Source organism: Pelodiscus sinensis, chromosome 6 (assembly GCF_049634645.1).
Source record: "Pelodiscus sinensis isolate JC-2024 chromosome 6, ASM4963464v1, whole genome shotgun sequence".
NCBI lineage: Eukaryota > Metazoa > Chordata > Testudines > Trionychidae > Pelodiscus > Pelodiscus sinensis.
The window spans coordinates 95,673,217-95,817,395 of record NC_134716.1 but is presented as its reverse complement, the minus strand read 5'-3'; the positions used below and the strand labels follow the sequence as shown (position 1 = coordinate 95,817,395).

At 43.7% G+C, this 144,179-nt stretch overlaps 1 protein-coding gene across 6 annotated transcripts; it reads left to right on the top strand.

The window, feature by feature from the left end:
* Positions 1-34,055: 34,055 nt before the first annotated feature.
* On the top strand, positions 34,056-114,149 carry GPBP1 (GC-rich promoter binding protein 1). Of its 6 annotated transcripts, none has more exons than XM_075932413.1 (14): positions 34,056-34,331; positions 35,326-36,342; positions 37,129-37,197; positions 38,582-38,660; positions 68,240-68,359; positions 81,736-81,859; positions 84,428-84,657; positions 85,425-85,491; positions 98,810-98,994; positions 100,791-100,931; positions 101,510-101,674; positions 105,958-106,139; positions 112,217-112,319; positions 113,198-114,149. In XM_075932413.1, exons 5-14 carry the CDS (start codon positions 68,297-68,299, stop codon positions 113,354-113,356), a joined length of 1,419 nt encoding a protein of 472 aa, XP_075788528.1. In that variant the 5' UTR covers positions 34,056-34,331; positions 35,326-36,342; positions 37,129-37,197; positions 38,582-38,660; positions 68,240-68,296; the 3' UTR covers positions 113,357-114,149. The 6 variants fall into 6 exon arrangements, with proteins under 6 accessions (XP_075788528.1, XP_075788529.1, XP_075788530.1 ...); XM_075932414.1 differs by lacking the exon at positions 38,582-38,660 and having other exon boundaries at positions 34,057-34,331; positions 35,326-35,514; positions 36,086-36,342; XM_075932415.1 differs by lacking the exon at positions 38,582-38,660 and having other exon boundaries at positions 34,057-34,233.
* The last annotated feature ends 30,030 nt before the right edge of the window (positions 114,150-144,179 follow it).

Genomic DNA, 144,179 nt, shown 5'->3' with positions numbered 1-144,179 from the left:
TCAGAGGTAAACAGGATGAGGTTTAATAAAGAGAAATGCAAAGTGCTCCACTTAGGAAGGAACAATCAGTTCCATACATACAAGATGGGAAGCGACTGTCTAGGAAGGAGCATGGCGGAAAGGGATCTAGGGGTCATAGTGGACCACAAGTTGAATATGAATCAACAGTGTGATGCTGTTGCAAAAAAAGCAAATATGATTCTAGGTTGTATCAACAGGTGTGTTGTAAGCAAAACTCGTGAAGTCATTCTGCCGCTCTATTCTGCACTAGTTAGGCCTCAGCTGGAGTACTGTGTCCAGTTCTGGGCGCCACATTTCAAGAAAGATGTGGAGAAATTGGAAAGGGTACAGAGAAGAGCGACAAGAATGATTAAAGGTCTAGAGAACATGACCTATGAAGCCAGGCTTCATGAACTGGGCTTGTTTAGTTTGGAAAAAAGAAGATTAAGGGGGGACATGATAGCGGTTTTCAAATATCTAAAAGGGTGTCACAAGGAGGAAGGCGAAAATTTGTTCCTCTTGGTTTCTGAGGACAGGACAAGGAGTAATGGGCTTAAAGTGCAGCAGGGGAGGTTTAGATTGGACATTAGGAAAAAATTCCTAACTGTCAGGGTGGTCAAATATTGGAATAAATTGCCAAGGGAGGTGGTGGAATCTCCCTCTCTGGAGATATTTAAGAACAGGTTAGATAGACATCTGTCAGGGATGGTGTAGACGGAGCTTGATCCTGCCTTGAGGGCGGGGGGCTGGACTCGATGACCTCTCGAGGTCCCTTCCAGTCCTATTATTCTATGATTCTATGATTCTATACCCATTAATTTCATTTGGTGTCCTCTAGTTCTTCTATTATGGGAACTAATAAATAACTTTTCCTTATTCGCCTTCTCCACACCCCTCATGATTTTATATACCTCTATCATATCCCCCCTCAGTCTCCTCTTTTCTAAACTGAAAAGTCCCAGTCGTTTTAACCTCTCTTCATAGGGGACCCGTTCCAAACCCCTAATCATTTTAGTTGCCCTTTTCTGAACCCTTTCCAAGGCCAAAATATCTTTTTTGAGGTGAGGAGACCACATCTGTACATAGTATTCAAGATGTGGGTATACCATAGTTTTAAACAGAGGCAGTAAGATATTCTGAGTCTTATTTTCTATCCCTTTCTTAATAATTCCTAGCATCCTATTTGCCTTTTTGACTGCCACTGCACACTGTGGAAGTTTTCAGGGAACTATCCACGATAACTCTAAGATCTCTTTCCTGATTTGTCATAGCCAAATTAGCCCCCATCATACTGTACATATAGTTGGGGTTATTTTTCCTGATGTGCATTACTTTACACTTATCCACATTAAATTTCATTAGCCATTTTGTTGCCCAATCACTCAGTTTGGTGAGATCTTTTTGGAGTCCCTCACAATCTGCTTCTGTCTTCACTATCCTAAACAGTTTGGTATCATCTGCAAACTTTACCACCTCACTGCTTACTCCTTTCTCCAGATCATTTATGAATAAGTTGAACAGGATTGGTCCCAGGACAGACCCTTCGGGGACAGCACTAGTTACCCCTCTCCATTCTGAAAATTTACCATTTATTCTTACCCTTTGTTTTCTGTCTTTTAACCAGTTCTCAATCCAAGAAAGGACCTTCCCTCTTATCCCATGGCAATGTAATTTACACAAGAGCCTTTGGTGAGGGACCTTGTCAAAGGCTTTCTGGAAATCTAAGTATTTAAAATCTAAGTACTATATCTACTGGATCCCCCTTGTCTGCATGTTTGTTAACCCCTTCAAAGAACTCGAATTGATTAGTAAGACATGATTTCCCTTTACAGAAATTAAGATCCTTGTCTCCTGAAGAGGACTCAGATGAGAAAGACAGGCTGATCCCACGGCTGATTTGAGCAAGCTCTGTGGAAGGTCTTGTCTAACCAATGGCGTGCTGCTGCACCAGCCCACAGGGCTTTATTAGGCTCTGACAGAAGACTGTTAAGGGATGTCTACACTACAGTTGCAATGATAGAAAGAGTTTTTCCGTTGCTGTAGTAAATCCATGCCCTTAAGAAGCAGTATCTAGCTTGATGGAAGAAATCTTCCATTGACCTTCCAGTGTCACAATGGGGATTAGGTAGGCTTAACTATGTTTCTCAGGGCTATGAATTTTTCACATCCCTGAGTGAAGTAGCTAGGTTAACCACAGGCATAGGGGTTGACTAGACATCAGTGGGGGGGGAAAAAAGAGAAAACAACACTTCTTTCATTCCTGGTTTTGTCCTCTGACTTTTGGTATCCATTGTTGTTTATTTTGTTTTGTTTCACTCCCTGTTTTTATTGTGGAATTTAGAATGATTGCTGTTTCCCAAGCCACAGATATGGAGAGGCTGGAGGTGCCCTTTTCAGTCCATTGATTGAAATAGCAGCCATTGAAAGCAGGAAGACTGGGATGATTTCACTCATTCCAGTATCTTTTCCTTACACCCACAATGCCCTTGAACATTTGAGCTTTGTGTGGGGAGAGTGGATTTCATCCTTTGTTTGGAGTTTAAGTAGGGAACTAACTTCCTACTAGTTGCGAAATAAGCTGGTACTCTTGGACCCTGTTGCAAACATTTTTATGAGAGTTATACTTTGACCCTGAGTGATGAAACAGTGACTCTCTAACTCTGAGATATAGGGCAATAAAATTAAGAAAATGCTGAGTTGAGGCTATTGCATCAACAGCCCAGGTCTGTGAGTGTTTCCTGGAGTTTACTAGATGTGCAGCACCACCAAGGCACTAGGGGTTTCAACACCTACATAAAAATGAGTGTCACTGGTTTTATAATAACACTTAAGCTGGTTTCCCAAAGGGAGCCCCCACAATAACTACATATTCAGATAAGCAAAATTAAAGAACATCTTGGTAGTTTCTAAACTGATTATATACTGAATAGCCTAAAACTTAATACCTAGTTACAAAAAAGAAGATAAAGTTTAAAATGAATTCTAATCTAAAGAATAAATGTAACAGATTATGAAATTATCCTTTGTTAGTTTGTGAGTAGTTCTTGCTACATTAGTACTTATGTATCAGAAACCGTTTGGCTGTGCCCGGACAATGGGTTGTGCATAGAATGTGATTGTTTCTCATCTAATAGGAAAGAAGGACTGTAATAACAAGGGCAGTTATACTCCAGAATGACCACAGGAGGCAGCAAGCAAGTGTACCCTGCCACCCCGCCAACCCTGGAGAGCTGTGGAGCAACCGCTGGCCAGAAAGTACAGCCCCCACCATTTCAGGGAGCAGTCGCCAGCTGGGCAGCATAGCCCACATTGCCCTAATCTGGCCTCTGAAAACAGCTGCTGGCCACTCTCTACCCCTGCCTTAACTCCTGTACCCCACCCACTCTCCTGTGCTTCCCCACACCTCTCAGTCCCCTGTCCTGACTCCTATACCTCCACCCCTTACTTACCATGACTCCAGCACCTCCCCCACACCCTAACCTCCTGCCATGAAAGACCTGAGCAAAGCCAGGTAAATATTCTAGTTTACTATGAACTTCATGTGCCTCATCAGTTTCTCTCTACATTGTGTGGAAAACACAAGAATTCCATTGAGATAGGAAGTTTAGCTTATTGAGTGTAGAATAGGCACAAATAGATTATGAACTAGTAAATTACTGTTAGTTATTGGGAATATTTAAACCCTTCTTCCCTCAAATGTATGGCTCTAGGGTTGCCAGGAGTCTGGTTTTGAACCCGACAGTCCAGTATTTGAGCTTTCTGTTCCGGAAACAAATTGAAAAAACATAAATGAGTAAATATAAATGTCTGGTATTTTCTAAATAAGATGTAATGTAGATTGTGATGTAATGTCAAGTGTTTTCCAATATTTTTGTTGAAACCATCTGGCAACCCTACATGGTTCTCTTGTCAAATAGCTTATGCATTTATGTATACACGGTTGTTGCAGCTATATTTGTCCCAGACCTGAAGAAGAGCTCTGTGTAGACTCAAAAGCTTGTCTCTCTCAACAAAGGAAGTTGGTCCAATAAAAGAGATTCCTTCACCTACCTTGTCTCCTATTCATTATAGTCACCAAAGTTCTCTAATTGGAACAACAATACAGGAAGGCTGTGTCTAGACTGCATCCCTTTTTTGTAAAAGGGATGCAAATTAGACATATCGCAATTGCAAATGAAGCGGAGATTTAAATCTCCCCCACTTCATTAGCATAAAAATGGCTTCCGCTTTTTTCCAGCTCAGAGCTTTGCCGAAAAAAAGCGCCAGTCTAGACACGGATCTTTCGGAAAATAAAGCCTTTTCCGAAAGATCCCTTATCCCTCTTAAAATGAGGGTGCCAGCCTAAGGAGGTTCGACTTGTACAACATTTATGGTCTGGTGGGTTTTTTTGTTTTGTTTTTCTTCTAAACTGGGGTGGGGAACTTTTTTTGGGTCATGGGCCACTGACTCACAGAAAAATTGGTTGAGAAGGAAAACAAAACAAATCTTCATTGATATGGTCCCCTACTAAGAAGGAGAAAGACACTCGCTATACTCCTCACGCACACCAGAGCCTAAGGGGGGGCCTTGGCTAGGAGATTTTGTATGCTTTAGCCTCGTGGGAAGTGGTGGAGAGGCTGAAGGGCCAGTGCAGGCTCCCCAGTGCTAAGGAGGAGCCCTGAGCCTCGGGGGTGGATCCAGGTAAGCTGGGGCCTGCATCCTGCCTTCAGGCCTTACGATGCCTACCTCTGTTCTAAACACTCAGGCTATGTCTACATTGGCATGATTTTGCACAAAAGCAGCTGCTTTTGCGCAAAAACATGCTGCCTGTTTACACTGGCGGGGAGTTCTTGCGCAAGAACACTTACGTTCTAATGTAGGAAATCAGTGCTTCTTGCGCAAGAACTATGATGCTCCCACTCAGGGATAAGCCCTCTTGCGCAATTGTTCTTGCGCAAGAGACCAGTGTAGACAGGCAACGTTAATTTTTTTCGCAAGAAAGCCCGATGGCTAAAATGGCCATCAGAGCTTTCTAGCGCAAGAGAGCGTCTACACTGGCATGGATGCTTTTGCGCAAAAGCACATCTCTTGCGCAAAGGCACATGCCAGTGTAGACGCTCTCTTGCGCAAATACTTTAACGCAAAAACTCTTGCGTTAAAAGTATTTGCGCAAAATCTTGCCAATGTAGACGTAGCCTCACATCTTTACTGAAGATAATGAGAATTCAAGGTGCTCAGCACCTTTGAAGTTAAGCCAATAATAGTTAAATTCACTTTGGTTTAAATGACATGGTCTTTTTTTAAAATGTAACGGGGCCAATTCCTGTCTAGTTGTATAAGTAGATCCATTAACATCAATGGAATTAGTCATGTAAGAGCTGCAGGATTTGGCCCATAGTGTTTTCTTACTGCCCCAAGAAATAACATATATGTATTACCCTATTATAGTATCTTAGACCATGTCTACACTACAGAGAAGATCAAAGCTGCTGAAGTCAATCTTTCAGGGTTTGAATTAGCACAGAGGTTCCCAAACTTTTTGGCATCACCCCCCCTTTTTGATATTTGAAAAATCCTCACGTTTCACCCCCCTTTCCCAAAAATAGCAGCAAAACTTGTTGAGAGAAAAAAAAAGGAACTGACCGGGGCAGCAAAACTTGATGGGGGAAGGAGGGGCTGGGTCGCCTTGCACCCCACCCTGGAATTTCTTCACGCCCCCCCCAAGGGGGCATGCCCCCCAGTTTGTGAACCCATGAATTAGTGTTTCTCGTGAAGACATACTAATTCAAACTGAGAGAGTGTTCTTGTCGATGCCAGTAGTCCTGCTCCTATGTGGAGTAAGGGAAGTTGAAAGGAGTGTGTGCTCCTGTCAACCTCCCACAGTGTGGATGGCACTAAATTTTGATTTACGTTACTTTGACTCCAGCTACGCAATTAATGTAGCTGAAGTTGCATATCTTAATTTGAATTTATCCCCTAGTGTAGACCTAGCCTTACTGTCTCTTGGGATTGTGACTGATTTGTAAAGGAATTAAATATTTTCACTTTTCTATCATGAACAGTGTAACATTTTGAACATAGAGCTAGATGGTAATTTAATAAAAATCCTAAAGTGAGCACTATTTATTTGTATTATTGGAGTGCCCAAAGACCCTAATTATAAGTCCCCATTGTATAAATACTCTTCAGTTTGTTTTACCATTCATACCATTAATCAAATGTAGAATATTCAGGCAGTCCCCAGGTTACGTACAAGATAGGGACTGTAGGTTTGTTCTTAAGTTGAATTTGTACATAAGTCGGAACTGGCGTCCAGATTCAGCTGCTGCTGCTGAAACTGACCAGCGGCTGACTACAGGAAGCCTGAGGCAGAGTTTCTCTGCCCCGGGCTTCCTGGAATCAGCCGCTGATCAGTTTCAACAGCAGCTGAATCTGGACGCCTGGGGCAGAGCAGCTGGGGTGCTGCTGGGTTGGTCCAGTAGTGCCGAGGAGCGGTGCTGCGGACCAACTGGCAGCGCCCCAGCTGCTCTACCACAGGTGTCTGCGAGAAAAGCCTGGTCTGCTGGGGGGGGGGGGGGGCGCACTAGCTGCGCCCCCCCCCCCCCAGCAGACCAGGGAGACATGGGCGGCGGGACTGCGACGTGCCGCGATCCCGCCGCCCGCGTCCTCCGCGGCTTTGCTCCGTGTCTCCCTGGTCTACTGGGCCCTCCCCCCCCCCCCCCCCAGCAGACCAGGGAGACGCGGAGCAGCTTTTCTCGCCCCAGAGGACGCGGGCAGCGGGACTGCCGCGTGTCTGGGCGGTCCCGCCGCCCGCGTCCTCCGGGACAAGAAAAGCCCCGTTTGTAAGTACGGAGCCGACATAAGTCGGATCCGTGTAACCCGGGGACTGCCTGTACCTTGAAACCATTGCTTTGAAATGACCAGCCAAAGCAATAATTTCAGCATTGGGAGCTTTGACTTAGCAGCTTTCTGGAGTAGGCCCTCTATTAACTGAGAATTAACTCTTTTCATCTCTTGGGCTGGCTTGCTTGAGGGCTTTGTGCCAGATTCTTTGCTTCAGCTTGACTGTGTGTTTAGGCTACTTGAAACCTTTAGTCAGAGTTTCATATTTTACACCAGTTTTATTATGTAGCACTTATATGCTTAATGACAGTACCTTTATAAGTGTATAAAGTATATTGACTTTTTTTTACTATTTGTTTAATAGCCCAGCTATTTTGCTTTCTAGTTTTCCTGCATAAATGTCTGGCATTGTACACACAAGATGAATGAAAGACTAAGAAGTCTGAATTGCCTGCCAAAACCCATTCTTAATCTTTGTTCTCATTCTACAGTACATAGTCCAACTTGGAACTCTTAATCATTTAATTTCCAATTCATTCTATAATTTTCTTATTAAGTAATGTTTGATTCTAGGATTTTTGTTATCTTTACTGGGTTTTTAAAGTGTTCCTGGTTAATCAATTATACTTCAGTATTTCAATATTTTATCTTATTTTTAATTTATAAATTTACTGAGACAATCCCTCAGCCTGGAATAGGTTTATTTTTATATCTCACATTTCCATTCAAAGCCTCTAGTCATATCTAAAACTAAACTGAGCCTCATATTATATGATGTTTCTAAAATAATACATTTAAATACATTCTTATATACTTGCAATGTTCTTAATTTGTTTTAAAAAGCCAAAATACTATACAGAGTTCTTCCAATCATTCTGGAAAATGTGATACTTTACTTTTAACTCTCCATATCTGGCTTACTCCTAGCTTATTCCTTGCTGGAAGGGTGTTTAAAGGCATTTGAGCATTGTTGGCAAACATCTTCGTTTATTTTTCAAAACTAACAAAGCAGGAGTAAACTCAATATAGAAGATATTAATACATCTCCTAAGCTGTTTATTACTTAAATGTAATCTCAGGTGCTGTTATAACCTAAAATCGTAGTTTTCCGCAACAGACATCATGCTCAGCCCAGCCTATCTAATTTCAGAAGTTGTTTCTGTTCTATTTAGATTACTTTAGTGCTTTGTTTTGAGCCTCTGCTATTAAATGTATATTGCTCAAGGCAAGTTGTTTGTCAGCACAGTGTATTATAACATCTGTGTGGTGATGGCACTAAGACTTATTTTATAGCCCAGTATGTTCTGTTTCCTCAGTGTTACTGTGATTTAGATGACATTGAGCCTGATCTCTTACTACTTTTATCTTGCAAAACTCAAATAAGATACTAAAGTGCTTTTTCTGTTTACCAGACATTTTATCATATATATTTTGCTGTCACATCACCAATCTATGTAGCTAGGAGCTAAGCCAGGGATGGTCAATAATTTTTGCCTGGGGGCCACTAAATTTTTTTTGCAGTAGCCCCAGGCCACCCTGGATGGGGTGGGGTCTAAACTGGCTACCCCACCCCCAGGCAATGATTGGTCTGGGGGTGGAGGAGCCCCTTTGTCCCCCCCCTTCCCACTAGGCACCCAGGCCCTGGAAGAGCCATGGCATGCTCCCCCACCTCCAGGCCAATCAGGGCCTGGGGTTGGGGAGTGCGGGAAGTCTCCCGCCCTGCGAGGAACACATGGTGCCGCGGGCTCCTCGCAGGGCTGGAGCAGGGTGAAGGAAGCTTCACGCAGTTCCCCTGTCCCCAGGCCCTCATTGGCCTGGGGGCAGGGGAGCACATGAAGCCTCCTCCGCTCTACCGCCCACCCTGCGAGCAGCGTGCGGCACTTCAAAGCACCACATGCTCCTGGCAGAGTGTAGAAGGTTTTGGGCGCTCCCCTGCCCGCAGGCCCTAATTTGCCTGGAGGTGGGGGAGCAGCAGGGCCTCCACAGGTTGGATTCACCCACTTGGTGGGCCAGATCCACCCCACGAAGGCCCTTTTGCTCACCCCTGAGCTAACTCTATTCCAAACAAGAACATTTGATTACCATGTATATTGAAGTATATAACTCAGAACACAGGGGCTACGTCTAGACTACATCCCTTTTTCGTAAAACGGATGTAAAGTAGACGTATCGCAATTGCTAATGAAGCGGGGATTTAAATCTCCCCCGCTTCATTAGCATAAAAATGGCTGCCGCTTTTTTTTGGCACGGAGCTTTGCCAGAAAAAAGCGCCAGTCTAGATGCTGATCTTGCGGAAAATAAAGCCTTCTCCAAAAGATCCCTTATCCCTATTGAAATAAGGGATAAGGGATTTTTCAGAAAAGGCTTTATTTTCCGCAAGGTCAGCATCTAGATTGGCGCTTTTTTCCGGCAAAGCTCTGAGCCGGAAAAAAGCGGCAGCTATTTTTATTCTAATGAAGCGGGGGAGATTTAAATCCCCGCTTCATTAGCAATTGCGATATGCCTAATTTACATCCCTTTTATGAAAAAGGGATGTAGTCTAGACGTAGCCAGGTAGTTTGACCGTTACTCCCTCCAATAGAAAGGCTCTGGGAAACTGTGATCAGGGTCCCACAGGGGCCACACTGAGATTACTCAATTAGGGCAAACTGAAAAGAATGGTGTGAAAGCAGGCTCTTTGCTGGCCAGGCCTTGCGCGTATAGCCTCCTAGCTAAAGGTCACCCTCCCCCCGAAGAAAAAGCCCCGTGCTGTAATATTTAGGAAGCAGGAACAAAAACCAGACATAAGAAGTTCATGGAAAATTCGTGCTGGTTGTGCTGGCTGTGCCATGCCTGATATGGCAGAAAGGGAAAAACAGAAAACTATCTCACCCCCTTATTCCTGTCACTTAACAGACAGGGTCTGCTAGCCTATCACAAAAAGCACGCAAAAGCTTTCTCTATAAAACAACTTCCCCTCCTGTATCAAATTGAGGAATCCCAAATAAACACTGGAAGGCAGAATATGAGCCAGGTCTGAGGACTAATCACCCAAGGGCCACCTCCCGCTCACTGAACCAAATGAGTTCCTTTAGAGCGTAACGTATACCAAACATAACGTATACCAAATATGTTGTTGTTATTGTTGTAGTTTGTGTGTCTGTAAATGTAAGTATCATTATCTGAAATGGTTAGAGGTATTGTTAAGTAGTAGCGTTAAGAGTTTTAGATAAATGATTAGTCTTATAAGTAAGACTGCTGTTAATCTAACTGTTAATAATCCCTGGTCCCTTGTTAACAACAATTGGGATTTAGAAAAACCTCAGAGAATTTTCTTTACTGTATTGCATTTTGCTTATTAGTCATTCTAATAATTATTTGGTACCTACGTATGTACAAAACTGATAAAATAATAATGTATACGTAGAAGTCCTTTAATAAAAGTTTAAAAGATATTTAGTAATAGTTTGCCTGTTTCTGCACCTCCCTGGGACTAGCCCCATCCCCGAACCTTTTACTTTATTCCACAAATGGGACAGACAATCCCAAATCTGGTGGATATTTCAATACTGAAATTGATCTAGTCAGCATAAAACAGCTTCTACAATGTCTTCCTGGTTGCACAGAAGGGAAAAACAGTTCCCTTATAACAACCCAGCCTTAGGCTTCCACCAAACACCCTAGTATGATGGGGGTTACTGCAGATCTTATTTATCATATAAGTTCTATCAGTCCCAAAGGATAACATTGCTTCCCAAGTTAATGAATATTTCGGGATCTTCTCCAAATACAGCCACTTCTTATTAACTAAAATCTATTTTAAAAAGAAAAGAGAGTATTGGCTAAAATATCAGTATTCACACAGATATGCATACAGTTCTGAGATCAGTTCCCTAGTAAAGATGGTGAGCTTTGTAGTAGCAAAGAATTCTTTCAGAGCTAGTCCACATATTATAGCACAAAGTACAGAGTGATCCAGGAGACTGGAGACATCAAGCAGAGATCTCAAAAAGACATTAAGAAACTTCATTCACATATAAAGTGCTTTTCTGCACAAACAGCTATTTTCTCCCTTCCCAAAGTTAGAAACAACCTCTTCCTGGTCATATCATAGATGGTTAAATACAGACAACTTCTTAGTATCTTACACACTCTCTCCTTTCACAAATATCCCTCGTTGTTACAGATAACACGGAAGAGCCACATTCATACTCACGTTGGGACTGGATTATGACATCAACCTGATTAAACATATCTGCCATGTCATAATCAAACAACATGCCAACACTGTTATAAACAGGACTTCTATGCTGATGCGGTTTCTGCTGTTGTTCCATTGTTATTTTATTTGGATCTGTATCTGGCAACTTCTGTCTTAGCTTGCTGCAGTTCCTCCAGTAAAGCTTCTTTGGCTCTTTCTTCAGCCTCTTTTCCAACAGGGCCAAGACTTGCTTCTTTTGCATTCAAAGATCTGCCAGTCTTTGTTCATGCTCAAGACATAGGCTGTCTCTCAGAGCCTGCAGTTTGATTGCTTCTGATATAATGCCTTCTGGCTCATGGTCACTGATCTTTAAAACTCTCATTATCAAAATTAAATTTTTTTGAATAGTGTGGAGTTCTGATCCAAAGCTTAATTGACCCAGTTCTGTGGATTCTAGCCAGACTAAACCACTGTCACTGTGCCTCAATGAGTCATATCTGAGAATACCAAATACAGGACAAAATGGCCTGAATGGCCATCAGAGCTTTCTTGCACAGGAGCATCCATGCAGTGTGGACGCTCTCTTTGCAATGTGCTTTGAGGTGGGGATGTGCTCTTGCGCAAGAAGTTTTTGTGTAAAAAGTTTCTTGTACAAGAAGCATGTAGTGTAGATGTAGCCTTAAGTTCTTGTATTGCCACCAAAACCACCAATTTCATCAGCCAAAGGTTATTCTGATCCAAAGAATCAGCCGCATAGCCAGGTCAATATATTACTCAGAGATTTTGCCCAATAATCATGCTGTTTCCAATCGAAAGAAAGAAAGAAAGAAAGAAAGAAAGAAAGAAAGAAAGAAAGAAAGAAAGAAAGAAAGAAAGAAAGAAAGAAAGAAAGAAAGAAAGTTAAAGGAATCAAATACGCACAATAATTGCAAGCTTTTTGGATCAGGCTTGTAGCAGTGATGGAATAAACTGCTGGCTTGTTAAGTCTCAGGTAACTCCCAGATCATTAAAAGGTCCTCAGTAGGGCCATCTGTAGGAGATCTCGGGGCACCACCTCACCCTAGAACCCTCCACCCTGCCTCTTCCTGTTCCTGCTTTGCCCCCTCTCACTCTCCTTGTGCTCCTTCCCCAAAGTCTCCTTCCAGAACTATGTAACCTGGGGAGGTTACCGGGAGGGCTTACCATGGGGTGGCAGCAGCAGTGAGTGTGGAGACAGCTGACCCCTGCTGCCAGCACATGCCAGCAGCCTCCCAGGTAATACCCCAGTCTGCTCCACTTTCCCAAGAGGGCTTCCATCAATATGGGGAACCATCCCACTCACAGTACAGTTGAAGGGGCTCCCCAAAGTGTCAGGCCTGGGGTGGCTGTCCCAAGCCATCCTATGGATAGGAGTACTCTGGTCTTCAGTCCCTTGGTTAGAATGCTGCCATTAGTACAAGTTCATAGTCCAGAGGTTTGAGCAGGAAAGAGACAAAATAGAGATGTTTCTAGGGTCTTTTCTAGCTTCTGTCATGTGGAGGGAAACTATCTATTTAAAACAAAGTCCTCAGCTTAGTTTGGGGAAGAACAGAAGTAACAAGATGTAGTTTAGAGTCATATGGTCGAGTCACAGGTTCATGCCTGGTTTAAGTCACAGCAGAGGCCATTACCCAACTCCAGTTAGAAAGGTCACAGGAAAGTCCATTAAGTGTAGATAGGCGTCTTCCATGGTTCATTATGAATTCACATGCATCTGACGAAGTGGGTCTTTGCCCACGAAAGCTTATGCTCCTACACTTCAGTTAGTCTATAAGGTGCCACAGGACTCCTCGTCGCTTTTGCAGATTCAGACTAACACGGCTACCCCTCTGATACTATGAATTAAGTGTGTTTTGATGGATCATTCAATTTGAATAGTTCCTTAACAATTTACTCTCTAAATACCTTGTTGGTGTTCCCATTGGAACAAACATTTGAAATACAGGTACTTAGTTAATATTCAAACTTCAGATACAAAAAAATGATCCATGCATAGAAACAGCATAATCAAATTCAGCAAATCATAACTTTTCTATTGACACCTTACTTGACACATTTTATATAATCTTTGTTGCAATTATACAACAGTGGTAGCAATAATGATCTATATGGTCATGTTTTAATAACACAATGTTATACTTATTAATACTTATTTTCTTAAAAGATGGCAAATGGGAGATTTTCAGTGCGATCTGAGCACAGAACTGGTTTGAAATCCCAAAGATATTGCTTTAATTGTTTACACTGACATTGCCTTATGTGTTTTAAATGTTTGTAAATGATCCAACACTCAAGAGCAAACATTTCTCATCTGCTGTCTTCATGTAACCTTCCGGACTTTCACAATCTGTTATCTGCAAACTGTCAGGCATTCGGTGTGTTAAAAACAAATGTTAACATATTGTCAAGAAACTATCAAATATCAAAAGTACTCATTCAGAATGAATAGACAGCCCCATCCGCTTATCAAGCTATTGTCATGGACTTGATCCTGCAAAATGCTGAATGCCTTCTGCAAGAGGTTGAACACTGTCAACTACCACTGAATTGAATGGGACTTGGGAGTGTTCAGCATCTCTCCAGAGGCATAGACTTTACAGGATCAGGTCCTTAGACACCAGGGCTAAGATTCTGTGCTGTGCCTGTAAGAGGCATGTCCCCTTGATCAGAGCTTGGGAGAATTTACCAAAGGCAGCCTTATGGCTATTTTTCATAGCACTTCCACAGCCTTATAGCCTCATATGAGGCATTTAGTTCTCCTTTGAGCCACTTCTGTCTTTTCCCCCACAGAAAGGGACCAGAGCAGGGATGAGGATTTCACCAGAGCCATGAAAATAAATGAAGAGCGAAATCTTTTCAGTTACCCCAGGTAATGCAGTTTAGCTGCAAGCAAATCAATATGACAGTAGCTTAGTCACAAAAGCAGGAGAGTGCAACTGAAAATGAGCCTGAACTAAACACACTTGTTGCATAACAGATTAGAAATTTGAAGTGTGCTCTGCATGTATAGAAACATTACTTGGGAATCAAAATAAATATTTCAGCCTTATCCCTGCTTACATCCAAGAAGCATTAAAGCCTGATTACTTTGAAATGAATGGGAAAACTTCCATTGACTTCAGCAGGAACTGGATTATTCCTATAATGTATTCACTACCTAAATGATTCTCTGTACATCTACACTGCACACTTATTTTGGAATAAGCTAATCTGGAAGATATTTTCCAGAATAATTTATTTTGAAATAGCCATCTACACACAAAAAGAGCATCAAAATAGCACTTTGCTATTTCGCAATAGAACATCCACACTGATTGGATGCTAACTCGCATTTAAGACCACCCAGAACCATATCAGGCAGAGTATCACGTCAACAGTGACTTCCTGGAGTTGCTGCCTGAAGCTTTCTGAGACTCGCGCTTAAAGGGACCCCCCGGTACAGCCATTTCTCGGGTTCTTCTTTTGCTTACCTACCTCTCTGAGGAAGAGCAAAGCATTCCAACTGTGTGTTTTGTTTGCTCTGTTTTCGGACACCACAGCATTCCCTGCTATGGAGCCAGAGCTGCCTCTGGGCACGTGACAACCCCTATCTCTCATGCTGCAGTTTCTGCAGCAGTTTCTGTAGTGGTTTCTACAGGCTGTCCTCCAGGCCAGCGTTTCCCAAACTATGGGCTGCGGCCCGCTACCGGGCCATAGTAAAAAAATATCGGGCCTCAGTGTGCCTGGTGACTGCCGGCAGGGTCGGCCTCAGGCCGATTCGGGCCCCGCACCCGGAAGTGCCAGCTGGGTCTCTCCCCTGGTTCTGCCTGGCGTGGGCCCTCCACGCGTGTCCTCCCATCCCACCCCCAGAGCGTCCCCGCCGTGTGCGGCTCCTCCTCACCGCCTGCTGCTGTCCATGTGCAGCGTTGCACGTGGGCGGGGAGGACGCCCGGGCTTGACGTGACGTCATGGCCCGAGATTTTAAAAGTCTTCGGAGGCACGTGGCGGGGCCACGCTGGCTCTGGCGGCCTCCGGCCCCGCAATGTGGAAGGCAGAAGGTAGGGAACGGGCTTGGGCGGAGGTGAGGAGGCGGCGGCGGTGGGCTTGCGCGGAGGGGGAGGAGTGGAAGGAGAAGGGGCTTGGGAGGGGAAGGCACCAAGGGACAGGGTGCAGGAGAGAGAGAGACAAATGCCAGGGGGGCAAGTGCAGACAAGGAGGAAAAGGGCAGGAGGGGAGGTGTCAGTGGGAGGGGGGACAGGGTTATGCTGGGAGAGGAGAGGAGAGGGGAAGGGCATTGGGGGCTGGAGGGGGAGGTGCTGGGAGAAGGCTTGAAAGAAGAGGTGGGCATGAGAGAGGTGGGGATGGAGCAAGTGATATGTGAGGGCACAGAGGGGCAGGAGGGGATGGGGCAGAGAGTGCTGAGGGGGTGGGTATCAGGGAAAGAGAGGACAAAGGGGGCAGGGGCAGTGCGGGAAGGAGGAGGCACCAGGAGAGTGCAGGGCTAAGGGAAGGTGCAGGTGCCAGGGGATTCTGGGGTGAGGAGGAGGGGAGAGCTGGCCACCAGAAGCAGCACTGGACGAGGGAATCGGGGCAGGCTGGGGAGATTGGAGGGCCGATGGAAGCAGGGCTGCCGGGGCGTGCGAGGTTGGGGGAAGAGAGCTGGCCGGGGAAGATGGGGGCGGGGAGAAGAAGTGGCCTCTGGAAGGAGGGCTGGATACAGGCAGTAGGACTGGCCAAGGGAGATTGGGAGGAGAAGTGGACCTGGCTGCCCGGGAGGGGGTTGAAAGAAGTGGGGCTGGCCAGTGGCACAGCGGGGGGAGCAGGGGAGAGGAATGAATCGCCCTGCGGGGAGTGGCACTGACCTGGCCATATGTAGATCTTGGGACACTGCCCCTGTTCCCCCCTTGCCCCCCGCATGAGTTAGTCCAGCCTGGGGATTCTATTGTCCCCCCACACACACCCCCTCGAGTAGCTGCGAACTGTCTGGCTGGGAGACACACTCATGCAGCCTGAGCACATTTACTAGCCAGGCAGTTCGAAACTACAAACTGATACATCTAGTAATAGTACAACTTACCTAATGAGAAAATACAAGACATGTTATATGTCTGGTATTTTCTCAGTTTGTTTTTTATGTGTTTATATTTTTGGGCTGCAAAAAGCAGTATTGGAAAAAAAAAGGGTTCCAACTAAAGTAAAAAGTTTGGGAAACCCTGGTCTAACCAGCTTTCTGTCTCTTACAGCCCATTTATCCAATCCATATTCCTTAACTTGCTGGCAAGAATATTGTGGGCGACCATATCAAAAGCTTTGCTAAAGCTGGCACTGAGGGTTTTGGGAGGACCAGAAACAACTTATTTGAATATTCATCATTTGATTAATGAATATGCAAATATGCAAATGAACATTACTGGTCCTCCAAAAGTTCATGAATGGATTTACTGGTCCCTGTGTCAAAAAGTTTGGGAACCCCTGCTCCAGGCCCTTCAGGAGCATGACCCCAACCCTGTTTGAAGAGACCCTCAACATGTGTGTGGGACCAAAGCCACAACCCACTGTGGAGCGCCACTTCTGATGGCTGGACACCAGTTCCGACTGGTGGAATCAGCTCTTCATGGAGTGGTAGGACAACCAGCAGTGGCTCCAGAATTTCTGCATGAGGAAGGAGACATTTCTGGAGCTGTGTGCCTGGCTTGCCCTTGCCCTCACATGACAGGACACCCAGATGTAAACTGCCATTCTCCTGGAGAAGCGGGTCGCTATCATGATGTGGAAGCTCACCATGCCCAACAGTTACCGATTCATCAGGAACCAGTTCAGAGTGGGGAAGTCAACCGTCAGGGACCTCATCATGCAGGTATGGTGCTCTCAGGCTGCAGTCCCAGAGGCGTGTGAAGTGCTGGAAAGGGAGACCCTAGGGAAAGGGGAGTGGGAGTTATGGGTGGTGTGGAAGCCCCCGTCCCCAGGCAGTACTCCAGTCCCATCCTCACACAGCCCTGCTCTTCCAAGAGCTCTGGCATCCCTTTGATTCTCTGTTTTTGTTTGTTTGTTTGTTTCCTTCTGCAGGTGGTGAGGGCCATCAACACTGTCCTGCTGCACAGAGTCATCCGCCTGGGCTACATGGACCCTTTTGTCACAGATTTGCCACCCTGGGCTTCCCCAGCTTCCAGGGGGGTATTGACGGAACACAAATCCCCATCCAGGCCCCTGACAACCAGGCAGTGCAGTACATTAACTGCAAGGGATACTTTTCTATGGTCCTGCAGGCCCTGGTTGACCCTCATGGCCAGTTTATAGACATCTTTGTCAGCTGGACGGTAAAGGTGCATGACTCCTGCATCTTCAGAGACTCCAGTCTCTGTCAGAAGCTGGAGGCTGGCACTGTCTTCCCTGAGTGCATCATCAGGGTTGGAGACATGGGCATGCCACTGTGCATCGTGAGGGACGCGGCCTTCCCTCTTATGTCATGTCTTATGAAGCCCTATACCGGCAACCATGACCCCAGCAAGGATCGCTTTAATGCTCACCTTGGCAAGGCCTGCATACAGGCGGAATGCATCATCCAAGTCTCTCTCTGCCACTGTGTGTCCTCCTGGACCTTCTAGATCAGCATTTTGTGCAGAGCCCAGAATATGGCAATGTGCTCCTGCATCAGGTCCAGGGCCGGATTAAGGGGGGGGGAGGGGCTAGCCAGGCAGCTGCCCAGTGCACCAACCTATGGGGGGGCGCCTGATTGAAGTGGTAAGGGGCGCCGCGCCCAGGGGTGGTGCCGCACATATGCCATGCGCCCAGGTGCGCAGCTCCCCATACCACTTCAATCAGCGTCCCTCATAGGTGGGCGCCCAGGGGCGGGGCCACACATGCGCCACACACCCAGGGGCACTGTGCCCCTTACCATGTCAATCAGGCACCGCGCACTCAGGGGCGGGACCGCGCATGCGCCCCGCGTCCGCTGCCCGGGGCGCAAGTATGACTCGGTCCGGCACTGATCAGGTCTTCATGGGTTTTCCGGCACCTGCAGCTCCCCAGTGTGAGGCAGCTGTCTCAGGTGGTGTCGCCCACTCCCCTCTTGTAGCTGGTCCACTGGGGAGAATAAAAAGAGACAGTAAGTCATCCCTGGAGACACTGTCCCTGCAGCCTTGCCCTCATCGGTGAGCTGAGACTGCCAGTTCTCAGGTCAGATGTCCTCGGAGCAAGGCCATGTGTGGCCTGCTCAGCAGGTCCTTTTTTACAGTGTCCTGGACATCCCCAAGGGAGCATGCTCCCACCCACCCATTATGTTTCGGGGACAAGCAAGCATGGGAAGTTGCCAGCTACACTGGGATATTGTGCGCAGGAGTGGGGGCCTTGGGCTGGCTGTTACCTATCACATGAGGAAGAGGATATTTTTATTTTTGATTATACTTCCTTTTTCTGATAATACAGTTAATAACTTTTTAATTTAATGGAATTTATGTGCTTTATCAAATAGCTCTTAATATTGTTCACAAATGAGCTGATTTCCATATATAGGCCCATTTGGGAGTTGGGTGTTTATATTTTAAAAAAACATTTAAATTGGTTTTGTTTGTTGTTGTTGCTGGGTAATCGGCCTGTCTGTCTTGTCCAATTTATTATAAGGAAGCATGAAGCCTGGGCTGGAGGCAAGAATAGAAAGCAAATAAGGCAAATTCTGTGTAGAGAATATCATTCTCCATATCAGAGAAATACAATGACCTACATTAAAGGATATTCTTATTCTCAATAAATACCAGACATCAGATTGTCTCTTTTAAAATTCATGCCTTATATGATACCTGGAAGTTTAAAAAAAATCTTATTTTAGAAAGGGAGTTTTGGTGTGTGTGTTTTTTAAAAGAAACTTTAAGGTCAAAGGTAAGGAAATAAATCTTTGACCTTTTTTATTATCTTCCACAATAAACTCTGCAGAGTTCCCCTTGCAAGAATTCCTCGCGTTTTCTCATAGGTGTGTAGAAAAAGCTAAGGGGTCTGCCACTGATTTTGGCAGATCTCCAGAAATCTATGCAGATCCCTGGAATCCAACATGGGTTAGGGCAGGGGTGAGCAATAATTTTTGATGAAGGGCCACTCCAAGTTTTTGGAAAGTGGTCGAGGGCCACACTCTTCCATGATATTAACGGAGGAGATGTGGTGTCTGGGATGGAGGTTGGGTGCAGAAGAGAGCTTAGGATAAGGGATCGGAGTGCAGGAGGGAGAACGGAATCTGGGAAGGAGTTTGGGTGAAGGAGGCGGTTGTGACCTGAGGCAGGGGTTTGGGATGTGACATAGGATAGATGGGGATTGTGATCTGGGGCAGGAGATTGAGGTGCCAGATCTGAGAGGGAGTATGGGTGTAAGAAGGGGCAGAGGTTTTGGGTATATTGATTGGGAGGGGCAGAGGGTTGGGGAAGGGAGGGATGGGGGTGCCAGAGGCAGGCTGTGGCCAGGAGACTTATCAGCCAGCAGCCAAACTAGCCAGCCTGCCTGCATAGCTAAAGGTGGCAGAGCTTAAAATGTTTCCCAGCCAGCCAGCCAGCCAGCCTGCCTGCCTGCCTGGCCATGGGTTTGTGTGAATAACTGAGCAGAGGAGAGGGGGTATGGTTCTTCTTGATTTCCTGTTATTCCAACAAGCAACTCCCATTGGCCAGTTTCTGGTCAGAAACTGGCCAATGGGATTGTGCTGGGGACAGGGGCAGGGGCAGCTCCTGAAGCTTTCCTTCTCCACTCCAGTTCTGAAACAGAAACAGGGCCTGGCAGCCACATTTCTGAGTGGTGTGCAGGGCTGTGGGGCAAGCAGGGGAACCTGCCTGGAGCTCCCTGCTGCCTCAACAGGCTGGATCTGGTGGCTTGGTGGGTCGTATTTTGCTCAGGCCTGGGTAAGGTTCATTGAAACAAGTTCCCATGCCTCTGCACCAGCTCTGGTTCCTATTGCCCCCTCCATCTCATGCTTTCTGACAGTGCTATTCTCTTAGGGTATGTCTACACTACAAAGTTAATTCAAACTAACAGACGTTAGTTCGAATTAACTTTGATAGGCGCTACACTAGCAAACCGCTAGTTTGAACTTAATTCGAACTAGCGGAGTGCTTAATTTGAACTAGGTAAACCTCATTCCACGAGGACTAACGCCTAGTTCGAATTAAGTAGTTCGAATTAAGGGCTGGTAGCCACTTAATTCGAACTAGTGGGAGGCTAGCCCTCCCCAGCTTTCCCTGGTGGCCACTCTGGGCACCACCAGGGAAACTCTTCTGCCCAGCTCCTGGCCCCGGAGCCCTTAAAGGGGCATGGGCTGGCTACGGTGCCCGTGCCAGGTGCAAGCCTGCCAGCACCCAGCCAGCAGACCCTGCACCTGGCACGGCTCGAGCCAGCCACCCGCTGCCACCCAGCCCTCCGCCTCTTCCCGGGACCAGGCTGGTGGCTCCCGGGAGCCTGCCCAGGTCTGCAAGAGGCGGGCGCCCGCCTTGTCTAGTGCAGACATCGTGGACCTCATCCACGACCTCAGCACTAGGCACAGGAAAGTGGCCGGCTAGGGCAGGAGAGCTGCCAGCCTGGCCACCAAGGAGCAGGTGTGCATGAAAATCAAGGTGGTCCAGTGAGACCCCCGATCCTGAGCCCTGAGCTTAGAATGGCCATACTGGGTCAGACCAAAGGTCCATCTAGCCCAGTAGCCTGTCTGCCGACAGCGGCCAACACTAGGTACCCTGGAGGGAATGGACCAAAGACAATGACCAAGCCATTTGTCTCGTGCCATCCATCTCCAGCCTTCCACAAACAGAGGCCAGGGACACCATTCTACCCCCTGGCTAATAGCACTCCATGGACCCAACCTCCATGACTTGATCTCACTTCTCTTTAAACTCTGTTCTAGTTGTAGCCTTCACAGCCTCCTGCAGCAAGGAGTTCCACAGGTTGACTATTTGCTTTGTGAAGAAGAACTTTCTGTTATTAGTTTGAAGCCTGCTACCCATTCATTTCATTTGGTGTCCTCTAGTCCTTCTATTATGGGAACTAATGAAGAACTTTTCTTTATGCACCCTCTCCACACCACTCATGCTTTTATAGACCTCTATCATACCCCCCTTCCCCCCAGGTCTCCTCTTTTCTAAGCTGAGAAGTCCCAGTCTCTTTAGCCTCTCTTCATATGGGACCTGTTCCAAACCCCTGATCATTTTAGTTGCCCTCCCCTCTCCCACCCGCTCTCTTCCCCTCTCCCACCTTCTTTTCCCAGTCTCCCCAAGTTTTGTTCAATAAAGAGAGTTTCTATTTTTGAACACACGTGTCCTTTATTTTGTACATCAGGAAGGGGGGCTAGGGAGGGGTAAGTGGAAGGAGGTGAGGGAGGAATGGGGTACGAGCCCCCGATGGGGAGGACTGGGGTGGCTCTGTGGGCTCCTTGGGGTGGAAGCTCTCCTGCAGCCCCCCGATTGACCCCCCTCCCCAGATGGCAGCCTGCGGCGAGTGCAGCCAGGCTGATGGCCAAGTGCTGTGATGTGCCGAGTGTGGGCATTCAGGGCACTCCAAGCCAGGACTCCTTTGCTGTCCCTCATCGAGTTAGACAAATGAGCAGGGAACCCCTGAGAACTGTCTGTCCGAGGTGGGGGTCGGGTCCCTTTAAGCACAGCCCTTGGCTAGCCTGAGACAGCAGCTCCATTCTCTAAGTCCTAATCTGATGCCCTGCCGGCACTGCTTCCGGCCATTCTTAACCCCGGTTCAGGGTCCACTCAATGTGGACATGCTAGTTTGAATTAGCTAATTTGAACTAGTTTTTAAGTCTAGATGTGCTAATTCGAATTAGCTTAGTTCGAATTAACTAATTCGAACTACGTTAGTTCGAATTAGTGCTGTAGTGTAGACATACCCTTAGAGCCATGCTATCAAGAAATTGGCACAGCTCCTTTCAGAGACCCTGGGAAAAGACAACAGCCAACTGTTCTATGATCTCTTCTAGATAACCTTCCTAGGACTGGAAAGGGATGATGTATTCTCTCATTGGCTGTACCCTGGCCTGCACATATCCATCCACCACAAGGTTCCCAGTTCCTACCCTCTCCCTTGTCCACAGTGGGAAAGTGCAATATTTGCTTCATTTTCTGCATGTGTGTCCATCCATGAAAATGTTATTTGTCCAAGACTTTTTCAGATCTCTCTCCCTTCTGTATGCTCTACGTGCTCCTGAATATACTATACAATGTTGGGATAGAACAAAATATGTTGTTCATGATTTATAATTTATTATGTTGATTTCATGATTTATTTCAGAAGGTTGAAAAAGCTACTGGGGGGAAGCTGTCCTAGATTTGATTTTAACAAGTACAGAAGAACTGTTTGTGAATTTGAAAGTGGAAGGCAGCTTGAGTGAAAGTGATCATGAAATCATAGAGTTCATGATTCTAAGGAATGGAAGAAGGGAGAACAGCAAAATAGAAACCATGGATTCCAGGAAGGCAGATTTTGGTAAGCTCAGAGGGCTGGTAGGTAAGGTCCACTGGGAAGCAAGACTAAGGGGAAAAACAACTGAAGAGTGTTGGCAGTTTTTCAAAGGGACATTATTAAGGGCCCAAAAGCAAGCTATTCTGCTGTGTAGGAAAGATAGAATGTATGGCAAAAGACCGCTGCGGCTTACCCAGGAGATCTTGCATGATCTAAAAATAAAAAACGAGTTATATAAAAAGTGGAAACTAGGACAAATTACAAAGGATGAATATAAGCAAACAATACTGGTAAGTAGGGGCAAGATTAGAAAGGCACAGGCACAAAATGAGCTCAAACTAGCTACAGACATAAATGGAAACAAGAAAACGTTCTATAAACATATTAGAAGCAAGAGGAAAACCAAGGACAGGGTAGGCCCACTGCTCAGTGAGGAGGGAGAAACAGTAACAGGAAACTTGGGAATGGCAGAGATGCTTAATGACTTCTTTGTTTCGGTCTTCACCAAGAAGTCTGATGATGAAGGAATGCCTAACATAGTGAATGCTAGTGGGAAGGGGGTAAGTTTAGAAGATAAAATAAAAAAAGAACAAGTTAAAACTCACTTCGAAAAGTTAGATGTCTGCAATCACCAGGGCCTGATGAAATCCTAGAATACTCAAGCAGCTGATAGAGGAGTATCTGAGCCTTTTACTATCATCTTTGGAAAATCATGGAAGATGAGAGAGATTCCAGAAGACTGGAAAAAGGGCAAATATAGTGCCCATCTATAAAAAGGAAAATAAGAACAGCCTAGGAAACTACCAGACAAGTCAGTTTAACTTCTGTGCCAGGAAAGATAATGGAGCAAGTAATTAAGGAATTCATCTGCAAATATCTGGAAGAAAATAAGGTGATGGGTAACAGCCAGCATTGATTTGTAAAGAACAAATCATGTCAAACCAATCTGATAGCTTTCTTTGATAGTATAACGAGTCTTGTGGATAAGAGAGAAGTGGTGGACATGGTATACCTAGAATTTAGTAAGGCATTTGATACAGTCTTGCATGATATTCTTATCAATAAACTAGGCAAATACAACTTAGATGGGGCTACTATTAGGTGAGTGCATAATTGGCTGGATAACCGCTCTCAGAAGCTGGAAGGGCATAACAAATGGGGCTCCACAGGGGTCTGTTTTGGGACCAGTTCTGTTCAATATCTTCATCAATGATTTAGATATTGGCATAGAGAATATACTTATTAAGTTTGCAGATGATACTAAGCTGGGAGGGGTTGCCACTGCTTTTGAGGATACAGTCAGAATTCAAAATGACCTGGACGATGAGATTGTGCAGGGGGTCAGCATTGTGCAGGGGGTCAGACTAGATGATCATAATGGTCCCTTCTGACCTTAAAGTCTATGAGTCTATGGACAAACTGGAGAAATGGTCTGAGGTAAATAGGATGAAGTTTAATACGGACAAATGCAAAGGGTTCCACTTAGGAAGGAACAATCAATTTCACACATACAGAACAGGAAGCAACTGTCTAGGAAGGAGTATGGCAGAAAGAGATCTAGGGGTCATAGTGGGCCACAAGCTAAATAGGAGTCGACAGTATGATGCTGTTGCAAAAGAAGCAAACATGATTCTGGGATGCATTAACAAGAATGTTGTGAGCAAGACATGAGAAGTCATTCTTCTTCTCTACTCTGCGCTGATTAGGCCTCAGTTGGAGTATTGTGTCCAGTTCTGGGCACTACATTTCAAGAAAGATGTGGAGACACTGAAGAAGGTCCAAAGAAGAGCAACAAGAATGATTAAACAAGAATGACTAAAGGTCTAGAGATCATGACCTATGAAGGAAGACTGAAAGAACTGGGCTTGCTTAGTTTGGAAAGGAGAAGACTGAGAGGGGACATGATAGTGGTTTTCAGGTGTTTAAAAGGGTTTCACAAGGAGGCAGGAAAAATTGTTCTCCTTGGCCTCTGATGATAGGACAAGAAGCAATGGGCTTAAACTGCAGCAAGGGAGGTTTAGGTTAGACATTAGGAAAAACTTCCTAACTATTAGGGTGGTTAAACACTGGAATACGTTGCCAAGGGAGGTTGTAGAATCTCCATCTCTGGAAATATTTAAAAGCAGGTTAGATAGACATCTATCAGGGATGGTTGAGATGGTACTGGTCCTGCCATGAGGGCAGGGGACTGGACTCGATGACCTCTCAAAGTCGCTTCCAGTTCTAGTGTTCTATGATTCTATGAAAGGTCTAAATAATGTAACATAATAAAACCATTGTTTTTCATTTCTTTTCCCATGTCAGTACTCTGCCTCAATGCCTTTCACTATACAAATTAGCTTTATAATATGCTGACACTGCCTGGAGTCATGTACTCCAGGGTCACCTGGAGCAGAACGGTCAAGGGCGAGGTTCCATACAAAGTGGCTGTGTCTAGACTGGCAAGTTTTTCCGCAAAATCATCTGCTTTTGCAGAAAAACTTGCCAGCTGTTTACACTAGCCGTTTGAATTTCTGCAAGAACACTGACGATCTCATGTAAGATCGTCAGTGTTCTTGCGGAAATACTGTGCTGCTCCCGTTTGGGCAAAAGTTGTCTTGCGCAAATCATTTGCGCAAGAGGGCCAGTGTAAACAGCACAGTACTGTTTTCTGCAAAAAAGCCCCGATCGCAAAAAACCGCGTCTAGATTGGCCACGGACGCTTTTCTGCAAAAAGTGCTTTTGCGGAAAAGCATCCTGCCAATCTAGATGTGCTTTTCCGAAAATGCTTTTAACGGAAAACTTTTCCGTTAAAAGCATTTTCGGAAAATCATGCCAGTGTAGATGTAGCCAGTGTGATCCAAGAAGTCCTCAATGGCAGAGCAGCCAGAGGATAACTGCTCAATGGAGTTGAAACTGTTGTAATATTACAGCGACTATGAAAGTGGGTGAAGGCTGCAGCACATAGAGGATCGCCAATCATCGTAGTGTCCATGACATTAGTTTCAAGCCCTCTATCTGTCAAGGACAGAGTGGTGACTGTTGTGAACCAGTCTCCCCACTTTAAAAGAAGTCCCACACAGGGACTTCCAGTTTTTGGGACAACAACACTTGCACAATTCAAAAGTCCAGTGGCGATCGGCGAGTGACCACTGGAACAGGACAGTGAGATCCAGAGGTTCTAGTAACAGACTAACACACAGGCGGTGGGTGAGTGTTTCAGTTGTCTTGCTCAAGGATTGAGGCAGGTCAAGCATCTCGGCTGCTGCTTGATTGACCAGTCCTCTTGAGGACCCACTCGGCTCAGAATAGTCACTTTAGGATCCACCTAAATAGTCTTGCCTCTTTTCCTCCTGGTTAGATAGCTGCATCCAGCAAGATCACCACCCTTCCGGTCAAAAATGTAAGAACCTTTTCAGCTTTGGAACTTGCAACATATGTACCCAGATGGACAATCAAGACAATGACCACTCAGAGTGACATACAACAATCATTGCTCATGAACTGAATTGGTTTAACATCGATATTGCTGCCTTGTCTGAGCTGATGAAGAACAGGTGTGGGAGAAGAAAGGAGGATACAACTACTTCTGGAAGAGAAAATCTTTAGATGAACCTCGATTGTATGGAGAAGGCTTTGCTGTTAAGAACAAGCTTGTACGGTGCCTCTCTGAACTACTAGCAGGCATCAATGAGCGGCTTATAACACTTGGATTGTGGCTTACTAAAAGCCAACAGGTAACTATTATGAGTGCCTATGTGCCAACAATGGACACTGATGAGGATGTAAAGGAAGATGTCTACTCTCAGCTGGAAACCATTTTATTGGAGACCTCAAAAGAAAATAAGATCATTCTTCTGGGGGATTTCAGTGCACATGTTAGACAAGACTCAGACCTGTGGAAAGGAACAATCTGGAAAGAAGGAGTTGGAAAACACAACTCAAATGGAATCCTGCTCTTGACCAAGTGTGTGTGAATTTATCATCACTAAAAGACCCTTTTTTGACAGAAGGACAAGTTCAAAACATCTTGGAGACACTCACGTTCAAAGCATTGGCATCTTTTCAACTATATCTTAGTTCTTGCTTGAGATCGTAGTGATGTACTTCTCACAAGAACAATGACAAGTGCTGGTGATTGCTGGACTGATCATTATCTCATTTGATCCACAGTGAAAATTAATATTGTCCCAAAATGGAGGCTGCAAAAGAAACAGATCAGGTAAAAGCTGAAGGTTCAAGATCTGAAGTATCCCATTAAGTGTGACCACTTCCAAGCAGTCTTAGAATAAAAGTTTCCATCAGAGTTTCCGGAAGAAATTGAGGATCATTGGAGCCAGATGAAAGCAGCAATCATCAGTACCTGTGAGGAAATCCTTGGCTATCACACCAGAGAGCATCAGGACTGGTTTGATGAGAATGATGTTGAAATCGAGCAGCTCATCAATTAGAAGAGATGGCATTTCGTGCTCAGCAGAATGATATAAACTGCAATACAACGAGAGAAGCCCATGCTAAGGTGAGGGCAGAAGTCCAACATAAAACCAGAGACTACAAGAACAAATGGTAGACTGAGGGTGTGTCTAGACTACAGGGTTTTGTCGACAAAGGTGGACTTTTGTTGACAAAACTATACTTGCGTCCACACTGCCTTTGAGTTATGTCGACATAACGTCGACAAAACTCAGCAGTTTTGTCGACATATGTAAACCTCATTCTACGAGGAATAACGCCTTTTGTCGACAGAGTTCTGTCAATAGAAGGCATTATTGCATCTACACTGTCCTTTGCGTCCACACTGTTATGTTGACAAAGCGGCTTGCTTTGTCGACAGAACTGGATGTAGTCTAGACGCTCTATGTCAACATAAGTTTTGTCAACAGATTCTGTCGACAAAACTTATGTCGACGTAAGCCTGTAGTCTAGACATACCCTGAGAAAGTGCAAGAACTCCAACATTTTGTGGATACCCATAATACACATGGTTTCTTTAGTGCTATTAAGGCTGTTTATGGGCTAGCTTATGATGGCGTGAACCCCTTTCACTCAAAGGATGGAACCACACCTTTGGAGGACAATGAAGCCATTAATTTTCACCAGAAAGAACATTTTGAAGATCTTCTTAATCATAATTCCATGATTGTAGATGAAGTTATTGAGCAAATCCCTCAACAACCTTATAGAGCTTGAAGACCCTCCCAATTTGTAAGAGGTATATAATGCCATCAAGCAGATGAAGAACAACAAGGCAGCAGGTCCAAATGGGATCCCCACTGAAATCTTTAAAGACGGTGGATCAGAGGTAATTCAGCATCTTATCCTGCTTATCCTTAAAATCTGGATAAAGAGGAAATACCCAGTGATATGAGGGAGATCTTAATTGTTACCCTCTTTAAAAAAGGGGATAAAGCAGATTGTGGAAACTATTGTGGTATCTTTTGCTTTGCTGTTGCAGGCAAAGTTCTGGCATGAGTCCTTGCAAGTCTGTCTTCTGACCCTGTCAGAATAAATTTTACCAGAGTCATAGAGTGGCTTCCGACCATGTCACAGAACTGCAGATATGATCTTCTTTGTATGGCAGCTACAACAGAAGTGTTGGGAGCAAAACCAACTACTGTATATGGCTGTGATTGATGTATTCTAACTAAAGCCTTTGACTCAGTGAATCGCCATGCCCTTTGGACTGTACATTCGAAGACTGAATGTCCTGATAAATACATTAGTGTCCTAAAATGCTTCTGTTCTGAGCAACATTGGTTCCCAGAGTGAACCTTTCAAAATACAAAGAGGAGTCAAACAGGGCTATATCATTGCCCCAATCATGTTTGCAGTCTTTATTGTAGTCATTTTCGACCTAATTGCTAAGAAGCTACCAGCTGGTGTTGAAATAATCTACAGAATGGATGGAAAGCTGTTGAAGCTTAGGAGGCTGAAAGCTAAGAGTAAGTTTTCCACCATATCTATTGTGGAACTTCAGTATGCTGATAATAATGCAGTTATTGCCCACTCTGAGAAAGATGTTCAGAGTATCTTGAATGTGTTTGCTGATGCTTATGCATGTCCTGGTCTTACCCTCAACATCAAGAAAACCAAAGTGCTCCATTGACCTTCACCAAATGAGGTAACATGCGTCCCATCTATTAATATCAATGGAGAAGCACTGGAGCACTGGAGAAGCACTATTGTGTGTGTCTGAAACCTGAAACCTACAGACATCACTTGAAAGTCCTTGAGAGGTATCACCAATGCTGCCTCTGCAAGATCTTGAAGAGCAAATGAGAAGATGGGCACACTCACATCAGTGTTCTGGAAGAGGCAGAGACCTCCAGAATTGAGATAATGATCATCCGTCAGCAACTTTGATGGACTGGTCACGTTTTTCGGATGCCAAACCATCACTTTCCAAAACAGGCCCTGTTTTCTCTGCTGAAAGGATACCATAACATAGGAGAACAACGGAAGCATTCTAAGGACTTGCTAAAGGATAACTTAAAGAAATGCAACATTGACGTCACTGATGGAGACACTCGCCCAGGATCGCTTAAAATGGAGACAAGTCCTACACAATGGCTCCCTGCATTTTGAATTTGCCTGCCGACATGCTGAAGAGGAGAAGAGGTGCAGGAGGAAGGAGAGACTGGCTTCTAGACATGGTCAACAATCTCCTGTTGTACCTGCAAACATCTGTCCTCACTGTAATAGAACTAGTGGTTAAAGGATTGGACTTATCAGACACCGGAGGAGTCATAACTCCCATCATAATATTCTGACATAGTAGGCCAGATTTATCCTTTGACTAATGTAGTCCCTCTGAAAGCAAAAGAGTTATGCCAGGGATTAATTTTGTCCCATGAGAATTGGAACATCTAGGGGTCATTGTTATTTCCAGTCATTTCACATCAGTGGTATTTTTTTCTTCATTTTCCAGCATAAGCAGCTAGCCAATTTCACCACTATTTGTGAATAAATTTTGAAATGAATGCACATTATGGCATACTTCTTCAGCTTGACTCTAGCTGGCCATCAACTTTTTGTACCTGCAACTATTTGTGTTTCCAGTATTTTAGATCCTTTACACAAATCTATATGCACTATGAGTAGTCCCATTATGTCAATGACCCAATCCTACAGATTTGCTCAGACAATACTTCTATTAATGACATAAGGAATTTTGGTTAAATAAAAAATCGCAGTATTAGACCCAAAGATATCAATGCAGAGCTAATGTACATGAAATTGAAAATGTTTCTACAAAATAACTAAAGACTTTTAATAAAATTGAGGTTAACTACTTCAGCATTGATTTGAAATAATATTAAGCTCCATAGACATCTGAGCCTGCCTCGTGCTTTTCTAATATTTAAAGAGAAGAAAGAAACTTTACATTTTTTTTACTTTCTAATTTTCTGTTTTTTATTCTTTTACCTAATAACTTTATCAAATAATAGAAAAATTGATCTATCTTGGCAGCACATACTTTTTCATAATGAGTTTAAAACGTATAATTTGGCAGGCTTTAGAAAACGTTTTAAAATTAGCCTGTAATATTAGAAGGTATAACAATTTCAGGCTCATAAAAGGAAATGAACATAATGGAGAACACAGAATCAAATGCAAACTATAAAAATACTTACCAATGTGTATTTTAATGACAAACATAATTTTCTGTGTTTAATTTTTCATTTTATTAATTGCGGAATCATTTTATTGTTCCTTACATCACACTTTAATCACCACAGATTTACATGGAAATTGTTTTACCAAAAACATAATTTCAAAGTGTCAAGAAGTTTAACAAGAAATGTAGTTGCCAAAGTTACTAATAGCTCTAAAATTATTTCAAATTAATTTAACACATTTTTCTATACTTACAAAATTAGAACTATTTTTACTAATCTTATTCATAAAAATGAAACCACACAATGTTTTTTTTTTCATTTAAATCACTAGAATTAAAACACTGTTTTCCCACACTACATTCAAAGTCCAATTCGTGCAAATTTCTCACCATATTGCCTGTAATAGCTCTGCTTAAGTTTCCTGACAACTCCTACTACCTTTTGTTAGAATTATTTTGTTCCCACAGCAGCTTATCTGCTTCCATAGGATTCCAAGATGTAGGCCTCAATCCTGCAAATACTTACATGCTTAACTTTAATAAAAAAATGCAACTAATTCATGTGCCTACAGTTAAGCACATGCCTGAGCATTTGCAGGTTCAGTGCCTCAATTGACTTTACTTCTCTCTTATGGTTATGGTCCCTAGCTGGGAAAGGTACAGGTTTCATCATAACATTTAAGAAAAGCCTTTTAGAACGGATTCATCTGTAAATCTCTGCTTCAGGATGCCATGCATTTATTTGTGTAGCTACCTTCTTAATCCATGTTTATACAAGCGATGACCAGTTTTGGTACCATTGAGCTTAAGCACTGGGAACATCCCATTTTTGACTACACAATGACTTACATTGTTGGCATGCAGGACATACTTTTTATTTGACTGGACGTATTACTTTTTTACACAACCTGCACTCAATCTATGGAGCTCATTGACAGGGGAAGTTGTGAAGGCTAAAATTATAACTGAGTTCAAAAAAGAATTAGATACATTTATGGAAGATAGATCCATCAATGGTTATAAGCCAAGATGGTCAGAGGTGCAGCCCTATGCTCTGCCAGAAACTGGTATGACAGCAGATAGATCATGTGTTGTTCATTTGTTCTGAAGCATTTGGCTCAGGCCGATCTGAGGACAGGCATTGGTCTGATCCTGTATGGCAATTTTTTTGACTGTGGCTGAGTTCTATAACAGGAGTATGGTTTTGCTTTAGGGGCATTAGAGATATTAGGATATGTTATAAATGAATCCATGAAGTTTGCATGGTACACAAAGCTGTGATTGTAATCTAGTTTGAGAGGAATCCTGTGAAGTGACAGAAAATATGTGCCTTAATGAGAAATAGCTAAACAAGATAGGAGAAGACAATGATTGCTTCCTTCTGTTTCTAGCATATTCTTTTTAGAGCAAGATCCTTCGTGAAGAAAAGCAACAAGAAGAAAAATAGATGGAAACAAAAATTAAAAGGGATTTATATGGCAGCAGACAGAATGAATTACAGTAGAACCTCAGAGTTATGAACACCTCAGGAATGTAGCTTATCTGTAATTGTCATGATCATGAGGGTTAGCCAGCATCCTGGGGACTAAGGGGTTAACTACGTCCCTTATCTAAACCAGGTGGCAGGCAGTCAATAGAAACGGTAGGTAGGAATTTCAAACTGGGACAAAGGAATTTTTGGGTTTTTCCTTCCTTGGTCCTGCGTAGTTTCTCTCCAGCTATTGAAGGGGACAGGATGTCTCCCTCTAAGAAAATACTCTTCACAGTCTGTAAGTAGGATAAAGTTTAGATAAATCTGTAAGGTTTTATTGTTTTATGGGTTGGGAAACGGACTCTGGTCTGTGCATTTAAAAATGGGTTTTGCTCTCCTTTGTAACTAAATTCCTGGCCCTTGGTAAATTTCTCCTCCATAAGCAGGGCTCGCCAAGTAGTGGCAAGCCCTGCTCACCAGCCGCTTGGTTCTGAGCTCTGTGCATGCGCGGATCGTTCTGCGCATGCGCATATTGCTCTGCACAGGCTCTTCCGAGGTGTAATCTACTCACCACAGGCGAATAGATTACATTATTTGTCGAGCCCTGTCCATGAGTATATTATTTTGTTACTGTTCCATCTAGTCATTATGCTTGCAACAGGAATATTGTGGTGATAATAAAAGTTCTTTCTCTTTTCTTTTTATTAACCTGGTATTGGTTAATTTTTGTGTCTTGGTTTGTATGTTAGGGGTGAGATTTCCCAAGTAGTCTCTCCCTGGTTGCTTTATTAATATTTGAGTGGTGGCAGCGGCGTTTTATTCCCAAAATCTAGGTTCTTAAGATATTGGGGGGAAGTTTTATACCAAAGCCCAGTAGATAAGGTTTTGGGGTACTTTTGGGGTACTGGGCCCCCACTTCTGCATTTATCGTGCCAGATTGGGAAAGGTGCCAGAGTGGGGAAGGAGCCATGACAGTAATTCTGAAATGTTTGTAACTTTGAACAAAATATGGTTGCTTTTTCAAAAGTCTACAACTGAACATTTACTTAATGTAGCTTTGAAACTTTACTATGCAGAAAAAAATGCTGCTTTCCTTTTTAGTATTTTATATTTAATACCACACTGTACTTTTTTTGTCTCTGCTTGTGATTATGAACTTTCAGTTCCAAATGAGGTATGTGGTTGACTCAGGCTATGTCTAGACTACATTGTTTTTTCAAAAAAAACCCTGCCCTTTTTTAGAAAAAAACTTAACCTGCATCCACACTGCAATCATGCTCTTTCGAAAGAAGCTTCCAGTCCAGACGTAACCTCAGTTTATAACTCTGGTATTCATAACTCTGAGGTTCTACTGTAGTGCATTGTTTTTCAACTCAACATATGCAGATGGACAAAAAGAAAATAAATTTGTTCCCATTTGCTCACATTACAAAACTACAGTGAGCTTAAGGGCCACATTCTTCTCTTCACTAATGCAAGCAGAGAAGAATATAATAATCAAAATCCACTGGGAGCAGACTGAGAGGGGAGAAATGTCAGCTCTATATCCTACTGTTTGTGTCTCTGGAGCCACATGGAAGTTCCTTTGGTGCAGCAATGTGAGGCTTGTTCTTCATGGGTACTTGGACACAAAGCAGGGAGGAATGGAGACAGGGATCAGCAATGCTGCTTACTGCTTTGCAAACCTCCCTGGGAATTCTGGGTGTGCAAGCAATTCAGGATTGTACTCTTAATTACTATCATAAGGACAGCTGTGAGGATTCCCTCCTCCCTCCTTCACTCCCCCCTCACCAGGAGAAAAGACAATCTTTAATCGCATTACTGTTTGACAAAAAAGGTTGCTTTAAATTCTGGCTGGAGTGCCCCAGTTCCAATAACTAGGCTCTACTGATCTGAGATGGTAGGGCTCAAGAGCACTATTGCCAGCTCCAAATGTTCACAATTCATGAGTCAACTGCAACCTTCAACTCTTCCCTTGCACCATGAGATTGCTTTAAAAATGAGATTTTCACAAAATAACACATTGAGGTCTCTTTATGTTTGCCCTGTGGTATAAAAGCAGTACTTCTAGCTGCAGTCTTGTTTTCTCTTTAGCTCACTCCTTGCTCACAGGTTTATCACAATATCTAGCTGTATTGTAACCCAATTCCAGCCGTGCGGATTACTAAAGATTACTCTCAAATTTCACACACTGCCTCAGTCATAGAGTAACAACGATCTGCATTCTCCGCTTGGGCACATCCAAAGCCAGCACTGCCTCGTACCCAGGCTGTTCCTGCTCGGGAGTCCCCAGATGCTATCACACCAGGGACAGTAGGGCATGCGAGATAGCATTAATTAGGATTAATAAACTTCCTGTTGCGCCCCACTGGGGTGAGTAGCGGTCGGGGACTCCCCACTCCCAGATCAGAGACAGATGGTGCGCACTGGGGATTCCCTCTCAGCTGTTTTCAGAACGTTCGGGATTGTTCCGGGTGACGTCACGGCACGGAGGGCTCCCCGCTGGCTCAGGTGGCGAGGTGGGGGAGGGACGGAGAGGCGGAGTAGACGGCAGGCGGGGGTTCCTTGAAACTCCTCCGTGGCGTGGGTCGACGCCCCTTGAAACTCCTCCCTTTTCGCCTGGCGGGCGGCTTGGCCTGTGGGGGCCCGTGCCGCGGCGTTGGCCGGGCGCGCTGACTCTCGCGAGGTTTGGGCGCAGAGCATTGCGGCTCGGAGCGGCGCCATTTTGGGAGCGAGGCGAGTTGTGTGACTGCGTGTGGAGAAGCGGCAAAAGGAGCTTTCAAATCCGGGACCCCCCTGTTCTCTGCCTGCCGCCGCCGGGACCAGCCAGCCGGGTACGGCCCGGGGCTGGCCCGAGGGGCTGCGTGGGCGGCGGGGGGAAACGGAGGCGGGCTCGGCTGCTCCGTTGACGGCGGGGGCAGGGCGCTCCGTGGAGGGGAATCCCTGTTGTGGAGGGGGCTGGTGGCCTCCATGCGGTGGTGGGTAGGGGGTGCGGGGCGGGGAGCTGGCTTGGGGGAGAGGAGAGAGGCAGCTGGCGCAGGAAGGGTCCCTTTGCCACCTTGTGTGGGGCTTCCTAGCACGAGGAGCGCCTCTGCTGCCATTGCTGGGGGGTCCATCTCCCCAGGGCTGGTCAGCCGCGGTGCATGTGGCCTCTGGTTTGAGTACAGCGCTTTGCCTGGCCGGGGGGCCTGGCGGAGCCGGCAAGGGCTTGGAGGAGGGGCAGCGATAGACCCAGAGTGAGGATTTAAATTTTTCCTAGGTAAGTCTCAAGGCGAATCCCTCAGGAAAGTGTCTCCTTGCCCCGGTGTGTGTGTGTGTGTGTGTGTGCGCGCGCGGGGGGTGGCAGTAGATACGCTTCCTCCGGTGCCTTAAAAACAAACGCATTCGGAAGTATCACGTTGATGTGTGAGCTAATCCCGACTGCAGCCTATGCATCTCTTACTCCTGTTTATTTCTCTTCCCCAGCGGGGGTGCTGGAGGGATTTCCCAGGTAGCTCTTTAATGCCTGGAGATTCCCCCCTCCCCTTTGGCATCTTAAACTGCGGATCCTCTTCCTCTCTTGCTGTAACACGTTTTTTATGAACATGAGGAGACTGGTTGGTGCTGGAGCAAATGTCTGTTTGTATTATGCACGGAGAAACTTCAGCATGTGCAGCATATTTATTGATGCTGTGTTTTATTCACTAGGAAATGCCTCCTTCCTCTTCTTTCTCAATCACATGAATGAAGGTTGAATTGAAAAGTATGAATATTGCATTGTTAAAAGATGTGACAGTTTTACAGGAAAATATGTAATTGGTGATTGTTTTTTTTTTCTTCCTCCTGTAGGGAGTTTGGATTATAAAGGCTGTCCTGGCCTCAGTTTGTTGTGGAGGGGGAGAGAGGCTGCAGGTCAATGTCTGACCTTTGCTTCAGTTGAAGAGGGAAAATCATAACTGGACATCGACCTGGAATTATGTCTTGTTTAGTCACTTTCTACTCAAAAGGCTTCTGAAACCCTCAGAGGACATCTAAGAAGTAAATTGAAAGATTGTGAAGTCTTGAATTTTTCTACTCAAAAGTAGGAGGCACTTCATCCCTGGACACTTTTGTCCACATGGAATGGATAATTGGTTAAATTTCTTAATCTCATATATAAGACAGTGTATTTTTTCTGTCAAGATTAAAAATTTCCAGGCACCAGTTAAGATACATTTGAGTCATATGCATAGCTAGTTTTGTCAGCTGGTTTTAGATAACATTAAATGTAATCCTTGTTTGCTGTTTAAACACAACTGAAGAGTTTCATGGAAGATATTTTTACTTTTATTTTATTTTTTAAATATTCTGACAGCCTTTTTTTTACTTTGCAATGAAACCTATTTTATAAATGAAGAGACTAATAGACCTTTTTTTCTTTTTCCTTTTATATTTTATTTGAGGGTTTTTTTCTAAAATGTTGCCAACAGTCAATATGGTGGTATCCAGATAGCCATTGTTTGCAGATGCCTCTATAAGCTGAAGCTTAGAAATGTTCTTCAGTTCAGATGTGAAATTTAGCAATTCAGTCTTACTCTTGGTGTCATAAAAGTTATATTTATTTCATCAGGAGCTGATGCTCATTATAGTGAGATGTACATGGAATAGTGAAGAGGCTGCAAAAAGATAGAACAAGCTTCTTAAATCAGAGTTGGCAAACTTTGGAAATAGATTTGTGAAGACTAAACGAAGGATGGGTAGCTGATTTTTTTAAGAGGTGAACTCTGTCAAATAGCTACTGATGTAGAATCTTCGAGTTTCAAGGAAAACAAACTGGAAAATACAAATTACAAAGAACTAACACCTTGTGCTGTCCTCTTGGATTTTGTAAGTATCTTACTGTGCATTAATATTCACTTGAATAAACTATACCATCAATAGAGGCATAAGTAATGTTCACACAAAATAAATGTTATTTTTGAAAGCCTTCCAATGAGCTCCCAGTCCAACTTTTATTTACCATGTTTGGTAACTATCAGAGTCTCTAAATATCATAAGTTTATTGCAGAAAGATTAACTAGAAAAAACCTTGTGATATTAAGAACTTCTGTATGCTGTTGTATTAAATTTTATCTAGTCTTTGTGTTTGTTCAGAATACAATGTAAACATCAAGAAAGAAGTTAATGCTTTTGACTAAGTTGATTGAGTAGCATACAAATGAAAAGAATTAAATTCTTGGTACGCATTATAGCATAGAAACTCTCCATAAGGTTCTTGAAGTGAGCTTTATGGTTTGTGTAATGTAGGTACCTTGATTTCCTGCAGCATATTTAGTTTTAAGGGTAGAGATAGTAGTTCTGTTCATGCTCAGCTTTTGATAACATTTGTCTTACGCTGTCTTGACTTAAGTTGTTTTCAGAGTAGTGTAATGTTGTGGGTTTTAACCTTCTATCCTATTTTTGAAAGCTCCCTTAATTTCTGACTTGTTAGATACCAATAAGCTGCTTAATTCACATTTTTGCCTTTTTATTGTTAAATTCCACATCTTTACTGTTAAATTTTGTGCGTGTTCCTCTTTTTCACTGGAAACAGTAACTTTCTTACAAGAAACAATTGGCCTATTAATTGTGTATAGATACTTACTACAATATTTTGAATTAATTTCTCTGCAGGTTTGCTTTCAACAGATCCACTACTGCTTCAAGGAAAAATTAAGATGGACAAAACAACCTAGTTCAAAAGTCAGTGGTAACTTTATTCAGGTTTAATCTTATGTATTATACATACAGGTTATATTTTAAATACTTGCAGCATTATATGTAGTCTGGCACTTAACTGAAGTGACCATATTTAATAATTTTCTCTTAATAGATAACAAATTATGAAGAGCATTACCAATTTTAAGTCTCATGAAAGGTTCTAAAATAGCATCTGGGGGTAGTGCCTTGAAGTGGAAGCCTAGTTTACAAGCAATTTTCAATGAATGTGAAGCTGTCTGTGCCTAGAGGACTATATTGAAATAGCTTTTCTATATGTTGATATTTTGACCAGGAATGAAAGGACTTGCTTTAAATAGGCCTACTTCATAAGGCCTCTGTCCAGGTTCCTGTGTGATCAGAATGACCTGAGTGCTGGAGGAACTTTATATTAAATATAGTAAGGAGTTGTATTGCTGAAGTGTCCTCCAATTTGGCACCCGCTGCATCAAAATCTATTATGTAAACCATCATTAAAAGGTCTTTGATCTAGTCTTCATTCTGAGACAATTTCTTCTCCCAAATCCCCTGGCCAAGTTCTGTCTCCCCCCTCCCCTCCTCCTCCTCAAGTGTTTTTTTTCCTCCTTTTCTTAATCTGTGCAATGAGAAGAAAATAAAGGCCTTATTCTATAATAAGTTCTGCATGGGCGGATCCCTGTGTTTGTGAGGAACTCCATTGAAGTTAGTTTGGCTGTATACTGACTCATGGCACTTTTACAGCACGTTTCATTAAGTGTTTGAGGGCTAATTGATTATACAGGATAAATTGTGAAACAGGCTATATACAAAGTACTGCAAATGTATAAAGTAAACATACTGAAAAATGGAGAAATTCCTTTGCAGCTGAAATTTAAAGAATGATTTATTGTTTCAAGTAGGTTAAAAAACATCATTTACGGCTAAAGTTTTAAGTTGATGGTGTTTCCTTAAATTATCTAAATGGATGAGTACCCATTAGTGAAGTAGCTAAGAGTCTTCCATTTAAAAGTCATAACAATAGGAAAATCTCTAATACTCAGGGCTCGACAAACTATGTAATCTACTTGCCTGTGGCGAGTAGATTACAACCCGGAAGAGCCAGGTTTGGACGATCTGTGCATGTGCAGGGCGATCTGCGCATGCGCAGATCGCCGGACAGCGCTGCTGGTGAGCAGGGCTTGTCACGGTTCGGCGAGCCCTGCTAATACTATTCAGGCTACTGACTTTCAGTGGTTCTACAATTTGTTCATCAGTTTTTCTAACTGATCTCGAGCCCTTTCTCATCAAGGGACATTCATTCTGTGGAGTGATTTCCCTTGGTTCTTTGTTTGGTATATAGCAAGGTGTCCTTCACTCTTGGAAAATTGACTCCATTCTTTACACTTTCTAGTTGCTGGCAGCAGGAGAGTTTTTCTTTTCACTACTGTATCTCTTGATGGAACCTTGCACCTTGACCAAAATCCCTACAGGTAGGTAGGGCCTACTAAGGAAAAGTACCACCATGCTGCTCCACTATAGTGCATCCTCAATATAAACATTTTAAAAAAATTGATAGTGCTTAGCAGGCTGCTGCATTTTGCAGGCATGCATTAATATGAGACCCCTGCTCTGAAGAATTGATGTTGTAAGGCTTGGTTTATACACATTGATTGTACAGGTGTAATTTGTCAGGGCTACAAGGTTTATTATCAATATAGCTATCCTGATGCAGCCCCCAGGGCATGCAGTCATATTGCTTTAAAGGAGTCTTATGCTGGTATAGCTTATTTCCTTTGCAGTAAGCAAATAAGCTATATCAGATGTATAAGGCCTTAAGGAGACATCTAAGATGCAGTGAATGAAATGATATTGGGAGTGGGGTTGAGCTGATTCCTGTTTTACAGTTTGTTTAGATTTTGCATTGCTGTCTATCATTATAATAAGTTTATTCCTGGATAATATGAATGGAACAGATTGGCCATAGGCAAATCCCTCGTGGATTTCTGGAGTTTTCTATTCTTAAATCTTGTATTGTTTACTTTTCAGTAATCTGAGTTAGTATTTTTTGTGGGGGAGGATTATTTGTGATGTGCACATCTATAGTGAACAGTAGTGTTGTAAAATTGTGCAACAATATTATAATGTAATACACCAGTGATTGTTTTTGGCAGTGCTTTGCCATTAGTCTTTCTTACAGTTTGTGATATCTGTCATTAACTATCATAGTGAGATTCCTGAATTGGTATGGTGTTACAGGCCATTCATTTCTCCTTCGTAATACACAGGACAGCTCCACAGTTGGCTGCCTACCCATACAGAGGAGGTTCTATGCAGACGGGCTGCTGCATTCATGGCAGTTCTCTATTGCCTTGAGTATCCAATGTATACTTAACTCCTTAGTCTCTCACTTTATATTGTCACTGTACATAAATATAGGTCCTGTTTAACACAGCCTAGATGAACTTTGAAAACTACATAGTCAACAGCTGAAGCATTTAGTGCAATAATAAGCACTTTGATCCTCCTGCATAGGGAAGTAGATCAGGATTTAATTATCTTCTCTCTGTAAGGTGCTTCAGGTATAAACTGAGACAGAATAAAACAGACCTGTTTTTCTCACTTTCCCTTTTTTGAGTTCTTTTGTGTGTATAAAATGATCCAGTAATATAAGAGGACTAAATAGCACAAAGTGTGTGTGTGGGGGGGGAGGGGCAGAAGGGTCTGTGTGTTTGGATACAACAAGGGAGGAATGAGGAAAGATGCACAGATGGAATTCTATAGGATGCAGGAAAGATGGTGAAACGTGGTGGTAATCTCAACACTAGTGTCCCACAATTTCTAATACTGACAGATTTTTAAACCATTGAATAGGGATGCAGGACTCTTCTGTTGAGTCATCCTGATGTCAGGTTCTTAAGCTTTGTGTAGAATTACAGAAGTATTTTTGCTAATTGATGCTGAAGTTGGTCCCATATATGCTGTTAACTGCCAGTCAGTCAGCTTTAGTTCTTACCAGAGTACCTCCACAAGAAGGCAAATTCTGTGTTTACAGTTAAACATTTCTAAGAAAAAAATGCCTCCCTCTTTTCTGTTGTTTAAACTAAAGTCATTTTAAGTTATGTTTACCCTTTGCCATTATTTAGTTTCAACAAATAAAAACTGCATAGTGCCACTTTGTAAAAATAAAACAATTTACATGTCCAAAATACTGTTCTTGCTACAAATTTTAAATTCATACTTATTTCTATTGATCTTAAAATTTAGTAAAAGCATTGATTTACCAAAACTAAGATTCTGGTTCAAATCAACCGGATCTCCCTAGTAGTTTATTTTTAAAGATGGCTACACCCTATAGTTATTATACCAGTTCCTATTTCATAATGATACATCTTCCACCAATTTAAAGGTGACTGCAGATGATTAAGTTGGATTAGTGTCTTTTTTTGCTTTCTTTTCATGTTAAAAGGAGGTTGGAGAAAATGAGAGGGGTTTTGCCACATAATAGTATGCATTGGAATTTGATATTCCTCAGTTTTGCTAGAATTCATTAGTTGATTCTCAACTTTTCTTCAATTAAGGAGTGAAATGCTTCAGTAAACACTGGCTACAGATGTGAGCACAACCCCCCCCCCCTTCAGTTACCCGCTCTACTTGTTCAGAGCAGTCTTTTATCTCAAGTTAAAGCCAGGACCTGAACATGGGTCTCCCACATTCTGAGCCAATGTTGCAATTCTATAGAGTAGGGATATCAACATTTAGTCAACTACATGATTAAACTGATAAGCCTGGGTTTATCATTTAACCCTGTTGACTATACAGATGGCTCCCCCTCCCTCCTTGCTGCCTCAGTATCGGATGCAGTGGGGGTGGGAGGGAAAGAGGGAGCTGGTGTCTGTGGCAAGTCGGCTTTAAAGCTAGCTCCCCACGAGCACTGGATCTGGCGGAGCTGCCTCCTCCCACCACGCGCTGCTGTGTCTGATAGAGAGGCCACAGCGCAGAGAGTGAGGGGGGCAGGTGGGAGCCAGTACCCACAGGAAGCCGGCTTTGCTGTATTGCAGAGTTGCTTGCGCCCTCATGCTGCTGCCGCCTGTCTATCTGTGGGATGCCACGCAGCCTCTGTCTGCAGAGAGCTTGGGCCCTCCGCAGACAGGAACTGCTGCTGCTTTGTGCTGCTGCCTCTGATACAGAGATAGCAGTGTGGGGTAACGGGGCTCCCCAGGAGTGGGGTTGGGTGTGCACTTGCTGCCAGCCTGGCCCTTGGTGACCAACAAATAATTATGTAGCTGCTAAGTTTTGATATGGTTACACAATTATTCAATTAGTCAATATCTAACATCACTACTATAGCGCAGTGGTTTTCAAACTATGGGTCGTGACCCGATACTGGGTTGTGGAATGTCAGGCAGTGGGCCTCATTGCTGCAGGGGGTTCAGGTGACTAGTGGTAGTGCCAAGGCAGGTCACCTACCTGTCCTGACACCGCAGATTGTGCAGCAGACCCAGCTGCTGGGTGGGTAGGGGAAAGAGAATGCACAGAACTCTGCACACTGGCCCTGTCCTGAACACTTCCTCCACACTCCCATTGGCTGGAAACCTGGTTCTGGGGCTCAGCATGGTCTGCAGTTCCAGGAGAGGCAAGAAACCTGCTTTAGCATCTCTGCTGCACTGCTGACTGGCAACTGCTGAAGGTAAGCCCCTCCTGTCCCAGCTCTGACCTCTCCCACAAAGCAGGAGTCCCCTCCAATACCTCAAAGTTCTCGTACTGAGCCCCCTCCTGGAGTCCACACTCGAGTCTAATTGTTGGGTTATGGGCATCAACAATTTTCTCAACTGGATCATGACAAAAAATGTTTGAAAACCACTGCTAAAGAGAGTGAGGAAAGTATCTTTTTCAACCTTATTGTACCTAGTTAAAGCTGAATCATTTCAAGGAAACAGCATATTTTGATAAATTTCAGTGAAAATGTTTCAGCCAGCTCTAGTAACTTTTTTCCATAGTTATGTTTGTTTTCTAAAGTGGGCCTAATTTGAAATAAATCCCTGTTCTCTAATAGTAGGTGATATTTTGATGTGAAACATTACATTTTTAAAATCTTTGACCCTTTTATGCAGTTTGGTTTACTTCCTAACTTAATAGGAAGCCTTTGAAATAGGATGTAAGCGAGTAGTCAACTATCCAATAAGTCTAAGCTTAATCCTTTCCCACTGTGCCTCTGCAGTTTAAATGTAGTAGGAGTTGGGCTGCCTGCACACCCGGATCCTACTACATTTAAACTGCAGAACCTCAGCAGGGGTAGCCCCATGACAGGTGAGAGTTGGTACTGAATACCTTCCCTTATCAACTAAATCGTGTAGTCGATACAATTTGTATCAACTACACTATTAGTCAGTTACCCGCCTTTTACCATCCATTGTTTGAAATGTGTGTCTGAAATTTTGGAGTGGCTTTCCCATCAAAAAATTATTGCTCATCTTTGTTCTCTAGAAAATGGATTGGGTATAACGTAGATTTTTTTTAAATGGATGTTTTGTTACTTTGGGCAGCTATTTGTAATGAGCAAATATTTATGTACAAACAATGAGTAACTTATGCAAAAATTTCACGGATGCCTATATGGTTGTATAATGGAAGGTTTTAAGTGCAATTGCTGATATAGGCTGAGTCTATAGTGAAATGTTAGGTTGACATGGCTATAGTGCTCAAATGTGAAATTCACACCACTGAGTAGTGTAGCTATGCTGATGTTAACTCCAGGTGTAGACATAGCTAGGTTGAAAAAAGAATGCTTCTGTCAACCTTGCTACCACCAAAATAATATACTAGAAATGGGAATTCTTACAGCTATGTGATAACCCCTTCTGTTGTTGTAGGAATTACTATGGCACTGTAATGCTGGTAATGTAGACATGTCAATAATGAGTAATGTAGAACAGCTGTTGGTGCAGTGTCTTCATTAGGAGTTTTGCTTACATCCACCATTTACCCCATCTTCATAGATTACTAAATCTTCACTTGAATATTAAAAAAAATCCAAGGAATTTTAATTAATATACAAAAGTTTTTGATCCAGATAAGGCTGCCCTGTGCCATATGTCTGACTCAACCAACAAAGGCAACAAAACAAAAAGAGGTTACTGTTCAGCAATTTAACTTTTTGTCTGTCTAGGTAGCCTCTCTACTGAAGTGCTATAGCTGTAGCTGCTGTTGCATTTGAAGTGTAGACAAACCCTACATTTCCTTATGTGAAGTATTTAACTATATTTCTAGTCTTGGCTTATAGTGAGCCAGAGTTTCAGTTGTAATGCATAGAAAAAGACAAAACCAGTTGTTTTTAAGAGTTTGTTTCCATTTTAAAATAGAACTGCCCAAATATATAAAGGATGTGTTCTCCAAATAGGAAGAAATGTTTTGTTGCTAAGCTTTTAGAAACCATCTATTTTGGTTGTCCTGATGCTATCATGTCAACCTCCCTTTCACTTAACATTGTAAATGTTACAGTAAACTTAAAAGCAGATTTTATTTTTGTATAATCTTGTTAGCAATTTGGAATGGTATTTATTAGTTTTTTAAATAGCATGTGTCACTGGTATTTTGAGCACGTCATAATTAATGAATTTAACTTCTACCCTTTTGAGCTACAGAAGTGTTTCTGTTTTGTGGCTAATGAAACAGAGGTTGACTTGCATGAATTTGCATGCTGGAAAGTCTGTCTGGCAAGGTCTCCTGAATCCCCACCCAAAGCCTTAACTCAATAAAGGACCAGTTTCCAATTAGAAACTGGTTAGGCGAGTTAAACTTGACATTATACATTTTTATGGGGATGGCCTCTATAATCTAATGTCCTTTCTTTGATTTAAATTGGGCCTGATGTGAATGCCTCATGTTTTTTTTGTTTTGGAGGAAGAGTTCAGTTTATCTACTTGTAAATGGCATACTAGTATGACTCAGTTTTTTAAGATGGTGTTTTTTGTGGCTAAGGAATGGAATGTGTACTGACTTTTTAATTAGAGTACAGCTTCTATGAGGTTCTTAGTGCAGTTCAGGCCTCACTTTCCCTCTGGCTTTTACTATAAAGTTTTAAGAAGGACATTGTTTTAGTGGGCTACGTAGAGAAATATAACTGAAATTTAAGTTGTGGAACAGGAAGAGTACTAGAATGTCTCTGTTTCTCTTCATGTTAACTTTTCCAGTGATCTCCTTCTTCCAGTGTAGGATCATACACAGCAGGGTTTCTCAAGCTTCACTGCACTGCAACCACATCCTTACAACCAGGGGTCGACAAATTATGGAAAACCCTACTCGCCAGACACAAAAGGGGACTCGCCACCCTCCCCCACAAAGTGTTTTTTAATGGCATAAATTCCTAATAAGAATAAGAGCAGTAATTACTAATAAGTTATTAATATCACCCAAGTTATTAATAAATCTCTTATAAACCTCTACCTTTCTCTTTGCTGCTGTGTCTCCTCCCCTTGCTCCATCAGCTCCCCTGCTGCCCCCTATCCCTTCACCCTCCTCTGATGTCCTGACTTCTGCCCTTCTCACTGCCCTCAGCCTTCCTGAGACCTGCCCCCCTCCACCAGCCCTTCTCTCCCCCCTGTGCCCACTCCTCAGTAGCCCCACTCTGATCATGTGAACTACCCCTCCTCATCCCCTCTCCTAAAACCTCCCTCTACACACCTGCCCTGCCTCTCTCCTCTGCTGGTCCCTCCTCTACAGGTTTCTGCCCTTCTGCTTCACCTCCAGAATCCCTAGGCACCTGCACCCTCCTGGTGCCTCCCCCTTCCCTCACTGCCCCTGCCCATTGCCCTCTTTTTCCCTGATACCCACCCCCTCACCACCCTCATACCCCTGTGCCCTCACAGATGCCTTGCTCCATTCCCACCTTACTCTCGTCCACCCCTTTTTTAAGCCTTCTCCCAGCACCTCCCCCTCCCCTCTTTAGCCCTCCAGATGCTCTCCCAGCATTACCCTGTCCCCCCTCCCACTGACACCTCCCCTCCTGTCCTTTTTCTCATTGTCTGCACTTGGCCCCCTGGCATTTGTCTCTCCTGCACCCCTGTCCCTTGATGCCTTCCCCTTTCTTCTTCTCCTGACCTCCTCCCTTCGCCTCAGCACAAGCCCCTTCCCCATATTTTTCTTCTCCCTTCCCCTCCGCTCCCCCAGGGCCTGCTCTAGGTTTTTTGCTGCCCCAAGCAAAACATTTTTTTGCCCCCCTCCTTTTTTGTTGTTGTCTTTTACACAGGTTTGCATTTTTCAGTAGGGTTTTTTTTGTTTTCGTTTTTGTCCCAGCATTTTAGCCCTATAAATAGCAAATAGCATTTTCATTCTTTTTTTCCATAAAGGCAAAGGTGCTTCAAGTGAACTCCCCCTTTTACTCTTTGCCGGGTCACAGCAGCCTTTCCCCTGTCCTGTCCAGCCCCTCCACAAGCACCCTTCACTCCCAACCCACAGGGGGAGCAGGGTGCAGGGACAGCGCAGAGCCAGAGGGGTGCAGGGAACAGTGGGGAGATAGGGGGGGCGGCGCTGGGAACGGGAGGCACAGAGCAGAGGGATGCAGGGATCGGGGGGAGCAGGGTGCGGTGGAGGCATGGGGAATGGGACGTGGGGAACAGGAAGGGCAGAGGGATCAGTGTCTAAGGGCAGTGCAGGGAACGAGCAGCGCAGAGACAAGGGGGGGTTGGAGCCAGGGCAGGGCCTGGCTGCGCTGTGCACCGCAGCTAGCTCCCTTTAAAATCCGTGGGGCCAAGTCGTGCCAGCGTGCTGGCATCCCGCCCCGCCTCCTCGCGCCGGAGCTGCATGCAGGCAGCCCCTGGCAAGAATCACTGCACTTCCCCCTTCCCAGCGGTGCTCTGCTCCTCTGCAGGCTGACGGATTGGATGGTGCTGCGCTGCCCATAGTGCGGGCTTCGGCCAGTCCTCCCCTGCACTCGCCAGCTGGTAAAATCTACTCGCCGCAAGCAAGTGTATTTGTTGAGCCCTGCTTACAAGAAAAGTTAGTACACGGTAGCAGGCGAGGGCAGTGAAGCCTGAGCCTTGCTATCCAGTTTGGAGGGAGATCAAAGTCAAACCCTGAACCACACCTTTCTGGGCAGGACAGGGGACCAAAGCTGAAGCTGAGGGCTTCAGCACCGGACAAAGGGGCCTGTAATCTGCCCCCATGCAGCCCAGGACTGAAGCCCAAGGACTTCAGCTTCTGTCCCAGGTGGTGGTGTTTGTGCTTTGGCACAAGGATTTAGCAAGTTTAAATTCTGGCAATCATATTAAAACTGGGTTATGACCAGGGCTCGACAATTAGGGCAATCTACTTGCCTGTGGCAAGTAGATTTTAGGTTGGCATGGCGCCGCAGCCCAATCAGCATATGTGCAGCGTGGCTGGTGAGCAGGGCTCCCCGCCGCTTGTCAAGCCCTGGTTATGACCCACTTTGGGGTACTGAACCGTAGCTGGATGGTATCTACAGCATCTTGCTAAAAATTGGTGCATACAAATTAGGGATGTTAATTAGATTAATCAACTAATCAAGTAGTCGATGGAATTGCTATCAACTATTTGATTGTTGACAAGGACACTTCCGCTTTGAAATATAGCAAGAGCCTGTCTGGCTGTTGCTACATTCAATTCAAAGATTGAAATGCTGTGTGGAGCCCAGCTCCATGCAGCACTTCCACTTTGAAATGTACAAGAGCCCCAGTGGGCTGTACAATTTGTATTGACTCTGCGATTAGTCGATAGGACTCCTCTGGAGAGCTGCAGTGGGGGTAGCCCCAAGAGCTGGCTTGAGCTGGGACTAGCAGTCCTTGCTCTTACTACATTTAAAATGTAGAGGCATGGTGATCAGCGTGAACAAACAGCCCTGTCTGCCATGAACAGGGACTGGTGCTGTAGCAGCTTCTATTCATGGCAGCCAGGGCTTCCCGTCACAGAGGTTGTTCCAGCAGCAGCCCCTGTTTCGGTTGGCCAGCCCTGGCTGCTGTGAACAGGGGCTGCTTGGCAGCAGTAGCCCCTCTCTGTGGGAGGACCTAGCTCCCTGCTGGGACCCTGGTAGACAGGGGCAAAGCAGCCTTCCCATCCCTAATCTGACTAAACAGATTAGTTCACCAAAAGATGTAGTTTAGTCATCTCTTGATATATATTAATTCCAGATAGAATTCCTTTCTGAAAGTTCTTACTCTAGTTCTGCAATAAGCACAACAACTTGTGGCTGGAGTCACTGCATGAAATTCTATGACCTGTGTGTTGTATAAGAGATCAAGTCATATGACGATTCCTTCCGGTTTTAAAATCTGAGTTTTGCTTTTTGTTACTTTGTTGCCCCATTCTAAGGTTATGAGGTGTTTGATTTGGATTTTTTTAAAAATTTTACATAAACACTATTGGAGTCAGACCTTGAAAAATCTTGGTCACCCAGAGAAGATAGCAGCCTTTCTTATGAAGCTTGTATTGAGTTGGGCTAGTGAATAGTTATCCCTTTTTCTGGAGGAAAAGTGTGAGAAGTACAGAGTGCCCATCTTCTGTAATGGAGGGAGGGAGTGAGCAGATCAGTCTCTGGAGCTAGGTTTTTTGGTTTTTTTTTTGAGGCTGGGAAGATCCTGGATGGAACAGAACAGTGCTAACATTGCTGTATTTGTCACCCAGTGGAGGGGGAAGGCAGGTAGTAGTAGTAGCAGCCCGGGTAATTTCTCTCTTCCCAGAATGGGACTGGTGGATTAGGGAGTGGCAAAGAGCACTATATATGGCATGCTGCATCTCTGAGAGGAAGGAGGCAGAGGAAGAGTAGTATAGGAGGCAGAAGGGCCTGTGGTATGCCCAGGAAAGCAATAAGAGTAGTGTTAGCAGTAGGAGAGACTTGCAAAGAGATGGTGATGGACAGAATTGATTTTTAGGTATGAAATTGGTGAATGAACATGTGTTGATGGAAATTGAATACATACAGCTTTTTCCAGAGACGTGGCAAGGGTTGTGCTTGCCCTGTTTCGTAGGTATGGCCTTGGAGTAGATGGTTAAGTCGGTAGAGTCCTGTGCAGGTATAAATTTCTGCCTGTGTATGAGGATATCCGGGGACAGAAATTGGTATCTGTTGATCCACAGAGCTCTATTTCTGTGCTGTGGCAGAAAGAGAGGAATGTGGTACTGCTTCCCTGGAGCCTGTGCCGGCAGCTCCTCTGTGTGCTGTCACCACCCACTAGTGAGGCTGTATAATCCCAGACAGGAGACCGGGATGATCTGTTAGCGCAGGGTGCCCATTCCTGAGGAGTGGTGGCATTATGTTCCTCTCCTTTGGCCACAGCATGTCCTAGAAATAGAGCCCTGCGAATCAGCACATATCGATTTCTGTCCGGGGATATCCTCATCTGCAAGTGGTCATTTGTATTCATGCAGGGCTCTATAGGTCAGTCTTTCAGGTTATTTAAACATGTATTGACATACTTAGAGCCATGCAAACTACTTCACAAATTTAAAAGCATTTCAACCAAGTGTGCGATGAATGCACATTTAATCTTTTTTCCAAGTAAGTTGAATTTAATTACATTTGCTTTCTGTCTTGTATCTTGATGTTTTAACAGCTTGAGAATTGCTAAATGGCTAAACTGGGGTGGCTTACGTCTTAATATTCAGAATTATAAAGATATTTACAGGTATTCATTAGGATGTTAAATTTTGTTTAACTCATCGAATAGTTGATGGGATTTCCATCGACTATTCAATTAGTCATTAAGAACTTGTGTTCTGCCTTGGAAAAATACAAGAATTGCAGTGGTGGCTCTTGTGCATTTCAAAGTTGGAATGCTGCATGGAGGTGGCCCCAGGCTCCATGCTGTGTTTCCTCTTCGAAACGCACAAGAGCCCCCACTGGGGCTCCTGTACATTTCAAAGAAGAAGCTCCTGGCTGGAGCTCAGGGTCATCGGGACTCCCTGCTGGCCCCAGGCTCCATGTGGATTTCAACTTTGAAATGTACAATAGCCCCAGCGGGGACTCCCACAGAGCTGGAGCTGGGATGAACTGTCTTTTAAGCTGGCTCCCTCCAGCATCCCTTCTCTCCCTCCTTGCTGCTTCTTTGTAATAGTGGCAGGAAGTGCGGGGAAGCGACTAGTGTGTACACTGTCCAATTGGTCTCTTACATCCCTAGTATTCATTGTTGGTGCAATCTGACATGTTCATTAAGATTGTCAAAGCATTTATTATTAGTCTTCATCAGTGAATATCCTCAAAATAAGCTTTGTTCAGAATCAGCAAGAGGAAAGTCTCTTTTCCGGCATATAAAAGTTTAAAAAAAATCACGTTCAATGACTAAAGTTCAATTTCTGACCAAAAAAGAATAAATCATATTTGAGGTTGGAGTATTTGTTTTTTGTTTGAACTACTTTAGAAATCAGGACTCAATTTTTTTTTTTCATTTTGTTAGTACATTCCTGAAGAAAGAAGAAGCTGAGTATCTCCATGTCCTTTTCTGTTGGATCAAGTTGCTTATGTTTTATTGTGCTGAGGAGTTTTTAACGGACAGAAGATTGATTTACTCAGTCCCCAGATGACATTTAGTGCCAGTCTTCATTTCTAAAGCTATTCTTATTGCTGATGCAGGAAAGATGTCCAAAGTAATATGGGCTCTCTGTACTTGTTTATATATTGGTAGATAGGCTTATTCAGTGCTTGAATAGACTGGATAAGAGGTGGTGTGTATCAGGGCAGAGTTAAATTCTGGCTAATGTGGCTAGAATTGTATTGCTGTGGATAATTTTTTTTCCCAGCTCCATGCAGTTTATTAACTAAACTGAATTTCAAATGCCTTCAATGCATATAGGTAGTTCAGAGTACAAACTGGTGTCAGCTGCCTATAAAAATCTGTAACTCCTAGGTGTGCTTCCTTCAGTTAGCTGGGTAGACAGAGTAGAGACTCCTTCAATTCCTGGTTCCTCTCTCCACCAGCATAGATACTCAATGTTTTCCCCCTCAGCATTGGAGATGGTAATAGAGAAGCCAAGAGGGTTCATTGAATTCTGACTCTTGCCATGAGCCAGGGAAACTTGGAGTGCCATCAGAATTTCCCAGGATTTTTGAACCTTCCTAAACAGCTATATGAAAGCTGTCCCAAACACACCCGCCTCCTTTGTCAGTGATGGGCAACCAGTGGCCTACTGGGCCTTCACCTGAGGCCCTGAACCCCTTGTGCACCCCCCTTTCCCAGCTAACCTCTTGCACATTGAGATACAAGTCCCGCACTTCCTATTCCTTCCACTTCCAGAGCATGTGAATCCACTGATGTGCATTCTATCCCCACTCCTCCCCCCAACCCCCCCGAGCTGGAATGCCAAGAATCAGCTGCTGCAGCCCTCTGAGGTGGAGAGACACTATATGCACTACTCCCAATTCTTTGCCCATCGCTGTCCTATGTGAAAGGAGCTTTAGATATTTTTCCTGGGTCGTCTCTAAGGATGTTAAGGAGTCAACTAGTCGATTTCCCTCTCTTCCCCGCTGCCTGTATCCGATAGGGGGTACTTCAAAGCAGCAGCGCCACATGGAGCCCGTATCAAGTTTTGTGTGGCTTTACTGCTTTGAAACACTGAGGTGGCATTTCAAAGGGGCAGCACCACATGGAGCCCAGGGTCAGCTCCTTGTGGCACTGCTTTGAAATGCAGAGGCGGCGTTTCAAAGGGGCAGTGCCTCACAGCTAAGCTTGGGCTCTGTGTAGCGCTGCCCCATTTTAAACTGCGCAGAGCCCATGGTCAACTGGGGACTCCCCAATTGACCCCAGGCTCTGCATGGCATTTCAGTGCAGCATGAGAGTCCCCCACTGATGCCAGGCTACATATAGGCACTTCGGCTTTGAAAAGCACAAGAGTCCCTGCTCTTGAACATTTCAAAGCTGGCATTCCACCTGCAGCCCGGAGTCAGCAGGACTTCCTGCTGGCCCCACGCTGAATGTGGATTTCTGCATCTCTCCTTTGAAATTTCAAAGGAGGAATGCAGAAGTGCCTATTGACTAGTCAAGTAGACAATGAAATTCCATCCACTACTCGACCATTAAATTACTTGATATTTAACATCCTTAGTCACCTCCTTTTTAAACACTCCTAATGCAGTTTTTAATTTCTGTGGAATTGCGGGAGGAACTCCTTAGTCTACAGCTTGAGACCATCATTCTACCGTATTGCTATCACCTTTTACTATAATTGGGTAGGTATTGTATGTAAATTGAATGAATAACTTTACCGGAAACATTCATTTTGATGAAGAGAGATTTTTCTTTAAAGTAGGTGGTGATAAAGCCTAAGAGACAAGAGTAGGTAAGGTGTTACTACTTCAAAAGCTTTCAGAACTAATCCCTTTTGAGTTAAAGGCTTTTCTCGTAGCCTCCTGTAGTGGTTTGTATCATAAGTCCCTCTTGAAGTAAATGGCACTTGAAATGGATTCCTTTCGAGTCTGCCAGTGATTCTCGGTTGGTGACTATTGGTTCAGTCTTCACATCAGAATTCTGCTAGTGCCTCTATGCACTCACCACCTGTTTTGGCAGGACTCTCAAGTGTCTTATGTTTGTGGTAATGTTCATTCTAATCTTTTCCACCCATGTGACACAATTTTTTTATGTGCACCCAAGAATGTGCAACACCAGTAGAAACAAAAAACTATTTGTGGGTGTTCTCATAATTAGCTGGGTGCCATTGAATGAAGAGTGTTAAATTGTGATTATTTGGCCAATCATCTAGTCGATACATTTTGCATTGACTACATAATTATTTGATAAGGACAGCTCTGCAGAGCTGCAGTGGGGGTAGCTTCAGGAGCTGGCTTGAGCCAGGACTGAGCAGTCCTGGCTCGTGCCAGCCCCAGGAGGCACCTGTACTGCAGCTTTGCATGTTAAATGTGGTAAGAGCTGCTGGGCTCTTACTACATTTAAAATGCAGAGGCTCAGTGTCCTGGATCAGCGCAAGTTGGGACTGCTCAGTCCTGACTTGCACAGAATCCAGTAGCCTCTGTCTGCCATGAATAGAGGCTGCTCTGGCACTAGCCTCTGTTTGCAGCAGCCAGGGTTCCCCACTGAGAGCCCCTGCAGACAGTGGCTGCTGCTGGAGCAGTCTCTGCTCACAGCAAGCCTTGGCCTGCTGTGGTCCCAATTGCCCTACCCTGCCGGTGCCTCTGATAGAGGAGAAGAGAGACGGCAGCACCCCAGAGACGGCTCCTGTTCTCCGCGCCCCCCCGTTGCTGCCTCTGAGGCAGTCAGAGTGGGAGGGAGGGAGGGAAGTGAGTAGTTGATACTCCAGTCGATCACTGGCTACCATCCCTAACATCCCTAGTTTGAATCTCTCCTGAGTGACTGCACAAGCGCTCAGCTTCCAGGGAACATTGATCTGGTTTGTTTTCTTGTCAACAGTTTGAAGTAAGCTATTACTTGATCAGCTTCATAGCTTTGACTCACCCTGTCAGATCATGAGATTTGCATAGTTCTGAGTATAGCTGCTCAGATTTTTTGCCATATCCTGTGACCTTATTGTGGACAGTCTTGGGGACTGACTTGAGTGACTGCTCTTGTGGGGTCTGCCATCCCAGCAGCTTTAAGTGGCTCCTTTAGTGCCATAGGCAATGAATCCCAAGATTTGACTGTCCCAGAATGAATAAAGAATGTAGAACATCTGTGCTAGAATCCCAGCATTCTCAACAGAAATGTTGTAGCATGGCTTTTCATGTGAATCTTCCTCTGTTACCAAAATGGGAGATGGTGGCTGCATTTCTTCCTCCTTCTCCAAACTCTCCAGAAATATAGCTCTGCATTTCTAGCCACAGGCTCAGTGGCTATTTGGAGCATGCTCAGTGTAGATGGTAGATAGGTTATACTGTAGGTTGAAGCATGCTTGGTGCAGATGTCGTATTTGGGGATTTTAATAGTAAGTAGCTTAAGCTTTATTGCATGTAGCGGTTTTCATGGGGCTAGCAGAAAGTGCCCCTCTGACATCAGGATTAGCCCCCTGCTAAATTTCAAGTTCCAGCCCTAAAGCTGAAGAACTGAAGCTGTTCAAAGCATTTTTTTAAATAGAGAAGAGCATGAGAGGTGCATGATAAAATTGGCAAAGCTACCTAATATCACTTTCAGAATTGACAGGAGTTTTCAGTTAAATTTAAAAATAATTAACAGTTACCAGGGCACAGAGCAATTGTGGGAAATTCTGGTCCAGTGATTAAACTTTGACAAACTTTTAAGCTACTGAAAATGTAATATGAGTACGAAACAAGATACTGATAAGACCATGTGTCTGTCTGCTCTCTGGGGGTATGTCTACCCAGCAGCATTATTTTGCATAACAGATGTTATTACGAAATAACGTATTGCGTGTCTACACAGCAAGCCCATTACTTTGAAATAAATTTGAAATAACAGGCTTCTTACTCTGACTTCTGTAAACCTCATTGTATGAGGAGTAAGGGAGATCGGAGAAAGAGTGCTCTATATAAAAAATAAGTGCTGTGTAGAAATGCCCAATTTTGAAATAAGCTATTTCGACTTAAGCTACCCAATTAGTGTCGCTCAAGTTGCGTAGCTTATTTTGAGTTTAGTCCTGCTGCGTGTAGATGTACTCTAAGATGCACAAGCTGCGGATGTGTCTCCTGGTATGTGAGAGAAGCAAGACAATTCCCTGTCAACTCCCCAGCTCCCTTCCTCCCCAAAATGTGCTGCTTTTCTGTGTGTGTATTCTAGAAAATTTGGAGGGGATCTTGACAAGAAAACTGACACAAATTAATAAACTAAAATCGTATCTCACAGCAGGAATGGGGAACTTTTTTCGGTCATGGGCCGCTGACCCACAGAAAATCAGTTAGGGGCTGCACAAATGTGGGATTTTGTGGGCTCCCCATGGCTCTTGGGTGGGGACAAAAATGAGGGGCTCAGTATATGGGAGGGGGCTGCAGAAAAGCAGACTTGGGACATAAGGTATGGAGGGAAGGTGCAGAAGTGGGTTGGGGTGAGAAGGGTTAGGTAGGGTGCAGGAGTGGTCTGGGGGTGGGGTGTAGGTTCCCCCGACTGTCTTACAGCTATCCATACCACGAAGCATAAAATAAAAATTCCCCCCAATAAAAATCAGATTATTCTGCTATGTAATGTGCACGTTTATGTACGCTACTCTTCATGCAAACAAGATTAAGTGAAGGAAAATTGTCCATAGTTGTCCAGCTCTCAACAGCTAAAGCATAAGTTGGTATAAATGTGCCTAAGCAAATATAATGCAGATACTCTTGTATGGACAAACATCTTGGATACATATTCTCAAATTTATTTATAGTATTCCTTATTTGTAGCGAGAAACAATACATTTTTATTTGAAAAACTTAAAAAATAACATAGTCTGGTAGCACTTTAAAATACTACCAGACTATTTGTTGTGTTTTAAGTTTATCCTGGTATAGACTAACTCTGATACCCCTCTGAAGATTATTTGAGTTAGTTAAGAGACTAATGCATTTTCAGTGAATTGATATAAACCTTTCATTTGGCTTCAGAACAGTTTTCACAGATTAATCCTTTTTTCCTTTGTGTATTTATTGCCCCAGCTATATGTTCTTTCTTTTAGGGTGGCCTGTGACTTTGTCTACATTTGTAGGTTTTTAAAGTGCAGCTGCAGCAGCATTTTAATGCAGCCATCGGGTCACAGCACCAATGCTGGGCGAGCGCTTCAGTTAAGCCCCCTCCACCATAGGGAGAAACTATCTGTGCTGGGAGCCTCTTTACACTGGTGCTTTACAGTGCTGTAACTTTCTAGCTCTGGGTGCAGGAGCCCTCCTTCCTTTCTTCCTACCCCTTGAGCGCAGTAAGTTACAGTGAAGTAAAATGGCAGCGTAGACAAGCCGTGATTGCCAACTTAATTTTGTAAATACAGCTTGAATATGAATACACACTGTTAGCTCAAAAATAAGAATTTCTCTGGAAATTGGTGAGAAATTTTATAATAAAAGCTGAAAAAAATTAAATAGCTCATTGTAAATGTTGACATTGATTTGTACTGGAATTAAACAGCTCTGAGACAACTTGTTTTCTGCCCCATCAGCTCAGGAGACATGTTTAGTATTCAATTGACTAATGGTGAAAGGATAATGAGGAAAGTTAGGTGAGAAGCACACCTTGCTATGAATTTCATGCCTTCTTCCATACTCTTTGAACAAAAATAAAGTAAAAATAACTTTCCTATAATGAAGTTGACAGAATCCATTGTATAAAACATTATATATTCTACAACCAAAGGAAATGAAAAATGTTTTTATGACTTAGGTTGTTGAATTTTATTGTTCTGGAGATGCTGTTGTAAAAGTGGGGCAGTACAAACAAGTTTAGAATTATCCCATAAAAGTAAAGATTAAACCAGTTTGTATCTTGCTTTAATGAATGTGATCTTAACTTGAAAAGAACATTGCTGTTTAAACATAACTAAGTTTAAAGGGATGTAGTCCTTGAAAATTAAATTCCGTTGACTATTTCTGCCTACTGAGCTTACAAGTACCTGTAATATAATAACTGAAGAGGGTTATTGGGAAAAGTTTTCAACTAGCAATAATCACGCCTGGGATTAACTTCATTGGCCACTGGTCTCAATTCATTTGTCTTTGCATGTATAAGCACCTTGTGTATAGTTAGTTTAGCTGCTACTCATCTTTATTCTTTGCTGACAAATCCCTTATAAACAGGGACACAGCAAAACTCTTAATACTTTAACTTGATTTTAAAAAAAGTTTGGGCTATATTTAAAAATGTTGTCTGAATTAATACCAGTTTTAATTGACATCTTTAAAAATGTAATTCCTTTAAATGTTAAAAATAAAGATATTTATATAACCTGGTGTGAAAGTAGTAGGAAACTTCATCTTAATTTCTAAAAAATTCATGAAGGGACCATTTAGACCATCTAGTCTGATGTTCTGTAAATCAAACTAATTAAATTACACTATAGTCTTAGTTCAGGGATTACAGTGAATCTTCTAGAAACTTCTTGATATCTTCATCTACCTTTTCCCTTGGGAATTTGTTCCAATGGCTAAATGACTTAACTGTTTAAAAACTCATAGTTTATTTCCAATTTGAATGTCTGGCTTCAGTTATGCTTCTTCTATAGCACCGTTGTTTTATTCCACTGAAGGTACCTGTAATCAGGTTCTCTCTCATCATTTTGATAAACGTACGGAGTTCTTTAAATCTATCAGATCTGTGCTACAGAGTTTTGCTAACATAGCTATTCCCCAGCAGGTATAACTATGCCAGCAAAATGCATGATGAAGACTTAGTTATGCTGACCAAGTACTTCTTTTGGCATAGCTAGTGTCATTTAGGAGGGTGGCTTCGCTAAAGCTAGGTTTACACTAGGGATGCTAAAAATCATTTAATATGGTGACACTGTAACCACTAAAACTCTTACAGTTAACTTTATATTTCAGAGGTTTCCCTGGGTACAATCACCCTACTTTTGGTATTATCTGCATTCCTTCTCCTGAATGTGTAATTTTGTATGTGGCTGAATTCAAACACATTTTGTCTGAATATGCCAAGTTTACCAAGTAATTCAGAGTGCTTTGACTGGTCTTTTGTGATTATTTACCATTTCACCAATGTTTATTTTGCAAATCAGCAGTGACTTTTGTTTAATTCCAGATTATTGGAAGATGAAAATGTTGAATAGGACCAGGTTCAATGTAGGGATGTTAAATTTAATCAACTAGTCAGTGGAATTTCAATTGATTAGTCAATAAGCACAGCAGGGTTACCTCCTGACCCTAGGAGCTTACCCTGCTGCATCTCTGCCTTTTAAAATGTATTAACAGCCAGTACATTTACAAGGCTGCTGCACAGTGTGGGGGACTTGGTGTGAGTCACGAATTAGCTGTCACAGCTCATACCAGGTCCCCACTGCTGTGCCTCAGCTTTTAAAATTTATTAAGAGCCTCTTAATACATTTAAAAAGCAGCGGCGCATCTTCTTGGGACTGGGTGCGAGCCAGGAATCAGCTGATTCCTAACTCACACCCAGTCCCCACTACTCCCCTGCTTTCTGTGGGGATGGTGCTGCGGGGAAACTCGCTTTTAAGCTGGCTCCTGCTCCCCATCAGAGGCAGCAAATGAGGGTAGGGGGGAGAGCGGCTAGTTGAGGGACTAGTCGACTATCCGATAAGCTTATCGGATAGTCGACTAGTCACTTACTTCCGTAGTCTACTCTCTGTGGACTCTCACTAGTAACACTCCCATTCAGTAGTTCTTCCTCCTTTGTCCAGCTTGTTTTAAATGAATATTTTTTTCAATAGATAGTATATATGAGAAGGTAGCTGAGATACCACTTCAGAAGAATGATGAACTTTTATTGCTTATGCATATTTCTGAGAGTAAGGAGAGTTAGTTTAAATTCTGTTCTGAGCATCTCCATAAAACTCTCATCTGACCTCCAATTTATGTACCTGTGTGCCTCATTTCTCTTGTCTGTTTAATAACAAACCGTACTTGCCTACTTTACGCAAATATTGTAAGGCTTAATGTTTTCTGCAGGTCTTTTGATATCTTTGAAAGGGGAAGGTGCTGTGGAAGTGCAAATAGTTGTTAAACTTACTGTTTTCAGGTGCTTCATAACTAGTGAAAAATGCCTCCTGCTGTTAAACTCACCAGATTTTGACTGACCACAATTAGTTGAGCTTTCTAAAGGGCAAAACACACTTTCTTATTCAAAATGCTGACAGGATTGTTCATTTTTGGGGTTCTTGCACTGGATTAGTCTTTATATAAAATCTAGTTATATCATATGGAAACTAGTTTTTATTATCTCTGATTATTCTTACTATATCACTGAAAATGTTTGCTGCCTAAATTAGATGATTGAATCTTGTTTGTTAGTCTAGGATGTGACAGTATCCTTTGCACAGATGAGCATTGTGGCTGATTTTTCTTGTGCACCATAAAAAAAGCCAATTTATTAAAACTGTGGACCAACTGCTGCTGCTGTAAAATGTCTTATTGTTGAGAGTTTCTACAGGTTGTACCTCCCTTAACTGGGAGACTCTGGTCCATCACTGACCACGGATGTTCCTGGACTACAGAACCCAGGAACAGGGAGGCCTGCTGGCATGGCAGCAGCGCCATATGGAGTGCCAGCGACTCAGCTGGGAGAGTGTGTGTGTGTGTGTGTGTGTGTGTGTGTGTGTGTGTGTGTGTGTGTGTGTGTGTGTGTGTGTGAGAGAGATAGATAGAGATGTTAAATTTAGATTAACTAATTGAATAGTTGATGAAATTTCCATTAATATTCGATTAGTGGATAAGGACGTCTCCACCTTTGAACTGTAGCAAGATCCCTGCTTGTCTCTTGCTACAGTGGAAGCCTCGCAGGGAGTGCAGAGCCAGCAGCGGATTAGCCCAGCGCTCCCTGCGGTGCCTGAGCCTTTGAAATGTACAAGAGCCCCAGCTTTTGTACATTTCAAAAAACGAATCTCAACAGAACCGGCATGAGCGGTAACTGCTTCTGTTCCCGCTCATGCTGTTTCCTGCTGTGCCTCTATCTCCCCTGCCCTCCACGGAGTCAGTGCTGAGGGGAACCAGCTTTTAAGCCAGCTCTGCCCAACACTGGCTCCTGCTCCCCCTCCCTTGCTGCCTCTTCGATAGAGGCAGCAAAGGGGGCAGGGGAGAGTGACTAGTTGCATCACTAGTCGACTGTCTATCTGATAAGCGTAAGCTTATTGGATAGTCAACTAGTCACTTACATCCCTTATGTATGTGTGTGTGGGGGGGAATGGGCAGCACAGCAGGGAGATCTGGCCCCAGGGGGTGGTGCTCCAGATGGGGAGCTCTGGCCCCTGGTGCAGAAAGCCCGATGGCATCTAGAGAGCCCTGGAAGGATGGGGCAGGGGCAGGGTGGTGCCCTGGTCCAGCAAATCCCCTGGTTCAGGATCAGTCAGGTCCCGAGGGTGCCGGACCAGCAAGGTCCAACCTGTACTTAATAAAGAAGTTTACATAATTTATAGCTCATGCATGTAGAATACTTTTATTATAGTTCTGTTCTTAATTTAATTGACCTGTTTTACTCACTTGCTTAATACAGAGGTGGAAGTAATACATACATAAAATCATCTGCTAAACATTCTCCAAATAATGATTTAACACATCTGGGGACTATTTAAATATATTTTATTTGTTCTTGGACCTGGTGGTTTTCTTTATTAAAAAAAAAAAAAAAAAAAAAAAGTTCAAGCAAAATATCAATCTTATAAAACTTCCCCCCACTTTGTCACCAATTACATGATCAAATGTACTTAGCTTTTTAAATCTTTGGTTTAAATCCTCTCGATCGGTCCCATCAGCCCTTTTAGTAGGGGTGGGGATCTTTTTTATGGGTCGGGGTTGCTGACCCATAGAAAAATCAGTCGGGGGCCACATACAAGTGAGAAGCCAAAAAACAAAACAAAAATAAAACCTAAAAACCTCTTTGTTGTGGCCCTGACTGAGGAGGAAGACATTCCCCACATTCTCCCCTCACATCAGCAACTTAAGGGTTCAGTTCAGGGGTATGATGGGGGGACTGGAGCACCAGTGCAGGTTCTCTAGTGCTGGCAGGAAGCCCCAAGCCTTGGGGGTCTGAACCAAGCAAGCCAGGGGCTACATCTGGCCCCTTGACCTTAGATTCCCCACCCCTGCCTTAGTGAGATAGCACACTGATCACAACACAACATTCCTTATGTTTCTAGCAGGGCCTTCAGCTGCCCATCATTAGCACTTGACATCCAATTGGCACAGCTTGCCACAGCTCTGAACCACTGAGTTCAAGCAATCCCTCAGTCCAGTGGTCCCCAACCTTTTGGGACTGCTGGGCACCTGGGGGCGGGGCCGTCCGTATGCTGCATGCCTGGTGCCAGCACCACTCATGCGCTTCACTCCCGGGGCCGGCACCGCTCCTGTGCTATGTGCCCGGGGCGGGGCCACCCGTGCGCCTGGGGCCGGAACAGGCCATGCGCTGCATACCCAGGGCCGGCGCCGTTCCTGTGCCGCATGCCCAGGAGCGGGGACGCCCATACGCCGCTCGCCCAGGGCCGGCACAGCCATGGCGCCCGCAGGTACCACGTTGAGGACCACTGCCTCAGTCTCTCAAGTAACTGGGATTGTGGGCTTGTGTCACTCTGCCTGGAGGTTTAAATAAACTCAGCTGTTAGACTTGAATAAAAATACTTGTATTATCTGGGTATTTATACTTAGGTCAAGCTGTATATCCAAGTTCCTAAATCTAAGTATTAGTGGATTGTGTGGTTTTGTTGTTGGTATAATTTGAGGTTGCATTTTTAGCAAATTCAGCTAGGTTATAAATCAAAGGCCTAATTCTTTTTTATGTAATTAAAAGAATGAAATTTGGGGGCCTCAGACAGCAAGCATCATGTTAATATGTCCGTAACTCACACTTTTTACCTCAAAGTAGTTATCTAGTCTGACGTTTACATATCTGATCATCAGATGACCTACACAATATTGCATATGTAGAAGACTAGGGATATAGAAGGTTAGCCAGTAAAATTCCTAACATTTCTATATTTCTTCTACAGATACAAATACCCCAGTTAACCAGAGGGCTGGCCAGTGGTGCGGGTCCTCTCCACCCTGTGGGACTCGAGCCCTCCATGGTTAACTGGGGTATTTGTATCTGTAGAAGAAATATAGAAATGTTAGGAATGCAACATTGAGGGAATGCTAACAGACCACAAGCATTTCTAAAGTAACTTACTGTGACACTTGTAGATATGAATTCACACTTTTTCCTGATTTCAGTGCACTTCTGTGTTGGGCTGTTTTGTCAGCATGTTCATGTGACCACGAAATACTTCATTGGAAACCATTCTTCTATCCTCCTTTCAGTTAAAATTAGGGAGTTCTAGCACCATATGATTAGACAAAGAAAAAATGCTTTGGTACGTAAAACACAATTGCATCTGCATATTATTTCTTTTCTTTGTCACTTGACACACACTAAACACTTTTTAAAAAATATAGGTGGTCAACTCTGTCTTCTCACCATATTTGTGTGTGTGTGTTAGAGTAAAAGTTCCCAGAGATCTTTATTTGGCTTTAACTTTATGCTATGAAACCCACTTTAGGTAGGTTGGTCATTAAAACTTCAGAAAGGGTTAAGGAGAGGAGATGATCTTCTTAGTAGTGTCTGTCCATTTAACATGAGAGCAGCAAATGATTTCCTTGTCTGTCAGAAATGATATGCATTGAGTTCATTAATTCATGTATTAACAATTGTTGTATTAACAAATTTTAATATTTGTGTTGATTTACAAAAAAAGTTAAATAACAAAATATTTTCCTAATGCAGTTTGTATTTCCTGGTTTTCTGACATTAGAGTTTTACTGAACTCAATGTTTTGAAAGAACAAGTTTTCACCAGGAAATCCTAAATTAACAGTTCAGTTTTCGTTTTAAAAAAAAAGTCGCAATTATAGGTAACTGAAGCTGAATTGATTACTAAGTCTAGTCCTTCCCTTCTGCTTAATCCCACTAATTAGTCCTGTCCCATACAGGCTGGCAGTTCTCCCAGTTGGCCACCTCCACCATGCTATTTTATCTAATTCTCCTCTCCCCAAGTCTGTAGGGTAGTGCTGGACCAGGTCTTGGCATCAGGCTGGCTCTTTTAAAAGGGATCACCGTTTTCTGAGAGCTGTATTTTGTGTTCTGCTTGTTGCTAGGTGTGGTGCATAGCTTTTCATATCCTTCAGCAACATAGGAGGCTTGGAAAGGTGTGAAGTAGGTTCTCAATATGAGTAACACCTCAAAAAAGACACATCTCTCGCAGGGGTGGAATTTTTGTTGTCACCAAAATTGGGTGAAACCACCTCTCCTCTCCCCACCCCCAAGAAAATTATGTAGTGGTGTGTACACACTCTGTTTTGTCAAGAAAAAGCAGTTTTTGGCAAAACATGCTAGTGTAGACAAGGCTTCAATTTAGTATCAGCCATATGTTCTTGATGCGTGTTCTGAGGGCTGACCTACACTACAGAGTAAGGGTGACACAAGGTAGTTTGTGCCATCCTTACTATGGAAATGTCCAGGGCTCGACAAACTGCATCGAAATCCACTTGCCAGCCCCGCACCACGCGTGTGCCAGACCTGCACTACGCATGTGCACGCTGCTGGTGAACAGGGCGTCCGGCTGAAATCTACTCGCCATGGGCCAGTAGATAAACAGATTTGTCGAGCCCTGGAAATGTCTACACGTAAATTCGCTTCCATCTATGTAACTGCCACACTATGCTGACTTTTATGTTGTATGGTCAAGCTTGATATAGTGAGATAGACATGCTGTCAGTGTAGACATTGTTGCTTATATCTACTGTTGCTGGCTTTCAGGAGCTGTCTCATCATGCCTCATGGTGACAGTATAATTGATGTAAGCATTTCTTGTGAAGAGGCACATCCCCAACACAAGAAGCCAAGGTGTAGACCTGCACAAGTGATGGAATTACTGCAGCGCTGGTGGAAGTTAGGTTGACTTAATTTTGTAGTGTAGACATGGCTTAAGCTCACCATACAGCGGGGCAGGGTAGGTTTCCTAGACCCTACATCCTCACATGAGTGTAGAGCATTGGACTCAGAGCCCCCAGTGTGGTGAACAAGCTCACCCCAAACCTGGCTCATGCGGGAGCAGGAGGTGGGGTCAGGCTCCACAGATGGAGGGGGGCCAGTCCCACTGCAGATCTTGACACCTGTGGTGAAGCAGGGCTTAAACTCCCCTGAGCAATAGATTACAGTTCAAATGTAGTGGCTGGAGCAAGCTCCTTTCCCACCCCTCCACCAGCCTGGCTCAAATGAAGGGCATGAGGGGGATTAAACCCCAGTAGATGTGCAGGAGTCCCCGGTGGACTCAGCCATTCCTGGAGAGGAAAAGTTCCTTCATATTGCATCTCAAATTGGAGATTGGGAGAGTGGTTTAAGACTCCCTAGATCTTGGGGTGCACACGAGTAGAAAGTAGAGTTGACAGAGATCCTTACCTTTCTCTCTCTCACACTCATTGTCTACCAGCCACCTCAGATCCCAACTCCTCACCTGTCCAATTCTTTCTCCCCTTGTGACACCCCAAACTTCTCACCCCTATTCTTCCCCATTGCAAACTTCTCCACCTCCCAAATGCCTCTCCTCTACCACCATTTGCCTATTTCCCCATAACATACCTTGATTATATTCTCCCAGAATAATTGTTCTATACCCATAATGGTATAGAATTCAATAGTTTGTGGATGCTAGTTTTAAAATTCAAAGAATAATATGCTCTAAATTCTGTTTTTAACATGAAAATTAATATGCTGTTACTGTATCGAACAGTGAGAACTCAAATATGCATTTGTTCATTCACTTGAATATTCAAGCACGATTCATTAACTTTTTCTGTGTAAATTTCCAACATAACATACATACAATGACATAAAATCTCAATTAACTAAAGCGTCTACACTGCGGCGCTAGCTCAAAATAAGCTATGCAATTTGAGCTATGCAAATTGCATACCTTATTTCGAGCTTACTTCAAGATGGTCTGTTTCAAAATTTGGCGCTGTCTGCACAATGCCAAGTTTTGAAATAGACCACTATTCCAACAGGTCCCTTAATCCTTGTGGAACAAAGTTTACTGATGTCGGAATAGCTCACCTGTTAATTTGATTACATTTTGAAATAACGGGCACATTGTCAAGATACAGGGAGCACTATTTCGGGATGCAGAAAGAATCCTGAAATAGTGCTGTAAAGTACCCTTAGTTCCTTTCCCATGATGTGTGCTTGTTAACTTGGTTAAACCAAGATGTTAGCATATTGTCATTCTATCCCATTTGTTGTTGAAGTTCAGTTACTCACCATATTCTAGATAGTATGCTACCTTGTCTGGTGTTTTCTTGATGTTTAGTTGTTTGCAAAGTATAATGTGATGTAAATCTTATGCCCAAATACCTTTGTTAGTTTTTGAGGTGTCATAGGACTCCTCCTCGTGTTTGAGGGTGGAATTTTTTTCCCATCTTTAATTACCCTTGTCCTAATTCTCCTGTGGTTTCTCTTTAAATGTCCTCTGCCCTGCCACTGAAGGTGCTGTCAGCCTGCTACACTGGGCAGTACATACTTTTTTTCTAATAGTTTTGGCCTTCCCTGATCGAGCACCCTCAGGACCTGAGTGGTCCTGAATGAAGGATTTTGCCAGACTAGGGCAGGTCACTTCTGGCCCTGCTACCACTGTCCCCTCCCACTCAACCTGGCTCCGCTTCAGGCCTGGCTTCCCACTGGCTCTCCATCTACCATCAGCCCTCTGCCCTGGCAGCTCAGTCCTACCTCTAGAGCTCTCAACGCTGCTGTAGCAGTACCAGCCACACCAGCCGTGGTCCTGCCACCAGGGCTCCTGGCCCTGTTGTGGCAGACTACGGTTCAGTTTCGGGGGTTCTGGCCCCGCCAGTTCTACTGTGATAGCACTGGCCCTGCTGTTGGGGTTCTTAGCCTTGCAGCAGCAGCCCATTGGCCTACTGACAGGGCTCCTGGCCCCACTGTCGTGGGTGCTCTACTGCTGGCGCAGGTGGACTCCCTCAGCAGGGCTGGTTCCTAGCCCCTGCATGCCTCCTGTCTCTGGCCCTTGATCAGGACACTCTGGTCCAGCAACATCTGTGGTCCTGCTGAGCCTAGGGATGTTAAAATTAGATTATTAAAATAGTCGATGGAATGTCCATCCCCTATTCAATTAGTTGATAGGGGAGCGTCTGCTTTGAAATATAGCAAGAACCTGCCCGGCTCCCCAGTAGAGGTTCTTGTACCTTTCAAAGACTGAAATGCCTTGTGGAGCCTGGGGCCAGTGGGGGGACTGGTGTTTCGTGGCCTCAAAGTTTAAGCAACACTGGTTTAGCGGGATTAAAAAAAGCATTATACACTTATAGGTATGAGCATCTGCGATCACATAAAATGGCATGATTTTTCAAGAAGGGATGAAAAACCTCTTGTTTCAGAGCATAAGCCAACTACTAATAGTCTGGGATTAGAGAAAAACTTCCCATATGGGAAGGTTATTCTGTAATAGTGTAGTGCAACAGTTCTCAAACTCTTTGGGCTTTGGAGCCTTTTACATGCATGAAAATTTATGCAGCGGTCCACTGATTGTATGTGTTGTACCTATCGATGTTTCCAGTTTGTCAACCTTGCAGAGCCCCTGGAGATGTCTCGTGGAGCCCTGGGGCTCTGTGGAGCACTATTTGAGAAACACTGGTCTAGTGGGATTCTGCAGGGGTCTGTTTTGGGACCAGTTCTGTTCAATATCTTCATCAGTGATTTAGATATTGGCATAGAGAGTACACTTATTAAGTTTGTCGATGTTACCAAGCTGGGAGGAGTTGCAACTGCTTTAGGATAGAGTCATAATTCAAAATGATCTGGACAAACTGGAGAAATGGTCTGAGGTAAATAGGCTGAAGTTTAATAAGGAAAAATGCAAAGTACTGCACTTAAGAAGAACAATCAGTTTCACACATACAGAATGGGAAGCCACTGTCTAGGAAGGAGTACTGCAGAAAGGGATCTAGGTGTCATAGTGGACCACAAGCTAAATATGAGCCAACAGTGCGACACTTGTGTTTAAAAAAAAAAAGGGGGGGGGGAATGATTCTGGGATGCATTAATAGGAGTGTTGTGAGCAAGACACGAAAAGTCATTCTTCCTCTCTCTTCTGTGCTGATTAGGCCTTAATTGGAGTGTTGTGTCCAGTTCTGAGCACCACATTTCAAGAAAGGTGTGGAGAAATTGGATAAGGTCCAGAGAAGAGTAATAAGAGTGGTTAAAGGTCTAGAGAATATGAGCTATAAGGGAAGACTGAAATCATTGGGCTTGTTTAGTTTATGAAGGAGAAGACTAGGAGGGGATATGATAGCAGTTTTCAGATATCTAAAAGGGTGTCACAAGGAGGGGGGAGAAAAATTGTTTTCCTTGGCCTCTGATGATAGGACAAGAAGCAATGGGCTTAAACTGCAGCAAGGGAGGTTAGGTTGGACATGAGGAAAAATGTCCTAACTGTTACGGAGGTTAAATGCTGGAATAAATTGCATAGGGAGACTGTGGAATCTCCATCTCTGGAGTTAAGAGCAGGTTATGCTATCAGGGATGGTCTAGATAAGTGTTTCTCAACCAGTGTACATGTACCCTAGGGGTACTTGAGAGACGTCTGGAGGGTACATCAACACAACTGAAATTTGAGAGAACTGAATTTTTGAGTTTTACAGTGCTTTATTATTTTTGTACTTTTTATACCCAAAAATTTCATCTCCGATTTGGCTACAATTAAGTTGTTTAAAAAAAAATTATAAGTACCCCCAGTACCTATAGTTTTCAGGCAGGTTTTTTTCCTACCATTGCAGCACATTTGTTTAAAGGGATACTTTATAAAAAAAGATTGAGAAACACTGGTGTAGGTGGTGCATGATTCTGCTGTGAGGGCAAGGTCCCTTCCAGTTCTAGTATTCTATGGTTCCTAGCCGAACCACGACCGTTGCTGGACCAGAGAATCCTGGTTGAGGTTCAATCTGTACAGGTTGATTTCTAAGGATCAGCAGTCTTGTCTAAGCCCCAAACTTGTCAATTTTCTTGCATAAGCATTGGGACATAGCAACTAAGACTATGATCTACACAAGGAAATTGGACAAGTACATTGCAGAAGGATGTAGATTTTTTTTTCACATTGATGCAGTTAAATCAACCTAACCCCTGCTTATAGACCGCATTAGGTTAATAGGGAAATTGTCCTATCACCTCTTGGAGAGGTGGAATACTTATACAATGAGAGAACCCCTCCTGTTATCATAATACCCTCACTAAAGCAGCATAGCTAAACCATGACTTTTTGGTCCAACAACATCATGTTCCTAGACCACAGAGCCCAGGAACAGGGAGGTCTGGCTGCAAGGCAGGAGTGAAGGGCGGGTGTGAGGGGAGGGGCTCAGATGGGAATCCTGTGTTTGGGGGGGAGGGAGAGAGCAGGTGGCATGATGGGGAGCTCTGGGGGGGAGGGAGGAGCTGGGGCAGCAGATATCTAACATGGGGCAGCATGAGCTATGAAGGGAGAAATCTCCCGTGGTCTGGCAAAGCCCCTCATTTGGGACCAGCCTGGTCCTGAGCATGCCGAACCATAGTGGTCCAACCTGTATAGATTATATATCTCTTTGTAATACTTTCGTTCATTTTAGTAACTATTTTGTGACTTTTTCCTCCAGCATTGTATTCAAACTGTTGTACTTCCCACATTTCAAGTACTCAGAAATTGAGTCCTTTGAAATGGTAAATGTTTGACTCACAAAACAGTACAAAAATACAATTCTGTGCTTTGTTAATGTATGTTGAAGTGTCTTTTAGCAGTTTCTAATTAGGTAATCTCTAAGTAAAAAATACATGGGGCATATAGCTGAGTCATCAATCATTTAATTTTGGTATTAATTATATTTAACACTATTCCTTTTGATAAACAAAGCTTCATCTCCCCAAACTTTATATTTAACTTCAGCTGAGAAAATTCTACTGAACAGTTATTGGAAAGGGTACTTTATTGTGATAAAATTGTAATCCTTACAAAATCACAGACCCTTAATTCTAGAATACTTGATCAAAGGGGCCTGCCTTTTAGAGAAACTGATATTCCACAGTGTGTTATTTCTAATGAGTATTCTGAGTGTTTCTCCACTCTGAATATCAAACCACTTCATTAGATGCCTAAATATTGGTTTAGAGGCCTAACTGTAGGTATTCGGATTTTAAAAATTCTTTAAGACTAAGTATGGTCTTGACCTGGGATGTAGGAGCTGACTCTGCTACAGATTTCTTGTGAAATCTTGCAAAAGTCACTTAGTCTGTGTCTTGTTCCGTAGTTGTAAATAATACCAACCTACTTCACAGATGCTGAGGGTAGTCAGTAATGTATGAGGAACTCTGATATTACAGGGTGGGAGCAGATTTGTTCCTGGAAGTAATATCAGAAAATCTAGGCATGGTTGGAAATAAGACACAATTATGTGTCCTGCTATTAAGATACAAGTGTAAAATGTATCCACTTTCTTTTCCAAATGCCAGGGACTTGCCATGAGGTGCTGAAGCCTTGTTTCACTGATTTGGAGAGACTGGACCTAAATGGCGCAGCATGACTTTGCTCCAGCCTGGCTTAATTTTCCTACTCCGCCATCATCAACCAAGGTACCTTTTCTGGAGTCATTCTGAATATGCAAGGATGTCCTAGAGAAATTAAAAAAAATAGCCTCTGTGATACTTGAAAAGAGATTTTTAGCCCCCTCCATTGGTGTACTTATTTTGTCATTATGAAGTAGCAACTTCCAGTGAAAGCCAGGTTTCTGGCATCACTGATTTCATTTCCCAGTGTTCAGCCTTTTATATCTGAGCTTTTGTTGATAACATTGACAGCTGCCCAGTGATATTGTGATTTCAGGTTCCCCCATTGTAAAGTCGTTAAATTTTTTAAAAAAGTAGGAAGGTGGAATGTATTCAGTGGACCTTGCAGCTTTTATTTAAGCATCTTTGTTTTTAAGTATTGTTCAGCCCTGGTTTAAGATGAGAACATAATTTAGGAAGAGGAAGGGTTATTTGTCTAAACATAACCACATCCACGTCTGATCCCAACTTCCTGGTTTCCTTATAAGCAGCCACCTAGGAAGAGCAGTCACTAGGGTAGATCTTCGTTTGAAACCAAAAGTACAGATTAGAAAGAGGTACAGTGTTTTGTTTTTTTCTGGTGATTCTCGATATTAACAGCTCTCATCATCTTATTGCTTTTATAAACAAGATCTTTATTTAGGTTTTTTATATGGCAGACGAACTCCTCTCTGATACTTTTTGGTGAGCTACAGTGTCAAGGTCCTTTAAATTTCAGCATCTTCAAGATCCTATTATCAGTTTATTTTTAATTAGGATTATAAAAACTATAAGAGAAAAAAGATCCTCTGGAATTCAAATGCCCTGGGCTTCAAAAAAAATCCTGATAGATACTTGCAAGCTTCAAAATCCCTATCTAGTGCTATAAATGTGATCACTTAAACAAGATATGTTTAGAGCAGGGGTGAGGCCCGACGGATATTTTTTATTCCTGTTCTTGAGCTCCCATTGAGTGGGATAGGAGGCATCCAGAGCACTCTGCCCAGCTGCCCCTGGCCCTAGCGCTGGCTGTGCTGCTCCCTTTGACTGGGAACTGTGGCCAGTGGGAGCTGTAGGGGGGCAGTACCTGCGGAAAGGACAGTGTGCAGATCTGCCTGTCTGCACCTCTGCATAGGAGCATTGTCTGTGGGGTGGGGAGGGAATGTGGTTGTTTCTGGGAACTGCTTGAAGTGTCACTGGGACCCTGTACCCCAGGACCTCCCCATAGCCCCAACCCTAATCTCCTTCGCACCTTTTGGCCACAGTTCAGAGCATCCCTCCTGCACCCCAAAGCCCTCATCTCTGGTTCCACACTAGAGCTGTCGCCCCAAGCTATAGCCCTGACCCATCTTGCATTCTGACCACCCCCCAATTTCGCAAGCGTTCATGGTCCTCCATACAATTTGCATACCAATATATAGTTCTCAGGCCAAAATGTTTGTCCACCTCTGGTTTAGCATGTGTTCTGTTCAAACTTGTTGAAGAATCATAGAATACTAGGACTGGAAGGGACCTCGAGAGGTCGAGTCCAGTCCCCTCCCCTTATGGCAGGACCAAATACTGTCTAGACCCGTGGTCCCCAACACGGTGCCCGCGGGCGCCATGGCAGCGCCTGCCAAGTGCTCAGGGCTGGCCTGGCCCCGGGCGCGCGGCGCTTGGGGGGGGGGGGGGGGGGGAGAGCGCTAGTGCCGGCCCCGGGCGCGTGGCGCTTGGGGGGGGGGGGAGGAGAGAGCGCTAGTGCCGGCCCCCGGAATGCGGCTATGGGGGGGGCCCCGCCCGGCAGGCGAACGGCCACGCCCCCCGGCGCCCGGCAACCCCAAATGGTTGGGGACCACTGGTCTAGACCATCCCTGATAGACATTTATCTAACCTCCTCTTAAATATCTCCAGAGATGGAGATTCCACAACCTCCCTGGGCAATTTATTCCAGTGTCTGACTACCCTGACAGTTAGGAATTTTTTCCTAATGTCCAACCTAAACCTCCCTTGCTGCAGTTTAAGCCCTTTGCTTCTTGTTCTATCCTCAGAGGCCAAGATGAACAAGTTTTCTCCCTCCTCCTTGTGACACCCTTTTAGATATCTGAAAACTGCTGTCATGTCCCCCCTCAGTCTTCTCTTTTCTAAACTAAACAAACCCAATTTCTTCAGTCTTCCCTCATAGGTCATGTTCTCTAGACCTTTAATCATTCTTGTTGCTCTTCTCTGGACCCTCTCCAATTTCTCCACATCTTTCTTGAAATGCGGTGCCCAGAACCGGACACAATACTCCAACTGAGGCCTGACCAGCACAGAGTAGAGCGGAAGAATGACTTCTTGTGTCTTGCTCACAACACACCTGTCAATGCATCCCAGAATCATGTTTGCTTTCTTTGCAACAGCATCACGCTGCTGACTCATATTCAGTTTGTGTTTCACTATATCCCCTACATCCTTTTGTTCCGTACTCCTTCCCAGACAGTCGCTTCCCATTCTGTATGTATGAAACTGATTGTTCCTTCCTAAGTGGAGCACTTTGCATTTGTCTTTACTAAACTTCATCCTGTTTACCTCAGACCATTTCTCCAATTTGTCCAGGTCATTTTGAAGTATGACCCTATCCTCCAGATTAGTCGCAACCCCTCCCAGCTTGGGTTTATCTGCAAACTTAATAATCGTACTTTCTATACCAATATCTAAATCGTTGATTAAGATACTGAAAGAGCCGGTCCCAAAACAGACCCCTGCGGAACCCCACTTGTTATGCCTTTCCAGCAGGATTGTGAACCATTAGTAACTACTCTCTTGAGTACGGTTATCCAGCCAGTTATGCACCCATCTTATAGTAGCCCCATCTAAGTTGTATTTACCTAGTTTATTGATAAGAATGCCATGCAAGACCATATCAAACGCCTTACTAAAGTCTAAGTATACCACGTCCACTGCTTCTCCCTTATCCACAAGACTCGTTATCCTATTAAAGAAAGCTATCAGATTGGTTTGACATGATTTGTTCTTTACAAATCCATGCTAGCTGTTCCCTATCATCTTGCCACTTTCCAAGTGTTTACAGATCATTTCTTTAATTACTTTCTCCATTATCTTCCCTGGCACAGAAGTTAAACTAACTGGTCTGTAGTTTCCTGGGTTGTTCTTATTTCCCTTTTTATAAATGAACACTATATTTGCCCTTTTCCAGTCCTCTAGAATCTCTCCTGTCTCCCATGATTTTCCAAAGATGATAGGTAGAGGCTCAGATACCTCCTCTATCAGCTCCTTGAGTGTATTCTAGGTTGCATTCTATCAGGCCCTGGTGACTTGCAGGCATCTAACTTTTCTAAGTGATTTTTGACTTGTTCTTTTTTTTTTTTACCTTCTAAACCTACCCCCTTCCCACTAGCATTCACTGTTAGGCGTTCTTATAGACTTCTCGGTGAAGACCGAAACAAAGAAGTCATTGAGCATCTCTGCCATTTCCAAGTTTCCTGTTACTGTTTCTCCCTCCTCCACTGACCAGTGGGCCTACCCTCTCCTTGGTCTTCCTTTTGCTTCTAATGTATTTATAAAGTCGTCTTGTTTCCCTTTATTCCCGTAGCTAGTTTGAGGTCATTCTGTGCCTTTGCCTTTCTAATCTTGCCCCTGCATTCCTGTGCTGTTTGCCTATATTCATCCTTTGTAATTTGTCCTACTTTCCATTTTTTTATGAGACTCCTTTTTTATTTTTAGATCATGCAAGATCTTGTGGTTAAGTCAAGGTGGTCTTATGCCGTATTTTCTATCTTTCTGACACATTGGAATAGTTTGCTTTTGGGCCCTTAACAATGTCCCTTTGAAAAACTGCCAACTCTCTTCAGTTGTTTTTCCCCCTCAGTCTCGATTCCCATGGAACCTTACCTATCAGCTCTCTGAGCTTACCAAAATCCGCCTTCTTGAAATCCATTGTCTCTATTTCGGTGTTCTCCCTTCTACTCTTCCTTAGAATTGTGAACTCTATGATTTCATGATCACTTTCACCCAAGTTGCCTTCCATTTTCAAATTCTCAACTAGTTCCTCCCTATTTGTTAGGATCAAATCTAGAACAGCTCCCCCCCGGTAGTTTTTTCAACCTTGTGAAATAAAAAGTTGTCTCCAATGCAGTCCAAGAACTTATTGGATAGTCTGTGCTCTGCAGTGTTATTTTCCCAACATATATCTGGGTAGTTGAAGTTCCCCATCACCACCAAATCTTGGGCTTCGGATGATTGTTAGTTGTTTAAAAAAAGCCTCATCCACTTCTTCCACCTGGGTAGGTGGCCTGTAGTAGACTCCTAGCATGACATCACCTTTGTTTTTAATCCCTTTTAGCCTAACCCAGAGACTTTCAACACTTCCATCTCCTATGTCCATCTCCACCTCACTCCAAGTGTGTTTATTTTTAATGTATAAGGCAACACCTCTTCCCTTTTTTCCCTGTCTGTCCTTCCTGAGCAAGCTATACCCTTCCATACAAACATTCCAATCGTGTATTATCCCACCAAGTTTCTGTGATACCAACAATATCATAATTGTATTTATTAGCACTTCCAGTTCTTCCTGCTTATTTCCCATACTTCTTGCATTTGTATATAGGCATCTAAGATCCTGTTTTGACCTTGCCTCCCAGTTTTGCCCTGACCCTCCTTTCTGGAATAGCATCCCATGGTCGAGGAAGCCAAAGCCCTCCTGGTGATGCCATCTTCGCAGCCAGGCATTCACCTCCAGAATGCACCTGTCTCTGCCTGAGCCCCTACCTTCGACAGGAAGGATTGAAGAGAATACCATCTGCGATCCAAATTCCTTCACCTGTACCCCCAGAGCCCTGTAGTCATTCTTGATCCACTCAGTGTCACAACTCACAGTAGTTCCCACATGGATGCGTAGCATGGGGTAGTAGTCAGAGGGCCGGATAATCCTCGACAGTGCCTCTGTAACATCTCAGATACGGGCCCCCGGCAGACAGCATACCTCCTGAGATGAAATGTCATGGCGACAGATGGGTTACTCCGTCTCCCTGAGAAGAGAGTCTCCAACCACCACTACCCTATGTTTCCTATTTGCAGTGGTGGCAGCAGACCTCCCAGCCTTGGGAGTACGGGGCTTCTCTTCCTCCAGTGTAGGGGGTGATTGCTCTTCTTTATACAGGAGATAAGCATAACAGTTTCCTAGTACCACGGCGGGAGGTTCGGAGCAGGGGTGGAGCAGTGACTGCTGCCAGAAGTAACCAGCTGCCACTGTCCACCCTGAGCTGTTTCCTCCACCAGTGGTGTGTCCCCAGTCTTGTGTACTAGAACAGCTACCTCAGCTGTCTCCTCATGAGCACGGTCCAGGAATTTCTCATGGATGCGGGTGCTCCTCAACCTAGCCACCTCCTCCTGTAACTCTGCCATTTGCTGCCTGAAAGATTCCACCAGCAGGCACCTTTCGCGTTGGATGATCTCCCCAGTCTGGATATCAATAAGTGGGAATTGCAATCCACAGTCCCTGCAAAACCACACCAGGATCTGAGTAGAGGCATCCATGCTCAGGTGCTCTGTCTGGCTACAGGTGCCAGTGGAAGAGACAGAAGCAGTGCTGGCACAGGTGTTGCGGGTCTTCCTGTCCATCGTAGGCTTCTCTCTGTCAAACCCCGTCTCAAACTCCCCTGTCTGCAGCTCCTGTCCGCTTTGCTCCCTGGTCGCTCTGGCTTTTAAAGCCTGCTTGCCTAGGCCAAGCCTGCCCCCTCATGAGTCACACGGGGAAGGCTGACCAGATGCAATCAAGAGAGCAATTGAGGGAACAAAGGGTCAGGCACTCAGTCCCAACTGCCACAGCAGCTGAAACTGAAACTTCAGTCACCTGAAATCAGATTCAGAATTCAACAAACAAAATTCAAACACTTGAGCAAACTCACACCCTAAGCGAATACTCTCACCAAGTAGCCTGTTCAGCGACGGGATCTCTAGCGGTCCGTCTCAAACTCCCCTGTCTGCAGCTCCTGTCAGCTTCTTACATATATCTTTTGACAGTACTTTTTCTAGCTAATACATCATTGTCATTAAACCTCTTCACTTAATAACTAACCTAGGCACTAATACAAAATGCATTTAGCACTGAGAACCCAACACCAAGAAATAAGGGTTTTGTGAACATTGTCTGAATTCCATGTTCTAGCCAAGCTAAATGTGACTTGACCTATTCCTGGAAGTTCCTTTTTGATAGGCTGTTTGTATTTTGGGAGGAGGTTGGAAGGATGAGACAAGCACAGTAGAGAATTTTTTGTACCTATTCTGATAAACTTTTAATGGCTTTTGCGAGACTATCCTATTACTTTGTATAGAGCAGCAAGCTTTCATCTCCCATGTTCTTGAATATCAGTTTTGTTTCTCTTTGCTAGAAGAATGGAATGTCAGGTAATTCCTCAGTTTTCAAATATTAACAAGCAATCCTGATTGCAAAACTGTTACTTTCCTTTCCAACACAGGCTTGACAGAGTATTAGCTCCATCATGTGGTGAAAATGTGAACTGTCTGACTTTTTATGTGCACAAATTAACTTCAGCAAATGTGATACTTTATATAATTTGAACTTGTATATAAATTCTAAACTCATTTATAGCTTAACTTCATTATATGGAGCTGACAGTCTGTTTTAAATAAATGGAACATTAATATTTAACAAGTTGAGAGCGTTTATTGTTAAAACTTACTGAAGAATTAATTAAAGGAACTTTTGAGCTATTTGGAGAAACCTACTGAGTTTATATTTACTCTGTCTTCAGATCAGATTGTCAATAGAATTTGGTTGATATGAGAGTTACTGTCCATTGAATAAATTGGTTAGAGATTTGTGAATCTCATGTACATTATAGGGATGTTGGCGTGTAGACGACTACATGATTAACCGATAAGCCAACATCCATCTCAATGGGTATTACATTTCAGAGCTATTTTTTTTTTCAATCTTTCTGCAGGCTTGTGACATCTTTGCATAGATTACACTCAATTTGGATTTTCAAGGTGGTTGTGTGTGTGGGGAGGTGGTGGTGGGGTGTGTGGGGGTGTGTTTTTTTTTTTTTTTTTTTTTTTTTTTTTTTTGCCACAGTGCTATCAGATACTACATTTAATTGAGAGCTGATTCTGGGGAATAGCTTGATTAATACAGTATACAGTGTAAGTGTATAGTTATGTGGAAGGTGAATGAACGCATCTAGCTGGTTTCAAAAAGAGTTTTTATTTAATTAACATTGGTTTGATTGAAATTAACTTTTTCCATGCAAGCTTGAAGTTTGTTTTGAGGGAGCATTTTAAGGAAAAAAAAGAGGAAGCATTATAGGTGGTGATGGGGAGTTCCAGGTTTGAATTTGAAATTCTCTTAGAAAAACTCCGAACTTCAAAACTTGGTCATGACTCTTGATTAGTTATTTTAAGACTCTTTAAATCTTAGCAATTTAGGATCTGAATTTGAGAGAGCTAGGCATGCAGGAATGTGGACAATTTTGCTTCTGATTGCTGGTCAAGCAACTTTTTTGCTTACTAACAAATTGCTAGTTTTTGTGTGGAACTACCCAAATTGCATGAATTAAATAATCTCAGAACATAATAGCATGCAAAAGTATGTTTAGAGACCTCTGATTCTAAAGGCTTAAAGCCCCAAACAGAATATCCTTTAGGTGAATGGAGTTGTCAATTGGTGCTGTTAGCATAAAGACACACACACACTAAAATGACCAGACTGAAATATTAGCATGATTTTCTGTTTAATGGCCATCATTTCATGCCATAAAATTGGATTTCTTGATCTCAAAGCATTACAACAACAATCTAAAAGGCCAAAAAAAAAAAAAAAAATCAAATTGTGTTGTTGAAATGTAGTAGTGCTAATGAGCTCTCTAGACAACATTGTTGTCTTGTTTATTACCATGATTGTTGAGTGTGTGTATTAGGGAAGTTAAAATGTGGGTAAGTGTGTCAATGTGTAACTGCTGAAAAACTCAGAGCATGGGACGGCAGCCAGCTCCCCAGAAGCGGGGCGGGAACCTGCCTGTAACTGAACATTAACCGATAAGCCGGTAAACGGTTTACCTGATTCTACGTTCACATCCCTAAAATGTATGTGATTTACTGTTTTTTTTCACTCCCATTGCATGTACACAACCATGTGTAGGGAAGATTATTCAGACTACAGACAATGTGCAATGACCCCTATTGGTACAGGCACAAAAAAGATCTTGTAGAAGCTCAGATGCCATTAGTTCCTTGACTATAGGAAGTAGTTAATCCTCATTTTTCCATCCACGTTACAACAGTGATCCAGTATCTGTTTTACCTATCTGCAGAGACAGTCACGTCTTTGTTTGCCAAAATGCTGTTTTAACATGCTCTTCATGGAGAGAGTTTGGCCAGTGACTTGTCCTTTTTTGTGGCTAGATTTTTGCCACATGTTAAATAATTTCATCACGTCTGGGGTGGGGGTGGGGGTGGGGAGCCTGCCTGTATAAAACTAATAATAATCTTTGGTCATTTGGTATCTTTGACGAGTACTTACCACATTCGGGTGTTAAAATTAACTTAGAGTAAGCTCTCTAGCCAAAGTCATTGTACTGTTTCTGGAACTGTGGAATCATTTTGGGTACCATTGTTGCACTACTTTTTTCAGGCTTATGGTATCAGGTGAAAGTTCCACATCAGGTCTTACCTAAATGTACATTTAAATAAGCTCTCAAATGATATATTATTCAGACTCCAGACACTGATTAAAACCAATAATAATCTTTGGTGTGTAGGAAATATTGCCTTTTTGGGGGAATTTTTTCATAATTACTGGGCAGTGTTCAGCCAGAGGGGGAGTTCTAGTAGTGGAGTCCGTTATGTTAAATGGAATTCTAAGGTCAGGATTTTACCCTTGAAGTTTTCCAGATATCCTCATGTAGCTCTAGAATCCCTTTGGTTGTACACACACAAAGCTAAGTCACATGAATACTCCGGATTGTGAATGCTCCGTCTCCTTAGACAGTTTACTCTGCACTCCACAGGCTCTCAGGCCTCCTCCTCTGGGAGTTGGATCACTTTTTAGGCAAGAACATCAACTTTGGTTGCACTGAGCTCTTAGAATCATACTAATCAGATTGTCTCCTCTCAAATGAGGCAGGGAAGTTTTAGTAGAGCTTCCCTACCTTAAAATCACAAATCATGGCTTCACCCTTCTTTCTTTCCCCACTCTTTTTTTCCTCCCAGGAGATATAGGAAGATTAGTTCCACTTTTCCTAAACGATCTGAAGCTTGTAGAGAAATTAAAAATTCTGCCAGTTCTCTTGATAATATCTTTCCATGAAGGAGTAAGTGGCTGTGATGTTAGACTAAATTCAATCCAAGATTGCCATGTGTAGGAAGTTATAAAGAGTAATTTAACTGCTTCCCTTGTATTCAGAGTTGGATGTTTTGTCTCTTTCATTGTAACTCAGTAGACTGTCATTAACATTTATTTTAAAAACACTGCTGCTACTTTCTGGGTCTCGCTCTTCCAGTGTCTAACACTGAATAGAATTAACTTCTGAATTTCCTCACTGACATTTCTATACGCCCCTGAGATGTCACTCTACCACTTTCTATAATTTTATCAGAAATAATGTCTTGTGGTGAATGTGTGAGTAAAATTAAAAACCTATCATTTGACCGTGCACTCTGCGTAGGCACTAAACTTTTAAAACATGGCATTAACAATGTATGGAAAACCAGTCGTCATTAAGTGGGTTTTGGGTTGTTTCCATAACATGTTTAAAAATGCACACAAATGTTGCTTAACCTGACTTTCTAAGTAACTTCTCTCTCGCCTCATTTTTATTGTGAAAAGTGTATACCTGCCCAGCCTCAATGCTGCAGCTATAGTCTGTTAGGGTCAAAGAAAAGTTTTATGTCCACACAGATGATGGATTAAACCATTGAAATGTGAAGAGCAGGGCTTGACAAACTACAGCGAAATCTACTCGCCAGCCCTGCACTGCGCATGTGCGCACCACCGGTGAATGGAGCAATTGGCTGAAATCTACTCGCCCCGGGCGAGTAGATGCACTGATTTGTCGAGCCCTGGTGAAGAGGGAATATAAATCAATATTTATGGCTCCTTTTTTGCTGTTTCTGAATAGTTCAACATTTTAATTTTTTTTAAAAAAAAGGCCTTTACCTTTAGGAGGCCATGTTAGCAAAGTGCTATCACGTTAAGTCAGCCAGTCAAAGCCGCAATATAGCTAGATAGAAGTAGTAGCAAAGATAAATAGTGTAATGTATCTGCACAGGGCTCTAAGTATACAAAATCTATATTCACATCTATATCTGCAAAAATGAGTCATGGACATATGCATTGACATCCACAGATGTGGATACCTTTGGATGTAAAGTGGCTATCTGTAAATTTTCAGGATTCTAGATAGAAAAAAATTTGTATCAACATCATATCAGCAAAAATGAGATATATCTTCAGATTTGCAGGGCTTCTACTCCTTCTGCTGAGACATGAGTTGTCACAAGTTCGGTTGCCTTGAGCCATATTCTCCCTTAAGGGTCAATCCAAGCCTACAAGGATTCCCTCTTGTAGGCTTCTGTCTCAGATGTTAGCACTTTTGGGCACAGACCCACTTGTCTTGACCCAGATTTTTCCAGGCTGCACAATCCTTGAGCAAACTTTTAACATCCCTAGCAAGCCAGAATGCATAAACAGGCAAATGTCTGTGTTTTGCTTTTCTCAAAAGGCTGCAATGTACAGTAAAACTCCAGTTGTCTGGCATCCAGTGGGCTGGCACTCCCGATAGTCCGGCAGCAACTGGAACCCAGAAGTGCTCCGCCCAGCTGGATAATTGAAGCTGCTGTGAGGCCCATGGGTGCTCCCGGCTGGGAAAGGGAAGAGGAGCAAAGGGGAAGGGGATTATACCCACACTGGACCCCCTGGCCGCGACCTGCACTGCGACCGGCCAGGTGGTGGGGAACAACGGGGTGAGAGGTGACCCTCTGCTGTGTTGCAGGAAGGCGGGGGAAGCCCCGCGCCACCGCCGAGAGTTTCCGGGAGGAGAGTGGGCTCCCCACTGACTCTCAGACTGCAGTACTATAGTTATCGCTGAGCAGGGGGGGTGAGGGTCGGCGCTGTGGGACCAACCTGGCAGCATCCCAGCTGCTCTGCAGCTTCCCCAAGTCCGCCGCTCGTCAGTTTCAGCAGAGGAGAACAATTTTTCCTCCCTCCCACCCTTTTAGATACAATCCTGGTTAAGGAGGTAATAGAATAGTCAACTAGCTGATTAACTGATGAGCAAAAGCTTATAGGCTAATGCTATAGACTCCCCCCCTCCCCTCCCCGACAACAGCTGCCTGGGTATTATAGGATAGTTGATAAGAATTCATGAGGTTAATTGACTATTCAATTAAACAATATTTAACATTCCTAATCCTGGCCCACAATAATACATAAATCATTCACTTAATACAATGTACCCCACAGATGCTTAAACTTAGTAAGATTTCCTACTTACTCATATGACAGATATGACAATTTTCTGAAATGTGTTAATAAAAGCATCTGTTTGAGTTACTTCAATAGTTTTCTTAGTTTAAAGCAGTGCCCCTCACTGGAATGAAAAAAAAAAAATTAAAAGTGAGAACAAAAAAAAAATTCTGGGATTTGCCACAATACATGGGCTATCATGAACAGTGTTAAAGAAACTTCCAGTTGTCAACTTACCCATAAGTTTTATTGTTTCTCATAACCGAAAGTGCTTGTTTTATTGGATCCCAGTAAACTATTCAGTTTTCAGTAAACTATTCTGTTTTCTTTCTCATAAAATTGGGTGACTAAGAAACAAAATGGCAGCTTAAATTCAATGTAAATAAATGCAAAATTAATGTACATTGGAAAACATCCCAAATTATATATATAAAATTATGAGATTTAAATTAGGTGTTACAACTCTAGTGAAAAGTCTTGGAGTCATTGTGGATCGTTCTCTGAAAACATCCAGTCACTGTGTAGCGGCTAAAAAATTAATGCTAGGAATCCTTAGTAAATTGATAGATATGTATGCAAATGTGGTCTCCCCATCTTAGAAACATATATTGGAATTGGAAAAGATACAGAAAGGTGCAGCAAAAATGATTAGGGGTATGGAGCTGTTTACGTTTGAGGAAAGATTAAGACTTGGGCTTTTCATCTTGGAAAAGAGGTAACTAATGGGGAGGATATGATAGAGGTCTATAAAATCATGACTAGTGTGCAAGAAGGAAGTGAGTATTTACTTCTTCACATAACACATAAGAATGACCATACCGGATCAGACCAAAGGTCCATCTAGTCCAGTATCCTGTCTGCCGACAGTGGACAGTGCCAGGTGCCCCAGAGGGGGTGGACCGAAGAAAATGATCAAGCAATTTGTCTCCTGCCATCCTTCTCCAGCCTTTGACAAACAGAGGCCAGGGACACAATTCCTTACCTCCTGGCTAATAGCCTTTTATGAACCTAACCTCCATGAATTTATGTAGCTCTTTTTTAAACTCTGTTATAGTCCTAGCCTTCACAGACTCTTCTGGCAAGGAGTTCCACAGGTGTGAAGAACTTTTTTAATTAGTTTTAAACCTGCTACCCATTAATTTCATTTGGTGTCCCCTAGTTCTTGTATTATGGGAACAAGTAAATAACTTTTCTTTATTCACCCTTTCCACACCACTCATGATTTTATAGACCTCTATCATATCCCCCTTCAGTCTTCTCTTTTCTAAACTGAAAAGTCCCAGTCTCTTTAGCCTTTCCTCATATGGGACCCCTTCCAAATCCCTAGTCATTTTAGTGGCTCTTTTCTGAACCTTTTCTAATGCCAAAAAATCTTTTTTGAGGTGAGGAGACCACATCTGTACGCAGTATTCAGGATGTGGGTGTACTATAGTTTTATATAGGGGCAGTAGGATCTTCTTCGTCTTAATTTATATCCCTTTTTTAATAATTCCTAGCATCCTGTTTGCTTTTTTGACTGCTGCTGCACACTGCATGGACGTTTTCAGAGAACTATCTATGATAATTCCAAGATCACAAGGGGTCACCAACTGAAATTCATAGGCAGCAGGTTTAAAACAAAGTATATCTTTGCATAACTCTCAGTCAACCTATGGAACTCCTTCCCAGAGGATATTCTGATGGTCAAGATTATAACAGGGTTCAAAAAAGAGCAGGATAAGTTTATGCAGGGTCAATGATGATTAGCTGGGCTGGGCAGGGATGGTGTCCCCAGCCTTTGTTTGCCAGAAGTTGGGAATGGACAACAGGGGATGGATCACTTGACGATTACTTATGTTCATTCCCTCTGAAGCACCTGTCATTGACCACTGTCAGAAGACAATATACTAGGCTAGATGGACCTTCTTATGTTAATTTAAATGAGTGCTGCAAGCACTAATCTATTATTTGTGCTCATTTCCAGTCATCACTGAATTTTGAAAAGCATTCTGAAAATTTATCATGGACAGAGAATCGTTATGAAGCAAACCGCAGACGACACAACTCTTCAGATGGGTTTGATCCTAGTATTGGGCGTCCTAATGGAGGTACAATTTTGTTTCTCAAGAACCACTTATTCAGTGCTTTTTGTTTAAAGCTCTATGAAACAAGCTTATACTGTTTTTACCTGTGCACATTCTCTCCTTTCTTAGTAAAGCATTTAGTGTTTGCATATTGTTACAAGGCTTAATCCAGGAATGGGGAACTTAGGGTCCACAGCTGAGCTTTGGTACCTTCCTGTGTGGCTGGAGCATAACCGCCGTCTCCTGCTACTGGGTGGGGGAGCCTCAAGCCTTGTGGGCTGGATCAAAGCAATCTGTGGGCCACATCAGACCCACAGGCTCTGCCTGTTGGGGGGAAGAAGTGCCTCTGTGTTGTTTCTCTCCCTCGGCTGGGGGAATGGCAGTGGAGGGGAAGCTCTGTCCTTGTGCTCACTTGCAGGCTCCATCCCTGTTGTTTCCATTGGCCAGAAATGGTGACCAGTGGGAGGGAAGGAGTTTGTATTTGCAAGCACAGGGGTGCACAGAGTCATCTGTCCATCTCTCCTGTCTCCCTAGGAGCTGTCAGATGGTGATGTAAATTCCTGTTTAACCAACTAAATGTAACATTTAACCAGTGTTAACCACTTAACCAGGGTCCCATGGAATGGTGGGCTTGGCTGGACTCAAAGGCACCCCTGCACATGGTGCAGGGGGCTGCTCCAGCCCAGCCAGGCACGCTGTGCCATGGACTATTCTGGCCAAGCTGGGCCAAGTCTACCATGGATGGGGGCTACTTGGGCCGGGCCTGCTGTGGTGCAGGCAGGAAGCTGCTCTAGCCTGGCCAGGCTGTCGGTTAAACAGTTAACAGGTTACATCCCTAGTACCAGGTAGGTGCCCCCTCCCACCCAGACCCCGAATGCCAGCCTGTTCCTACCTCCTGCCCAGACCCTCTGTCTTCACCCTGCTCCCAGATAGCCCCTTCCTCCACACTAAATCAATCATTTACCTCCGTCCCAGAGCCTAGGTGACCCCCCCCCACAAAAATCTACTAGTGCCTGGTCCCCAGAAGAGTTATTCTGGCCTTGGGGGTAAATCCTGAGCCTTGGCTGGCCCTCTCCAGTCCCCCTTGAGTAGGGCTTTAGCATCTTCTCCCCCCTGCTTCTCAGTTGGGGCCGCGTCTGAGAGGTTTTTTTCCTTTTCACTTTTGGGGGTGGGGGGAAAGGCTGTGTCATTGATGTGGAACAGGGATTCCCCAACCAAAAAAGGTTCCTCACCCCTGGCTTAGTCCCCAGGAGAATGGACGGCCATACAAGGGGTATGTGATACAAGAACAATTCTTTCAGGGCATGAAAGATAGCCTAGGGTTGGTTAGGACAGGGTTCTCAACCTTTTTCTCTGAGGTCCCCCTTGACAGGCTATTAAAAACTCCAGGGCCCAGTGAGGGCGGAGGAAACCTTGGGCATAGGCATAGTTTGACATCAATGCGGGGGAAGGGCCAGCAGATTCAAACAGATTCAGTACATTGGCGGGGGTTCAGGGAGAGAGTGACAACCATGCCCCTGACTCATCTCACCAGGCCACCCAGCTTCTCTAAAAATAACTCAAAGGTGGAGGCTTAACTCAAAACTTGAAAACAGCTTAGGGGGCAGTTAGGGGCTGTGTGCAGGCAGGGGAGTGGCTAGGGGCGGTGTGTGGATGGGGAGGGGTAGTTCAGCATGCAGGAAAGACTCCGAATGTAGGGAGGAAGCCTATTAAGGGTGCTGTACTGAGAAGGGCTCTCCTGTGGGGTCTGCTAGCCATGGAGTCAGGTCTCCACACCTGGATGGTTCTTACCAACTGCCTCTGTAGAAATAAAGATGGCTGTGAGCTGAGGAGCAGCTTCAACCTCAGGACAGCAGTAGACGAGAGAACACAGCTTTTGCCTCCTGCGAGCACCAATCAGAGCAGCAGTTTCCCTGCACTGCCTGGCTCTGGTTTCCTGCTTCTGATCTGGCCAGTAAGGAGGCATGGAGCTGCCCCTGGGACTGCTGTTTTATTGCCCTTTTTGGAGGTAGGAGGCAGTGCCTTTCCACGTTCCCAACTCTGCCAATCGGCTTAGGGCTTTTGCTTCAAGGGGAGAACTAGGGCTTGGGGCTACAGTATTCATCCACATGCCTCCTGGTTTCAGCCCTGTGGAGGGTGCTGGGGATCAGATCCTGGGTTTCAGCTGTGAGGCCCTATGGCCCCCTTGAGAGGGCTTGTGAATTTTCAGTTGAGAACTGGTTGGTTAGAAGGGTGAGCCACTGAATGTATTGTATTGTTCTTTTGAAAAGGAGCAATGTTAATACTAAGCTAGTGTGTGCTCATGTCTGTTGCAGTCTACAGCAGATTAGGGGCCTGCAAACATTTAATAGTCAGACCAAACTCCTTTGAGCCATCTTGCTCTGAAACTGAGCTCGTCTTAGTACAGGGTAGAGATCCTGCTCTGCTTGCCTATATGAGTTAACTTAGTGTGTTTTTTTTTTTTATCATTTCTAGAATGAACTCAGAACATTATTTGGCTCGTGCATGATTTTTAATTTTCTGTATCTATTTTACAAGATAATTATTTACAAACTTCTTGTAATTATACTTTTTTAAATTTAAAAATCTAAGGACATTTTGGGAGAAAAGAGAAAAATGGTTGGCGTTCGCAAGGCAGGAATGGGGCAGAAAATGTACACCATCGAGGGGGAGGATACCATGGTGGAGCTTCCCGCGCTCGAAACAGCACTTTCCACTCTGGAAAAAGCCAAGGACTTCTGCATGAAAATAACATACCTGACAATGAAACTGGGAAAAGGGAAGACAAGGAAGAGCCCAAGCAATTTGAGGCTGAGGATTTTGTAAGTTACTTGTAATTGTAATAAACAAGGTTGCATTGTTTTTGCAAGTGCCTTTTTCTCCATTATGCAAGCTACTTTGAGGTTTCATCAGAGTTCATCTTGTACAGAGATCACCTTTTCCATAGGTAAGAGGGTACTAGTGGTTTAGCCATGAACATGTTTCTATTCTTGCCTCCTTTTATTATTGTGCTTAGTACTCATTTAATTTGTTTATAGATGATAGTTTTGGGATTTAGGTCTGTTCCAAATCTTCCTCTACAATATTTTACAGTAATTTACCCTGGCGAGTACTACACAATACAGTCTACGCAACTTTTTCAGAATTTGGGAGTAGAATAACTAAGTAGTCTTTCTGACATATAGAAATTCAGGCTGGAAACCACCTCTTGAGTTTTGAAACCTGGGAATTGCAGGATGTAAGAGTATTTGAGCCTTCTTGCTCTGGATGACCAACATTTTTCTCCTCCTTTGCTGGATGGCCCCACAAGATGGGATTGATTGCAGTGAGCAAAGCTCATTATGAAGAAATGATGAAGAGGTCTTAGGCACCAGAAGCAAACAGTACTTTTCATTTAGCAAAAGTATTTCTCTGTTTTAGAAACAAAATTGGGCCTATCCTCAGTGCTGTCTAAGGACTGATCTCCTTTGACAAAAGATCTTGCATTTGAAGTAATTTTAGTGTGATTCTCCAATATTAAATTTACTGCAAATCAGTCTTGAAATATGAACCAACTAAGCAATATTAAAAAAAATCCCTTTCCTTTCAGCCCTCTTTGAATCCTGAATATGTGAGAGAACCAAACCAGAATAAATCTTTAGCAGCAGGTGTGTGGGGTAAGTACTTTTGCCTGTTTGATAGAAAATGTAGTAAAGGTTTGGAGATGCATGAATGTGTTTAAGGGTATAACAATACTATTTTGTGCAAAACACATACCTACTTTGAAGTCAAAAGGACTCTAAACCAGCAACAAAAATTATTACAGGTCTAGGAAACATGACCTAAGAGGGAAGACTGAAAGAACTGGGCTTGTTTAGTTTAGAAAAGAGAGGACAGAGGGGACATGATCGCAATTTTCAAATATCTAAAAGAATGTTACAAGGAAGAGGGTAGGAAAAATTGTTCTCCTTGGCCTCTGATAATAGCACAAGAAGCAGTGGGCTTCAATTGCAGCAAGGGAAGTTTAGGTTGGACATTAGGAAAAACTTCCTAACTGTCAGGGGTGGCTAAATTGCCTGGGGGATCGGGGTTGTAGAATCTCCATCACTGGAAATATTTAAGAGCAGGTTGAAGAGACATCTGTCAGGGATTTTTGGTGAGGGGTCACTCCAAGATTTTGGAAAGTGGTCAAGGGCCATGCTTTTCTGTGAAGATTTGGGGTCTAGGATGGAGGTTGCGTACAGAAGGATGCATGGGGTAAGGGACTTAGGTGCAGAAGATGGTGTGAGGTTTGAGAGGGAGTTTGGGTGAAGGAAAGGGTTGTGACCTGGGTCAGGGGATTTGGGTGCAGGGTCTGGGCGGATGTTTGGGTGTGGGAGAGGATTCTGGCCTGGGGTAGGGGTATAGGAGGGGGTACAGAGCCTGTGGAAGGGAACCTGGGAGGGGCTGGGGGATGTAGAGGGTTTAGATGGTGACCGGAAGGAGGGTGTTGGGGTGTAGGAGGAGGCAGGCTCTGGCTGGGAGGTGCTTACCTAAGCATCTCCTTGCCAGCATCCTCAAGGCAGGCTGAGCTCCCTGCCTGCTGCAGCCCCAGATCACTTAGAGCTTCAGGCTGTTCCGTCCATGTGACTCTCAGCTCCAGGAGGGAGAAGAGGCTTGTGCTGCCACCATCCCCCAGGCCTATCTCTCAGCTCCTGTTGGCTGGTTTCCAGCCAATAGGAGCTGAGGATTGGGCTAGGGGTCAGACGACCACACACAGCCTCCCCCTTCCTCCAGAGCAGAGATCCACAGGACTGCACTTTAAACCTGTGGGGGCTGTGTGCCTGAGGGTCCTGGCAAGGTGGTCTGCAGGCTGGCTCTGGCTCCTGGGGCCATATTTTGCCCAGCCCTAATCTAGATGTTGCTTGGTCCTGCCATGAAGGCAGGAGACTGGACTTGTTGATATTTTGAGGTCCCTTCCAGTTCTAGAATTCTATGATTCTATATTAAAATGTAGTCTTTTCCTTTATGAAAAAGTGCCTTTTGCCTACAGTTATGTAACAGAACACTCATTTGTAAGCACTGGCATTATCTGTACACTTATGGTGAGAAGGCATCTTTTGGTCAAGGGGGTTGCTAGAATTTGGTCTCCAGGCAGGACACATGATGAGGAGGGGACAGTTGATTAAGTGTCGTGACTGCCAGTGAGAGATCTTATATAAGAATACTTCTGGATCGGTCTTTGAAGAGATGTTTGAAGTAAGCTTTAGAGGGAAGTTCCTTTATGGAGGTCTGGCAAGAGGCCTAAGGGATAGCTGCCTATGGGAAGATTGCATGTCTCTGTATCTTGCTGAAAGTTGGAAAGGCTTCTGGTACCTGGGAACAAGAACTTTGAGTCACTGGGCTTGTAATCTGTTTAGGGTATTTTTATGGCTTTGAAGCCTGATCTGAGGAGAACTGAATTGTAATTTGTGCTTTACAGCCGCTCTCCAAGTTACGAACCAACATTTCGTCCGTAACTCTTAAGTGTTCGTAACTCAGATCCCATAGAGTTACATGGCAACCGCGCTGTTCGTAAGTGCGGATCGCCGTTCGTAACTTGGATCTGCATTTACGACCGCTTTGGTCATAAGTGCAACTGGTCGTAAGTGGAGGTGGTCGTAACTCGGGGAGCAGCTGTATTTTACTATTTCCAACTGCCTGCCAGCTTACAGTTTGAGCTACAGAAAATTGTTCACAGTAACAGGTTGACAAATACAGGAAATGCCTGCTGTTTGAAGAATAAAAGTTTGTGTAATTTAAAGGTCTGCCTTTTTTAGGAACAGCACGTTCTGTTAAACATACATAAAAGCTACTATTTAGAAACAGATTTATTGTTGGCAAAGCTGAAACCTGAGAAATGAGCGCTGTTTTTCAGTAGTGTGCTTGTTTGCTAATTCTTCGTTACTTTAGCTGTTCAGTTTCACATCTTTTAGAATGCGACACAGGCCAAGATTTTAAAATAAGTTCCTACAGTTAGGCTAGTAAATTCTTTGGATCAGCTTCCACTTTTGAAAATCAGCCCACTTATATATCTGTCCAAAAAGTCAGCAAGTGTTTAATTGTGTAGCTAAAGCAGAAGAGGTTATAGCAGAGGTGACCAAACTTGTTGGCCCCCTGAGGCAATCTGATGGTATTCAGAAGTTTGAGAGTTGGGGCTCAGGATGTCTGTCAACTCCTAGGGAGATGCCTCGTGGTTTGGGGCTTCAGCCCTGCTCCTGCTGAAGCTCCAAGATCCCTACCTTCCCTGAACAGAAGTCCCTATTCCACTACCCCACTACAATGCAGATGACCCGGGCTCCCTCCTCCAGTCTGGTAGGTGGAAAATGGGGGGAAGGCTATGCAAGACTCTCTTCAATGGTAAAAGAGCTGTATGCTGCTAGCAAGCCACAGTTTGGCTACCCCTCTAGTAAAGCTAATACTAGAACTTGGCAAACTTAGTAGCATCAATAGGACAGGAGACAGTTCAGTTCGATATGAAGAATAGGATTTCCAAGGTGTAGGCTACAGTCAGATTGATCTTAAGAAAGGCAAGAAATAATTTGCCAAACACATGAGCATAAATTACAATATGATAACTTGCTGTTGCAGTGCATTACTTGATTTTAAAGGGAAACGGGAGCTTTCATACCTCATTACATTCTTGCACTTGCAAACTTTTGGAAATCTTAAATTGGAATAGGAGAAAGCTTCAAATTAACAGAAAATTAACCTGCAAGACAATTGGAAGGATAGCTCTGTTTAATACTATGTATTAAAATCTAGATCAACATGGAATATAATTTTTGTTCCATTATTTTTATTTAGTTTGTAAATATGGCACAAGAGATTATTCCATGCTCTGAATGATTTCACATCATACTAAATTCTACAAGAACAAAATATTTAGCTGTCATATGACAGAGTTCAATTAATTTACTAACACTCACCAACAATAAAAATAACAGCATAATGATTTTACTTTTAGGTAGCTTTTACTAGTGTATTCCATTTAAACAGGTTTTGCTGATGCTACTCTTACTTTCCATGTGAACACTTAGGCCATGTCTACACTGAGAGATTGTCATGTTTATTAACATTGTTTTTTCTTAAGCACCCAATTTTGTAAAGTCGAAGATGCATGTCCCACTGTGCACAAGTTAGAGTAGTGAAACTTTGACAGAGATGCACTGTGTGAGTAGCTTATCCCACAGTTCCTGCCACCTCTTTGCACTCTGGAGTAGGCGCCCATTGCGTGATGGGATAAAGATGATGCAGCAGGTGGTTCTGGGTATAGATAGCATCCCATAATACACTCATTTCTCTCCCCTCAGCTTGAAAGCAATGGCAGACAATCTTTTTTCAGGTCCATTTTTCACTGGTCACTCATGCAGATGCCATAGCAGAGTAAGCCTAGACCTTGTTCAGCTGTGAAGTGCTATGGTGATCATTGCAAACACATTGCGTCTATGCTGTGGAATGTCCAGAGCCTAGCCAGGAGCTTCTGGAGTGAGGAATAATGTGAGGGAGGCCATGAACAGACACCTGTATGAAACACTTGAATGGAGCAATTGGCAGATGCTGGAAGCAAGTTGATCTTAACAACAAATCCTTTTGACACAGTGGAATGTTGGTTCTGGTGCTGAGACGCTGGTGGGACTGCATAGTTATGTAGCTGTGGGACAATCAGCAGTGTCTGTAAAACTTTTGCACATGTAAGGGCACTTTCATGGAACTTCGCAAATTGCTTGCCCTTTCCCTGAAGTGCAAAAATATTAGAATGAGACCCTCTCTGACAGTTGAGAAGCAAATGGCTATAGCTTTTTGGAAGCTTGCAATGCCAGACAGGTAGCTGTCAGTTGGAAATCAATTGGGAGTAGGGAAATTAACAGAGGGCTGTTGTGATCAAGGTAGCCAAGTCAATTAATATCTTCTGCTACAAAGGCTAGTGACTATAGAAAACATGCAGAATGCAGTTTCCCTAACTGGTGTGGTGATAGATGGAACGTACATCTCCATTTTGGCCAAACAGTACATAAATTGCTAGTGGTACTTCTGATGGTGTTGCAGGTGCTGGTGGATCATAAGGACCATTTCACTGACATAATGTGGGATGGTCAGCAAAGGTGCATGATGCACCATCTTTAGGAACTCCTGTCTCTTTAGAAAGTGGCAAGATGGAATTTTCTTCCCAGACCGGAAAATTACCGTCAGTGGCATTGAAATGTCAACCGTGATCCTTGGGAGACCCAGCCCTTCCCCTGGCTCCTATGGTTCATGAAGCTGTATACAGGCAGCCTGGATTGCAGTAAGGCAGTGTTTCTCAAACTGTGCTCCGCAGAGCCCCAGGCTCTTTGAGACCTCTCCAGGGGCTCCGTGAGGTTGACAAACTGGAAACATTGATCGGTACAGTACATACAATCAGTGGACCGCTGGGGCTCTGCATAAATTTTTACGCATGTAAAGGGCTCCGGAGCCCAAAAAGTTTGAGAACCGCTGCAATAAGGAGTAGTTCAACTATCAGCTGAGCAAGTGCAGGATGGTGGCAGAATGTGCTTTTGCATGTTTAAAAGGAAGGTTTTGAAGTTGATTGACTAGGTTAGATCTCAGCAAAAGCAACATTGCCCTTGTGTCAGCATGTCGGGTGCACCACAATATCTGAAAGTAAGGGGGGAAAAGTTTATTCTAGAATGGGTGGTTAGGGATGTTAAAAAGCGGCTAAGTGACCATGGAACTGCTGAAATTCTTATTGGCTACATGCTTCAGGCTCTGGCTCCTCAAGTGGCAACTGGCTCCCCTGGAGCTTTTAAGCTAGCTCCCTGTATGCACTGGCTCCCACTTGCAGTCCCACTCCTAAGGAGTTGACTGCCACCCCTTGTTGCTGTTTATCATAGAGGCAGCAGTGTGGGGTGACAGCTGGCTCCCAGCCCAGCTCCCTAGGAACAGGGCTGGAAGCCAGTGTGTAATCTTAAGGTCATGCTTGTTGGTTAACCTTTTAAATGGTTATACTAATACATCCCGGGGGAGGGTCAGTAGATCGCCTATCCACTAATTATGAGCAGCCAAACACCAGGGCAATAATGAGAGCACATTGAGGGGCACTGCAAGTCAGAGATTCTTTGAAAAACAGCTTTGTGAATGGCCAGACAGCAACAGGATAGTCATTCATGTTGCTTGCCTGTAAACCCTGTAACACTTCTCTTCCTTCCCTTTTCCCCGACCCCCCTCCATGCAACACAACTCATAAAGATACTGTTGAAAAAGCATGCATTTTTATTTAGGGAACACAAAACAGACAGGCTACGTCTACACTGCAGGCTTCTTGCGCAAGAACTGTTTTGCGCAAGAGTTCTTGTGCAAGAGCGCATCCACACTGCCATGTGCTTTTGCGCAAGAGCATCCATGGCAGTGTGGACACTGTCTTGTGCAAGAAAGCTCTGATGGCCATTTTAGCCATAGGGGTTTCTTGCGCAAGAAACCCCTGTTGCCCGTCCACACTGCCTTCTTACACAAGAGCTCTTGTGCAAGAGGGCTTATTCTTCGTGGGGAGAGGAATAACTTTTGTGCAAGAAGTCCTCTGTTCCGATGCTTTACTGTAAATTTACTTGAGCAAGAATGCGTATGCAGTGTAGATGCTCTGCAAGTTTTTGCGTAAGCATTCTTGCGCAAGAAGCCTGCAGTGTAGACGTAGCCACAGAAAAGGAGTTCAGTGCAGGAGTTTCAAGAGGAGTGTAAGCAAGGGCAAGCAGCATATTACAATCCCTCTGTTAGCAATCACTGATGTGGGAATGATGGCCTTCTGTTCTGGAAAACATCCCTATGGATTGAGTGGAAAGCTACCCGTAACCCCCTTCCACATTCTACGGTGCCTGGGAGAGGAGGCTATGGGATTTGGTGAGGAGGGCATGAGCTTCAGTATGGCCTGTAGGGGGCTCTGTGTTTTCTCTGCCTCTCTTGTGACTCAACCACATGTGTTGGCAACTCTGCTGCTCCACAAGCCTCAAAATCTTCTGAGTTTGTGTTCTCTGCACATGCTCCTTTCCTCACACTTCATTTGCATCTCCTACAGCATCATTCTCTTCCACGCATGTAATTGTGCCCTGTCTAGGCAAGTGGATTGCGTTTGCTCACTGAACATGTCATCTTGATTATGTTTGGATCTGTGCTAGCTGAATAGCTGGAGGAGCCGGGGAAGTGGGCAACAAGCTCATTGTTGCACTTGCTGTAATGAAAAAAGTGAAAGGCAGACTTTAGCCTCTGCGTTTTACAGTGGCTAATCTCCTCTAATCTCTTGGCATAAAAAATGATTTTACATATGCAATAGGCATGTGTTATGTACAAGGCCAAAGTTATGCTTTTAAGCACCCTTTACGTAGCGGGAGCAGCTAGACTCAGTTTGGTGGCAGACATGGTAAGGAATGGGTCTTTTGCTTCAACTTTGAAAGCATGCTCGACACAGTGCCTGCAAATAGCAGCCCCTGTAACTAGTCAAGTGTCTGCGTTTGTAAAGGGAGACTATGGTGGCAGAATCTGCAGTTGGGGAGTGAGGGTCCTGCAGTCACCATGTGTTTTCCCGCCTACTTGCTTGAAGAGTGCAACTTTCCTTTCTCACAGGAGCTTGTCGGGGACAAAGGGGACTGGGTGTGACCACAGAGCCAGGGGCTCAAACCATATTTTGTTGGGGATCAGCAAATGGATGTGTACTGCCACAGTGGCATCTGTTACATAGCTTCCCTTGGGCAATATCAGTCTTTTCCCTATTGTGTGATTTGCAGTGGATGCTGGACATAATGTGACCTTATGCTGCAATGCTTGTGTGCATAGTGGGGGGAGATATAGCTCAGTGGTTTAAGCATTGGCCTGCTAAACCCAGGGTTGTGAGTTCAATTCTTGAGGGTGCCATTTAGGGATGTGGGGCAAATCTGTCAGGAATGGTACTTGGTCCTGCTGTGAGGGCAAGGGACTGGATTTGATGACCTCTCAAGGTCCTTTCCAGTTCCATGAGATGGTATATCCCCATATATTATATTATTATGCAGTGATGCCAGATCATTTACTGCTGGCTTGGCATGGAAAGGTGTCTTGCTGTGGAGGACTGAATAAGGTAGGCCTCGCCAGAAAATTTGTGAGAAGGGTGAAAATACTTCTATGAGAACTTAATGAAGATGTGCAGGGAGACGCATTAATAAATCTCCAGACACATTAATAAATTGTTTGGGAAGCCCCCTCTGGGTAGGCAGAGTGGCCACTATTGGTCTCACCCAATTGCCTTAACCCACTTGTAGCATGATTAAAAATGCAAACTCACAAGAAGTGTCCTCCTTGCCATCAGGGCCTATGTCTTGGGAGGAGGGGATTGGCTCCAAAATTATGAAAAGGTCCCAGCTGTTGATGAGATTGGATGCTCTGCTTACCTGTTGACCATTCTCCTCCTCTTCCTCCTCCACACTGTCCTCCTTTTTGTTGCCAGAGGCTGCCTGAAGAATCTCTTGGGAGGAATCGACAGGCAGTTTTGGGAGACTGGTTGGGTCCCCCCCTAGAATCCCATGCAGCTGCTCATAGCATCAGCATGTTTGCCTCAGTGACACAGACCATCTGTTTGCGTGCTTTGACTTCTGGTATGCCTGTATGAGTTCCTTTATTTTCATGCAGCATTGTTGTGCACTCTGGTGCATCGTTTTTCCATCTGCCCTGTGCAGTCTTGGCATAGATAAATGTTTCTTTTGCTGCTTCATAGTTCTGCCTGAACAGATTCCTTTCACACAGAGGATCTCCTGCACACTCCATGATGGAACTCATTTATGGCCTGGTCATTCCTGGTCAGGTGTGCTGCCTGCTCTGAGGTCTGCTCGTCATGCTGGCAAAACGAAGTGAAATTGAGACTTCCCCAGGCCTTTTCCTGTGCACCTGGATAGCACTAGAGTTGAAAGTGCTAGCAGAGTGATCACATTGGAGCACTGTGGGACGACTTCTGTGGTCCAAGAATGTTTATTTTCATAGCGCTACATCTGCAGTACCCTAAAGTTGTCTATGCAAGATTGAATTTACCATTATTCTTTGTGAAAAGCAAATACACTTTAACAGCCCTTACAGCTGGTGAAATGTGCTTGGTGGTGTGGACCTGTTGTTTAGAAAATCAACCTAATATGGCTAAGTTTGACCTAAAATCATATTGTAGACCACACCTTAATATGCACTAAGGAGGGCCTGTTTGCAGTTTAGCATCTTCAGGGAGTCAGTGTGGAATAGCTTTTTTGGCTTTTAAATTCATACTTTTGCTTTATTCTTCACTAGCTTGTCCATGTAGATGAGTCCTAATTTAGTTTCTCTAATAGAAATGGTACAGTAATGTTTAGAGTTGAAAATAGTCTAATCTTTTAACACGAGTTCCAGTAGACTAATTCTGTGCAAAAGACTGTGTGATAATTCCTCTGTATAAATATTTCTTGCATTTTATAAAGAAACACCATGTCCCTAAGCAAACATGATTAATGATCTTAAGTGCTGTCTTTCTAATGAAGTGTCTCACCCCTGAAGTTGATAGTAAATACAAATAGTGTATGCTAGTGTATGCTATTATATTTTCCACATCTGAGGCATGTTGAAGCAAAATAACAAAAACACTTGAAACCGGAAATGAATGAGACACATATTGCTTTGTATCAGACTGCCATATTCTTCTTCGAGTGCTTGCTCGTGTCCATTCCAGTTAGGTGTGTGCACACTGCATGCATGGATCCCACAGCTTTATTCCGTTGGGTCAGCAGTATCTGTTGGGCCAGCTAGGGAGCTCCCTGGAGTGGCACCCCTATATCGCTGCATATATACTGCTGTTGGTCCTCCACCCCCCTCATTCCTTCTTATGGCACGTGACGGTAACTGAGGTGCTTGACTATGCAGTTATTCTATCCCTTAATCTTCTGTAAATAGTGTTAATGTTAGTTGTAGTTCCTTAGCGTAAATCGTTTTACCAGTTCATTGTTATACATAGAGGAGTTCCCCTTCTTATCTCTCTCCTCCTGCGGAGGGGATTCCTGGACTGCACGGTTTCAAGCCATGTGTGAAGTGTTTAAAACCTGTGCCCAGCGGTGACCCACGAGACTCCTGCCTGAAGTGCTTTGGAGGGGGCCATCATACGGACAGCAGCAAGATCTGCAAAGGCTGTAAGCCAAGAACAGAGCAGGAACATGATTCCTGTCTTAAACTCATCCTCATGGAGTCCACTCTACAATCAGCAGCATAGGATGCAGCACTGCGGGTGCGCAGCACACCGGCTTTGGTGTGGGAACCTTTGTTTACTCCGGGTCATACTGAGACAGTCCAAACCCTCAGCATCAGTCCTAGTCTCCAATGCCAAGTAGGAAGAGGCCACTCGGGGCTGTCCCCTACCAAACATAGCCACAAAGTGCACCATGGTGATGGGCGCACAGATATGACAATGTGTCAGGTGGCTCCCGTGCTGTGTTGGCACAAGTTGAGCTCGACACATGAGGAGAGTCCAGTTCTGGTCATAGTGATTGAAGACGTCTGGAAATCATTGATCCCCAAGACTTTCCATGTGGGTTGTGATCTCATACCGTTCACATCTCCTCTGGGCCCAGACCCAGCAACTGGCACAGCACACCCTGGACCTTCCATGGTGTAGGCACCAGCCCAGCTGCTATTACCGCACCATACGGTGCAGCCTTGCTCTTTGGCACCAGTGCGTGTGCTGACATCGGCACAGATAACAGACACCAGCACCAACATTGCCTCCCACACCAGTACCAGCATCTGCACCCGCCTTTACTGGCCCTGGCCCCATCCCCGTCTGTGTTACCCATTCCAGCAATGGTGTCTACTTTGGTGATGGCATCTGCACAAAGGCTCCCGTTGGACCCCCAATCTCTGTGGGGTTGTTATAGCCCTCTGCACTGGGGGGGTCGGTGCAAGGAGCTCTTCCAGTACTGGCAGCGCAGGTTGCGTTATTTACAGCCTTTGCCACCGTCTGCGCTCTCAATACCCCCTCCAGCACTCACCTACAGGAGAAAGCAGGTGATAATGGCTCACCACAGATCATTGCACCTGTCTCCGGCACCATCATAGTCATTGCTGTGGTCAGCTTTGGACTGCTTGTCTGAAACAGAGGCTGTGTTGCTTTGCTCAAAGGCCTTTTCATATAGATCTAGGTTGTGCCATAGCTCCTAATACTGGTACCGTTCCCAGCACCCAAGCCTGACAGTACAGAATACATGGCTGCTCCAAAGGCAATGACCGGCTCAGTGGCCATTTTGGATGCTGTGAGCATATCAGGCCTAGGGGCCACCTCCCCCCGAGACCCTCATTGGTAGCCACTCACAGGATACTCCTTTTGCCACCCCCCTCACTAGAGCCCCAGCCTCTGACACCGCCCAGTCATCCTACAAAGAGGCCACCAGCTGAGGTTAAGGGGAATCTGGCTCAGCCCCCACTGCTGGTCGCCCCACTACTGCAGGCATTGGAGCCATAGTACCAGCAGCTCCCGGTGATGAAGTCCTCTTCCTCTCCTGATGAGGCATTGGCCGACCCTGCACCCTTCCATGCCTGCAGTGGATGCCAGGGCACACCAAGATTTGTCAGCTGGCAACTAATTTAGGTGTTCAAGTGGAGAAGGTCACAGAGGACTCAGACCTCATAGTGGACATATTGACAGCTGATATCCCCGCTAGGGTTGCACTACCGTTAAACAAGATGGTAGCAAAAATCTCAAACCTTGTGGCAGACACCTATCTCTATACCACCCACCCAAAAAGGGGTGGAGAGGCTTTACTTTGTCCCTTAGTTGGTACATGCACACCTTTATGTGCACTCAGCCCTGAGCTCCCAGGTAGTCCAGGCGGTGGGTCAAAAGGAGAGGCAAGGTCCACCTGGGCCTATGCCAAGAAGAAGGAACCTGAAAAAACTAGACCTCTGGGGCAGAAAGACCTTCACGGGGCCTACAACTGCATATCACAAATCAGCAAGCAATGCTGAGCAGATATGCTTGTAATACATGGTCTGCTGTAGATAAGTTCAACTAACTCCTCCTGCAGGAGTCCAACAGGGGTTTGGTACCTTGCCTGATGAAAGCAAGGTAGTTTCTCGTACAGTGCTGCAGGCGGCTCCAGGTGTCTTGGGTTCTGCCTGAGGTCCAAAATACTCTGCAAGATCTCTCTTTTGAGGGGGCTGTTCTTTTCTCGGAGCAGACTAACTTGAGGCTTCACAGTCTCAAGGACTCCAGGGCTACCCTGAAGTCTCTGGGGATCCATACCCTGGCACCTCAAAGGAAATCCCTTCACCCCAGGACAACCCTACAACTCTTCCAGCAGTTCTTCAGACCCGATCGGGGCAGGAGGAGGGGTAGGAATAACACAACCACCAACAGCAGGAACAGGCGTAGGGGGTCAAGTTCGGACTCTGAAAGGGGCTCCGCCCTGCCTCCCAACCAGCAGCACAAGACTTCATTTTGAAAATATGCCTGAGGATGGCCCAGATGCATTGGATGCGGGTTGGGGCACCCATCTCTCAAATTTCAGGACTCCAGGTATGTGGTCCCCCAGGAAGAGCTCCCTTCATAAATGTCAGGGTGGTCAGGCTGGCCTTTCAGGTGTTTCTTCCCAACTTGAGGCTCAAAGTGATCTCCGTGCTGACAGATAACGTGGCAGCTACGAATTATATCAACAAACAGAGTGGAGCTCATTCCTCTCCCCTGTTCAAGGAAGCCCTACTTCTGAGACCTGTGCATTTCGCACAGGATTCACCTGGAGGCGGCATACCTTCCAGAGAATTGCAGTGTGGGCAGATCATTCAGGGCCCACAAGTGGTCCATCAAGATGGACGGCCTGGAGGGCGTTTTCCAGAGGTGGGGCTGATCCCCGTCTGGATCTGTTGGCCTCCCAGGAGAACAACAAATGCCTAAGCTATTGTTTGTACCTGGGCCAGGGGATAGCATCTCAAAGGGACTCCCTACAAGTGCAGTGGTTCCACCAGCTCCTATACACTTCCCCTCTTTCCCACTACTGCACAAAGCCCTCCTCAGGATCAGGAGGTTCAGAGCTTCAGTCATCACGATAGCACCAGCGTGGCTCCGCCAGCATTGGTTTCCCCCACTGCGCAGATCTCCGGAACCCGGCTCTTCCGGGTTACAATCTATTCGCCACAGGTGAGGAGATTGTATAATTTGTCGAGCCCTGCTCATGTCTATTCCAAATCCCACCTGCCTCCCCTTCGTTGGAGGACTCTGGCAAGAAGAGACTGAGGGGTGGAGGGCCAGCAGTGGTATATATGTACCAGTATAGCAGCATCACTCCAGCGGGCTCCCTGGCTGATCCAATGGATACTGTTAAGGGAAAAAAGCTCTGGGATCCATGCACGCGGCACGCGCACACCTAACTTGAATGGACGCGAGTGACACATCTCAAAGAGCAACAGTTACGAGGTAAGTAACCGTTTTTTCTTCTATTCATGTAGGAGAGTTGTTCCTCTAGTCTAGACTGAGCCATAATTTTGGAGCAAATGCAAGGTTGCTTAGCCCTGGCCAATTGTTGATAGAGTAGAGGGAATCTCAGCAGCCAAATAGCTTTTTATATGAATACGGAGATGTAAAATTACTGAAATCAAACACTATTTCTAGTTTTGGATTAACACAGTAATATACATGAGAGAAAAAAATGGTTGTCAACATTTAGTGTGGTTTCTCAAGGCCATTGGTAATTGTGATGAAGTGTGTCTTTGCCCACTAAAATTTATGCTCCAATCTGTTAGTCAATAAGGTGCCACAGGACTTCTTGTTGTTTGTTAAGTAACAATTCACAAGTTTTAATTCCCCCCCTCCCCCCCGAGTTACTAGCAGATCAGAGAGTGAACTGAGTGAACTCAGTTCCTGATTTCCAGGCCTTTTTTCTTTGCCCTGGACTACATTGCCGCCCAACATTGTGTATCCTGCAACATTAGGGAGAGAAGGCTCATTCTCTGCTTTATTTTGCTTTTGTTTCTGTATAGAATATCCTCTGAATCCAAAATCTAGATCTCCAAGAATGCTGGTAATTAAAAAGGGTAGTACAAAAGATTTGCAAATATCTGGATTCCCTATAGTAGGAGGTCTTCATTCACAGCAAGTCAAGAATGGAACTGGTACAAGTGTTTATAAAGGATTGGTCCCTAAACCTGCTACTCCACCTGCAAAGGTAAACTTGAACTGTGTTGGAAATATGAATATTTCATCTGTAAAATGTGTGCTGACTTTTATGTCTCATATCTGGGAGTGCTAGATGTTCATGTAGTATTACCATGTTTAAGTAGTTTTATATTTAAAAAGTAACTGAATCTTCTTCTGGATTGTATTTACACCATTCCTGTTTTTGCTACATCTTTTTGAGATAGGATGATATGAATTAAACAGTGTATTCCAGGTGAGATTAGAAGGGACACAATTGATTTGTGTAATCTACTCTGTACTTGAGAGAGTTTGTGAGCAAGCGAGTCTCTGTCCGTTCAAGAGCTCCTCTTAAACAGTAAGAGTTAGGAACACCAAATGTGATATTCAGCTGCTTCTTACCATAACTTAAAGCAAGGTAAGGTTTTGGTTGTGTGGAAAGGGGGTGGGGAAGAAAGAAGCTGAAGCACACACCCTTCCCATGTGCATGGGAATGCATAAAATCACACAGAAAAGATAGTCACCAACCAGGTGAAAGGGACTGGCTGGAGGCGTCCCACTCTCCTTTTCTTCCACCTCCCCCAGTCCGGGAATACCCTAGCCCTGAGACTCCCACCCTCCAGATGCCCTTTAGGGAGGATGCCCCTCCCTCATTCGAATGGGAACGTTGCTGGTGGTTCAGGGACTGAGGGGGAAGTGCACAATTTGATCCATTTATCAGTCTGGCTGGGGAGCTCAGAGGGCAGATGGACCTGGACGTGTCCCAGCTGGGAGACATACACTTCTCCCTGGTGATGCCTGCTTGAACTATAGCGGCCATGGAGAGGCGCTTCTCATTTGGCCCCAAGCTGTTGCAGTGCGAGGGGGGCTTGGGGTAGTCCTCTCCCACGGCATCCTACATACTGAACCCCTCATTACCAGTCCCACCCCAGTGCAATTATTTAAATGAAAAACAAAAATTGAGTTAAGGACACGAGCAACACCAGGTAAATACTATAGTGTGAATATATTATCAGTATTTTTGTATCCAGTCCTTTAACCCCATTAATATTTTCCTTTCTCCCCCATGTATGCAATAGAGGATTTCATCAAGTTGTCCATAATGACATCCTTGTCATTTTTTTTCTCCCGGGTGATTCTAGTTAAATTTAGAATCCACCAGAGTGTATGAATAGGTTAAATTATTCCTTCTCATTTGCATTTCCTTGAATGGGTGAAGAGTGAAGGATCTTCACAGGCATTCCATAGGATGTAATTTGGCTTGTAGTACTCACAGTAGAAGTTTGATTGACATTGAGCTCAGAGTCAAGCTGCACTATGTCAATTTGTGGGGCTGACAATTGAATAAAATATTTTAAAAACTGAGTATTTTCAGTTTCTTAAATACAGAATGTAATAGCCATTTTAGTCCCTTTCCAAAAAATAAAGCCATGGATTCATTCTTTCTTCAGATATTTACATGCTTTTTATGTAATGGAATATCAAGTTATTTGAGAGTGAGTAATACTATTGACATTTTAAAAAAAATATTGCAGCACTAAATATACTACAAAATATTTCACACAGCTTTTGAATCTGATTTGGTCTGTTTAGATAACTAAAAGAGCATGGTGCTGGTTGAACTTCTTTGGTACGGGATTCTGGTCTGGCGACATCTGTGATATAGCAGGACCATGGATGTTGCTGGACTAGAGAGCCCTAGAAGCCTACCGGCAGGGAGTAAGGCTAATAGCCTGAACTGGCCTATAGAATAACAGTGTTCTGTTTTAATCTTGTAGCTTTTCCTGAATAAGCACATGCTAGCTAATGGTTTTATTTTTCATTTAGCCTACACAATGGAAAAGCCAGACAAAAGAAAATAAACTTGGGACTCCATTTCCTCATGAATCTTCATATGGTATTGGCAACTTTAATGCTTTCAAATCATCTGCCAAGGCTTTTAGTGTATCGCAGAATTCAGTGAAAGAGGTATAGTATTTTTTTTCTTGCATCAAATATCTTTAAAATCAAGTTATTAATCTGAATAACCTGCTATACAGTAAGTAAAAACGTGTAGACAATGTTATAGCAGTTTTGGGCCCATGATATTAGATGCAAGTTGGGTGAGGTAATTAAACTTCACCAATGTTACATGCCTTAGGTTGACTTGCAGCCACTGCAGTATCTGCCAACTATCTTGCTGATTTGGAAAGGGAAGAGGTGGATGGTTCAGAAGACATTGTCTAAGAATGTTGAACATAAAAATTGCTGATGGTGTTTACCACCTTTCAGAGGCAATACTCGAACTCCTTCAAAATCTGACATGAGTGGGTACACACACAGAATGCCTCCACTACCCATTGGTAGTGGGGAATTTTAATGTTCTCCCTACCGTATTTTACACTACATTATGTAAGCATAGTAAGTAAGTCTGCTGGTTTCTAGATGCAAGTGAAACTGCAGTAGGTGTAAATTTTTACTTCTTGCTTAATAAAAGGAACTTCTGTCTTGTGTTCTATCTTGTTTTTAACTTGCAAACTTTTTACTTTTTCTCCTCTACACATTAGTGTAATAGGTCAAATTCTTCATCTCCCGTTGACAAACTTAATCAGCCTCGATTAACGAAGTTGACAAGAATGCGCACTGATAAGAAGAGTGAATTCTTAAAGACATTGAAACAGGATAGAGTTGAAGAGGAGCATGAAGATGAGAATCATGTTGGGGAAGAGAAGGTAGTTTGTGTCGCCAACTTTTGAGAGATAGTCATGTTAAATCTCAAACCAAACATATATTGGTTTATTTGGTTGTAATGAGACTTTCACTTTTTCTGAACACTTATAACTGGGGGAAAAAAACTTGTCATGACAGAACTTACAGAAATATAAAGTGTAAAACAATGTCAGGTTCCTAAACCTATTTAATATTAGGGAAAGTTTAATTATCTTTTAATGTTCCTACTTGCTGAGGTATTGAAACACTCTGTTTCCTGCTATCATTTAATCCCTCTTTATAATGAACATTTAAATATTAGGTTCCTTATGTTTTTTTTCTTCTTTTAGTGATACCTTGGTTGGCAGTGTGTGAAATTATATATTGTTACACTTATGAAACGTGTAGCTATTCACCTATGCACAAATTCTCGACTGTCCCCATGAATAGTCTCATTAAAACCTCTCACGTATTGTTCTGCAGTCTTAGGGCATGTCCACACTTACAAGACTTCAGTCAAAATGTTAGGTCAACTTACAGCCCCTGCAGTAATTACTGAAGTGGTTGATGTCCCACGGAATCTCTTTCTGTCTGGTGTGCATTATCACTGAGTTTCCACTGACTGGAAAGGGGCATTGTGTGAGGCTGAGAGCCAGGGCTTGCATCTATGCACAGCTCTCCTCTGAGACTGATTGTTCCCTAGGCTTTGGGCTTCACCCTCATTAGGGCTCTAGCTAAACAGCTTTCTTGTCAATTTCAGGGCTCCATGCTGGAGTCAAGAAATTGACAAGACAGCAAACCCCCAATGTAAATAGTTGCTCTAACTAGATAAGCCTGCCACCTCATGGTTGTGGAGTTATATTGGTGTAATAGGGTACTTACATTTGTGGGACAAAGTTGTAGTGTGTATACTGACTTAATTAGGTTGGCTTAAGCTGCTTTATCAACCCAACTATGCACTGTGGAACCAGCCTTAGGTTTGCTCTTCTCAGTAGCCTTCTGGGCATCAGTTAGCTATTTTCTAGTGACACTTTCCCTAGAGCATTTCAGAAACTAAGTGGCCAGTATATCATCTTTTCAAACAAGTTTGTCTCTAGAGTTTATTTTCATTATGTGCAGGGCTCTTTGCAGGTAGATAAAATTGGCAAGTCTTTACTCCAGGTAGCTTGTAATCAGAACTATGCACAACACAGCAAAGTTTCTGGAAATAAAAGTTGAGGACAGTGAGGGTTTTAATTGTTAAAGACCATTAGATGAACTTACTGTTAATGCCTTGCAATATTCATTACAATAAAAGCTTTATCTGGCATGTTAGTAAAAAAAAAATTCTGGTTAACTAAGAGGCTTATCAATGGCATATCAATTTTCAAAGAATTAGGATACAATAAAATTAATGAAGTATAAAATACACAAGTACTCACCAATCCAGTACTAGTACTGCATTACAGAGTGAGTTCTTGAAGCACTAAGTTATATACAGGTAAAGTTGCCTATCTTATGACACTACGTATCACCATGGCAGCACATGATGTACACCCAAATCACTAAAAATACATTTAACACTAAACGGATATTGAACATAATTTAATCTTTGATTCAGAAGACACTTCAGGATCTTGCAGTTCCTTAGTATAGTCAACATAAATTATCCTTGTAGATGTAGAAGGTATAGGAATTTTTGCTGAATCTGTAATGACCCTGTGACACATCCTTGAAGCAGATTTTTTTAACAAATCCCTGGTATCCGCTTTCTTGTCTTCCTCTTTTGCATAAAAGTAGAGTGCAGAATATGAAGTTTCATAACCTTCTGGGCAGTATATTAGTCCTGGTTACTAGATTGAAGATTTGTATTGAGAGATACCAGAAATGCTGTTTAATAGAGCTTTCTGCTTAGTAAAGTGCCAATAATACAGCTTTTACAGTATATTAATAACTTTAAATTTGTTACTTTCTAAACTGTTAGTTAATGATTGCCATCCTTTTGAAAATGAAAGAAGGTATTTTGGAATGTCTTTCTTAGACTCTCACTATGGATTTTAAGCAGCAAACTTAAATCTAACAATTGTAATTTGTGGAAGACTATACAGTAATTCCTCATTTAATACTATAGATACGTTTCAGAAAATGATCGTGTTAAGTGAAAACGTGTTATGTGGGGTCAGTTTTCCCATTGAAAATAATGAAAAAGGTGGGGGTTGCATTTCAAGCAGTGGTATTTATTGGAACCAGGACATAAGGTTGGGGGAGAAAGGCGACGGTTTACAGCAGGGAGGGGAGGTGTTTGGCTCTGGGGAATGGAAGGGGAGGAGAGAGGAGGTGGATTGGGTTGGAAGTATGCCCCTGTAATGGGTCTGCTGGCACCTGCACTGCGTCTGGTGAAGGGGGGGGGGATCGTCGGGGAATGGCGCGGCAAGCAGCGAACCCTCCGCCGCTTTGCAGGGAGACGGGGGAAGCCCTGTGCAGCTGCCAGCAACAGGCTGGCTGCAGAAATCTTGTTATTCAGGGGACAGTCGTGTAATTCAAAAAACGTTCTCTTAAAAAAAAAATCGTGCTTTGCAAAAATGTGTTAAGCAGGCTCGTGTTAAATGAGGAATTCCTGTATATGTAATCTACCATATAGGAGCATTGTGGTATACGTCCTCATTTTGGAAGTAAATATTCTGCCACTGGTGAGAAATTGCAGGTATGCTAGTATTTCCCTAATCTACTGGTCTAAACAGACTCTAATCTAAATTGTGTTAATTTATTAATAGTGTGCTGGGTAACAGTGGTGGCTTGCTACTTGGCAAATTGTAGGTACTGAAGAAATAAGATTATACTTGAGAAAAGAAACATCCTTTTTTGAAAACTTATGGTTTGGCCAAATCTGCAGCATTGTTCAGATTTCTATTGAGTTGTCAGGCTTACTAATTAATCTTTTTGGGGCTTAATTTTGAAAGTTCCACGCTGCTACAGAAGTCTTTCTGAACTGTGTTCTGACACTTAGTTGTCCAGTTAGTCAGCAGAGATTCCAGTCAATCCTCTATTCTTGGTCAAGCCACATGAGCATTATTTCTAGTTGAGATAATTATAAGGAAACATCACATCCAGTTTGGGGATCACAAGTCTGACGTACCACTATCAACATAGTTTAACTTTTTACTTGGCTCTTAATGAGTGATAAAAGCACTAAATTAAGCTAGACTAAACTGCTAGCCATGTGTTCCATGTCTCCTTGGCCACAGTGATAGGTGAACTTGGAACCCTAATGGCTGATCCGCCCTATTCAATATTCCTTAAGGACAAAGTCTTTCTACAGCTGCACCTGAGGGTATGTCTAGACTACATGCCTCTGTCGCCAGAGGCATGTAGATTAGGCTACCAGACATAGTAAAATGAAGCGGCGATTTAAATAATCGCCGCTTCATTTAAATTTACATGGCTGCCGCGCTGAGCCAACAAACAGCTGATCAGCTGTTTGTCAGCTCAGCGCGATAGTCTGGACGCGCGGGTGTTGACATCAAAGGTATTTGTCGACCACCCAAGTAAACCTCCTGGGATGAGGTTTACCTGGGTGGTCGACAAATACCTTTGATGTCGACACCCATACGTCCAGACTATCGCGCTGAGCCGACAAACAGCTGATCAGCTGTTTGTCGGCTCAGCACGACAGACATGTAAATTTAAATGAAGCGGCGATTATTTAAATTGCCGCTTCATTTTACTATGTCTGGTAGCCTAATCTACATGCCTCTGATGACAGAGGCATGTAGTCTAGACGTACCCTGAGATTTATTCTTGTATTTCTTTCAGAATTTCTTATAAGTCCGTGAGCCCATTTACGTGAGTTTTCTTTTTCTCCTGAAGCCTCTTACCTCTGGTGCACGAAGGAGGCCTTGTTCCCTCAGCATGAGACAAGCACTGGTATTTTATCTGCACATAAGGCAAGATCAGAAATTTACATAGGCTGTTAATTTCTGTAGCAGAACAAATAGTGCAAGAGGTGAGCACAGGTCTGGACCAACAGACTCTGATTGCAACAAATCTTCAGTCTCAGGTGCATGGATTGTTTGTCTATCCCTAATGAAATCCAGACAGGCACCGCATGTCTCAAAGAACTGTAGTTGCTGCTCCTGGAAATCTAGTACCTCTAACTTAATGTATTTAGAAGTACAAATAGGTATTTTGTGAATTGATGGTGAGTTTCTACATTTAAATACAAATTAAATGGTACACAATCCCCGAAAAATGAAAGCATTTGCCAGAGCATTACTTTGTAAATGTCTCGTTTGTGTATAATGTATATTTAATGTGCTTTTTTTAACAGGATGACTCCTTTAATATGCATAACACCAACAATGCTCATCATGAGAGGGACATAAACCGAAACTTTGAAAATGAAATTCCTCAAGAGAATGGAAATGCTTCAATGATTTCTCAACAGATCATTCGGTCTTCAACTTTTCCTCAGACAGATGTCCTTTCAAGTTCACTTGAGGCAGAACATAGGTATGTACTTTGTATCAGTGTCTGCAATAGCTGTTGAACATCTTTTTTGTGAATTCATGACTGATACAAACTTTAATTTAAATATAGGGATAAACCTAATGCTATGATCATGAGTTGATAATTAATTTTAAAATATAACTTCTCATGGGTTGCTGTGCACACACATTGGTTTCCTACTTAAATTTGTCTAACTTTCAGTTTTTCCACATTTATTGTTGAAATATAGCAAGATAATCCTTTTTATAGTTGCTTTTGTTTTGTAGTGTGGATTAACTCAAAAGCAAAAGGGGAGAAAATGGGTTCTGAAAAGTACTGAAACCTGCTGTTCCAGGATGTCTATAAATAATCTATAGCAGCAGCCACATAAGGAGGTGAATAATACTGCTGGGAGATCACATCTCCTGTAAGCAATTTTGCAATAAGTGTAGATGTTCAATGCTATATTTCAGCAGTTCTTTCTGGTTACTAAAATAACATTTTTCATTCACTGTCACCACATCACAGTAAAATTACTGGAATCTTGGCAGCACAACTTACTGAAGTGCCGCTTCACCTTAGCGAGGTGGCATCCTGCGGTAGTTAACTAGGTTTTCTGTAGGGCAACAATGGACAATTCTGATGAAAGTGGTAACAAAGTAGTTATTGAAAAACTGGCTTGCAATTTTTATCCACGCATTTTGAAAAGCAAGCTAATATAATCATTACAGCTTGATTCTTTTACGATTGATCGAGTTCAGTGTAGAAAGGGTTAATGGCTCATGTTGCAGAGTTTTGAGATAGTAATGCACTTTAATCACTAGAATAGAATGCTGAAGGACAAGGATAGCTGTTTTGGTAAGAATTTAGCAATTGTTTTACAATAGCATGTTAAGGCATTTAAAGAAGCTGCTCTTAAATGATAAAATATGGTAACCATTTATCAAAGTGAAGTGTAAATAATAAGGGGTGAACCAGCATATAGCGATTAATGAACATATTTTATGCACTTAAGTGTTGTCATATTAGAATATACTATTTTCCTCAAGTACATGCCTATTCTTGATTTTGGGCAATCTCTCCCAAATGACCCTTTGCTGCTGCTCCCCATCCTGGTTAGAGCATGTTATGCTACTGCAGAATTCTTCTTCCCTCCTCTTCCCCCATAGTTTCTGGCTGATATAGGGGCCATGGGACCCTGCACAGCCCAGTTTGCAGTGAGTGGAGTGGCCAGCCTGATGGTGCTTGGAGGGTACATGCTCCTGGATCTTGTTCTCCCAGGAGTGGAGTGGGCCGGGAGACCCAGCCAGATCTGGCAAAGGGAGAAGGGCAGGACTACACTGCACCATGTCCTCCAGTGGGACAGTGAAGTTGGGAGTAGTAAAGGCTCTGGAGGTGCTGGTGTCTGGATCGGGGACTTGCCCCTTCCTCTTGTCTTCGTGGAGAGGAGGGGCTGATGCCTGTGTTGGGGGCTTTCTCAAAGCTAGGCTTAATAGGGATTGGGGACTGGTGTATCATCACTTTATTTAAGGCTTTTGCAAAAGTCTAACAAAGGCAGTGTTGTGCCAGTTTTGATTCTTTCTATCTGATCTCTGAAATAAAGTTTGTTGCTCCCTTGCTGGAGCTTCTTTGTTCATTGGTTCGATTTGTCACTATTTGATCTCCCTAGCTTAGATTGATTTTTATGACCATTTAGCAAGTCTGACTTTTGCGTAACAGAAGGTCATAGAACTACTGCCAGTAATTCCTGCATTATGCCCTTAGTTTCTGTTTCAGTTATTGCATTTCTCTTAGAAGGTTATCCAGTCTTCTAAAGACTTCAAGATAAGATTTACATCAAGTCTGTGCCTTCCAGTTTGTCTTTGGTTTCCCTCAGTGGACTGATCCTGCCACAAAGTACTTTGAAGACAATTGCCCTTTTTCTTGCTCTTTGGACCTAAAAACCATTCCTCAATTTTATCAGGATTTTACAGGCAGTCCCCGGGTTACATGGATCCGACTTACATCGGATCCCGACTTACAAACGGGGTGAGGCAACCCCACACTAGCTGCTTCCCCCCAGCAGACCAGGGAGACGCGAAGCTAGTGCCCCCCCCAGCAGACCAGGGAGACGCGGAGCGGCTTTTCTCAGCAGACACCTCAGCTTGAGAATAAAGGACTGAGGGAAGTGAGGTGTGGGAGAATAAAACTGAGCTCTGGAGAAATGTTTGGCTAGAGTTTCCCCTACAATATGTACCAGTTCCGACTTACATACAAATTCAACTTAAGAACAAACCTACAGTCCCTATCTTGTACGTAACCCGGGGACTGCCTGTATTTGCTTTTCACTGATTCCACACACACATTCAAAAGGGTAAATAACTTGTTTTACTTCACAATTGAATTAATTTCCCATAGGATTGCTGTCAGTGCCATTGTTTTTTCTTTGCTTCTTAGTTGGCTTTGACCTTTTAGACCAAAAAAAAAAAAAAAAATGCTTTCTATCACATTGTGATTCTTGACTTCTGCCACATGTTTTCTTCATCAGAAGTGGCTATGATTCTTTGTAGTGCAAAATCATTGCTAGTAGTGTGTGCTGCTGTTTGTTTTCTTTGCAGTCCTCTGATCATTTATTATGTGTCTTGATGCTATCAAATCTCCATCTTTAGAGGCTTCCAAATCAGGACAAGTGGCAGAAAATTGAGTCAGTTCTAGTGTTGGGCTCTTTTGATGCTGTTGGTGTGACTCTCTTCAGACACTGCTGTCTTAACTCCATGGCCGTGTCTAGACTGGCCAGTTTTTCCGGAAAATCAGCCACTTTTCCGGAAAAGCTTGCCAGCTGTCTACACTGGCCGCTTGAATTTCCGCAAAAGCACTGACTTCCTACTGTAAGAAATCAGTGCTTTTTGTGGAAATACTATGCTGCTCCCATTCGGGCAAAAGTCCCTTTTGCGCAAAACGGCCAGTGTAGACAGCTGAGATTTGTTTTCTGCAAAAAAGCCCCGATCGCGAAAATGGTGATCGGGGCTTTTTGGTGCAAAAGCGCTTCTAGATTGGCCACGGATGCTTTTCCGCAAAAAGTGCTTTTGCGGAAAAGCGTCCGTGCCAATCTAGATGCTCTTTTCCGAAAATGCTTTTCACGGAAAACTTTTCCGTTAAAAGCATGTCCGGAAAATCATGCCAGTCTAGATGTAGCCCATTTGCTGTGGTTGGCCTAATCAAGGAGAAAAAATTCATCTGACATTTACCCCACTTTAGTGCTTATGGTATTAGGATGGTCGTCTGTGAATAACAAGTTCAAGAACCACACATAATCCATATTTCTGCTGCACTCCTGTTAACCTATCCTTTTATACCTTCTGGTGTTAGGGTTTCGTGGCCTTGTACACTCTTGAACATAGCTTTTTCCCTCTTGCTTGTGCCATTTGGTTCTCTTGTGTGATTTAGAATGGCTTGCAATTGAGTGCACCTGCCTTAAGGCAGATAGCCCAAATTAGTGTTGTATTCTCTAATTAAATTTCACCAAGTCAGTAACAAATGTCAACTCCTTGATTATTATAATCTTGCCAGGAAACAGAGTTTCTTTAGCCGAGGGTTTCCCAACCTATGGGTCGGGACCCAAATATGGGTTGCCATTACATTTCAAAAGGGTTGCCAGGTGGCTCTTAAGGAGCCATTCATACATTGTTTGAATTGCCCGGGTCACCAAGTCTTCCTGAATTGTCGAAATGGGTCCTCATCTGGAAAAGGTTGAGAACTGCTGCTTTAGTCTCTCCTTAGCACCTAAACGAACTAGTCTTGGTCACTTATACCAAAAAAATCACTCTACATTCAGATCACTTCTAGTCTCATGAGCAGCCCACTCACTTACCATAAAATCTCGAGTATAATGTGCACTGATGTATAATGTGCACCCTGACTTTTGAATCTTAGCATAATGGAGAAAAAACCGAACGCCTAAATATAATGCGCACGCCATTGTACATTGAGCTTACCTCAGACATTTTTCTTTAAAAAGGCCAGGAGTTGACCCGCCAGCACCAAGCCCAGCCTCGCCCACTTCCTGGAGGAGGCCCTGGGGTGCGGGAGGGAGGGACATGCTGCTCCCACCTGCAGGCTCGCCTGTAAAACACGCACGCAGCCTGGGGAGCCGGCAGCAGAGTTGGAAACTTGCCCTCTGGACAGCTGCCCGCGTACCGTGCTGAGCTCACACCTCTGCAGGGACCCCTGGGTGCAGCCTGAAAGAGCACTGGGCAGGCAGCAAGTCAGGGTGCTGCAGCCTGGTGGTGCCACTGGCCCCTCGCCTTGTCTGGGAGCCTGGCCGGGCGGCGGCCCCCCACGCTGTGCTGCAGCAGGGAAGTTTCTGTGCAGAGGGGAGGGGGAGTTCCCTGGCCCGTACAGGTTCGTCGGCTTCTGCCAAAATAAAACTTTAAATTATAGCTCCTATATATAATGCGCACTTCGACTTTGGTGCTAAATAACCTGGGGGGAAAAGTGTGCATTATACTTGAGATTTTACGGTACTCCTAATCAATTGGCATCCTAGCTCTGACATAAAAAATAATGCCTATAGCTAATCCTTCAATAAATTATCTAAAGGTTTATTAAGAAAATGAGTAATATACAGGTTATAAGGCAAGCCAACATACTCTCACAAGTAAGTTACCATTTGAATCCCAGTAGTGACAGAGTTCAAAGCATCTTTCAGGGCAGATCCAGGAGATTCTTGGGGAATCTCTGGCCTTTCAAACAGCCAGAAAGATGCAGTTTCTTCTTGTCACAGATTTGTATTCCCTTCCGCCAGAGTTCATGATAGGAGTAAGGATGTTAAAAGGCAGAGAATTGACTAATCGACCTCATGATTAGTAGATGAGGAGAGGCCAGGCAGGCAGCCCAGCTTCTGCCAGGCAGGCAGCCCAGAACTGCAGCGGGAGTGGGCCCCTATCCAGTGTGAGCTGGGTCTGAGCCAAGACCACTGCGGCTCCACGTTTTAAATGTAGTAAGAGCCTCCTGGGTGGGTCTTACTACATTTTAAAATGCTGAGCTGCAGCAGTACTGGAACGATGCAAGCCAGGACTGAGCTGGGCTTGCTCAGTCCCGGCTCGTGCAGGGTCCAGCAGATCCTGTCCGTGGGGGGTCCTAGCAGAGAGTTGGAACCCCCATGGAGAGAGTTGCTGCTGGAGCAGCCTCCCCTACTCTCCTCTGCCTCTGATAGAGGCAGCAGCGCAGGGGGGCAGGCAGCATCGCAGAAACGGTGCTGGGGAAACCGACTTTTAAGCTGGCTGCTGTCCCCTCTACATCCCTAGATAGTTCACGTGCATGTCTCTTCTTCGTGAGTGGTCCAGTTTCCAGCTCGCTTGGTCTTTTGCTTCTAGTCTGTTTTCCCTGTTGCCATGCTTCTGGAGAGAAGCTTGGGAGTAAAATAAATCCTCCATTCACTTTAGAAAATAGATCACATGGTTTGAGTGATCATAACATTTCTGCCTCCTCACTTAGGATAGCATGAAATGTGATGGCGGGGTCTCTTTGTTTTAAAGTAGACTTTTATGAGTATCTCTTCAGTATGCCTCCATAGTTAGCAGTCTCTCTCTGCTGGTAGTGGCATAGTTGGCATGTGCAAGTGCCAAGTATTGTGGACACATTTATGAAAGTCCGTTCAAAGGCTTACCTTTAGCATTAAGGCATCTTTCATAATTGAGTTCTAAAGTTATAAACAGGGCTCGACAAGCTATAGAATCTACTCGCCCATGGCGAGTAGATTTCAGCTGCGCGCCCCGTCTACCAGCGGCGCACATATGCACAATGCGGCTCTTGAGCATGCGCAGTGCGAGGCTGGCAAGCGGCTTTCGCCGCCGTTTGTGAAGCCCTGGTTATAAATATACGTGTTTACTGAAGAGCCAGAATAATTCTGAAGGGTTAGCTCCTGCCATTTCAGACTCTATGCATATGTTAAATAAAAGCAACAAACACTGTTGTTAAAACCAAACAAACCCTATGAAGTATGTGTATTTTGCAACTGGGTATTGATCACAATTTTTGAAGACCTATTTAAATAGTGTTCAAAAACCAGAATTTTGAATGTTTAATGTAAATGTCACAATATTGTCTTTTTTCCCCCAAAGGTTGTTGAAGGAGATGGGTTGGCAGGAAGATAGTGAAAATGATGAAACCTGTGCTCCACTAACAGAGGATGAGATGAGGGAATTCCAAGTCATTAGTGAACAGGTGATACTTATTAAAAACTACCAAGTATTTGCATTTTATTTGTTTACACATTCTTTCAAAACACAATGGAGGGATATGCCAATATTAGGTTGTGACATTAAGCGAACTAGGTAGTGCGAGATGGCTTCGGAGCACATACATATTATATGTTCTGCAATCTGAAGGGAAATTCAGAAATCTGGATGATTTTACAGGATTTTATTCAGTAGTGGTATTCCAATGTTGGCCCCAGGATATTAGAGAGGTAAGGTGGGTGAGATGTTGAACCAACTTCTGTTTATTGCACCAACAGAAATTAGTCTAATAAAAGATATTACTTCATCCACCTTGTCTCTTAAGAGTTTTTTGTATTTAACACCTCCCCCCCCCGTATGATCGTCAGAAATAATTTTTCAGGGCTCTAAAAATCCATAGTTGAGTGAGCCTTGCAAGTTCATTTTGCATCACATTTCTTGTCACTTAAAGGTAAGCTTATATCTAGTACTTATGGTGTAAAACTATTTAATTTGCTTTCTTTGCTACCAGTGATGTTGCTCCATGGAGTCCATAGACTCTCCAATTCCTTCATATCAGACTAGAGGGGGTTTTCTTTCTGCGGACTCTTTTACAGTTGCATAATTTTCTGAAATCTGGGGTTTCTTTGGCTTGGAATCACCGGAAAAAGGTTTCCAGGAAAAGAGGCGAAGAAGCCATTGTGACAGTTTTTCCCGCATCATTAGAATATTATCCTGATTGATATGAAAAAAATGAATCTTACCATGTAATATATTTGAAATGTCCTACAAGATCCACAGTTGATCAAAAAAGAAACATTGTTTAGTGTAATTAATTACTGCTGTCAATTTTCTTCCCACTAACTATTTTCTTTTACATTTCAGTTACAAAAAAATGGCCTTAGAAAAAATGGCATTCTAAAAAATGGCCTCATCTGTGACTTTAAATTTAGCCCCTGGAAAAACAGCACTTTCAAACCCACGATTGAGAATGAGGATACTGAAACAAGCAGCAGTGACACATCAGATGATGATGATGTGTGAAGAATTCTCTAACAGCTTTAGAAATTTTTGTGATCTCATGCAGATTTGGGGGTGAATTGTTCAACCCCCATTCTCAAGCTATAATTTATGTAGAAAAATCCCCCATTGGAGGAAGAATTTTGGGACTTCTCTCTGAAGAAAACAAGGAATGTTGTGTTGGGCTGTGAACATTACTATAATTACTTTGTAAATGAATGTTGTAGAATGAGGACTTTGGTTGATCCAGCGTCGACTTTCTTCATCACTGCAGCATTTCTCTGACTAGCAATGTGACAATGTAACAAATGAGATTTTCTCATTTAATAATAAAAACAAAAATTGTATAATGTTTTGCAAAGCTTCTGTCTTAAATGTCCAGGTCTTTAACAAAAAGGGGCAACTTGACAGTGTTTTGCTTGCTGAGACATTTCTTTTACAATGGAAACGCTCAAGTCCATTTAATAAGCAAAAAAGGGGCAATGTATCATGTTGGCTTAAATAAGCAAAGTGCACTAAAACTTTGTTTTCTTGAATTGAGCTGTTGTTCTGTTCCACTTTTTCCAAACATAATTGCTCTTTAGCAATTAATAGTTTAATTATTGTAACAGCAAAAAGACTATTGCTACAATTACAGATTTATAGAACTGACCTCAGATCAAGAGCTTTATTTGGTTGCTTCAGGTCCAGGAATCTTAGAGTGGATGTTAACAAGGATTTTTTGTGGGAAAAATAAACATTTTGATAAATTATTCACATGCATAAACATTGACTCTGCTGTCTGGATCTACATGGAAAATAAACTGGATTTACAGAATATTGTCTCAGTGCATAGCATCACAAGTATTGTTTATAAAATCCACTTGCAATTTGCTTGATCTTTATTAGGTTGCAAGTATATTATAGCAGCAATGGTTGCCTTTTACACTCTTAGGAAAAAAAGCCATGATGTTAATCCTTGCATTTACTGCTATCAGTTTCATTGGTACAATAAGCAGTTGATTTCAGCGGCCTTGTTAAACATGATTTTTATAGTTGCACTATAATTCTTAAACCACTGTGGTATTGATATGTTTGTTTATTATTGGAGATAGTATTAGGCATGTCCAAATTTACATTATGGGTTTATATTGTTTTTATTTCTTTACATTTTTCCTTCTGAGGTTGTTCCAATTTTATATAGCAGGGCTACTCAACTTTGGAAGCCCTGGGGGGCCACAATGATACTCACAGCACATGCCGAGGGCCGCAACTTAAATGTGGTTGCATATACAGGCAAATATACAGTGAGCCCTCGCTACTTTGCGGTTCGACCATCGCGGATTCACGACTTCGCGGACTTTTTTCATTACTTGTCTCCGACCAGTAGCATCTTCTCGCGGCCACTTTGTTTGCCGCTCTCTCGCCGGGTAGATGCTGCTACGTTACTGTGTAACTTTAACCTGTGCTGTGCGTGACTGTTTGAAGTTGAACTTTTTGTTGAACTTTCTGTTTAACCCCTGCAATGGCTCCCAAGCGTAAAGGGAGGGTTTTAAAAGTCTGAATATGCATGTTAAATATGGTGTCCCTACTTCGCGGATTTTCAGCTATCGCGGTCGGGTTTGGAACCTATCTACCGCGATAAACGAGGGTTCACTGTATATGCAAATAGCTTTTCACACTGATGGGCATGAATTCAAAGATTAAGGCAAGACTACACACACGCAAGCCCCATTTAAGTCAGTTCTGCTGATATTAATAAAATTCAATATATACCCAATTTCCACCCATATGACAGCGCTCTTAAAGAGCAATGACAGTCCAGGAATTTAACTACTAAAATGCATATCAACAGAAGACCATTATATTGACTAATTTTTTGTTTTGGTTCCCACCTGCAGGCCATGTTGAGCCCTGTATAAATCCAAACTGCACCGCGGGCCGCAAATAGGCCGCGGACTGCATGCAGCCTACGGGCCACGTGTTGAGTAGCCCTGCCATATAGCATAATTTAAAGCATAAATGCATGATACAATTTTCTAGTTCTATAATATAGACCTATATAGATGTATGCAGATTTTCCCCTTGAAATATTTCCTATTTTGCTAGATCCTGCATAGTGTTATGTTTTATCCAAGATTAATTTTCACTATGAAAGTCATTTTCCTAAAGGGCAGAATTTTTTGATTAAAATACTAAATGTTTGGGGTTGGGAAAACTTTTTACAAGTGAACATTAGACTCGTTTTGGCAAAATTGTAAAAGGAGGTGTTTAAACAAATACATGCATGAAATCGGGTTTGTACTATAAACTGAACATATTTAAGCATGTGTTTATTTGGGCACAGGATATCTGAAAGTTATCTGAATGTTTTAATTTCCTGGTTCTTTTCCTAACAAGAATTTCCATGTTTAAGAAATGCTCCTCTGTCATCACTCAGTTTTGACAGTTTAATCTGGTTTGTATTTTCCACTTGTTCGCATTATGCACCTTGCCTGTACTCTACCAAGGGCTAATGGCATGACCCGATTAATTTAGATATCCCTGTCCTTTTTTTTATGTAGGACTTGGGATATAAACCACCTGCTCTCAACAGGGCTTAGGATTTGAGGGATTTTTTTTTACACAGCTATGCTTTAAGTCTTTATTAGCTATATATACAGCATATATTTGCCAAGCAATGTTTTATGCTCACCATTTTTAAAAGACAAATTTTACCCGATGGCTAGTCAGGATTTATTTGTTCGGGAGGGTTTGACAATGCTTTTGCATATTACAGTTGTGCAGCGGGGTTAGAGTTTTGGCAGTTTGATGTTGAACCTCAGAGGTGTGTGTTTGCATGCCAAGTAAGTTATCCCAGAAAGTACAAAAATATATGTAGTCTAGAGAAATAAGAAAATTATAGGCCAAATTTTAATAATTGCATCTTTAAATATCACTTCAAGGTGGTTACTCACTATTTTAGGTGCATGGTAATCTGTGCCTAAAAGCATGTAAAAACCACAGTGATTAATTTAAAGGAAAAGAGAATACTGAACCAGAACAAAAATGGTAAACAGTATTTTCTGCATGTGGAGAACTTTTAATGGAGATTATACCTTTGGAGACTAGTCCTACCTCTGGGTGGGGGTACTGGTCTCTTGTGATTCTTAAGGAGGAGAGTATATGGTATTCCCCAGAAGTAGCAGTGAATCCAAAATAATTAAAACAGTTTATACACGGAAAAAATAATTTCATTAAGGGCAGTTGAGTCCTGATTAGTATGTCATGGGTAACATGAATATTTATAAATGGGCAAAGGTGAGTACCTTTAAGTCCTATGAAACTAAGGCTAATATTCTCACACAAAAGTAGCCATATAAGGAGTTGTCTTAAGACAGGCAAATTAATGAAAAACAAGAATTTTAAGTGAAAATTAAATCTCACGATTTGTCTCTGTTTACCAACATCAAGCCTAAGTTTCTTTTCAAGGAATACATGTTTAATGGCAATCTGTTTTAGTGTCTGAAAATGCAATAGCATTTCAATATCCTTTTAGAATAAAAATTTAATTTAATTTTGGCAGTGCTTTCAGCATAGATGGGTAAAATGATAGCAAAAGGCCTGAAGATGTCATTGGAGCTATTTGGTTTTCTTTGTGATGCTGCTCTAATTTTTTTGGTCTCTTACAGTTATCTTGCACAGATGAGCACAATGACTTGTGCTGAGTATTGTAAAGCTGAGGGGACGAGAGTGAACTTCTTGCTCAATTCAGAGTTTTATGCAAGGAGGAAAACACTTCACATTTGCTTAAGTTCAAATTAGTTCTCATCCAATCACTGGTTCAGTGTTTTCTTAGGTAGATCTTAGTAACTTTCAGCTCATGAATAATGTATTAGTGGTTTCAAATAATTCCATAAATTCTTAATGCTTTTTGATTCTCAAAATAGTATTTTAAAACTTTATTTATTCTTAGTGTTTAGTCATCAGTCATAGTCCTTTATTAATAATCTTTGAAGCATTTAAGAGAGGTAACCATGTTAGTCTGTAACTTAAGAAAATGTAAACAAGTGGTCCTGTAGTACCTTAGACTAACAATATAAATGTATAGTATCATGAGCTTTCATAGGCACAACCTACCTCTGTTATCAGAAAACTATCAAACACAATCCCCGATGATGCCACTGAACACCTGGTGACTGAGCTATGTGCCTTTGTCCTCACCCACAACTATTTCCAATTTGGGGACAGTTATATGTTCAAGTCAGCAGCACAACTGTGGGCACCTGCATAGCCTCACAATATACCAACATCTTTGTGGCTGACCTTGAAAAGCGCTTCCTCAGCTCTGGTTTCCTAGCATCTTTACTCTCGTTAGTCCACACTAATGACATGACATGTTCATTATATGGACCCATGAGAAAGAGACCTTGAAGAATTCCATAGGGATTTCAACAACTTCCATCCCATCATCAGCCTTAGCCTGGTTCCACTTCCTTGACTCTATAGTACGCTTAAACAATGGCCACATTTCCACGATCTTATACTGGAAACGTACCAACCATTATACATACTTACATGCCTCTAGATTCTATCCAGGACATATCACATGATCAATTGTTTACAACCAGGCCCTGTGCTCCAATCCCACAGACAAACACAGGGTTTCTATCAGACATTCTTAACTTAAATATCTACCTGAGGAAGTAAAAAAACATTGACAGAGCCAGATGAGTACCTAAGATCAGCTTTTTCAAGATGGGCCCAACAAACAAAACAACACTACTAGTCATCACGTACAGCCCCCGACTTAAACCCCTCCAGTGCATCATTAACAATCTACACCTTATCTTGGAAAATGATCCCGCTTTTTCTTTCAGGCCTTGGGAGGCAGGCCAGTCCTCGCTATAGACAGCCCCCCAACCTGAAGCAAATTCTTTCCTGCAACCATGCATCATACCTCAAGCATACTTACCCAGGAACCTACCCCTTGAATAAACTCTGTGCAAGTGATACCATCACAGGACCTAACCACATAAGCCACCACATCAGAGGCTCATACAATGGCACATTTTCTAATGTGATCTGTGCCAGCAATGTCCCTCTGTCATGTATTTTGGCCAAACTAGACAGTCTCTATGACACAGATTAATGGACGTACATCAGATATTTAAAATAACACACAAACCTATGGGGCAACATTTTAACCTGCCTGGGAAGTCAGTGATGGATTTAAAAGTAGCCATTCTTCTACAAGGTAATTTCAGGAACCAAGTGTAGAGACACACTACGAAACTGGCTTTCATATTCAAATTTGACCATCACTCAAGGACTGAACAAAAACATGAATTGGATGGCCCATTGTATTCAACATCCAAATGACATCAAAAGCTGAATATTGGACACAGCCCGTTCTTTTAGCCTCATTTAGTACAGACAAGATAATAGGTGTTTTCCACCCTTCTGCTGTCCCTTTTCTGCTTTAAATGTTGGGGTTTCTGTGCCTTTTGCTCCACTTATTTGAAGATGTGGATTCTGCTCATGCTACCACATTTTTTGTTAGACTCTAAGGTGTTACAGGACCATTCGTTTTTTTAAATCTTTGAAGATGGGATTTTTGGTCTAAGTTGGTATGAACATTGCTTAAGCATTTCCAGATATATTAATTTCCAGTGGATATGTTATATATTCATATGGTTTCTTGCTTTAAAAGTAGGCGGTTCCAGAAAGCCTAATGAACTCCATATTACTGCATAACACATCTTACCATTTATGTAGCAAAGATACTAGGGCGCTATTAAATTTCAATAGCTTTGCATTTAGTTAATATATTTGCAAATACATGTATCAAAAGAAGCTTGTCAGAGCTCTTATCTTTTCCCCCACCTGCAACTCCTATCTCTGTTTTTGGTCAATGTTTTTGATCAATATGGATGACCCTTGTTGCTCAGGCCCATAACCTGGGCTTCATCTTCATCTCAGACCTCTATCATGGTCACAGGATGATCTCTGCCTTATCCCCCTGTGCAGTCTCTTTTGAGTATACACTTTTAGTAGAACTTGTCTCATGCTTAGGATGGTTTGGGGTGCCCCAGGCCCTGTGCTTTGGGGCGGGCGGGGGGAAGGCTGTGGTGGTCACCTCAACCATTCTTCGTATGGGAGGGGACCAGAATATTATGGGAACCTGGTTCAAGGGTCGCCTCCTTTCCTCTCACTGTGGCAGCAGGAGCTGGAGTGGCCCCAGCAGCCTGCTACGGTGTGCTGTGCTTGGCTTCTCTGTGTCAACAGGACGCAGAACACCCCAGCCCTAAGATGTTCTGCTTCCTGCCACTATGGAAAAGCAGGCACAGCAGGCTGAGAGAGGATGGCAGGGCGGGGCAGAGTAGGTATCTGGGCCAAGCTGGCTTCCACTGCTGTGGTGAGTTTGGGAGGAGGGAAGCAAATCCTATTGCCACCTGGCCCCTGGCAATCCCCTGGCTTATGTTGTGTGGGGGTAGGTGATGGAGCAGGAATGGGAAGGAGTGTGTCAGGGCAAAGCAGGGTGGTGCTATGGGGATGGGGGGAGGGGTTGCCCCAGGTTCTACACCCTGCACCCTCCAAGAGATGACCCTGACCTTAGGTTACAGATTTTGTTTTCTTCACCTCTCAAGGGAGTTATTCAATGATGCAATTGTTGTTAGGTTGGAACTGTGAGTTGCAGCTCCCTGTTTTCCAACAATGTTAAAATGATTGGCACAAATATATTTTGCACTTGAAAGAAACTCGACCACAATCCTGTGATTTGTGACCAAAGCTAATTTAAAGTGATTCAAAACAGCATCTTCAAAAACCTGCATATTGTTTGTGTGCACCCAGGTGCTCAACAATCAGAGAGAAGCTTAAAACAGAAGGGCTACATACCTGGGCATTGGGATAGTCTTGCTGCCCAGGCCCCTGCCACAGAACCTGTATCTCAGCCTGTCTGTGAACAGCCCTTCAAATAAACCTCTTTTTCTGGAAATATTTTCTCAGTTAATGGCCAAGTAATTCTTCACAAGATGTTTTAATTCTGGCTTTTGTCACTTGTTTCATTTCCTGTTTTTTTTCATTTCCTGTTTTTTTCCTAACAGCGTCTTTTGATTCAACTCCATTTAATGAGATGGAATAACATCAAGCAGTTAAACTGACGTACACACATTAATAAAAGTGATACAGATATCTCTGTTCTCCGCATCCTTTCTCTAGATCTTCACCTTCCAGCTATGTCTAAACATTACAGATTCTTTTGGCAAAACATATATGACAGTTTTATTGGTGTTGCCTAAAATAAGAAAATATCTGCCCACACAACTTGGTCAGGCTATCATCTCGATTACTACCGCTTTCTCTCTGGCCTTGTCAAATACTATCTTGGTCTTCTCATATCTGTTTAAAATGCTACTGTATAGATCATTCTCTTAGCCCTTGGCTTTGACATCAGACTTTCTTTAAATTCCTTCATTGCTGTGTGGTCCCTCCCACCCCCAGTCTCTTATCACATCAAATGTAAGCTTCTTCCTTTTGCTTTCAAGGCTATTTATGGTGTATCCATACCCTACTTATCTCTTATTCAGTATGGAAATGTCAGCTCCCACCTGCAATCAGCCTCCATCACCCATTTGTTAAATTTTCATATGGGTACCTTCAAGCTTTCTCCCATGCTACTCTCTCACTTGGGAGGAATTGCCTCCAAAACTACCTTAAAATCCCCTTTTAAAACTCTCCTTTGCCTTGATGCCTTCACCAATCAGATCCCCACTTTTACTCATCCATTGTTTGTCTTCTACTTAGATTGTAATGTTTGTGGCAGGGGCCATCTTTTTGTTCTGTGTTTATATGTTTCCTAGTACACTGAGGTCTGCTGCATGAGCTGACAGGTGCTATAGTAATACAAATAACACTATGGACTTCAAGTCTGACACTTCTGAAAACTTTAATAGCAGAGTGTACAAATCTGCTCAATTGAATGTCTTTGCCCTATATCTCCTGTATTGACTGTTAGCCTTTCAAGTTGGCCCTGATAGTTGGGATATTGTACAACTCTCAAACCATCCTGTGGGACTTTTGTTCAATAATATGTGCCAGTAGCCAGCAGGTGGTGCTAAAGATCTTTCTCTAGAAAATGGTTCTCTTTAAGGCTGTGGGGGCTGATCCTACTTAGGTCTGATCTACACACGGATTTTGTACCAGAACAATTATTGGGTTAGCGGTGTTAGTTTTAAAAACAAACACAGACATTGTTATACCAATATAAACACTACTGTTGCTGCAGTTATATTGGTGCCTTATATAAACAGAGCTTCTTCCTGTTCAACAGCTATGGTTTTGTTCATGAAAGCTCATGATATTATATATAGTTTGTTAGTATGTAAGGTGACACAGGACTACTCATTGTATTTAAAGCTATACTAGTGTAATTGTATCTATACTTTGGGGTGAAGGATGGGAAGGGGAACTGTACAGCTTTAAAGTAACAGGTATAGTTAAAGCAGTGCAACCTGGATGTGTGGAGAAGTCCTTACATTGCACATATTTGAGTTAGAATGAGGTAAGATCACAATCCAGGCATGCTTATGTTAGCCAAAGTAATATAACCATTGCACTTCTGAAAGTCAGAGCCAGTGGACTCTGAGTGGTTCTGTTTCATTGGTCCTCAGGCCACACCCCACTCATCTCTGGTTCCAAGTAGCTGTGAACATGTGGCAGCAGCCATATTCTGGGACACCAGTTTGACTGATGGGCTAACCCCGGGGTGGCCAACCAGTTAGAGACCAAGAGCCAAAATAGCTGTGGAAAGAGTGTGAAGAGCCACATACTATATATTTTTATATATCTATAGATAGATATAGTGCACAAAATGTAGTGATAAAAAATAACATTACAGGACATTTCGGACAAAAACCAATAAAGTCTCTAGTCACTTTAAAAAATTCACAGCTAGTCCGTAGATCTTCAGAGAACTTGACAAGGAACAAACATCAACTTAAAAAAAAAAAAACCTTTAAAAATACAGTAATATTCTCACTAAAAAAAAGCATCCTCGCCATGTATTTTACATTTAACACTACTGCCCTATTATTTCCTGTGAGTTTTTTTTAATTAAACTGAACTGAGAAGTAAATTAGCACAATTTGAAGTGCCTGTTTCACTCCAGCTTGTTGATCTGTGGTATGGTTTTTCTCTTTTTTTTTTAAACTTACGAAGATTATGGCTTTTTTATAGTTCTAAAAATTCAGGTCTGACCCAGACTGCAAATATGAGAGGTTTAAAAACAAGAATGGAAAGACTCATCTCAGAATAATTGCTTCTGCCTCGCAAACAATAGACTTTGAATTTTTGTTTAAAAAAAAAAAGTGTAAAGCAGGTACATGCTGATTTCCCCCTCCCCCCCCCCCCAAGGAATTTAAATGACATCTGTTGGCTGCCTTATTCTGCATCCATGAAGACTGAGTTTAAGGTGCTTTATCACCCTGCTCTAACCCAATCCTCTTCCCCTCTTCCAGAGCCAGGCACCCCCATCCTCCCTTTGCCCCCCCAACCCAATGACTGGGTTCTGGAGTCGCCACCATGTGCTTCGCCCTCCAGGCGCTGGGGTGTGTGTGCAGAGCAGCTGGCCAAGAGCAGTCTGGGCACATGGCTCAGAACAAGAGCCGCATTTCTTTAACCAAAGAGCCACATGTGGCTCGGCCACCCCTAGGCTACTTGGTTTAGCCCATCTTCTGAGTTTGCATTGGTATACTAGGTAGAACAGACCTCTTGGTACAACAGGTAGAAAGGCACTGCAAGAGTGTATTGTAGAATATGTAAGGCTTGGCAAGGCACATAAGAGGCTAGTGGCCAGACGTAGTGACTAATGACATTTCCAGTCACTTTGGCTTTTCATGGCATTAGTCTTTGGCTTCAGCAGCAAAGAGAGTAATGATGTTCTCATGTAAAAAAGCCTCATGCACACACATTCATGCATCATTAGGGAGTCTGTGATAACTGTTTGGGACCTTGTTTCTCTCAGATCAGAGTACACAGGGTGCTCTGACATCACTGTTGGAGATAGACAGCTGTACAATAATTTGAGGGAAGTACTGCAGTCAGCCAGGGTGAACTGCTTGTATAACTGACCACAATTTATGTTAAAGGAAAAATAATGTTGCAAGGTCAGTTGTATGCTCCAATCTGATACAGAATCTGATACGCCAAGCTCTCAGCTTGGCATAAAGGCTACTGCGTTAACGCTTCCAACTGCATGATTCTATTGTGGTGTTACTGTTTTGGCAACCTAGCAAATGGGCTTTGGAAATGGTGGTCTATATTTTCGTAATGTATTTGGTTTGATAGAAAATTGGCCTCTTGCAGAGAAGGGGCAGTAAATCTACAATTCACAACATTCCTTTTTTTATTAAAAAAACAACAAAATGTGCTACTGATTCATGTTACATCAAATTTTGAAGATTAACCACCTAGGGGGCTGCGCCCCCTGCTCACTACACTTGCCAACCCCCCTTTCTTTGGGGGTAGGCCACCCTGGCTCTCCCTTCCCTATCCCCCATGGCCACCAGAGAAGGCCAGGCGGTGGCGTGACAGCCAAGACTCTCTCCTCTTCACCCTCTCCCCCTTTCCTGGTTGCTCTCCACATGGGCCCTGGGGAGGGCCATGTTGGGAATGGGTGGGGCTTAGCTCCTGTGGACACAGATGATGTGATGACATCACTCTGTCATCCCTCAGGGAATATATATCATAGAACTGGAAGAGACCTCAGAAGGTCATCAAGTCCAGCCTCCTGCTCTAGGCAGGACCAATTCCAACTAAATCAACCCGGCCAGGGCTTTGTCAAGCTGAGACTTAAACACCTCTAGGGATGGAGACTCCACTACTTCCCTAGGTAACCCATTCCAGTACTTCACCACCCTCCTAGTGAAATAGTTTTCTCCTAATATCCAACCTGGACCTCTCCCACCACAACTTGAGACCATTGCTCCTTGTTCTGCCATCTGTCACTACTGAGAACAGCCTCTCTCCATCCTCTTTGGAACCTCCCTTCAGGAAGTTGAAGGCTGCTATCAAATCCCCCCTCACTCTTCGCTTCTGCAGCCTAAACAGACCCAAGTCCCTCAGCCTCTCCTCATAAGTCATATGCTCCAGCCCCCTAATCATTTTGGTTGCCCTCCGCTGGACCCTCTCCAATGCGTCCACATCCTTTTTGTAGTGGGGGGCCCAGAACTGGACACAATACTCCAGATGCGGCCTCACCAAAGCAGAATAAAGGGGAATGATGACATCTCTGGATCTGCTGGCAATGCACCTCTTAATGCAACCTAATATGCCATTAGCCTTCTTGGCTAGAAGGGCACACTGTTGACTCATATCTAGCTTCTCATCCACTGTAACCCCCAGGTCCTTTTCTGCAGAACTACTATTTAACCGGTTGGTCCCCAGCTTGTATCTATGCTTGGGATTCTTCCATCCCAAGTGCAGGACTCTACACTTGTCCTTGTTGAACCTCATCAGATTTCTTGTGGCCCAATCCTCCAATTTGTCTATGTAATTCTGTACTCTATCTCTGCCCTTAAGCGTATCTACCTCTCCCCCCAGCTTAGTGTCATCCGCAAACTTGCTGAGGGTGCAATCCATCCCCTCATCCAGATCATTAATAAAGATATTGAACAAAACTGGTCCTAGAACCGAACCTTGGGGTACTCCACTAGAAACCGACCGCCATCCTGACATCAAGCCACTGATCACTACCCGCTGGGCCCGGCCTTCTAGCCATCTTTCTATCCATCTTACCGTCCATTTATCCAATCCACAATCCCTTAACTTGCTGGCAAGAATATTGTGGGAGACCGTATCAAAAGCCTTGCTAAAGTCAAGGTATATAACATCCACTGATTTCCCCATGTCCACCGAGCCAGTTACCTCATCATAGAAGCTAATCAGATTGGTCAGGCACGACTTGCCCTTCGTGAATCCATGCTGACTATTCCTAATCACTTTCCTCTCTTCCAAGTGCCTCAATATGGATTCCTTAATGTTCCCTTCCATGATTTTTCCAGGAACCGAGGTAAGACTGACTGGCCTATAGTTCCCTGGATCATCCTTCTTCCCTTTTTTTAAGATGGGCACTACATTTGCCTTTTCCCAATCATCCGGGATTTCTCCCAATCGCCACGACTTTTCAAAGATAATAGCCAAAGGCTGCACAATGACATTTGCCAATTCCCTCAGTACCCTCGGATGCACTAAGTCCAGACCCATGGATTTATGTACGTTTAGCTTTTCTAAATAGTTCCTAACCTGTTCTTTACCCACCACGGGCTGTCCATCTTCATCCCATCTTGCGTCACTTGGCGCAGAAGTCTAGGTTCCGACTTTGTCCGTGAATACAGAGGCAAAGAAAGCATTGAGTACTTTAGCTTTCCCCACATCATCTGTCATTAGGTTACCTCCTTCATCCAGTAGGGGCCGCACACCCTCTCTGATCACCTTCTTCTTGTTAACATGCCTGTAGAAACCTTTCTTGTTATCCTTCACATCCTTAGCCAGTCGCAATTCCATTTGCGCTTTTGCCTTCCTGATAGCCCCCTGACATTCTCGAGCTATACCTTTAAACTCCTCCCTGGTCATTTGTTCAAGTTTCCACTCTTTGTAAGCTTCCTTTTTGTGCTTAATTTCACCAAGGATTTCCCCTGTAAGCCAGTCCTGTCTCCTGCCATGTTTGCCTCTCTTGCTACGTGTTGGGATGGTTTCTTTCTGTGCCTTCAATAAGGCTTCTTTAAAATACTGCCAGCTGTCCTGGACACCTTTCCCCTTCATGTTAACATCTCAGGGGATTCTGCCCATCAGATCTCAGAGGGAGTCAAAATTTGCTTTTTTGAAGTCCAAGGTGTGTATTTTACGACTCTCTTTTCTTCCTTTGGTCAGGATCCTGAAATCTGCCATCTCATAATCACTGCTTCCCAGGTTGTCACCCACCTCCACTTCCCCTATTAGTTCCTCCCTGTTTGTGAGCAGAAGGTCAAGCTGCGCATGGCCCCTGGTCAGATCCTTCAGCACCTGTGTCAAGAAGTTATCCCCAACATTCTCCAAAAACTTCCTGGATTGTCTGTGTGCTGCCGTATAGGTTTCCCAGCAGATGTCAGGGTGATTAAAGTCCCCCACGAGAACCAGGGCCTGCAATCTGGAAGCTTCTCTCAGTTGTCTGAAGAAAGCCTCATCTACCTCATCCACCTGATTCGGTGGCCTGTAGCAAACACCAACCACAACATCAATGCTGTTGTTTGCTCCTTTAAACTTAACCAATAGACTCTCAACAGGTTTTTCTCCCTCTATATACTGGAGTTCAGAGCAATCATAATGCTCTCTTACATATAGTGCAACTCCTCCTCCTTTTCTCCCCTGCCTGTTGTTTCTGAACAGTCTTTACCCTTCCATGACAGCGCTCCAGTCATGCGAGTCATCCCACCAAGTCTCTGTTATCCCAATTAAATCATATTTCTTGGTCTGGGCCAGGGCCTCCAGTTCTTCCTGTTTGTTGCCCAGGCTTCTCTCATTAGTGTACAAACACTTCAGGTAACCAGTTGATTGTCCTATCTTCTCCATTTGAAACATGTGCCCTCCTTTCTTGTCCCTTCCTCTCTGCATTTCTTCCCGGTATCCGACTTTCCCACTCCCTACAGGGTTTTGGCCACCATCCCCCGACGAACCTAGTTTAAAGCCCTCCTCACTAGGTGTGCAAGCCTGCCCGTGAAGATGCTCCTTCCTTTCTTCGTTAGGTGGATCCCATCTCTTCCTAACAATCCTTGCGCCCGGATCAGAGTCCCATGGTCGAAGAAACCAAAGCCCTCTCTGCTACACCATCTGCGCAACCACGCACTTACGTCCTCAATTCAATGATCCCTGTCCAGTCCTTTCCCTTCAACAGGGAGGAGGGAGGAGAATACCACTTGGATCCTTCTTCCTAGCGCTACATAATCTGCAGTAACACGCTCAAGATCATTCTTGGCCGTATCATTAGTTCCCACATGGAGAAGCAGGAAGGGGTAGCGATCCAAAGGTTTGATCAGCTTGGTAAGCCTCTCAGTGACATCCTGAATGCGAGCTCCCGGTAAGCAGCACACCTCTCGAGATTCCAGGTCCGGACGGCAGAGGGATGGCTCAGTCCCTCTTAGGAGGGAGTCCCTGACCACCACCACCCGTCGTTTCCTTTTGGGGGTGGTGGCCGTGGAACCCCCATCCGTAGTACTACGCATCCCATGCCTTCCAGTAGGTGGTGTTCCCTTCTGGTTTCTTCCTTGTGAGGTCCCTTCCAGAGTTTTCAGCACTGCAAACACACACTTTTTTTCCATGATAAAGTTCTCCTTGGCTGAGAGAGTTTATTTGACAGTAAATATCTGCAACCTACAGCTTAAAGAAGTGACCATTTTCTTCTTGATTTTATAGGACAGTTTCATTCTTTTTAGCCTGTTATGCCTTGTATGTGGTTGATTTTCTGTTCTATAATCCCAAATTTTAACCTGGGTTTTACTCTGTTGTTCTACTGCTAAAGCATATGTACTGGAAGCTAGCAGTTATAAGTTGTTCCTGGGGCTTATGACCAGTGTTCCCTCTAAGGTTTTCCATCCGTGAGCGGATTGAGTTTTGTCTTGTGCACCAATACTGAGGTCATGTGCACTTGTTCGGATGTGTGCCCATGTGGCATCCATCTGTTATTAACAAATATATATATATTTTTTAATGTTATGGAAGAAAGAATACTAATACAAGGGATAATTAACAAGGTGCATGAATTTAAATGTTTAATATAAAATACAAAAAAGAATACTTCAAAATTCAGCCATGATTTGGTACCCCGGGTAGAGCTGGACAGCCACCATGCAGCCCTGGCTGCAGCTCTAAGAAGTATATATTTTGTCCATCGGTTTGTTTGTCACCTTCCACGTATCTGTAGAATAGCTCAAGCCCATTCCGTGTATATCAGAGCAAGACTGAATTTAATTGGATAGGATAGATTAATGTTGAACTCTGTAAAATTTTGTAACAGTTGGATCTATTTTTCAAATTCATAATTGGTCAAATATGCTTCTTAAGCCACCGCGTTTCTACTCAGTTCTCTGTTTCATCCTGTGATATAGTGCTTGGTTATTCCTTGAGGATTTTTAGTTTAGTTTTGGTTTTTCTTTGGTTACATTACACTCTGTTTTCCATCTGTGTTTCCTGTATGCCCATGACTTCCATTTCTTGAAAATCATCTGTAAGAACTGGCAGCTCTTGCAGATTCCAATGGCTCCAATCCAAGCAAGTGTCAATGAGTTTTCTGTTATGAGTTAGGCAGCTTTACTGTACACCTTTTGTTATTAGCTTCGTGTCTGTGTGGGGACAGATATTGTTCTGCAGTAGCTTCACGTCAATGATTCCGTTTGAACCTCTGTTCCAGCTTGGGTACACGGGGCAGCAGCCCACCATGCCGCTCCACCCCGGGAGCAGCCAGGCAGCCACCACATGGCCCTGGCCCCAGTTTCAGCACTGGGGAAGGGTGAGAGCTGGAGCCAGGGCTGTGTGGTGGCTGCTCCAGGGGCAGGCTATGTGGTGGCCCCCAGAACTCGAGCCCAGACTGCAGTGTGGCTGCTCCTGGAGCCGGAGCATAAAAATGTGTACACCATCAAGAGCAAATCCTTAACCTGGTAATACTTAAGCACTACTGCTTAAAATACTTGCTGTTCTTTGATACAAATCTTGTGGCAAGAAAATATTTTCAAAGTTATTAGGCTGGAAAAACCAGAGTTGTACTTCTTCTGTGAAGAGAGTAGTACAATGCTGATGGACCTAAGACACTGGCGTTCCATCCTGATTTAAATTTTCAGTCATCCACTATTCAAAAATTTGGGGGGGTTTTTTGAGGGAAGGGCGGAGCAGCGATTGTTTGGCCCATTATAATGTTAGTGGCCAGCCAAAAATCTGATTGCAAATGTGGATTGAGATTTCATCTGCTCCGTTTTCCACAAATGCCATCGGGGGTTAGATATTGCACTGTTGAATTAGTGATCAAGTTGATTAAAATCTTTTGGTGATTAATGTTTTGAACATTTAAACACTTATCATAGTTTAGAAGTGACATGAAATGCAGTAAAACTCCATGACCAGGGAGTGACATCTCCACAAGGGCAAGACAGAACAAGGGACAGCTACCTTGGGGATTTCTCATTGTAAAGTTTGTTTGCACTCAAAGTTTACCATAACTTTTCAGTGATTGGGGGTGGAGGGAGAGGGGTAGATGGGCAGGAGAGGAAGAGATGGGACTGCTGCTGTGCTCAGAGTGGATAGGAAGCTACACCACAGTCCAGCTCCAGGTCTGGCGGGCCAGGGCTGTGTGGGATGGCTGCCTGACTGTTCCCTGGGTGGGCAGCCTTATGGCTGTCGAGGCTGCAGCTGGGGCCCAACTCCAGCTTCAGCAGCTGCTATGCAGCCTGCTTTGGCCACAGCTCCCCCCGTCTCCTCCCCCGGGGAGGGCTGAAGGTGGGGCCGTTGTGGCTGCCCAGCTGTCCCCAGGGTGGAGCCATGTAGCAGGCAGCTGCCCCATGTGCCAGGATGGCGGCTCCAGCCCCAGCACACAGACAGCTGCCCGCCATGCAGTCCTGCCCTGCAACTCCTCCACGAAGCCCACCAGCTGACCTTCTAGGAAGGTGAGTTCTGCTCCACAGCTCTGCTGAGGTGGTGGGTGGGATTAAAATTCTTTCTGCGTGCCTGTGCAGGTGTGTGCCCCAGAGGGAACTTAGCTTATGGTCCAAATGTTCAAACCTGCAGCTTGTTGGGCTCTGAATTAGGAGTTGCTTCATTTTTTAAAAATGCTGAGCAATCCTAACTCCTGTCTTTTAGTCTCTGGGAGCTGCAAGTCCTCAACACCTCTAAAAACCAGGCCACAGACACTTAAGCCAGGTCTACACTAGACACAGCAGTTTGGCTTAAGGTACACAACTCCAGCTACGTAGAATCCTTAGTTGGAGTCAGCTTACCTTAAGCCAAACTTGGTGGTTTCCTCAGTGGGAAGCCAATGGGAGCAAACACTTCCATTGGCGTCTTATTCCTCACAACAGCAGGAATATTTGGATGTCAGCAAGGGTGCCCTCTGAGTTTGATTTAGCAAGTCTTAACTAGACTCATATCAAAGTTTGGAAGATTAATTGTGGCAGCAGGGATTTTCCTTTTAATGCAGACAAGGCCTTAGGTGTCTAACTATGAGTTTAGGAGCCAAACTTTGGTTAGCTGGATTTGAAAATATTGGCTTACAGCCAATGTTCCCTCTAACATTTTCCATCCATGTGTGGAATAATTTATGAAAATATGCACCCCCCCCAAGTCGACCTGCAGTGGTCAATCTTCTGGAGTTTGATTTAGCGGGTCTAGTAAAGACCCACTACTTCAATCGCTGACTGTGGTTCATCAACACGGAACTCCTCCTCATGAGGAGTAAGCAAAGCCTACTGGGGTGTTTCTCCTCTTGACCTCCTGCTGTGTGGGTGGTGTCAAAGCTCAATTTAAGGTATGTCAACTCAGCTGTGTGTTTATGTAGCTGGAACTGCATATCTTAAGCAGACCTTTGGCTGAAGTGTGGATGGGGCCTAAGATTCTATCGAAGAGAAAGTGAACAGCTGTTCCTGCAGTGGATGTTTACACATTTACTTTAGTCAGGCAGGAGATGCTTCAGGTCTCTAGACATAAGCTGCAGGAAAAAAACCCACCCCTGTTTAAAAGTTTCAATGTGTGATATATTGTGAGTGAGACTGGCCAGAAAACCATAGACCTATGTTCATTTATAAACCTGGGTCAATCCCAGTACAGTGGAAAAATGCTGCTGTTGTGCCAGAAGGCCACTTTTTAAAAAACAAAATTATTAAATTTGATAAAAATCAAATAAAGGAAAGGCTATGACTTAATGGCTGCTGTGCACTTACACAAGACGAATGCCTGACCTTTACATGCTTCAGCTGGAATACATGTTTGGGACCCAGGAAACCTGCTGTTGAAGTGGGAGAGGCTGACTTATGTTGGGTCTGTTCCAAATGAAGTCGTGCTGTCTGCTCCTGAGTTTAGGCAACCAGATCAGCCCATTTTGGGGAGGGAGAGATAACAGCCCCCAGACTTTGTGTGGAAATGTTAGCTCATGCTGCTCTGATGCTCACAACTGCTGCGGTATAATGGAGCGAGGTAATCTGCCAAATAGCTGGGTCATAAACTATTTACAACCTCTTAGGTCACAACTATTACCTTCAGCTTCATCTGGAAAACTTGGTAACCGCAATAAATGCTGACAGCTGTGTGCAGACTGTCAAACTTAATGGAGGACCCTTGTCTTCTGTGCTAGCTGCACCTTGTGGCTGGCTTGTGAGAGTAGTTCCATGTATTTTACACTGGCATAGCCCATCCTGAAGGTGACAAAAGCCATGGATATCTGTGGTGAGGTCTGCACCTGAAAGAAAAGAACCTGACCTTGTACAGTGCAGAGATTACAAGAATACATAGCAACTGCTGCCACTTGAAGGTATGCAGAAGATATAAAGATTCTGGAGATCCACAAATGGAGAGTAGAGGGAAAGACATGAGGAAAGGAGGTAAAATTGGACCAGACTGCTGGCAGAATCAGTCTGTTTCTAGGCCTGGGATGGTCAGTCAAATAGGGATTCTCCAGTGATATATAAATGGCATAGGAACTCCTATAGCCCACTGCCTTCCTTTTTCTGGTGTAGGGGTGTAGTCAGAGCAAAACAGAGCATGGCTAAAACATCTCTTGCTGAACTTTAGCTCCCACTTTGACCACTTGGGGCCATTGGCAACCAGTGTAATTTAGCTTAGCCTGCAGACAGCTGTACTTTGCACTCCAGAGGCCTATTATTTTACACTCCTCCATCTGCTGTATGTTTGCAATTCTCTGTAGAAGAGGACATGAGGAGAGTGTGTGTGTGTGTGTGTGTGTGTGTGTGTGTGTGTGTGTTGCAGGCAGGCAGGGGTAGGAGGAAAGCAGGTCTCTCATTTGCATTCTGAAAGGTGACTGGCCAACAGTGTTGTCATTTATTGATCACCTTAAGTTTCCCTTCATTACAGATGTTCCAACAGTCAGAGGCAATGTGGACTTCAAAAGACTCATGGCATATCTATTTAGATTATAAAATAAGTCAAAATCCTTTATCTTGCCAAAAAGAGAACATTTTGTAATCTCTCACTGCAGATAAAGGAATGTTGCATGAAGTAGGCTAAGATGAAAAAGTGGATGCCAGGACAATAAGTTACAGTGTAGCTGACTGGAGGACTCCGTCTGTTAGATGTACATACTAGGGTAAAGAGGAGGATACCTGACTTCATACAAATTAGTGCTGCCATATCAAAATAATTTTGCAGCAACTGAAGTGATTTAGGAAGATTAAAGCAGCTATTCTGACATGGCTCACTATTCTTCATCTAGGCTAAGTCTACATTGGCATGATCTTGCGCAAAAAATCTTTAGCACAAGAACTCTTGCGTTAAAGTAGTTGTGCAAGAGTGTCTACACTGACATGTGCTTTTGTGTAAGAGCAGCCATGCCAGTGTAGATGCTCTCTTGCACAAGAAAGCTCTGATGGCCATTTTAACCATAAGGCTTTCTTGCACAAGAAATTCATGTTGCCTGTCTACACTGGTCAGTTGCTCAAGAGCGCTTATTCCTGAGCGGGCGCGTCATAGTTCTTGCACAAGAAGCCCTGATTTCATACAGTAGAATGTCAGTTTACTTGCGCAAGAACACACAGCCAGTGTAGACAGGCAGCAAGTTTTTGCATAAGAGCGGCTGCTTTGGCTCAAGATTGCGCCAGTGTAGACACAGCCCTAGAGTAATTGGACAGTATGGCAAGGTGAAATACAGCAGCAGTGTACTACAGAATCGTAAGTGTCATTGTTGATGGCACAGTACATGCCAAACATTTAGAACTTCACAAAGGAAACTTTAAGCAAATGAGGGACTGTAATTCTTGATTTCTTTTGTTTAACTTGGACAAATTCCTGTTGGGGGCAAATGTTCATTAATACAGGCAGTCCCCGACTTACGCGGATCTGACTTACGTCGGATCCGCACTTACGAACGGGGCTTTTCTCGCCCCGGAGCTCACGGGCGGCAGGTCGCCACCCATGTCCTCTGGGGCGAGAAAAGCTTCTCCCGGTCTCCCTGGTCTGCTGGGGGAGGAGGGTGCAGCAAAGCCGCTGGACCCCCCCAGCAGACCAGGGACACCCGAGCAAAACCGCCCAGGTGGCGGGAGTCCCGCCACCTGGGCGGCTTTGCTCCTGTCCCCCATGTCTTCTGGGGGGGGTCCAGCAAAGCTGCTGGACCCCCCCAGCAGACCAGGGACACCCGAGCAAAGCCGTCGCCTGGGCGGCTTTGCTCCCGGGCAAATGAGCAAAGCCGCCCAGGCGACGGCTTTGCTCGGGTGTCCCTGGTCTGCTGGGGGGGTCCAGCGGCTTTGCTGGACCTCCCCAGCAGACCAGGGGGACAGGAGCAAAGCCTTGGAGCACGCCCACAGCGGGACAGCCCGGGCGCGCTTGAGCTGTCCTGCTGCGGGCGTGCTCCAAGGCTTTGCTCTCCATCTCCCTGGTTTGCTGGGGGAGGGGGTGCAGCTAGTGCCCCCCCAGCAAACCAGGCTTTTCTTGCCTACCCCTGGGGTAGAGCAGCTGGGGGCTGCTGGGTTGGTCCCGCAGCGCCGCTCCGGACCAACCCGGCAGCACCCCAGCTGCTCTGCCCCAGGCGTCCTGATTCAGCCGCTGCTGAAACTGACCAGCGGCTGACTACAGGAAGCCCGAGGCAGAGTTGCTCTGCCCCAGGCTTCCTGGAATCAGCCGCTGATCAGTTTCAGCAGCAGCTGACTTGGGGACGCCTGGCTTTCTTAAGTTGAATCTGTATGTAAGTCAGAACTGGCATCCAGATTCAGCCGCGGTTGAAACTGATCAGTTTCAGCAGCGGCTGACGCCAGTTCCGACTTACATACAGATTCAACTTAAGAACAAACCTACAATCCCTATCTTGTACGTAACCCGGGGACTGCCTGTATACATGATAGAAGTGCTTACTTCTGGGAGGTGCAATAAGCACTTCAGATAAAATCTTAATCTGACTGAGGCAAGACTCCCTTGCCAGTGGATCTTTTAATTGCACAAGGACTCCAAAAGTTGGCCCACATTTATAGCTTCCTTTGGAATACTAACATTGGCCCCCTCCTTCCTGTTGCAGCACTGAGCTCTCCCTATATACTCTAAGAGTAACACTGATTATATTTGTAATCTATAGGCACTAAACCCAGTGACATGAGCATCATCTTAGCAGGAAAACAGTAGGTCATGTGTTTCCATGGCTCGAGCTCCATGTAATCTAGGAGTTATAAAATAAAATGTGGAAGCCAGTTTACTTGCTTTGCTGTGATACCAAGGCCCTGTGTAGCTCTGCAAGCTCCACCAAACTGGTTTGAAGAAATGTGGGAGGAGTCAAAGCAGCACTAAAGTGGATACACAAAAGGCAGCGATAATGCTGCATTTTGGCTTTAATTATTCCAGAAAAGTAAATTACAGTTGTTCAGAGCAGTGTATATTTGCTGTTGGTTAAAGAGAAACATTTCAGTGAAGTCTAAGCATACATGGGCCCTCTTCAGATCGTACATGTGGACTTCATCTCAGAGCTCAGGTACTGGGAAAAATTCCGTATGTGTTTCTCTCCTGTGTGTAGCCCTTGCTCATTTATTTGGCCATTTGGCAATGCAGGGCTCCACATCTGCTCAAGTACAAAAGCCACATGTCCTTTAAAGCTCTTCAGAGGGCATTTCTAGCTATGTGCACTGCTGGCTTGTGCATTCTTTTTTCATGCCTTGGTGGCATGGCACAGCTCCATTTAGTAGTAATATCCTTCCCTATTTTATGGGGAATATTATATCCCACTGTTCTGACTACAGGAATAGGAGCAATATAGTACACTGTAGAAGCAGCACAAATATAGTGCTGAACACACCACAAATAGTTTCAGGTTATTGCAAAGTATAATTGGGTTGTTCTAAAGCATAGAATCTAAGACATCAATAGACCAAGGGACACTCCCCTGAGGGATGTACTCTGCCCACGTGCCTATGCACTTCACTGCCACAAACTGTGACTTTATATCCTCTATGGGTGGCACCCTGAAGGACGTTTATTCACTGATGCTTCAAAAACCCATCCACCTTAATTTGGGACAGTTTTGGTTGTGCACACTATGTAGCTCATTATGCATGTACAAACCAATACAGGTTGAACCTCTCTAGTCCAGCACCCTCAGGACCTGACTAGTTCTAAAGGAGAGAATTTGCCTGCCCACAGGAGGTCAGTATTGTCTAGCAGCATTGCCAACACTTCCACTGCTTGCTGGGCTCTTAGTTCTCAGTGTTCCATGCTGTTTAGTTCTAATTTACCCTAAATGCCTTCTAAGAGTGGAAGCTGTAAACAAACTTTATGGAACCACAGGGAAAAAAGTGTACATCTGTGTGAGGGGGCTGACTCACCCCTGCAGTGCCACCAGCCTGAGAATTAGCTCTTTCACACCTTTGCTGGGTGCCTTCCTCCAGGTGGTATCTCCCCTCTTTCTCCCGGTCACGGGAGAGCCCACACCAGTCTCTGGGCCCCCTTCCAGGGGTAGTTGTTACTCCATGGGCCGTGTTTCAGGCCCAGCAGCCGGGGAGCTTACTCTGCCCGAGCCTTCTGAGCCCCTCCTTGCTTCCCCAGTGCTGCTTTCACTCCAGGGAGCCTTCTGCTCCCCTAGCAGCTAGGCCTTCCCCGCTCTTCTCCCAGAGCAGCAGCCCATCCTCTACCTCCTTCCTTGTAGGAGTCCTTCCCTTTATAGGCCCCAGATGGGCCCTAATTAATGAGGCCTGCCTCAGCTGGGGCAGTACTCCCAACCCTTGCTCCGGGCTGGGGTTTGCCTTTAAAGGGCTAGTGCAGGGCAAGCACCCTGTCACAATCTGGCTAACTCAAATCATTCTGGATGACGGATGTTTCTGGACCAGAGTTCTGGATTAGAGAGGTTCAACCTGTACTTGTCTTTCTCCATAACCCAAGCTTGACCCTGGATATACAATGCCTTCATTTTTAACTTGTACCTTGTAAACTTTATTAGAAACATTCACTTTTATAAAATCTTTTCAATCTGTAGAGTACACTTCTCTGAATGGCCTGGGGGCCATCCAAGAATTTCAGATCAAGCATTTGGATAAATGAAAGTGACTGACTAACAGAGGGCTATCTGGAAGACACATTGTGATTTCGGACAACTAGGATTTTTGGATGTAGGAGGGACTCTAGATAAGTAAAATTGCACAATAAGTTTGAATTTGCAGTGTATCTGAAATATCAGTTTCAGCAATGAATCAGCTTTTTTGGAAAGAAAAACTGAGACACTTTTTACTGAAGACCTTTCACACAGATGTTAGCACCATGGGGAAAATACGTTCTAAAACACAATAACTCTTGTCACATGCAATGATGCTTGTCCATGAAGCTTAAAAAGTTTTGGAGTTAACTGCATACACTTTTTAGATGTATGTACATTTACATTGCTTATCCTGTTCCTCCAAGGTACACAAATTAATAGTCTGGGAGAGCTCTCTGATTTCTGAAAGCATTAAAAATAGAGCAAAAGGGGTTTGTTTGCTTTTTGGGACAAACTGTTATTCAAGATTAGAATGGCAAAACCTCATTTAAAAAATAGTAAAATTTATTAAATCTGCTAATGCTAATTTGCTTTCATTATTAATGCTATTTGATTAATTGAGCAACTAAAATAGACTAGTTCATTTCTCATTTTTTATTTGCTGTGGTATCTAGCCTCACACACTACGATAGCGTTGTTTGGGTTACAACTGCACAGAGACCGGTTTGATTTAAAATTGCTTTTATTTTACAGCCTCATAAAAGCTCTTTTAGTACTAGGATGTGCAAATCCATGTTATAAAGAGAATTAAGATTCTATGTCTAATGCGAGTTGACCATGTTCATTTAAGTAGCATGATGGTGCTATTTTATTTTCAGTTTTGTAAAGGTCTGAATTTCATTTGTTTGAGTTCTCTGTTGTATTCTGGTTTTATGCCATACCCGTCACCATAGCATCTGGGATGAGCTGATCACTTGAGTAATTTCCAAACCAACTCTTCAAAACCAAATTAAAACCAAATATTGGTTATGACAGGGCTACTCAAAACGTGGCCTGCGGGACACACGTGGCCCATGGCCCATTTGTGGCAGACAGTGCGGTTTGGGTTTATGCAGGGTTCAATGCATGGCCCCTGGGTAGGAGCCAAAACAAAAAAGTAGTTAATATAATGGTCTTCTGTTGCTATGTGGTTTAGTAGTTAAGTTCCTGGACTATCATTGCTCATTAAAAGTGCTGCCATATGGATGGAAATCGGGTAAATATTGCATTTTATTAACATCAGCAGAACTGACTGAAGTGGGGTCTATGTCTTGTGTAGTCTTGCTTAATCTTTGTATTCATGCTTGTCAGTGTGAAAGAAGCTATTTGCATATATACTTGCATATATATGCAACCACACTTAAGTTGCGGCCCTCAGTATGTGCTGTGAGTATCATTGTGGCCCACGGAACTTCCAAAGTTGAGTAGTCCCGGGTTATGAGAATTACCAGAGGCCAAATCATAGACCCATAGAATACTAGAACTGGAAGGGACCTCAGGAGGTCATCGAGTCCAGTCCCCTGCCCTTATGGCAGGACCCAGTACTATCTAGACCATCCCTGATAGACATTTATCTAACCTACTCTTAAATATCTCCAGAGATGGAGATTCCACAACTTTCCTAGGCAACTTATTCCAGTGTTTAACCTGACAGTTAGGAAGTTCTTCCTAATGTCCAACCTAAACCTCCCTTGCTGCAGTTTAAGCCCTTTGCTTCTTGTCCTATCCTCAGAGGCCAAGGAGAACAATTTTTCTCCCTCCTCCTTGTGACACCCTTTTAGATACCTGAAAATTGCTATCATGTCCCCTCTCAGTCTTTTCTTTTCTAAACTAAACAATCCCAGTTCTTTCAGACTTCCTTCATAGACCTCTAGTTCTCTAGACCTTTAATTATTCTTGTTGCTCTTCTCTGGACCTTCTCCAATTTCTCCACATCTTTCTTGAAGTGTGGAACCCAGAACTGGACACAATACTCCAACTGAGGCCTAATCAGTGCATAGTAGAGTGGAAGAATGACTTCTCATGTCTTGCTCACAACACACCTGTTAATGCATCTCAGAATCATGTTTGCTTCTTTTGCAACTGCATCACACTGTTGACACATATTTAGCTTGTGGTCCACTATAACCCCTAGATTCTTTTCTGCTGTACTCCTTCCTAGACAGTCGATTCCCATTCTGTATGTGTGAAACTGATTGTTCCTTCCTAAGTGGAGTACTTTGCATTTGCCCTTATTAAACTTCATCCAGTTTATCCGAGACCGTTTGTCCAGATCATTTTGAATTATGACCCTATCCTCCAAAGCAGTTGCAAACCCTCCCAGCTTGGTATCATCTGCAAACTTAATAAGTGTACTCTCTAATATCTAAATCATTGATGAAGATATTGCACAAAGCCGGTCCCAAAACAGACACCTGCAGGATCCCTCTTGTTATATCTTTCCAGCAGGATTGTGAACTGTTAACTACTCTCTGAGTACAGTTATCCAGCCAGTTATGCACCCATCTTAGAGTAGCCCCATCTAAGTTATAGTTGTCTAGTTTATTTATAAGAATATCATGCAAGACTGTATCAAATACCTTGCTAAAGTCTAGGTATGCCATGTCCACCGCTTCTCCCTTATCCACAAGACTTGTTATCCTATCAAAGAAAGCTATCAGATTGATTTGACATGATTTGTTCTTTGCTAATCCATGCTGGCTGTTCTCTATCACCTTATTATCTTGCAGGTGTTTGCAGATGAATTCCTTAATTACTTGTTCCATTATCTTCCCTGGCACAGAAGTTAAACAGACTGGTCTATAGTTTCCTGGATTGTTCTTATTTCCCTTTTTATAGACTGGCACTATATTTGCCCTTTTCCAGTCCTCTGGAATCTCTCCTGTCTTCCATGATTTTCCAAAGATAATAGCTAAAGGCTCAGATACCTCCTCTTGGTGTGGGATCCTGAGGTGGGGAATAGGGAAATTGTGGGAATGATGTTTAAAGCCTCTTTTGCACTCCTCTGAAGCAAGGTTGCACCCACACTGTCTCCTGACCCTATATGCTATTTATGCTGAATAGGTACTAGTGGAAGGGGTACAGAGTCACATATGTTGACTGCACCAGCCAGAGATTATCCTAGGTGAGAGGAATTCCTAACTGCCAAATAGTTTTACGATTACAGCAAGTTACTACTTCCTTTGCATTGTGGAAACAGCACAAAGGGATGGAGTGGGGACCAAGGATCTGCTCCCCAAACTGGTAAAGCTCTCACTGTCTTCAATGGATTGATCCCCTAACTACCCCAATTACCATGAAGTAGAAGCACACATACCTACATTGTAAATCAGGGTGGGGAACCTAAGGCCCAGGGGCTGGATGTGGGTCTTGGCTTGCCTGGAGCCAGCCCTTGAGGCTTGGGCCTCCCCCACACATTGGGGAGCCCGCTCTGGCATGCCAGCCTCCCCCCGTCCTCTGCAGGGGTGGAGCGCACACAGTCTACTAGGCTGGGCCCCCTAGGCTCTGGTGTTCAAGGGGCCTTCTCAGTTGGGGCCGTCTCTGTGAGGGTTTGTTTGGTTGTGTGTGTGTGTGGGGGGGGGGGGGGGAGGGTTGCTTCTCATTTGTGAGCAGCTTCTGACTGATTTTTAACATGGGTCAGTGGCCCCTGACCCAAAAAGGTTCCCCACCTCTTTTGTAAATTAATGCTGGTTAAATTGTGGTCATGTCAGAATTATGGCGGGGAGGAGGGAGGAAGAGGGGGAGCTGTGTATGGGGTGGTGGTGAAGGATGGCTTCTACCCAAATATTTGGTTATAAAATTATCTCTTGAAGGTGTACCTTCGCCCGCATCCTGAAAAGCTGGCACTCACTAGTTGCTGAATAATTGTTGGCCATAAAAAGCTGTGTTTGCTCACTGCTATCAATCACTCTTGTTTTAATTTAATTACTATATAAAACAAGCAAAGGAAGTGAAATAAAACAAAAGATTAATTGGGTAGAAAAGGACAGAGAAAAGGCCTCTCTTTAATTTTTTGAAAATATGTAGGAAGAATTATAAAAACCACATTCAGTACAAAATACTTGGCATTTGTCCATGCTGCTGGTGGTCTCCCTACAGATAAAATGACATCCAGGGCCTAAAAGCCTAGCAAAGCCCCACTGGTAGGAGAGAGGAAATTAACCAATGAGGAAAAGAAATGATTTTTGGAAAAAACATTATAAACTGTCTAGAGAGGAGGTACAAGCTGTAAGGGCAGCTTAGAGGCCATGGAAATAAACTTAAATGCCCAGAGGACTTCTGGTTCTTGAAAGTTTGAGAGGCTAGGAAGATCTTTGTCCAGATAAATATAATGAATAAGAGTTTTAAAAAACAGTATTGAGGATTGTGAAAAGGTTATGAATAGCTTAGGTCAGCAGCAGGACAAAGGCTGTTCTTATTATTTGGGTGATGACGGTAATGTCTAAAAGTCTCCTTGGCCTCCACACTTTTCAGACACTTAGTAAAAGACAGTCTTTATCCCAAAGGGCCTGGAATCCAATGCCCATCCCTGCAAATATTCCCATGCATAACTTAACTCATGTGAGCAGGTCCATTTGAGCTAATGGGTCAATTTAGGGTCAGGCCTAAATTCAGACAAGATGCAATCTGGGGAGAATGAAGGAAAGAGTTGAAGGGAGACACTGATAATGTATTATCTTAAATTTATTTAGTGCATATGATGAACTGAACCCTCCAACACTACTCTGAGGTTGGTGAGTCATTCCCAATTTCATATAAAGTTACCAATTTTTCTAATCACACAAATGGAACAGCCTTGCCCTGTCCCTCCCCCATTCTTATTCTGAAGCCCCATATCCATTAATTCTGTTCCCTCAGTCCCCTGTTGCTTGCTGGCCCCCATCTTCATCACTCACTCATTTCACTAGGCAGAGACAGGGGGGTGAGTTGCAGGAGGGGATGAGGGTGCTCACTGGGGTATAGACTCTGTGGTGGAGCCAAAAATGCAAGTGGGGGGGGGGGAGGCTCTGGGGTTGGGGGATGGACCCAAGTGGTTTGGTGAATGGGAAGGGACTCTTGGCTGAGGCAGGGAGTTAGGACTGTGGGGTGGGGTGGAGTCTGTGAGGGAATTTAGATGTGGTAGAGTGCTCAGGGCTGGAGTGGCAGATGCAGACTCTGGGAGGGGGTGTGGCTGTGGAAGGGAGTTTGGGAGTGGAAGGAAGCTCAGGGGGAGGAGGGCAGGGCACTTACCTCAGCAGACTCCCCAGAAGTGGTGACATGACTCTCAATTTCTAGGCGAAGACCTGGCCAGGCAGCTTTGCATGGTGCATATTGCCTCCACCCTCAAATGCTACCCCTGCAGGTCCCATTGGCTGCAGTTCTTGGCCAATGGGTGCTGTGAAGCCAGTGCATGGCTTGGGGGGCAGTGCATGGAGCCCCATTGCTTCCCCTTCACCTAGGAATCAGAGGGACATGTCACTGTTTCTGGGAGCCACTCGGAGTCAGGTAGGCAGTCTTCCAGCCCTGCCAACCGGACTGTCAATGGCCAGGTCAGTGATGCTAACCAGAGCCACTAGAGTCCACTTTTGCAGCCCTAATTCAATAAAATGCTGAAATTTCATTGAAATCGGTTGGAGCCCTCTGACAAACAGACCCTAAGTGTCTCATGCAGGATACTGAAATGTTCAGGCACTTCTAAATATTTGGACCGAAAGTGACTCGTTCAGGTTTGCCAGATCTAGGGACAGAACCTTTCCTCTCTTCACACCCCGTGGTTTCCTTTCACCAAAAGCCCATATTTTCCACATGTCTGTGGCCATGTTAAATGATACTTGATTGATAGGTAAACTACTCTCTACTCTGCATTGACTCTGTCTTACAGTTCTCTTTAGCTTAAGCAGTGTGCTCATTTTGGTTAACTTCCCTTTGGTTTCAAATATCATCTTTGCCATTTTCCCCATTATAACTTACTTACAAAGCTCATACCTGTGATGCTGCTAAAAATCACTGCAGACAGGCTATTTAGAGTCCTGGTGCTGTGTTGGAAAATTCTATTTTATAGTGGAAACTGAAAATGTCAGAATCACTCCTGCTTACTAAAGAGTACATTTGAAAAATGGAGTTACCATCATATTTCCTGTAAAAAACAGTCACTAATACAATAACTATACAATGCTACTACTTATATTGCTGTAACATCTGGATATTTCATTTGGCAGTGGAGCTGAATGAATAACTCAAAACAAATCGGTGGCAGCAGGTTGGTATAATTTTTGGTAGTGCCCAGAATTGGTCCAAGTCCCAACCTCCCCACAGCTGCCTAAGTTTCTGGGAGGCAGTTTAGGTGTGGGCATAGGTGACATGCGGAGCAGCACAAAGGGTCATGTGTCCCAAAACACCAAGGGCAGGAGAGGAAAGGAGCAAGCCAGCAGCTGGTGGGGCCAGAGCCTCCGGTGGGGCTAGTGGCAGGGTCTGGCAACTGCAGCAGGCATATGACCCCCTGCACTCCAGCTGTTTCGCTCAGGGGAGGGATAGGACTAGCTCTGCACTCACTGGTGGGAAGTGAGTGATGTGACTGGAGGAGCAGAGTGAGCTGGGGCCGCATTGCTCTCCTTCCCCACCCAATGGGCCAGACTATAGCTCCCGGCACCATACTGCTCTCCCTGCTAGTCCCCCAGGCCACATTGCTTGTGGGAAGGGGAAGAGGCAGGACAAGGGTGGAGCAGGAGTGGAGGGGCAGGGAGAGGCAGGGCTTCCCTTGTTGACCGTGGTGCGTTTAGACTGCCCCGCTGTGCCGATCACCTGATCGTTGGCACAGTGTGGCAGCCATTTTGATGTAAATGAAGCGGCGATTATTTAAATTGCCGCTTCATTTTGCTATGTCTAGTAAACTCATTTACATGGCTCCGTCGACAGAGCAATGTAGTCTAGACATACCCTAGCAGAGGGAATAATCTGATGACAGTGAATAGCACTTTAAAAAAACCTCTGATTTTTATTCTGTATCTGGAGATTACAGAACTTGGATGGTATCCCACATGCACTGAAAAAGAGATCCCTGCTTAAATAGAAGGGAATGGGATGAGGGATTTAAGTTGGCTGTGAGGAGCCCTGTTTTAGTTTCACTTTCAAGTGCTGCCGTTCATGCTCAAAGCTGGGTCACCGTGCAAGCCTGGGACTAGTGTGTCTTGTATAGACCACATGACAAGTTATGCACCTTTTGGCCATACCATCGAGCATATCAATGGCTCTAGCTGACTGGCAGGATTTGCTTGCCAGAATATGAAATCTCCGGTATAATTTGCAGCAGTTCCAGGGTAATAACTGACCTCTTCATGATGCATAGAGCTTTTTCTACCTTGAATGCCCCATCTACGTCAAACTCTCATTTTCCAGGAAAGTTCAAGATTGCTCAGCAAGATTATATCAACAATGAATTGTCTAACCTAAACACGATCTAACTAAAGAGCCCCAGTAGAAGCTGTTGACATTTTATGTGATTATTGCCCCCACTTTGCAGAATTGTAAACAAATAATATTGCAATAAAATATAAACAGGATGCTTCCCTTTCAGCTGCAGCATTGCTTACCAAAACGTTCACATTTAAATGTTGTAGCTGTTGAATTAGACAACAGCAGCAATGCTAGCAATATGCTGGTTCACATTCAGCACATTGC

Bases quoted from the DNA above. Each gene is read 5' to 3' on its own strand.
- GPBP1 (XM_075932413.1), top strand. From the start codon at position 68,297: ATGGCGCAGCATGACTTTGCTCCAGCCTGGCTTAATTTTCCTACTCCG. The intron at 85,492-98,809 runs GTAAGTACTTTT...GTTTCTGTATAG, and splicing joins TTTAGCAGCAGGTGTGTGGG to AATATCCTCTGAATCCAAAA. The intron at 100,932-101,509 runs GTATAGTATTTT...TCTACACATTAG, and splicing joins CGCAGAATTCAGTGAAAGAG to TGTAATAGGTCAAATTCTTC.